General features: G+C 48.4%; 1 protein-coding gene, 1 long non-coding RNA gene and 1 pseudogene across 4 annotated transcripts; all 3 read right to left on the minus strand.

Annotated features, from left to right (window-relative positions):
* Window positions 1-9,554: 9,554 nt before the first annotated feature.
* Window positions 9,555-12,644, minus strand: LOC121171964. Its single transcript, XR_005886189.1, has 2 exons — window positions 11,678-12,644; window positions 9,555-11,604 (listed from the first exon to the last, which is right to left on the minus strand). It is a non-coding gene; the product is annotated as an uncharacterized LOC121171964 (long non-coding RNA).
* Window positions 12,645-12,837: 193 nt separating this feature from the next.
* Window positions 12,838-81,719, minus strand: MAPK1 (mitogen-activated protein kinase 1). 3 transcript variants are annotated; one of them, XM_041003708.1, is made up of 9 exons: window positions 81,446-81,719; window positions 43,225-43,407; window positions 41,701-41,890; window positions 35,349-35,465; window positions 32,359-32,473; window positions 31,944-32,075; window positions 21,526-21,635; window positions 19,840-19,965; window positions 12,838-13,444 (listed from the first exon to the last, which is right to left on the minus strand). In XM_041003708.1, exons 1-8 carry the CDS (start codon window positions 81,559-81,561, stop codon window positions 19,849-19,851), a joined length of 1,080 nt encoding a protein of 359 aa, XP_040859642.1. In that variant the 5' UTR covers window positions 81,562-81,719; the 3' UTR covers window positions 12,838-13,444; window positions 19,840-19,848. The 3 variants fall into 3 exon arrangements, with proteins under 3 accessions (XP_040859642.1, XP_040859641.1, XP_040859640.1); XM_041003707.1 differs by having other exon boundaries at window positions 12,838-14,428; XM_041003706.1 differs by lacking the exons at window positions 12,838-13,444; window positions 19,840-19,965 and adding an exon at window positions 19,972-21,456 and having other exon boundaries at window positions 21,511-21,635; window positions 81,446-81,690.
* Window positions 81,708-104,393, minus strand: LOC121171864 (annotated as a pseudogene).
* Between the last annotated feature and the right edge of the window lie 18,280 nt (window positions 104,394-122,673).

Raw genomic sequence — 122,673 nt, forward strand, 5'->3', positions numbered from 1 at the left:
ACCCGGAATGGGAACTGTGCGTACCTCCCTGCTGAACTGTAGCTCCCACTGATGTACAGGAGAGCCAGGGATAGGGGCGGTCCAGGCTGGTCAGTGCGGCCGCACCCATCGGCATATGTGAGGGCTGGGTCTGTGGATGGGACAAGCTGAGCTAAGCTACAGCACCCATTGGTGTACACGAGCCAGATGGGGTGCAGGATGGACAGATAGGGCTAGGCCATAGCACATGCTGACACATGTGAAAACTGGGGATGAGGGCAGGCCTGGTAGGGGTAATTGGGGTCACCCTGACTGGGCTGTGGTACCTGCTGATGTGCATGAAGATGGCCTGTGGCAGGCTGGGCTGGGGTTATGTCACAGCGCCCATCAGTTCATGAGAGAAATGGGGTTAGAACGGACCAGGCAGCTGCATCCACTGTATGTGCATGGCCTGGTGCAGGCCATGGATCAAACCTGCTCCTGCCCTGGCTGACAGACACATGTATCAATTCTATCACCCGAGGCTGGTTTCCTTGGGGGGAACTCCCCAACTAGATCACTGGACTCAAACTCTGCCTACAGGGAATATGACAATATATGTGGTCTGACCTTTGAGTGCATATATTGGGACTGGGCCTCCTCAGTTGTTCATGTCTGCGCAGTGGACATTGGGGACATGACAGCCACATCACCTAGACCAGCAGAAGACATTCAATGCCTTGTCAGGATGGAAAGCTGAAAGGTTAGACTGCTCTCCTGGCCAAACTTTGCAACAAGTGTCTGGGTCTGTGGATGCACCAAGGCAGATCTGGTCAGCCAACAGACCTTGGAAAGATTTTCTCAACCCTGATGCAATGAAGCTAACAACATCTCAGAGATAATAAAATCACTCAAGTAATACCCTTGAAACTTTTCCCCAGATTGGTGTCTCTAAGGCATTAACTTTGCTAAGTAATTTTCTAAAAAAATGGAAAAAAACAAAACAAAACAAAATAAAAAGCTCCTGTCAGGAAGGAGTACCTGTAGATGAACTCAAGAACCAAGGCTGGGAGCAGCCCAGACCAGGCCAGGTTACAGTACCTGCCAGCATATGTGTGGGTCAGGTCTGGGGATGGGCCACGCTGGGCCAGTTCACAGCACCCACTGGCAGGTGTGAAAACCAGGGCAGGGTGCAAGGTAGGCTGGGTTGGGCCACACCAGCCAGTTCACATTGGGGTTGGGACTGGGGGCTGGCTGGGGTGGGCTAGGCTGCAGTACCCACCAGTATGAGCTGGAACAAGGGACAGGCTGGAGCACCAAGCCAGCCTGCAGCACCCGTGAGTAGGTGCTGAGGTGAGGTGAGCCATGCCAGTCTGGGCCACAGCTCCCATCAGCACACATAAGACCCGGGGGAGGAGCGAGCCCAGTAGAAGGTCTGCAGGAATTCCCCTGCTGGGCCACTGCTCCCACTGGTGAACATGAGAGCTAGCACTGGGGGCAGACCAGGCTGGGTAGGGCTACAATACCGGTTGGCCTGCATGGGAGCTTGATCAGGGGGAAAGCCAGGCTAGGCTAAGTGACCATATCCACTGGTGCATGTAAGAGCTAAGGTAAATACAGGCTGGTTGGGCTTTTGCTGCAGCATTGGCTAGCAGGTACTGGTCCTGGGGGCAAGTCCTGTCAGATGAGACTTCAGAACCACCTGGAAATTCCAAGATCCGGGTTTGGGAGTGGGCCAGGTGGAAAAGTGGGCACCTCTTTGATGAGCTGCAACTTCTACTGGTGCTCATGAAAACTAGGGCTGGGGCGGGCCTGGATAGTCAGGGTAGTAAGGGTGGTACCTGCTGGCATGAGAGTGGATTGGATAATGGGGTTGGTTGGGTTGAGCTAGGCACCAATGTCCATTGACATATTGGGATGTGGGACAGCCTGGACCAGTATGCTGCACATACCATCATGTGCAGGAATCAGAACTTGGGGCGGGCCTAATAGGGGTCATTGGGGGTCACTTCTGACTAAACTACCCACTGGTGTACATGAGGGCAGTGTGTGTGGTGGGCAGAGTTGTGCTGGGCCTCAGCATCCATTGGTTTATGTAGAAGACATGGCTGGGGATAGAACTAACCAGGTGACTGCAACCAGCAGTGTATGTATATGTAGGCTGATGTGGGTGACGGATTGAGCCAGACCCTGCCCCAGCTGGCACACAAGAGACAGCTCCAGGGTCACCTCTACCAAGATTTCTTTAGGGACCATCCCCCCGCCCCCCGCAACTGGATTACTGGACTCAGAACTCCAACCACAGTGATGTGTGGTCTGACTGTGGAGTGCATGTGTCAGAACTGGGTCTCCACAGTTGCTGAGGCCTGCGCAGTAGACCACATGCCCAGATAATCATGGGGATATGAGAACCAGTTCATTGAAGCCTGCAGAGGACATCTAGCACCATGGAAGTCAGAACAAATTGCACAGCTCTCCCAGACACGTATCTGGACGAATTGAGACTCCAAGGTGGCCTCTATCAGCCAATGTACCTTGGAAGATCTCCTCAACTTTGGATCAACATAATCAACAGCATCTCAGAACCAGCAAGATCACATAAGCAGTATCCTCGGAACATGCTCCACATTGGGGACCCTGGGACATTAGGTGACTCTCCTCAATTCCTGCATATCGATGCGGCTGAGATGCTGGGAGTGGTCCTCTCCTCCTGCCGCTTTCCCAAGGTCCCAGAAAAAAGGAGATTGGAGGCAGTTCTCTCATTTACTTTCCCCATTTCTCAACCCTCCCCATCAATTAGTTGGTCTATCTGGGCATGCATCCCTCTCAACTACGTAAACATAACCAAAAATAAAAATGTATTATTAAAAAAAAAGAAACCCCATGTTGTTATTGTGTGCTTTCAGAAAAAAAAAAAAGATACACAGAGAGGTAATTTTCATTAAAATGTGGTCATTCAGCTGGACATCAGTGTGGACATTCAGATTCTACCAGGAAGCTGGCCCACATGGCAATGCCCGTGTGTGAGTCCTGACTCTGCAAATGGGCGTGCAGAGGGGTGGCAGCGACGGCTCACGCTTGGCCCCAGCAACCTCTTTACCTCGCCAGCCCTTGTAGGACACCCAGATGCAGCTCCGAGCTTCTGCCTGGCGCAGTCCTGACGGGCGCAGACATTTGGGAGAGTGAAGTAGCACACAGAAGGTCTCTATCTGCCTTTTAAGTAAATATACACAAATACATCTTTTCTCTTTTTTTAAAGTCCAGGGCTGGTGCCACGGCGTGATGTGCTAATCCTCTATCTTTAGTGCTGGGATCTTATTCCCCATCCAGCTCCCTGCTTACAGCCTGGGAGAGCAGAAAAGGATGGCTCAAGGTGCTTGGGACCCGGCACCCACGTGGGAGACCCAGAAAAAGTTCCTGGCTTCAGATCAGCTCTGCTCTGAATGTTGTGGCCATTTTTGAGGAGTGAGCTAGGGGATGGAAGTTCTTTTACTCTGTCTCTCTTTTTCTAACTCTTTCAAATAAAAATAAATCTTCAAAAAAAAAAAAGGTTATAGAAGAGTGTGTTATGAAGAAAGCTATGCATAGATTTCCACCTTTTTTTTTTTGCACTGAAATCTCTTTTTCTGTTTTCCATGATTTAAAAAGATTTAGTTATTATTTAGTTATTTGAAAGGCAGTTACAAGAGCTTAAAATCATAGCCTAGTGGCTAAATCCTTACCTTGCATGCCCCAGGATCCCATAAGGGTGCTTGTTCATTTCCCAGCTGTTTCACTTCCTTTCCAGCTCTCTGCTTGTGGCCTGGGAAAGCAGGGACAGCCCAAAGCCTTGGGACCCTGCACCCACAGAGGAGACCCAGAAGAGGTTCCTGGCTCCTGGCTTCGGATTGACTCCGCACCAGCTGTTGTAGACAGCTGGGGAGTGAACCAACAGATGGAAGATCTTTCTGTCTCTCCTTCTCTCTATAAATCTTTCCATTAAAAAGAAATAACTCTTAAAAAAAAAAAAGGCAGTTACAGACTGGGAGAGATAAAATCTATCATCTGTTAGTTCACTCCCCAAATAGCCAGGTTCAGATGAGGCTGAAGCCAAGAGCTTCATCCGAGTGTGGTGGACAGAGGCCAGGACACCTGGGCCGTCCTCTGTTGTCTTTCCCAGGTGCATGAGCAGGGAGCTGCAGAGGCAGCGGGGCAGCCGGGATGGGAACCAGGGTCTAAGCAGATGGCAGTGCCGCCGCACGTGGCAGCTCTGCTCTGTGTGCCATGCGCCAGCATTTCCCGCGAACTTTCCCAAGGAGTCTTGATTTGGGTGGCAGAAGGACACCTAAGGGTTCCTCCTGTAGGCTCTGCAGCCTGCTTCCCATCCCCAAATCCTGTCCAAGACTCTTGAACAGGGGAGCACAGCACTGCCTCCAACACGCTGGCAGGATGGCTGGGTGGCACCCACAGGGCATCACCTCATGGAAGTGGGGGAGGGTGGGGCGGCCCTGGTGGTCTCCTCAGCCCAGCTAGGGACGGGGCTGAGGGCGCCCTTCTGTTTCTCCTTTAAGCTATGTGACTTCTCAATTAGTTCCCTTTAAAATGCATGAGATACCCATTAGGGAGTAGGTGGGTGCTGTTGGCATGGCAACCACACAAGCCATCTTCTGTCCTCTGTGCGAGAAAAAAAAAATATATATATATATATATATATATTCACACACACACACACACACACACACACACACACAGCTTTAGGACTGCAACAGCAGAAACCAAGAGGTGGATGGTAGCCGTTGCCATGGCAGCCTGCTGCCTCCGGAGCCTGCCAGCTGCCACCCTATTTCTCCACTTTTCTTGCAAAATGAGGAGTTGAGAGATTAGGACCTGCCTCCCACAGTGAGGGGGAGTAATGAAGCATGCGTTTTAATTAGAAATGGCTCACAGATGATGGGAATTTGTATTTTAAGAGAGGACACACCCCCAAAGCACAGGGCTATTTACAAATCCATTTGGGGATCTTGTGAAATGGGGGACTGTTGATATGGCTCACCTGGGGCAAGGTCTGAGCCCCTGAATTTATATTTACTTCTTATTTATTTAAATTTGAAAGGTGGGCCTGGTGCAATAGTGTAATGGTTAAGGTCCTCGCCTTGAATGCACCGGGATCCTATATGGGTGCCAGTTCTAATCCCGGCAGCTCCACTTCCCATCCAGCTCCCTGCCTGTGGCCGAGGGAAAGTAGCCGAGGATGGCCCAAGGGTTTGGAACCCTGCACCCGTGTGGGAGACCTGGAAAAGAAGTTCCTGGTTCCTGGCTTCGGGTCAGCACAGCACCGGCCGTTGCGGTCACTTGGGGAGTGAATCATCAGATGGGAGATCTTATCCGTTTCTTCTCCTTTCTGTACATCTGCCTTTCCAATAAAATAAATAAATCTTTAAAAAAAAAACTTGAAAGGTATATACACAGAGAGAGAGAGATTTTCCACCCCAAATAATTGAAATGGCTGGAACCAAGCTGATCTGAAACCAGGAGTCAAGAACTTCTTCCATACCTCCCACAAGGGTACAAGGTCATCCCCAACTGCTTTCCCAGGTCACAAGCAGGGAGCTGGATGGGAGGTGGTGCCTGCCAAGATTAGCACTGGCAGCAATATGGGATCACGGCACGTTCAAGGTGAGGACTTAAGCCACTTTGTTACCGTGCTGGGCCCATCAAATAAATTAAATTTTAAAGACATTGCCCATGGTATACATTTTGTGCAAAAACATAAGAAAATATCAACAGAAGAAGATAATTTTTGGGGGAGAGAAATGGCCTAGAATCCTCAAGCCTGTCTGCAGGTCTCCCACTGACAGGACAGCTTCCATGCAATGTTTACTATGTTTCTTAAACATTTTATATTTGGGGGAAGGGTGTGGGCGCCTGGCATTGTATTATAATGAGTAAAGCCTCTGGCATGCCATATGGGTGCCAGTTTGCGTCCCGGCTGCTCCACTTCTGCTCCAGCTAATGCGCTTGGGAAAGCAGCAGATGAGAGCTCAAATGCTTAGGCACCTCCATCCAATGTGACATCTATTTTTTGGCTTGTCCCATCCCAGTCCTGGCTATTGCAGCTATGTCGGGGGGAGTAAACCAGCCGTCGGAAGGAATTAAGCAGGGAGACCCAGCACAAGTGTGGTCATTGACTAGTTCATTTCTCCAATGACCACGACCAACTAAGAGTTCAAGCAGGTCTCCCACAGGGGTGGCAGGACCCTCCATGGCCCTGCACTGGTGGGAAGCTGCACGCAGGAGCCAGAGCTGGGAATCAAACCCAAGCTCCTGAGCAACCAGGACAATGCCTACTGCCCTGCTCTCTGGTGCTCCTGATCCCCCTTCGCTGATCACCAGCACTATAGAGCATTAGCCCTTTGGCTACACCTGTCACAAAGATGCTACATCCAAGCAAATCCTCACAGGGACACTGGCAGAGCCTGCAAGGTCACTGGGTCTCAGGTCTGTGACTTGTTCTTGGTGGAACCATCTGGACTGTCCCCATCTCCTCATGTTCCGTCTGTTCCCTTCACGGATAAGCCAGATGCTGGGTCCTGGTTGGATGGACCCCCGAGATGGGAGACCTGCAGAATCGGAGTCTGCATCGATGGCTGTCGGCTCATTCTGTCCCAAGCCTAGGTACTGCATCCTTTCCCCATCCTCCCCACCCCTCTTTGGACCCATGAGCTCCGTGTCACCTGAGGTGGTACCCCGCTTGTAACTCACATGGCAAGTTGGCTTTGTCCATGCAGTGCTCCCAACCACGGGCTTCAGGTATGGAATGTGATCACACAAGGCCCTGGAGTTCACTCCATGGGCTCGGCATTCCCGCCTGCCCTCAGCTCTGGCTCAGTGTCTCCTGGGAAAACAGCTCAGGCTGTGGGAGGTTGTGGCTGCTCTCCTTGGGTAGTACTCACTGCTCTGCCACACTGCTGAAAGCTAAATGACTGCCCTGGTAGATCCCACGCTGTCTTCTGCATTTATCTTCCTCCACTTGCTCTGCTCCTCTACTCTTACTTCTGGTCCCTCTCCAGTCCTCAAGGCTTGCCCTGTCCTTTTCATAACTTGTTATTTTTATTAAAAAGGTAGAGGGGTTAAGGGCCAGTGTTTTCTTTTTTTTAGGCCACCTGCGATACTGGCATCCTGTACAGGTGCCGGTTTAAGTCCTACCCTGCTCTGCTTCTCATCCCAGTTCCTTGTTCATGGTGCCTGGGAAAGCAACATCGGTTGGAACAAGTGCTTGGGCCCCTGCCACTCTGTGGGAGTAGACGCAGATGGAATTCCAGGCTCCTGGTTTCATCCTGTCTTAGCTTAACCCTGGCTGTGGAGGGTATCTGGAGAATGTGTGATACATCTGGTTCTCCCTCTGCTAAAAAAAAAAAATATAATAAAGGCAGAGATAGAGAAAGATCTTGCATTCATTGGTCTACTCGGCACAATGTCTACAACATCCAGAGCTGGGCCAGGAGCCAGAAGCCCCATAGGGTCTCCCAGGGTGTACATGGGCAGAACACAAGAATCAGGACTTGTACCCAGACACTGCGACACAGCAGTGTCAGTACAGCAGACCGGCACTAACCTGCTTGCCATTTGGGGGAGTGAACAGATGGATGGGCGATCTCTCTCTCTTTAAAAGAGTTCTTTATTGGAAAGGCAGACTTAAAGAGGACAGAAAGATCTTACATCCACTGGCTCATTCCCCAACTGTCTACAGCAGCTGGAGCTGAGCCGATCCAAGGTCAGCAGCCATGAGCTTCCTCTGGGTCCCCATGTGGGTGCAGGGTCCCAAGGCTATGAGCCATCCTTGACTGCTGCCTTTCCCAGGCCACAAGCAGGGAACTGGGTGGGAAGTGGAGCAGCTGGGAAATGAACTGGCACCCAAATGGGATCCTGTCGCATGCAGAGTGAGGATTTAGCCACTAGACTATTGTGCTGGGCTCAGATCTCTTAAAGAATGAAGAGGAACCATTCCTCTTGTCCGGCCTCCTGCTGGCGACCTCTTGGCTTGCCTCACTGGCCACTCTCACATGTCATCCTGTCCCACAGCGGAGGTGCTGATCACCACCTGTGGCCTTGCCTTTGGGTGGAGGTGGTGGCATTTGCTCCTCTCTTCATCTCACCTGCTGCTGTTTCTTTGGTTGGCTTCTGTGTGCAGCAGCTGTAATCCATGGCTTGGTGGAACAGGTGGGCACGGGTGGTGTGGGGGGTACAGGGACTCACTGCTTTCATTTCCTCAGAAGTACTGGTGACGAAGTGGCTTCATGACTGGACATACCCAGTGCAGTCAAGACTGTCCCCCAGAGCAAAGTAGAAACGAAACTAAACCCTTGTCTGGCTCAGCTGGGGTTTGAATGGACACAGTCCCACCCAGCATCTCTGCACGTTGCTGGTTCCATCCCAGCAAAGCCCAAGTGCCTGCCGAGGCCATCATTCACTTCTCACCATGCAGCTAGCAGGCAGCGGTCCCCAGCAGCCCCACAGCAATGATCCCGTGCCCCCTGGTCTGCCTCCCAGCCAGCCACGATGGTCCTTACCTTGTATACAAACATCCACTGTGCGGCCACCCACTCCGTATGGCACTGGGATTACATGGCCAGGGTTCCTACCAGCACTGTGTAGGCTGCCGTGTCCACCACATACGGTGCCTGTTTCCCAGCCAGTGCAGGAAGGCAGAACAGAGAATGGCCAGAGCACAGCCTCCCTCCTGCACCACATTTCAGAAAGCAGACATAAAGGATGAGAGGGACGGAGGAAATAGAAGTGACTGTCCATTCCACAATGATGAAAAGCACCTGCCTGTTTCCTGTGTGGGCCCTCAGTGCCGAGGGGCCTCCCCAAGTGGCCAAGGATTGGGGGTGACGAGGATGAGGTCCCCATCCCACCCCATCCCACCTCTCAGGGTCCCTGCGAGCCTGCAGCTGGAGGGCTTATGATTCAGCTTGCGGAACCACACCGTCCATGGGCCCTCACGGGGCTGTCATCACGTGAGTCCTTGGGTCCTCCTAGGCCTGGGGAACTCCCTGGCCCTGCCCTGGTCAGGACCTGCAGCTCTGGTGGTGGGGGATGGGTGGGAGAAGCAGTGCTCAGACCTCATCAAAAGTGAAGCAGAAGGCAAGGAAAAGGGAACTCCTATGGGGCTGGTTTTGGCGCCCACTCTCACTCCACTCTGCAGGTGGACTGGACAGGACAGGGATCTGACCACTGCCTCCCACAGCCTCTGCTGGCTGTAGATGCCATGGCCCCTTCCTCCCAGCCTTGTGGCCTGTCCCCTGGGCCACAGCTGACAGCATGTGGGCAGTGAGAGCAAGGCTTTGGCAGGATGTTGCCGGCCCCCACACCCCCTGAAAAAGGTGTGATGTGGCATAAGCCCTCCACTCTGACCAGTGTCCTCCTCAGCCTACAGGTGATTTGTGGGTGGGGAAGCGGGGTAGGAAGGGAGGGAGGGAGGGAGAGAGAGAGAAATTCTTCCATCAAGAACAAGAACTCCACCCTGGTTCCCCATGTGGGAGGGTAGACCAAGTCCTTTTGGCAGGTGCCAAAGTATTTGGGTTATCAGCTGCCGCCTTCCAGGGAGCTGGGTGTAAGCAGAGTGGCTGGGTCTGGAACCAGAGCTGATGGCGATGTGGCACTGTAAGCAGCAGTGTCACATCATGACCCCAGTGCAGCTGGCTCCATTCTGACCCAGGCTCTTGCTCATGTGTCTGGGAGTTAGCAGATGATGTTTTGAATGCTTAAGTCCGTGCCAGCCAGGTAGGAAACCCGGATGGAGCTTTGGGCTCCTGGTGTCAGTCTGGTTGGTTGGTCTCTGGTGGGCACATGGGGAGGACCAAGGGATGGAGGGTCTGTCTCTTGTCTCTTGATGAGCCACCATAGCTAAGACTCTGGTGCTGAGCAAAGTGGGCAGTTTACACTTGCGTTCTGTAGGCTCTGGACCACACTGAGGACTAACCCAGGAGAAAGCGTCTGCCACAACTCTCCCACAAGGGCTGCAGAGACCCTGCCAGAAACTTCCAGATGGGGCTTGATGAGCTCATATCCCTGGATGGTACTTGTGACAGGTTTCTCTCACAAAATGAACAGAGAAGCAGTTACTCTGGTTAGCAGGCACTTGAGTGACACCTCAGAGAAAGGCAAAACCATACACAAAAGCCAGAGTGCCCAGCTAGGAGGCTCCAGGCCCAACCTGTGAGCTGTTGATCACCATCAACAGCACATGGTGCAAGTGGCAGCTGGACCTGCCGGAGGCCAGGAGCTGTTACTCACGGAGAGGGGGCGGGCTCAGGGGTCTACCCCATCCTCTCTTTCTGCGCTGCGTCCACCACACATCCCAGCACCTTCGCTAATGCCTGATGACAGGAAGCCACAACTGCCTAGCCTGAGCAAATGGGATGCCTGGGACCTCTGCCCCTGTGTGTGTGGAGTAGGGGTGATAGGGGTGGTGTCAAGTTCAGAAGGAGAGATGCACGCGGAACAGCCTCCCGCCCCCTATGCATATCCAAGGGACGGAAGAACTTCTGGAAACTCCATCATTAAGTCGAGGGAAGCCAGCAAGGAAAACTAATGGGAAGAAAATAGACAGTTTCATATTTTCAGGCACAAAACTGCAATTCAACTAGACATGCACGGTACTAGGTTATTTTTGGTAATACAGGGACACAATTTAATGATTCTAATTTTTTTTTGGTAGAGTTTTTTTTTTTTTACAAGTCAGGTGCCATAAACATTCAAATAATCCATCTTTTAAAAAGTACGTTTTACAACATCAAAAGAATTAAGATGAAATAGAAACCTTTCTACTTACAAGTTTTATACAGATTAACCAAATCACAAATACCACAAATAAATGTTAAATCGTAACAAGATAATGAATAAACATTCAGATTCTTAATAAAATCTTCCTTTTACTTTTTTTTTTGTTTTTGTTTTTAAACTTACCATTATACTAAATAATCTATGCAGAGTTGTGGGTGGGGTACAATACCAAGAAGGCACCAACCAGTACAAAGCAGAAACAGAGCAGTTCCAGAATGTTCTCGAGCGCTCGAAAAGGATAAAACAGCACAGAAAAGGCAATGGGCTTTAGGGGAAGGTGCTGCAACCCCAAGAGAACTGGTTCTGGGGTCCCAGCTGCTGCTGACCCTCTGTGGGGAGCTAGCTAGCTGGGGAGAGGCCAGGGCAATTTGGTCTTCCCTGCCCTGCTCCCCACCCCTCCAAACACCAGCGCAACCGTTTGCAAGCCATAGACACTCTGAAGGATGTACGCGGCAGGATTGTTTGGGTTTGCAAAACCACTGCTTTTTACAAAAATATCTCGCTTACACTTGGGATTGCTTCGGAACATTAGTTTACAAATATAAAAGTATCACGGGGTGGGGAGACTCAAAAGCGCATGTGCATACCGTGTGTGTGTGTGTGTGTGTGTGTGTGTGTGTGTGTGTGTGTGTGTGAAGGTACTGCTACTGTAGCAGAGAAAAGCGACCAATGTAAACAAAACACGGACATCAGCAAATCAGGATAAAGCAGTCTCCTCCAGAGGGTGCGACTGTTGTGTGGCATGCGGGCCCCGGGCAGGCAGGACACCTTGGCCCTTCCTGAGACACGAATGTCCCAGCTGTGGGGGCCGGGGGAGCCCTCAGCAGCCTCCAAGAGGTGCTGCAGAGTGTGGACACACAGAGTATGTGCTGCGCTTCGGGCACGGGGAGACCCTTCCAGCCGGACGGCCACTGCACCGTTCCCTGCCACTGCCTGACCTGTCCCTTCAGCTCCTCAGGTATGTGTCTCAGGACTTGCTTAGAGCATTGGAATGTTTCAATGGGAAAGTTTATTTATTTATTTATTTATTTATTTATTTGCTTTACAGTTTAGACACCAAAGAGGCCGTCAGCTTGAAAGCCAAGCCGGGCAAGGTCCCCGCGGAGGTGGCTGACACCCACCGGCAGGGATGGGATGACTGCCTCACCTGTGGAAGAGCCCACAGCAGGAGTGTCTCATGCTTGACAGCTGGTGCGCTCAGGGTCGCACTGCGGACTGGACATCCTCTAGGAAGCGGGGCGTGCTTTCAGAATGCTGTGAACCCCCACCCGCCGACCCCAATAAGCACCAGCAAGGGGCCGGCAGGAGCCCATGGCCCTGAGCGATTTGTAGCCAAGGCCATGGTTTCATATGGGGACCACAAATTAACCCCATAACAGTACTAGCACTCCGTCTAAAAGTACACAGAAACACAAGTAGTGAGATGGGCAGTGACTGAAAAAAAAAGCCAACTTATCACTGTATTAACAGTGAGTGAGCTTTTTACATCCTGCCAGCATGGCGGGGGTAACTCCCAGCCCTGCTGGGATCGCAGGTAGAGTTCAGGATCAGTCAGCTAGCCTGCCTCAGCAGCAGCCCGGGGGACACACAGCAGGACCTGCTGGGAGCCGGCCAAAGATCCCAACCCCAGGGACCTGGGCTTCCGTGCGGTGTCTGAGGGAAGTGCCTGTCAGAACTGCTCTCTGCTCTGTTCTTGACCCCAGGACCTGCCCCTAGATCGTCTCATATAGACTTAAGAGAGTGTGTGTGTGTGTGTGTATGTGTGTGTGAGCTGTGTTCTCCCATCTGCAGAGCGAAAGGATCCCCATCCTCTGTCCCCAACCCTGGGATCCGTCCTTCTAGATCATCTTGTATAGACCAAAGAGAGAGAGAGAGAGAGAGAGAGAGAGAGAGAGAGAGAGAGAGAGAGAGAGAGAGAGAGAGAGAGTGTGTGTGTGTGTGTGTGTGTGTGTGTGTGTGTGTGTGTGTGCGCTCCCGTCTGCAGTGCAGGCTGAACCTGTCTGATCAGGCCTGCTGATCCAGAGGAAATCAACACTGAACTTAGGTTGGCTGTGAAGGTAAGAGAGGTACATTTATTTCCATGGATTACAAGTGCATTGCTCTTTAGATTGGCAGGCAGTCTTTATAGAACCCATTCTCCACTGCTGTCAAACAAACAAAACAAAACAAAACAAACAAAAACAACAAGAAAAAAAGGACAGCTGAGAAATGAAATTTTAAAAACCAGTTGCTTTGTCTCCCACGGAACACAGCTGAGAGACCACAACAGGCTGTTCGCTTTGACCCCAGGCTCGTGGCGCCTGGGCAGCGGGCTCTGCACAGGGAGCTGTTGACAGTCATGCGAGGGCACAGGTACTTAGGGGACAAGGCAGATTTCTCACCACAGAGAGCAGTGGGGGAGTTGGAGGAGGCACCGCACTGGGACAGACACCAGGTCAACTCCACGGCACAGAGCGGCGGGCACGGATGCTCAGAGAGAGATTAGGAATCCGTGGAGCGTGAGTGTGAGCGCTCCCTTGACGCTCTCCACTCAGCAGTATCAGAAGTACCGGGGGGAATGGGACGGGGGACACGTGGCAACTGCATCAGGAGCTCACGGAGGCTGTGTCACAAGTTTAGTATACCGCAGGCTGAGAACGGGACCGGAGCGGTGGACATGCTGCAGGAGGAAAAAAGAACCGTACAACTTTCTCATTTGAACACGCAGTGTTCCTCTCTGCTAACCCTTGGGAAGGGTTGGCCGAGGTTCCCTGAAACTCGGCCTGAGTCCATTCCATTCTTCTCCAGAGACTTGCTACATGGCACAGGGCCCACCACCTTCGTCCACCTCCCGCCAGGCGTGGAGTGAGGCCACCGCCTTCCATGACTCTGTGTGCATCTCACAAACACAGCATTGTGTGGGAGGCAGTGTGGCAAAGGTTGAGCCTCAACAGACAGTGTCAGCAACCACAGGCCATTGGTAGGAGGATGCTGCTGGGCACAGTAAGGACTTTCTTTGTATTTAGAGAGCACAACTGGATTGTGCTGCAAGTTGGGCTAACGGCACATACCTTAAATATGTTGTGACTAACAGGACAGGAGGACCGGGGTTTGGGGCCTGTGCTTCCGGAGACCTCACAGGGCAGGAGCACTTGCTGCCATGCTACCCTGAGCCATTCCTGTAGGCTCCTGGCCAACAGTCATGGTCAGACATGAAGTGCAAACTCGGGGCTGCTGCACCCTGGGCATCAGCCCTCCCCATCATGCCATGAAAAGCAGTGACTGGCACCCGCCTGCAGGGAGCCTCACGCTGGCAGGGTTGCGGGCATCAGCAGGTGTCACACACAGGAGAAGGAGGAACCACTGCATCTTCCAAACCAGAAAGCGGATAGTGACTAAAGTGATGAGGAGCAGCCGTGCTGCTGCTGGTCACCGCTGGGCGACACATATGGGGGGCGGGGTCTGTGTGTGTGTCAGGAGACACTCTCTGGACGGAAGGAATTCTTGGAAAGCATGAAAGCCACAACTATCAGAAACTGCCCCTCCACACAGCTCAAAGGAGTTAGGGTGGGGAAGCTGGGATGGCTGGAGGCAGGACCAGGGGTCAGGGACCGGAAAGAAGAACACCAACGTGGGAGCGCGTCCAGTCCTCGGAGGCCTCGTGCTGCCAAAACACAAACACACACGATGCGTCAGGACAGGCCAAGTCCCGACTGACCGGCAGGCATCATGGGCTGCAGGGCCCAATGACACAAGCGGAGCAGCTGGGGAGGGAGAAGAAATGCTGCCTGAAGCAAGGCCCCGTCCACCTGTGGGCAGTTCTGGTCTCACTTGCTGGCCTCTATGAGCAAGCCACATCTGCTCCCACAATGGGTGGACCTCAGCAGCCTCTCCAGGGGATGCCACCGTGCTCTTACACGACACAGAAACCTATGCCTCCTGCTTCCAGCAAGCCTTCTCTCTGCTTGGGGGCTGCATGCTCTGTGAGAGCAAGCACACCTGGCTGCAGCTGCCTCCCCACCAGCCTGCACGCATCACGTTAGGAAAGCGACATCCTTGCCCCTGTTACTCAGAGAAGCCATGCTCCACGCTCCACGCACACCACAGTGGCTCACACACTGCCGAGGCTGCCCACACCTGGAGAGGTACCGGGCACCCGCTGCACGCGATGGCTAACTCGACGGCCGCTTTCCACACATGCTGTACCTTCCCTGGAGGCAGCAAGGACACTGCCCGTCAAACCACACTCCGTGCTCTGTGGCTCTGGTGAGGGAGCTGGGGTGAGACGACTGGCGGGTGACATTTGACCAGATGTATCAAAATGTGAACACAATATTCCCTTCTCTGGAGACTCTCACTGGTGTAAAAATGCTGGCTAATAAGAACATCTCGCCGTGTCACTCTGAGAAGATCCACAGGACAGGTAGATGAGGAAGATGGTCAAAGCCTTTCCATCTCCCTCAGTCTCGCAGGGCAGGGCAGGGCAGGGCAGGGAGCAGGCGGCTTGGGTGAGAATTAACCGGTTCCAAGGTATTAACCATATTAACCCGTCAATTCCTTCAACTGATCCCTCTGAGGGCCACGACGTTTGCTCTCATTCACTCATGAGAAAGAGACACAAAGAGAAAGGTACACGCTCCCATTGGCTAGCCCACTCCTCAGTGCTGCTATGGCTGGGACTGGGCTGTGAGGGGCCAGGAGCTGGGAACTCAGCCCAGGTTTCCCCCCTGGGTGCCAGGACTGGCACTAGCAGGAAGCCGGAACAAGGAGCCTAAGCAGGCATGCTGTGATGGCATGTGGGGGCTTCCATTGCTTGGCTGGCTGACCCCCGGCTCTCACACAGGAGCTTGTGATCTCACTCAGCAACAACACTCTTTCCCACGGAGGAGGACTAGGGCTATGTGGCCAGTGGGGTGTTAAGATACTGGGGTTCTCTGCCCAGCTGTGCCCCTAACATACGAATCAGAACACATGGGCAGAAACACATGTTCTTCTCTGGTGTCTGTGATCATTAACGTGGGATGCGTGCTGACTTCAGAGGAGGCTGCTGTGGCTGTCAAGATCACACGTGAAGGCAAGAACTGAGCATGTGGCCTAAGCACTGCTCCCTGCCCTACCTCCCTCTGGATTCACCTTTATATTCCAGAGGACTAAGCTGCAAGTCAGCCTAGATGGTGGTCACTTCCTTTTAAACGCACGAAAGGAAAGAAAGAAAATCCAGGTAGACTGACAGGGAGAGCAGGCAGGCAAGGACGGAAGGTCACAAGTACATGAACATTCAACTGTAAAGTCTAGGCGATGGGATCATGGACACACACTTTAAAATTCCGTCTGCTTTTCAGAAGAGTTGAGAATGTCATGAGAAGAAGGCAGGATGTGTGTGCAAGTGTCTGGTGCAATGGTTAAACGCTGGCTGTGACATACACACGCCTGATGAGAGTGCGTGGGTGTGAGCCCAGGCTCTGCTCCCAACACCAGCTGCTTGCTGACAGGCACTCTGGAGGGAGCACAGGTTCTCGCCAGCTATTCGGCGGACCCGGAATGAGCTCTTTGCTTCTGGGCATTTGGGAAGAAAACCAGTGAATAGGGACTGTCTTTCTTTTCTTCTTTTTCTTTGTAGGTTTATTTGTTTTTATTGCAAAGGCAGATCACATTTACAGAGAGAAGGAGAGACAAAGAGAAAGATCTTTTGTCTGTTGGTTTACTCCCTAAGTGGCTACATCGGCCAGAGTTGAGCTGATCTGAAGTTAGGAGCTCTCCTGGGTCTCCCACGTGGGTGCAGGGTTCCAAGGCTTTGGGCCATCCTCTACTGCTGTTCCAGCCCACAAGCAGGGAGCTGGATGGGAAGTGGAGCAGTTAGGGATACAAATAGGTGCTCAAATGGGATCTTGGTGCTTGCAAGGTGAGGATTTAGCCATTGAGCCATCGTGCTGGAACGCTACTACTTTAAATAAAACCAAACAAAACAAATACCAAAAACCTACCATGGGAAAATGTAAGTACATACTAAGCACATACTAGGGCAAATGAATGCTGCCACCTCATCTGGACCCTCACAGCTGGGCTGCCAGCGCCTCTGGCAGGCACTGGTGTGCGCCCACATCATGTAGCCCAGCAACTGCTGCTCCTGCAGACTGTCATGTGACCCCCCACGGCCCTCCTCACCACCAGCTGCAGGCTTACTGAGGTGACACCTTAGACCTAGAGGCTGCCTCTGGGGGGGCTAGGCTCCTCAGGGAGGCGGCGCCCAGGCCCAGGCTTGCCCTGTCTGCTCCAGCTCCATCCCATATGTCCTGACATCCTGGCTCTGTACAGCTACACTCCCCCTCTGACTAGCAAACAGCCCGGCCTCAGCATGGCCGTTTGCGTCTCCTTGGGGCTAGCATATGGCACTAACAGGTGTTCAATGTGACTGAGTGAATGATGGAAACTGACCCTGTGCAGTCCCAGTTGCTCCTCTACACTGGCAGTGTGCACAGCTGCTCTGGCGGGGGCCTCCTGCCTCCAGGGTGGCACTCCTGGGGGTCACAGGTATGGGTCTGGCCTGCTAATTCTGGTGTCCAGTATAGTACCTGGCACAGAAATGTGCCTGGACCCAGGGAGGAGGCGTGGGAAAAGTGGCAGGCCAAATGGCTGCAAGAAAACAGCATGACAACGGGACTGTGAAGGAGGAATAGCGAGGGACATTCTTGATCCTGAGCAGCCAGTGAAGTTCTCGGCTGCCAGGACGTGGGGTGCTGTTGCGACTACCCCCACCCACGGAATGTGTGCAAGGTCCTGACACAAACAGCCCCCGCTTGAAGCCCCTGAGGATCCAGGAGGAGCTGTGTGGCCCGGCCCATCACTGCAGGTGACAAACTCTGGCAGAGGGCAATAAGAGGGAACCTGACACAGGTGGCTCCTGCTCCTTGGAGCCATGCCAGGCTGCGCCCTCACAGCAGGTATATGATACCTGCCTCAGGTGCTGTGAGCACCTGGCCTGGCTACCCTGTACCTTGGTCTGGGAGTGTTGCTCAGGGTGTGTCCCACGTCAATGGCGGGTTAGGCAAGGGTTTCATGGTGCCACTGCCTCCCCTGAGCTTGGCCTCAGCTGTCAAGGTTGGAGAACTTCGGTGTCTTCTGGATATGGCCTGACCTCTGTGCTCTCACCCCACCACAGCCCCAGCACAGCTGCTGCACACATGTGTTGGGTAGATCGCTCACTCAGGCTCCCCTCCTTCCAGTCTTTCCTGCCAGGACAGCAGATCTCCAAAAGCCCCCAGCTATCACTCAAGCCCTCCAACCTCCAGCTCCCTGCCGCCACCTGGCTCTCAGGTGCTGCAGACTCGGCTGACCCAGTTTGCTCTTGGTTACTTGTTCCTAGCGATCCCGAGGGCGCTGCCTGCAAGTGTCACCCTGGCTTCTCAGGGAGGCAGGTGGCTCCAGATTCAGAGGCTCTGCGTGGAGGCACAGTGATTTCAGCCCCCAGCAGGCTCCTGCCATCCCCTGCCCTTCAGTTTGGAGGTGGTTCTTACCTGGCTGAGGGCCCTCGCTCACTGCGTTGACCCTGCGTAGCCCTTCCCTGCATTCTGTCCGCAGCATCTCCCCAGCTTTGCTCCACTTTCGCTCCTGGCTCTGTATTTCCCTGCTCAGGCCTACAAAGCTCTCACACAGGCCCTCTCCTCTTTCCATAGAGTCTCCAATATCTACCAATATCACCATATTCTCCCCCTCCTCACCTAGCTTTGGCCTGAGTCCACATGTCCTTGATGGACTGGCCTGGTCTAAGCTTCCTCTGGCTTCATGTGCCCACACTGGTGGTCTGAACTGAGAACCGTGTCACAGCCTCTTGAGTACGGTCCCCACTGTGGAACCAGACCCCTGCTAGGAGTGTCCTGAACAAACACCTGAACAGCCATTCCGTCTCTCTCTCGTCGAGGAAGGTGGACAGGGGCTAACTCTCTGGATTATGTAATGAATGGGGATCTGCCGTGGGACAGTCCTGAAGGGATCCCTGCCCAGACAGAGCCTTGCACACTGAAACTGCCCAAGAACAGGTGAGAGGGACAGCGCTACCATGTGTACAAGCAGTCTGCAGTCATGCCGGCTACCCCTGAGAAAGGGGCTTGAGCCATGGATGTCCCTTTGGGACATGCTGACCCAGGACAGGGGACTGTTCCCCGATGTGCTTGTGCTGGAGCTGAGCTGCGCTGATAGGAAGCTGAGTGCTGTCCATGCTGTCGAGCAAACATAGGACCCCGATGCCTGCCCCGACAGAGCGCACCTGTGCACACATCCTTGCACTAGGACTGCTCTGAAAATGTGAAGCCAGGCTGGGAAGGGCTGTGCTGTGTCCTGGCTGGGACACCTAGCCCATCCTTCCTCTCCTCTCATTGAATGCCAACAGTCTGGATGGCTCCCCCTCTTGCGTTGCCATCTTCCTGGTGCTCTCCAGACTCCATCCTCCTTCAGCTGTGACCATCATCCTATGTTCATGATTCTTAGGATTGCTGAACATTTAGAATATTATATGGTGGTCTCGGACTACAGGGTAGTTGGGTTAACTTGTTGCCTGAGGTGCCAGCATCCCACATGGGCACCTGTTGGAGTCCTGGCTGATCCACTTCTGATCTAATGCGCCTGTGAAAGCAATGGAGGATGGCCCAAGTACTTGGGCCCCTGCACACATGTGGGAGACCTGGAAGAAGCTCCTGGCTTCAGACCTGCCCAGCCCTGGCTGCTGAGGCCTTTTGGGGAGTGATTAAGTGGACAAAAGATCTGTGTCATTTACTCTCTTTGTAATTCTGTCTTTGAAATAATCTTTAAAAAAAAAAAAAGAAAGAAAGAAAATCTACCACTTTCATTTCATATTACTAGAACCTACAGGTCAGTAACAAATGCCAGAAACAAAGTATTCTAACAATGGTTAAAGATGAAGTCTAATTTCTCCAGCTTTATATGAGGCAAGAAGTAAGTTATGTTCAACTAAAGATGAATAAATTGGCTATTTTTTCCCCTTTTATTAGTATTTAGTGATATGGCCTACCCCCTACTTCCCACCCCCAACATTAAATGCATGCTTAAAGAGCCAGGTACCTGACAAATTTAAGATCTGTATCCTGGCTGGAATCTTGCAGTCTCTTCAAAAATGAGCTCCTTGAGTTTTTCCTTGGGCAAGTCATCCAATTCCATGTCAAACTTGAATGGAGCTTCGGCAATGGGCTTGAAGAGAAAGGAAACATTTCACTGTCAAAGTCGGCTGCGGCGAAGCTAGCAGCCATGACTGCCTCTGAAACATATCCAGCTGAGGGTTCGAACAACAGCACCTGTGCCCTTGTCTCCACACTCCTGGGAGCACCCAAGGATAGAATGGGGGCACGTGAACCGAGCTTGCGTGGTCTCCATCCCACCATAAGCCCAGGAGTACCCCCAGACGCCTGTCTCCATGACAGTTGCACTAACAGAAATTACATGTTTACATGCCGCCACAATGAACATACTTGACTCAGTCGGTAGAACAGCCTTGTACAAACACACGACTGAGCTACTGACACAAAGCTGCCAGGAAGACAGCGTCATGGGAAATGCCATGTTCACAGTACACAGCATGATCTCTGCTTTAAAAATTTTGATAAACATTCAGACTAAGTCAAAGACCCACAATGACTACAAGGACATTTTAAGTGCCCACAATGAAGTGATGCTACAGAACTGAGACCCTGGTGACAGCAGTTATCAGTCAGCAATGGCCGTATGCTCATTCCAGAGGGCAGGAGACGGAGACACCGACTCTGGTCAGCAGCCTGGGGAAAGCGCTCGCGTGCAAAGGGAAGAACAAGGAGACACACTCCCAGCCTCGACGTGGCTTCATGTCCAGACCTCTTCAGGGATCCTGCAGATGCCACCCGCTGCCCAGTTCGTGGTCTAGCACCTGGAGGCTGAGGAAACTTCTAGCCTGTGCAGCCTGGCAGCAGCCCGAATCCTCCCTTCACACCTGTCTCCAGCTCGCCAGCTAAGCCACAGGCATCTCTGCAGGGCGCCTCACAGGATCGGTGTGGAAGAGGATGTTGGTTAAAGCATACCTCTGCTGTTATTCATTCTTCTTCTTTTTAACACATATTTTAAAATTTATTTTATTTCAGAGGCAGAGAGCAAGCTCCCAATTGTTACTGGGGCCCCCACCACTGTCTGCCAGAGTGTGCATTAGCAGGCGGTGCAGTCAGGAGCAGGCTGGGACCTCCAACCTGGGTTGTGGGCTTTACCTGCCAGGCTGGGCACCTCCTCCCACACCCTCTTTTACCGTGAGCCTCAACCAGAACAAGCCACACTCTGCGCACATCACAGGCTTCTCTGGTACCCTCCAGAGTAACTGAGCCCAGAGGGAAGCAGAGAGCCAGGTCCAGCAACTGTCCTGGTGGGAGCACAAGGGGCAGTGCTGCCATTCTGACCAGAGAAAGGTGCAGTGAGGACGGGTCAGCGTGCCACAGCATGAGCCAGCCAGGCAGATTTCTTGTTTTGTGGCCTGGGCATGGTCCCTAGCCTAAGAAAGCTGCCTGCCCTTTGTACCCTTGCCATCCATTGGTCCACCTGTCTCCTGCCATAGACCACACCCGCAGTATGTGCAGCCTTGGTGCCCTGCCTGCTCTTACTCACCCAGCTCCCACCAGCAGCCTGGAGGTGGGCCTGAGGGGTGGGAAGGACCAGGGAAGGCAGTGGCACATGCTCTCAGGACTTGGCCGAGCCTGCTGCTGGCCAACCTGGAGTCAGCAGCACGGTGCTTACCTCATCACTGGGGTCATAATATTGCTCCAGATAGGGATGCGCCAGAGCCTGCTCGACTTCGATCCTCTTGTGGGGGTTGAATGTCAACATTTTGTCCAGCAAGTCCAGAGCTGCCAAGAGAAAGGTTTTGTAGTGGTAAAAGGCAGAAGCAATTGCCGGAAATACTTTCCACTTAGTGTATAAGTAAACAGATTGGCAACATCACTGAGCTCAGCTTGTAGGAACCACCACAGGGATGGCAGTCCATCCTCTGGGTGCTTACTGTGGCCATGGCTCCGTCTCCTGGTGCTGTGGTGCCACCTGACTGCTACCGACCCTGGTGCTCACAGGGGCCTGGCCATCAGCCAGAAGCTCCAGGAAGAAGGTCAAGAATCAACCTACAAAAATCTTTCCTAGGGTCCGACGCAGTGGCGCAAGTGGTTAAGGTCCTCGCCTTGCATGCCCCGGGATCCCATGTGGGCACCGGTTCTAATCCCGGCAGCCCCGCTTCCCTTCCAGCTCCCTGCCTGTGGCCCGGGAAAGCAGTCGAGGACGACCCAAAGCTTTGGGACCCTGCACCCGCGTGGGAGACCCAGAAGAGGCTCCTGGCTTCGGATCGGCATAGATCAGCTGTTGCGCTCACTTGGGGAGTAAATCATCGGACGGAAGATCTTCCTCTCTGTCTCTCCTCTCTGTATATCCGCCTTTCCAATAAAAAACAAAAAACAAAACAAAACAAAAAACCTTACCCCATCTCTTAAAAAAAAAAATCTTTCCTAGAGGTTGGCCTGACAGATTAAGCCTCTGCCTGCAGCACCAGCATCCTATGGGCATTGTGTGAGTCCCAGAGGCTTCACTTCTTTTTCTTTCTTTTTTTTTTAAAGACGTACTGATTTTTATTGGAAAAGCAGATTTAAAGAAAGAGATACAGAGAGAAAGATCTCCAGTTTGCTTGTTCACTCCCTAAGTGGCTGCAGTGGCCAAAGCTAAACTGATTCAAAGTCAGGAGCCAGAAGCTTCTTCTGGGTCTCCTGTGTGGATGCAGGGTCCCAACACTTTGGGCCATCTTCTACTGCTTTCCCAGGCCACAAGCAGGGCGCTGGATGGGAAGTGGAGCAGCCGGGATATGAACATGGGATGCTAGTGCATGCAAAGTGAGAATTTAGTTGCCAGGCCCAAGGCTTCACTTCTGATCCAGCTCCCTACTAATGTGCTTGGGAAAGCAGCAGAGGATGGCCCAAGTGCACGGGTCCCTGGCACCCATGTGGAAATTTGTCCATGCGGAAACTTGCAAGAACCTCCTGGCTCTTGACTTTAGACCAGCCCAGCTCTGGCTGTTTTAGCCATTCAGGGAGTGAAACAGCAGTTGGAAGAATCTGTTTTTCCTTCCTTCTCTGTAACAGTGCTTTCCAAATGAAAATAAGACAGCTCTTTAAAACCTTTCTTAAATCACTACTGTATTTACAGTATCAAAAGCAATGGCCCACGGGCAACACTATTGTCTCAGCCTGGCCAGCGGTCAGCCAACAGGTAGGTGATTCTTTCACATCAAGGGGCCAGCTAATGAACAGCTTAGCTGGATCGCCTCTGTGGCTGGCGGCCAGGCCCCACCTCAGGTCACAAGGGTGGCTACCGGGCCCGACTAACATCACCTGGGACAAAGGCTGGGGGAAACACACCCAGGCACTTCGGTACTGAGCGCAGGGTTAGTTCTTGGGAAACCACACACACGGCTCTTGTTCTTGTTCCAGGAAAGATACAGCAAGAGGGGTTTCCTTTAGAAACTGTCGACTCCCATTCCCGTTTTTCCCCTTTCAGTTTCTGATCCTCAGAGCACCGGTTTTCACCTTAAGCAGTAGGTCCTTTTCCCAGATGAAACCTTGACAGGAGCCTCCAGAATATGAAACACACAAGAAAGGAATGCCCTGAACTCTCCTAAAGGGCCCTGGCTCACAGACCCTGAGGCCAAGATCAAAATCCACTGCAGGTCTGGAAAACCAGCATTAAAGAACATGACTATGCAGCAAGTGTAGTGACACCAAACCAAGCAAACGTGAGGCTTCCTTAGGCCACCTGCAGGTGGTTAACACCTACTGCCACACGGAGAATGGGCAGGGATCACGCAAAAACCGCAATGTCAAATTTGGCATGTTAAGCGTTCATGATCATTTTAAGAATCACTTCTAAGGGACTGGCACCAGAGTGTAGCACACTCTGCATGCGACACCACTTCGAGTCTTAGCTGCTCCAGCTCCTTGATAATGACCTGGAAAAGCAGCAGAGGATGACCCAAGTCCTTGGGCCCCTGCACGCATGTGGGAGGCCTGGAAGAAGCTCCTGGCTTAGGACCAGCCAAACTGACTTACAATCACTTGGGGGAATGAATCAAGTGGATGGAAGTTTTCTTTCAAATAGAAAAATAAACAAAAATCTTCAAAACACGAGACAAAAAGAGCTCAAGGGAGCTGGGAACCAGCCAGGGCAGGCCTCCCCGGCCCTGCTCCACTTCTTTCAGAGGAGCGCAGATATCTGATCCTAGGAGGCATTGCTGGTGCTGTTGGGCTTCAGGAGGCTGGGGGCTTTGCCTTCTTTTTTTAAGATGTATTTTATTTTTAATTTATTTTATTTTTATTGGAAAGTTAGATATACAGAGAAAGGGAGAGACAGGGAGTAAGATCCTCCGTCTGATGATTCACTCCCCAAGTGAGTGCAACGGCCAATGCTATGCCGATGTGAAGTCAGGATCCAGGAACTTCTTCCAGGTCTCCCACAGAGATGCAGGGTCCCAAGGCTTTGGGCCGTCCTTGACTGCTTTCCCAGGCCACAAGCAGGGAGGTGGAGTGGCCGGGATATGAACGGGTGCCCATATGGGATCTCAGTAGTTGTAAGGCGAGGACATTAGTCACTAGGCTACTGCACCGGGACTGAGGGCTCTGCTTTTACAGGCTGGAGGACACTCCAGGGCACAGGATGCTGGGAGGACTCCAGGGAGGTCTGGCCCCCAGCTGGGTGGCCAGGCAGAGTAAGGATAAGGCAGCACAAGGGTCACACACTTTGGACCCTGTGGCTTGAATCCCAGTGCCACAGAATCCTGGGGAGATGTGAGGACAGGAGCTTTGGGCGTGTTGGGAGACCTTAGATCTCTAGTGTCTACAATGCAGGTAATAAAATTTACTGCACTTCCTGCTTTCAGCCTCGGGCCTCTCCCCCTGCTGAAAGTCAGATACCTCCTCCAGGACTTTCTGGAAAATTGAAGTCATTTGGCCTTGTGTCCAGTTAGACCATGTCTGTGCTAGGAACAGCCAGGAGGATTTGATCATGGTCCGATTCCAACAGCTGTCTCTTGCTGCTGGGTTGAAGGAAGCATCAAGGCCACTGCATGTGTAGAGCGCAAGGCAACACAGATCTCACACAGACCTGTCTGTCCTGCTAAGTTCAATTCTAGGTTCTTAAACCTCTTAGCAAAAATTTTTACCCGCAGGCCCTGGCTCTACTTGGTGCCCACCCTGAATTCCACACCTTCTGACTTGAAAGGGTGCATGGCAACCTTTCACCATCCCCCCCCACTCACCAGCTGTCTTGTCCCAGCTCAGCCCTAGGAGAGGCCATCGGCTCAGCTCCACAGAACTTCTCTGGATTCACCTGCCTGGTCTAACAAAACTAATCCTCAACAACACTGTTACCTGTGACCTCCACCGGCCACTCTGGGCAGAGCTGGAGAGGGACCAAACTGTCCCTTGTTCTGCTCCACCAGCCCTCATACACTTCAAGCCCTCGGGGCCTTCCCACACTCGTCAGCCGACTAAAAAAGGCAACCGAACTTGGCTCACAGCCCTGACGGTTGCACTATTGCTGTTAGGGAAACCCTGTATTCAGAGGAATGCAGGAGGAATGCTCAGTGCCCATTCCGCTGCTTGGTCATGTAGCTTACTGCAGATCACGCACAGAGCATGGAAAGACCACAGGGAGCGTGCTCTCTGCTGTACTTTGGCAAGAACCTCCTTGTGTGCAGCTGGCAACGGCTTTTTTTTTTTTTTTTAGCAGGAAGGCTAAAGCAGAAGGAGTCTAAGGGCCGCCCCAGAGCCTGGTCCCAGGGCTGAGATGCTCACTGTCCCACCCACTGCTGCTTCTGTGACAACATGGAGAGTGTGTCTTAGCTCTTTTATGAGAGCTCTGGCCTCAGGGACATGGTGAGAGGACCCATGGGTTTCAGGGACACAAGGAGTGCATTACCCAGGTTCCTGTCACCTGACCTTCCACAATCTCCTAGCCACTGAGAAATCAACCTGCCAGAACAGAGTTGGCCTCTCCCTCACCTAGACCTGCCCCAACCCAGGGCCTGCCCACGAGCCCTTCCCCCTCCAGGAACTAGCCCTCTCTGCCTTCCCAGTCCCCTTCATGCTTCCACTGATCTTGCTGGGCCGCCCACCCCTTCCAGCCTGTGTCCTGGGAATCCCCAACTGCAGGGACACTGCAGGGACTCTCGCTTCGAATGCCATCTTCTATTTCAGCCAAACTGTGATGCCTGGGGTCCCTATCCCCTCATTCATGGATGGTGCTGTTCTCCAATTCCAGCAGCCTCTTTCTGCCACCTTCCCAACCTTGCACTTGCCTTTGCAGGTAGGCACGAACAGCTCCTGGACACCTCAGGGTGACTGACCTGCTCTAGGTGAGTGACCATGAATGCGCCCAGAAGCACGTGCTCATAGCCTAGGACCCGTTTACAACGGCAGAGAGCTTCTGGTACCTGTGGTGGGCAGGAGCGGTGAGTGACCACGACAGCGCCCAGAACTATGTGCGCACAGCCTAGGACCCACCTACGAATAGCTGCAGGCTTCTGGCATCTGTGGTGGGCAGGAATGGTCTAATCACTTTTCAGATTATCTGAGACATGTGCAACTTTCTGTACAAAACGCATTTTTCTCTTACATTTAAAAACCATGGAGAACACAAAATTTCCCATCTTTCTTCACAGCGTGTGTCGTCTGGTTCTGCCTGCCAACGTCCACGGCTGCTCTAAGCACCTCAAACTGTGCTGGCTGTCGGCAGCGCCTAGCTTGCCTACACATCTTGGCAGTATCAGGGAATGGCGATGCTGACTTTGACACGTGCACCTGGGTTCCTCGGCTGTGGGTCAGGGGTGAACACGGCACCCCAGCTTCTAAGGCAGCAAGGAGAGGAAACCATACTACAGATATCAAATGCTGTGCTATTTTTTTTCCCCAGTAATTGTGCTTAGTATAATTTTCCTATGTCATCTTTCCACGACTCCATATGACATTCTATTTGGAAGCCGTGTGACCAACTGTTACCTAGCTAACATTTGGCATCTAGGTTCATTGCAAATAACAGACAGGGTCTTTGATTTAACATGGCCCAGACCAGCTACCAAACTGCTGTTTCTGTCCTCCTCTTGGTATTTCCTATGGGATTCCTTATCCACGGAGGTCTTAGATCTCAGTTCTTGTACACTAACGACAGATCTAACATGAGTGACCAATAACGACTCCCCACCAAGTGGGGACTGCCATCTGCCCCAGACCGGAGATGAGATGACACAGAAGGGAGGGCTACCTCACCAGTCCACAGCTAAAGTCCTGAGTGTCTTGGCCTGGACGTGGAGGCCACTGCCAGAGCACACAGACATAACCACTGTGCTGCCCTGCCTTTCTCAGGACAGCCAGGATACACACACCATGCACCTTGGTCACTTTAGAACATTCTGTCCACACTGGATTCAAAATCTTTTTTGTTTTCAACTTCCATGTAATTCAACCTATTCTCTCTTTCCTTTATGCTTGCTTCCTTGTTTTGTTTGCTTTTAAATAAAGCTCAGGAAGACAAATCCTCCTCCATGCAGAAATCGGGAATACTGAAGATTCTAAATACTGTTAGTTTTTAAGAATATAAACTTAAAAAAAAAAGTAGATAATCATCGATTCCTTTGGAATTTGTTTTGTTGTGTGAGTAATGGTTTAGGTTGGGTTCCTTCCAAACAGTGCCGCAGCCAGCCCAGCACCATCTGCCGAGGCATACTCACTTCGTCCCCCTCACGGGAAGCACTTGGAGAGAATTCTAAGCAAAGACTTCTCTGAAGAAAACTCTCCGCCACTACTGATCTGAGGGACTTGGTAATCAAAAAATTCAAGCTAACATTAAAAAAAAAGTTCAATTTTACTCTTAAAGAAAAACAAACGAAACGCCCTCTTCTCCGCCCTCTTCCTTGGCAGAACGCTGCGCCAGAAGATGTGTGTCAGCAGCGCTGCGCTGCCCTGCTCACGGCACCCACCCAGGCCCACGGCACCAGCTGGCTCAGAACACGGTCCCCCACAGTCCAGCCACTCCATGGCTGTTAACGTCTCAGTGTTCACACCACTCTGACGAGGGAGGGTTAAACACACATACACACTGAACTCTGCCAGCTCTTATGGCGGCTGCGCAGAAAGGAGAAATGTACATTTCCTTTCCTGTCAGTGATTGTGAACTGGACTTCAGCCGAGGCCATCCACACACGCTGCTCCTTCCCATGCCAATGCAGAAGAGCAGCTGCCTGCGGGAAGCTCGTCTGCTGAATCCCCCATAGAAAGGACACGCACACCTATTTATCCAACGGATAAATTTACAAGAAACAAAACAAAACATTTACGGTGCATTTACAAGAAACAAAACAAAACAAAACCACTAGAAGCCGTCAAGTTTTTGAGGCTCGAATAATGAGTGGGGAAACTGACTCCCCTACCACGTGGTCCAGGCCCACCGTGGGATTCACTGTGACACACACAACGTGGCAAACCACTGCTCTGAGACCTGGTCTTACAAGATGTTGCAGCTTCTGCCTTCTTTCTGGAGTTTTCCACTTTGCCCCATGGCAGGTGAGGGTCAGTGATGAGGAGAGGGGAGGCCATTGGGACTGCCCTACTTGTAGCAGCTGGTGGATGCCCATGGTGCCTGGCTGTCCCAGGCGGCTGCAGATGCAGCAGCCCAGTGCACAAATCCTTGGGGGGTGGGTACCTGAGGCCTGAGCTGTGGAGCAGCTTGTGATGCAGACACTCATGTGGACTCAGTGTCCAGGACAACACTGGGCCGAGACCTTCTGACTCCCCCCCTCCCCCCCCCGCCCCAAGGAAATGCGCCATGGCTGCTCATTATATGCGGATGTACTTTTAAAAGTTCCCAGAGAAACAGAATGTCAGCTTCAGTGCAAAAATTCTTTGAAATCTATGCTTCCCCACCCCCCGACCATATTATGAATTTTCTACGGACTTGTTGATGATTCCTTGTAATTAAGAAAGCTTCAGCTTTGCAATTCCAGAATCTAGACCCCCTCCTCCCACCCCAAACAACACTGTAGGGACAGTGAACAGCAATGCATTCAGCTCTGTAAGGAGGGCTCTGATCTGGCAGGCGCCAGGCTCCATGCAGAGCCTGGTGGGAACTGAGGTCCAGCAGGCTCCGGGCTCCTTGCAGAGCTCACATGGTGGGAACTGAGGTATAGCAGGCTCCGGGCTCCGTGCAGAGCTCGCATGGTGGGAACTGAGGTCCAGCAGGCTCTGGGCTCCGTGCAGAGCTCGCATGGCTGTTCAGGGAGCCCAGGAGGGCAAGGGCAGCTCCCACACCCAGGCTGCTATGCTCCCTAAGTCACTACCAACTCCTATTCCTGAGCCTGTCATGAAGAAGCCTGAGCTTCTTCACTAGATTCCCAATCCTTCTGATTCACAATCACTTTCCTGAATTGCAGCAGAGTTAACTATTATCTCAATGTCGTTCATAATCTCAACCTAAGGAAGATGGGCTTAAAAAATACAAAAGGGCTGGTGGAGGGAGAATTTGATACAGAACAGGGTGAGCAGGCAGGAGGGGAGGCTGGGGGAGGGTCTTGGTGAGGCAGTGCTCCTACAGGCGAGGTGCATCTCTTCCAACACACAATTCTGGAAGTGTTTAGGAAGCTGCTCACAGAACACAGTCCTCAGGGCAAGCTCAACACCAACGAGTGCTATGAAGTTTTAACAACAGCAATGTCCCCCTCTAAAAAACTCTCAATCAGTCTATGGTGTGTAGATGCTTTTTCACATTGGAACCACAAACTCTTCAAGGTTCTTTGGGATTTTGGTAACTAGGAGTGATTTTCATCTTTTTACTTATTCTATGTGCACTTCAAAGTAGTCTATGGCAACACACCATTCTTTTGTGTAAGGAGGTACAGAAGAGAAGCATCTCCTATATCTAAAATCAATCTAACTCCGAACATGCAAGTGTTTCTGAACCCTGGCTTGGCTCAACACACCAAATGACCCTAACACTGAAGTATACAGTTGGTAAAGCAATACACATTCATACATATGGGGTTCTTCAAGAAACGGGTGGAAAAAACGAAAATGTTTATTCTGCTGCAAGAAACTTGAAACTCATGCATTTCCCTCCCACTTGGCCCCGTAAGCTACACTTCCACAAGCTGAACGATCTCACACACAAGTGGATTTCAAAACCCCTTTGCAGCAAAATAAACTTATTTTTAATTCCGTTTTCCATGAATTTTTTGAAGTACAGTTTCTTTACCAAATGTCTACTTAAACATCTATACACAAGTAGACAAAACAGCAAAAATTATAAGCTGAAACTTCCAGAGACAGCATAAGAATGCTACTGAATCAGAGAGGCAGATCAGACCCACTGTGGACACGAAAAGAGGCTAGAGGTACAGCTCCGTCACAGGTACGCTCAGGGGCAGTGCTAAAAGACTCGCATCTTTTCAGCTAAACATCCTTCTCATTTGGAGCTAATACTATAATAATTATTTTTTAAAAATGCGTTTTAAGGCAAAAACAATTTCTGTCTATGAACACAGGGCAGAAGAGACATGGGAGGACAGCCGTGGAGTGTGGGCAAGTGCCCTCTGCTCTGGCTCCTCCTCTGCTCACAAGAGCCACAAGCAACAGCTCCTTTATTAACTCATTCTCACCTACGTGGGTATCTGGAGGTCCAATCCTGAGGTCAGAGTGGGGCCCAGTTGAGGCAAGGAGCCCAGAACTGCACAAGCCCTTGAGTTACTGCCTCCCAGGGAGATGGATGGCAAGTGTACTAGCCCATACTCAAGCTGGCAGTCCAATGTAATGTGTGGGGTCCCAGTGGCAGCTGGACTTGCTGCACCATAACACACTCCACACTTCTTTAGAAAGATTCCCCTACTTCCACATTCATTCACTTATTTGAAAAGCTGGGGTAGGGTGGGGGATGGATGGAGAACGACAGATGACACAGGACACAGAGAAGCATATTCCATGTGCTGGTTCAATTCCAAACAGCTTGGCCAGGAGCCATGGGTCTAAGCACTTGGGTCACCTTTCACTGCCCTCTGAGGTTTATCAGCAAGAAGTTGGATTGGAAGTGGAGCAGCCTGGACTCCTGGTGTTCTCGGTGGTGACTTAACCCATCTTGCCAGTATCCGTCCCTCTGGTACTTCTAAGGACACTGTTTACCTGGCCCACCCAGACCCTCCGGGCACAAGCTCCCTCTGTCCTACTGTCAGCTGCTGGACAAGGGTGGTGTTCACACTTTCACAGGGTTTAAGGATGAGGTTGTGGACACCTTGGGTAAAGAGTTATTTCTCTGTTTACTGTAGTTGTATAATAGTCTAAACTTTTAAAAGCAGATGTGTAAAGGACATAGGAATAAAGAATAATGCAATTACCAAAGTTAACCTTAAAAAATGAAAAAAATTACCTAATTCTTCATTTTAAAAACATGTTTTCATATAACTTACGGATATGAAGATTCCTTCCCTTTTTTTTCCTTGATGTTTAATAGTTTTGGATCCCATTTTATTTAGCATGTAGGCATTTATTTTAGTGCTGCTTGTACTATAGATACATGTGACAACATATTTATAAATACAAAATTCACTTGGCTGAAATATTGTAGACATGAGGACTACATACTTGGGAAGCTGTGCCATGACTTAAAAGGCTAAACTTCTGCCTGAGGTCATGGCATCCCTTATGAGCACTGGTTTGAGTCCTGGCTACTCTACTTCCTTTCTAGTTCCCTGCTAATGGCCTGAGAAAGCAGTGGAGGATGACTCAAGTTCTTGGGACCCTGAACCCACATGAGAGACCGAAAAAAGCTCCTGGCTTAAGACACCCATGGGAGCAAGAATAAAATTTCCTCGGCTACAAGTGCTTCTTCAACATCTGGCTCTGCCAGTTAGCAAACAGTGAGATAAACAGACTTATTATTCTGTTTCTCAGGTGCCTATATTTCCTGAACCCGAAGGGTGTGAACTAAATTCAAAATGGTGGGAAAGGGATCACTCCAGACTCCTTTCCACGTGGCCCCTGCTCCCTAGCAAGCACCGAACCAGCGGTTATCCCTGGCCACAGGCATGTAAAGTGAGACACACCAAGCCATTTCTAAGGAAAAGGAACCAATGACAGAAGATTTACCTTTGGAGTCGGCATTTGGGAACAACCTGTTCCATGGCACCTTGTTTTTGTGTGGAAGAGAAAGCAAATAGTTTCTAGCTTTTAAATTTATTATACAGTTCAGGTCTTCTTGTGATGGGGAACCAAGAATACCTGAAAGACAAAAGTGATTAGCTGTCAGGTACCAAGAACACAGCAAAGCGACTATGCCCATCAGTGCGAGAGGCAGAGAACCCTGGTACCTTACTGCCTTTCTCACTGGTTCCCAATGCTTACCTTGCTGAAAACCCTTTTTAGAAAAAGGCCCTCAGCATTTTTCAATCGGGGAGCTTACACATTCACATCTCCCACATGCTGGGGAGTTGTGAGGAAGATGTGCTTCCGAAGGAAACTGCGCACGCCCAGACAAGCCAAGGAGGTCTCGCCCCTTCCTCACCCAGAATGTGGTTCAGCTGGTCGAGGTAGTGCTTCCCCGGGAAGATGGGCCGGTTCGAGAGCATCTCCGCCAGGATGCAGCCCACAGACCAGATGTCGATGGACTTGGTGTAGCCCTGGAGCAGGAAGGAAGGCAGGCAGGCAGCGTGAGGACAGCAGGCAGCTTCCTCACCACAGGCGCCTGCCTCGTGGATCAGAAACGCCTGACAACAAGCAGCACGGACATGTGTATGATTCTTTTATTTAAAATTTTTTTTTATTTTTTTAAATGAGAGGCTGAACAACGAGAGCACCAGAGCATGTTTCTTTCTCCAGGCCAGCTAACTCACTCAATTACAGCTTGTAAAGTGCACTTCAGAACCTTTCCAAATGATCTCACAGATTTAGAACTCTTATAAATTGGAGCTGGAAAAGTGGCAACAATTTGTGGCTTTTGAACAGCTGTGGTACATCTACTCATTTTTGGAAACCTGGAAATTAACTCTAATGAAGAGGCATGGTTATTCCTCCAGAATGTCTTCTTCCATTTTGAAAATCACACTTAATTCCCTATTTTCAATGTCTCTTCTAGCCATTTTTCAGGCATCAATTTACTTTTAAAGAATTCTGTTAAGTTACAGAATTCTGTCTAAATCCTAAAACAGTACAAAAAAGATGTCTCTCTGTCATAAGCAGTAATAAATGTAAGCAGAAATGTGAAAACAGAGAATAAAAATTTGAGTGAAATACTGAAAGTTGGGAATGGTGAAAGCTTTTCGGAAAAAAAAGAATCAGTGATTAACGTTCACAGAATATAATTGGGTTGGATTTTCAAATAATGTTTTAAAAAATATTTATTTATTTTGGGAAAGAAAGCTACAGAGATAGATTTATACAGAGAAAAAAGAGAGAGAGGCAAGAACACACTTCCACCAGCTTGTTCACTTGAGACCAGTGCTTCACCTGGGTCTCCCATGCGGCTGCAGGAGCCCGACCACTTAGGCCACTGTCCATTGCTTTCCCTGGCCCTTTAACAGGGAGGTGGGACAGAACTGGAGCAGCCAGGACTCAAAGCAGTGCCCACGTGGGATGCCAGTGTCATGAGTGGCACCTTAACCTACTGTACCACAAAGCCACTTCCAAATCAGTCTTTCTAAAACTCTTAAAATCCAAAATAACTTTTGCTTTTGGCTGAAGTTATATAAAGGGAAACGCTGAGAACATTAAAAATAACTACAAAGCATCAACAGCCTTGGGAGAAATGGCTACTCCAGGTCTGGGGCTCAGGCAGGGAAGACCTAAGGGCCAGGGGGAATGAGAGAGGCAGCTCCCAGCTGACATGTTTAGGACATTCTATGTCTCAAAGTATCCAATGGCAGCAACAGATTAGAAACCATCAAATAAAGAGAACTCAAACAGGGAAAAAAATGCCAGCCAAAACCATCAATGGTTGCTAAGACTAGTGGGGGACATCCTGTCCAGTCCTGGATATTTCGCCACAAGCCATCAGTCACTCCAAAGGGAGAGATGTGGAGGACACCACCTTACTGACAGTCAACAAGGACATCACCCACAGCAGCACTTCCCAGACCTGTCTTTGGACACGGGGCACTGCAACATCACTTCTGTGGCATTTAGCTCACCTCACAGGGCATACACACCAGCTTCTCTGTCACTGGGTGGCTGCTGATGGGCCTAGGCAAGGTAAGGGTCCCATGCTCTGGGGATATCAGTGCACCCTGAGACTCTGGAGTGAAGTGACGGACCAGGCTGGTGAAGTGTGACAATAGTGTGTCCAAGAAGAGAGAAGGAAGGTGGGAACAGAGGGAGGGGCGGCTGAGGATGGCCTGGGTGGAGGTTGGGGGGGAGATATGGAGATTTGCAGTATTCTCACTTTTTCTATGGGTGTGGAGAATTTCTAAGTTAAAACAACAAAAACAAAAATATGTGGTTACAAATCTCAGTCTCAGGCTAGTGGAGTTGCATGTACATTACAGATCCATACAGGATGGCTGGGACTGTAGCTCTGCAAGGAGAAGGGAGAGGGCCCCTCCCTGTGCACAAGTGCAGGCGGCTGCAAGGCCAGAAAGCCACCATGGCGAAAGACAGTTGGGTGCCCGTGCTTCTACACCAGCATTCCTGGTTTGGAAGGACCAGGGTTAGCCAGGGAAGGCACCTGCTGTGTGGGGTTATATCTAACACAGAGTCAGGACAGAAGCAACAGTGCTTTCTCAGAAACATTGGTGGTGCTCAATCCTTCTTTCCAGTGAACTGTGTTTAATATCTCAAGATAATGAGATTCTTAAGGTAACCATGTCGGGCCCACTTAGCTACCCAATTTTGGCAACTTATTCACACACTATGTGCAAATGACAGATACAAAGCACTGCTGTGCTGGCTCACATCCTAACCAGCGGGATGTGCCTTTGCTCTCTGCTGCTTTTGTAAATGCATTCGGTCATTTCTTGGGGAAGACATAGCTCAGACATGACTGGATGCACCTTCCATGGCTATGCTGAGGCACAGGGCATGTAATTCTGAAAGAGTCCACAATGGCTACGTGGATTCTCTGAGTACCACACATTCTTCTACATCTTGTTGGGGAGACATGCGTTGTTATCAAACACCCCTGACTTTACAGAACTGCCCTGGTTCTAGGTTTAGGTGACAAGTTCCAATGCTGCCTCAGAGGTGGTGGTTAGTAGGTGTGGCTACTACATGGGGGCAGGCTCATGGGAGAGGAATAGAGGATGGGACATGGACACCCTGTCTGGGTGGAAGGCTCACCCTGATTGGGTGACATGTCAGCACTACTCCAGCTGAGGGGGAGACACTGAGCTGGGACCCAGAGGTCTTAATGCAGGAGAAGGAGATGAAAAAGGTGCCTTGGCACTAGCCAGAGGGCCAGGCCTCTATACAAGTGGAAACAAATTGCACAGGGAGGCTTCTGGCAGCCCAAGGGGAACATTCTGGAACTTGCTGGTTTTCTTTTTATGAAAACTTGGTCCTTACCTTGGAATTCAACATAATTTCTGGAGCCCTGTACCAACGGGTGGCTACATACTCTGTCAGGAACCCTGTGTGGTCGTGGTCCGGATCTGCAACGCGGGCCAAGCCAAAGTCACAGATCTGCGGGGAAGAGACATGACATTTACTTAGACATTCTGAATAACTCTATGCCTAAACTCCAGAGCGAGGAAAAACAGATGACCGCAATAACACCGGCCCTGGGAGTCTCCACCATGACCAGGTACTCGCTGGGGATCCTAAAAACTCAGGATTATTTTAGTCCTGCCTTGCTGCAGCTCCTGGGGTCATCACTGCCAGGACCCCCAGGTGCCATTTATTTCTTGAACTTCCCTTGGTCCATGAGTAGGCATTGCAGAGATTCTTTCTACTTCCTTTCCCCCCTTCATAGTCTCAAACTACTCCCAAGGCTGGGGGAAAATAAAGTTTCATACACTGTATTGAAGATAAAAAAAAAATTATCCAGCTTCCCATTTCTCTTGATTTGCAAAGCACCGGCTGGCACTCAGCACCTGTTCACAACACAGTGGTGAACTCGGGGCCAAGGAGCCTGTGGCACTCCGAGGCATTTCAAGGGAACCACACTGTATTAACAGCTGCAGTGGACCTTGCTACAGCTGCTGCCTACCTCAATCTCCAGCCCTGGAGAGCTGACTGAAGGGCAGGTGTTCACATGTTGTGAACAAAGACAGGCCAGAACACGGGAGGCAGCCGAGCCGGCTTGCTGTACTGAGCTGGCTGAAAGATGAGGGCCTGGACTGGGCCTTCCCAACGGAACCAGGAAGGGGCATGTTACAGAGCTACAGGACTTGGGGTCTATCTGGGCATCAAGTCCATAGCCTGTTGAGAGCCCAACCACCTCAAGCCTCTTCTCAAGGTCTGCTCCCCCAGTGGCTGGCATCACTATGGCCCACTGAGGCTGAGAGGAGTTGTAGGTGCTCCTTCCTTGTATCCATACAGCCTTTTCTACCCACTCCTATTGTGTAAACTGCAGCACGGGGTTGGCAGTCGTCCTGCCCAAGATGCTCCCTAGCCACACAGTCCCATCCAACCTATTTCTGCCCAGAAGCACTGGAGCAACTAAGGGGAGCAGGTGCTAGAGGCCTCTCAGCGCCACCACCAATAGGCTGGACCATCACCCACCCACTCCAGTTCTCTGTGACTCACAGGTCCTCTCTATTTCAGGGCTAATTCTTCATCTCATGGTTCAAGTTCAACAGAATCCTGTCTGCCTTCTATAGTATAAAAGATGCCTCCAGGTACACCCCAAGTTGTGCAATCAAGAGAAGAGGTGCTATACTTTGTTGGCAGAGCAAAACCAGGCCATGCTCCTGAACACGAGCACAGACCTGCCAGGGCCTTTTTGCCCAGCTTCACATACCACCATACCTGGTGGAGGGGGAGGGTGTTGGATGGTGTGAAGGGGTTCAGATTTGACCCATGGCTTTGCGTGGCACAGCTGACTCAACTAAACACGACAGATTCTTAAAAAGAAACAAACAGAAAACCCAAACAACCCAGGATATAAAAAAAACCACAGATCAAAGAGGCCAGTTGAGGTTTCCATATACTTCTAGGGAATGTGGACAAATAAATGGAAGTCACCTTAGGGGGCTTGCTAAGATCCTCAAACACGCCCAAACATCGTGATAAACAACAAGGAGGGACACAGCTTTTTCAAGAGGCCACAGCAGAACCCCCCTGCCCATACTTCAACAACACTGAAAGTCTGAACCTGTGTGAGGAGGTGGTCTGGCAGTTAAGAGATGATGGCTAGGAAGTCTGCATCCATATTTGAATGTTTGGGTTCAAACTGGAGCCATACGGGATGCCAGCATTGTAGGCAGTGGCTTTATCTGCCAATGCCACCCCCACCCCCACCCATTTTCATTTATACTATTGTGCCCAGGACATAGAATCCGAGCAGGTTCTCAAAAGTTATTGGTTATATGTAAGTTATTGGTTACATGTAAACAGCTAACAAAAGTGATGTGGACTTTCTCCACACCACACCTCTGCACCTGCCCCAATCAGGGCCTGCGGTCCACACTCTTCTTTGGAAAGAGACTCTCTCCTAATACGAATACTCGTGTGAGTGATGCACACTCCAGAGGTGCATGCTGTGTTAATACCTAAAACGTTTAGCACCATGGTGAAAACATGCTTGGGGCAACCGCATCCTATACTAAAGTGTGTGAGATCCCCAGCTACCTCACTTCATCCTTTTTTGTTTTTTACAAACAAACAAACAGGGCTTACTTATTTGAAAGAGGGGGAAGAAGAAGGGGAGAGGCAGACAGAGATTTTTAAATTTTTATTGGAAATCTGCTGGTTCCACTTGCTGGTTCATTGCTCAAATGGCCGCAATGGCCGGAGTTGGATCAGGCAGAAGTTAGGAACTTCATCTGGGTATCTTATATGGGGACAAGGGCCCAAGCACTAAGGCCATCTTCCTCTATTTTTCCTAATCCATTTGGGGAAAATGTCAGTAGGGAGCTGGACTGGAAATGGAGCAGCCCAGACCTGAACCAGTTTCCACGTGGCTTGCTGGCATCAAAGGCGGTGGCTTTGTTTGCTATGCCGCACACTGGCCCAGCTACTCCACTTGCGATTCAGCTTCCTACTCAATGCGCACTCTGGGAGGCAGCAGGAGATGGTTCCGTTACTTGGCTCCCTGTCACGTGTCAGGGATTTCAAGCCCTTGCTTCTGGTTTTGGTCTGGCTCTATTCTAACTGCTGTGGTCATCTGAACAAATAAAAATTGTTCTGTTTACTATCCTCAGGCTTTCAAATAAAACAAAAATTATTTAGTACTAGGTATAGGTGCATGAGGATGCACAGCTGTGTTTCTGTGTATTTTTTCTTTTTAAAAAGATTTATTTTTTATTGAAAAGGCAGATCAGACTTATGAAGAGAAGGAGAGACAGAGAAAGATCTTCCATCTGTTGGCTCACTTCCTAAGCAGCTGCAACAGCAGGAGCCAGGAGCTTCTTCTGGGTCTCTAACACAGGTACAGGGTCTTAAGGCCTTGGGCCATCTTGTCCTGCATTCCCAGGTCACACATAGCGAGACAGATGGAAAGTGCAGCATCCAGGACATAAACTAGTTCCCATATGGAATCCTGGAGATTACAAAGGGAGGATTTAGCCACCGAGCCATTACATCAGGCCCATGTGTTTAATTCTTGAAAACGATGCTTGTGTTGCACAGATGATCGGTAATTTATATGTGTACGTGTGCGGTGACATTTAATAACAAGGAGATGAACAAAATGGCCCCAGCTAAAGAAAAGTCCATCAACAGTGAAGTGATCACAGAGAAAGCAGTCTGCTTCTGCTTGCTTAGTCTTAATGATGAACCATTTTCAAATAAAAATAACAGTGAACTTTTCCCAGAAATTCTATATACTTAAAATATTGACTGAGATCGTCTCTCCAAAAATAAAGAAAAGCAATCTGCTGTAACAGGAAGGTGATAAGAAACCGAGAAAAAAAAAAAAAGAACAACACAAGACAACACTGAAGTATCTATTATAACTTTACAAGAGAATCACTAAGGGCCAAAACCACAGCAGAGTCAGTCCGAAAAGCAGCTTGCTTTCTTTGTGTCTTCCTGCGTTGCACCTGCACGCACCTAGGGCTTGGAAGTGGACAGCACCCGGGGAAGCAAGTGCAGGGGTGTGTAAAGGATGGATCCCAGCAGGGACGGTCAGCTCCCACCCACGCAGATCTGGGGAAGGAAGCTGCCCTCCGTATCGCCTCACCCAACATCAGCCCCAGGGCCTCAAACATCCAGCCGAGGTTTCCAAGCTAACCGTATCAGGACAGAGCCCAACAGCCTTCTTGGCCAGCGTCTACTTCCAACAAACCTCTCCAGCCGTGCGTCAAGGATGCTGTGGTCACCAGTGCTGTGGCTGTGCACAGGGAGACTCCACACTCTATTGACGGGCCCCTCACTTCTCGCTTTTATTTCTGCTGTTCCTTCTGCTTACACAACCACTCACTGCCACACTTCCCGTGCCGAGAGGGCCAGCATGGACCCTAGCTTCCTCCTGCTGCTCCCCTCACAATTCCAGTCATAACCAGTTCCCCACTCTCCCTGGCATCTGTACACATGCTTGCTCTCATATTATTACAATTTTCTATTTTCTATCAGATTTCTGGCTGGCTCATCTTCCTCACCTGCTACATCTGACAGTTTTTTACAGGAATGTCTCTTGAACTGAAATCTAACAAATGACTATTGCTACACATCTATATACAGTATTAAAAAAAATGGTTTGGGATAGAACTCACTCACTGAAAACGTATAGTTCAATGTTTTTACTATTAGAACCATGAGATCAGACAGCTATTACCATGAGCCAATGTAAAAGCATTTTTAGGATCTCGAGAAGGAGCTAGCAGGTCCCGTGTAGTGGCCTAATGGCCAAAGTCCTCGCCTTACACGCATTGGGATCCCACATGGTCACTAGTTCGTATCTTGGCAGCCCTGCTTCCCATCCAGCTCCCAGCTTGTGGTCTGGAAAAGCAGTAGAGGACGTCCCAAAGCCTTGGGAGACTACACCTGCATGGGAGACCCGGAAGAGGCTCTGGGATCCTGGCTTCAGATCAGCACCGCTCTGACTATTATGGCTGCTTAGGGAACGAATCAACAGATGGAAGATCTTCCTCTCTCTCTCCTCTCCGTATATCTGACTTGCCAATAAAAATAAGATAAATCTTTAAAAAAGAAAAAAAAAAAAGGATAGCACTCCCTGCCATTCCTTCCCCAAACTAACCAGTCCTGGGCAGTTGCCAATCTACCTTCTGCCTCCAGAGATCGGCCTGTGTTGGACACTTCATGTAAATGGATCTGTACGTGTAGTATTTCATGACTGGCCTTCCTCACTCAGACAATGCTTACAAATCCATTCACATACTACCAGTACTTCACGGCTCTTTATTCTATTGTGCGGACTGACCACAATTCTTCCAGTGGGGAATGAAGAGAGAGCTTCCTCCTTTGGTTTACTTTTCAGTTGGCCACAGAGGCTGGAGGACTGCAGTTGGGAGACACAGACTCGTTCCAGGCCTCCTGCGAGGGTGGCAGGAACTCACTACTCAGGGCCTCCCAGAGTTCACACTAGCAGGAACAGTGAGGAGCCACAGCCTGGAACTGAAAGCAGCATTCTGACACCGTCACCTCTAAGCCAATGTCGGCCCCCTTGTGCATTACTTTAGACTAAATTCACATGCCTACAGGACACAGAAGACACCCACAGACTTTCCTCCAGACACTTTTACAGATCGCTGGGAGAAACTGGAGGATTCTAAAGAATGTCAGCTTTTCCTATTTATTTTGGGTTCTTGGCTAGGTATTTAAGTCAGTGAGGCTAGGTATCTGATTTTTTTTTAAGATTTATCATTATTATTATTATTATTATTATTATTTTTGAAATACAGGTTGGTATGGGGTAGAGAGGGATGAGGGAGAAAGATGTGTATCTTCTGTCTGCTGGTTCACTCCCCAGAGGGCCACAAAAGCTCCATTGTGGTCTGCACCAGAGCTGGCACGAGCTCAGCTACATGAAGCATTACCCGCAGCTTTCCAGGGGCAGTACCAGGAAGCCGGGATCTGCACCTGGATTCCAACACACGGAATGTATGCACCTCAAACAGTGGCTTACCCTGCTGTGCCCAAGGCCCTTTGCTGGAGAAAGGTCACCAGGAAAACAGACGATTTTAAAAACTGTATGTACTGAGAAAGGCGTTAGGCACAGCGGTTAAAATGCTGCTTGGGATGCGGCATCCCAGATCAGAAAGTCTGAGTCCTAGCTCTGCTTCCTGACAACACGCATGCTTGGAGCAGCAGGTGCCAGCTTAAGTATTGTGTCCCTGCCACCAGGTGGGAGACCTGGCCTCAGACTGAGCCAGCCATGGCTGTTACACGTAGGTAGAGAGTGAATCACCACTGGATGGAAGATCTCCGTCACTATCTCTCTTTCTCGCTTGTCTTTCAAATAGGTAAATAAGTAAAAGTAATTTTTTAAAATGCAGAATTTCACATCTCACACCAAAACTTCCTCATTAAGTTTATACCTAAAACGCCTATTATATACACACATGCTGACACATATAAAGTACAGATGTACACTTGTATACACAAGCATAGGAAAGAAACTGGATAGAGGTATATCAACTGTTACAGTGGTTAGTCACGTCTGGGGGAAAAAACAAACCAGGAGACCAGCAAGAGGTGGTCTGGCACTCTCAACCTGCACGTATTTCCATGTATTTCTTTAAACAGAACTAAGGATCAAGCCAAGTGCTTCTTCCCTGTTTATCAGCCGACTGACCTTGAGATCACAGGTGGTGTTGAGCAGCAGGTTGGAAGGCTTGAGGTCGCGGTGCAGAACGTTAGCTGAGTGAATGTATTTTAATCCTCGCAGGATCTGGTAAAGAAAATAGCAGATATGGTCGTTGCTGAGGTGCTGTGTCTTCAAGAGCTTGTAGAGATCTGTCTCCATTAGGTCCTGTACTATGTATCTGTTTGTACAGGTTAAGTCAAAACAGCAGGCAAAGCACACACCTCTCTCACCCTGGGAGCATCGAAAGAGACGCCCGCCCGCTACGCCTTCAACAACAGAATCTAGCTAACATTCTGTGAGGCAGCAGGCAGCTATCGGCCTGGGGCAGCCTGGCTGACCTGAAATGGGCTTGAGGCAGATGCTAGCCAGTCCTGCAGCCCACGCTGCCTCCTGGCTGACAAACCCCGTTGAGGCTTGCGGGACAAGCTGTGCGTGAGAGGGAATGAGCACACTCCTCGTCCTCTGTGCCAGCAACAACTTACAACTTCACTTTTCTGTCCCCCTCCCCTTTGCCCCAACCTCTGCCAGAATCAACCACAAAATTTTCAGGAATACAGGTCTAGGAACACACAGCTATTAGATCCTGTCCTCAGTGGATTTTGAGGAAGTCTTTGTAAGAAGCGGCTTATGCTGGTTTTGCACTTTCTCTCTCCTTCCTTTCTTCCTTCCTCCTTTAAGGACTGATGTATTTATCTGAAGGGCAGAGTTAAGAGTGAGCTAGATCTTACATCCGCTCCGCTGGCTCACTCCCTAAATGGCGAAGCCAGGAGCTTCCTTCTCCGCTCCCATGTGGGCGCAGACTTAAGCCATCCTCTGTAGCTAGCTAGCTTCATTCTACTTTACCATAATAATTAGTGAGCATTAATTTCTACCCTTCTCTCTTAAGAATCCCTGCCAGATGAGAAGCAGCATGGGGTTACAAGCAGGCCTGACTTAGCAAGCCATCTGAAAGGGGCCGATTTTCATGGCAAAAGGTAAGAGTGAGAGCAACAGGTGGTGGCAGCAGGAGGCATTTCACTTAAAATACAACTTATTAACAGAGCTCTTTAAAAATGGAAAGGAGCTGCCACTCCCTGGTGAGCCAGATGCCAGCTGGCAGGAAAGCAGCACTAGTGGGAGGGCCGGGGTGCCTTCTCCCACAGATCCACTGACTCCCCCGCCCCAGCACCTCTGGCCAGGCACTTGCTCTGGATGCCCTGGGTCTGGATCTCTGAGGACAGTAAGGGCCAGGTCTAAAACATGAGGAAGCCGACGCCATGGAGATGATACAACTCTGGCTGCCCCTGGGGTGGCACGGAGGGAACCACAGGGTAGGGGGAGTGAACCAGGATCTCCTTTCCTGCTGCTCTTTGGTCTTCTTGCTTCTTCCCTGACAAGGTAACTCACCCCCCTTTAATGACTGGAAGTGCTAGTCCCCAAGACTCCCCACAACTACCCCTGGAGCACTTCGCCACTACTGAGGCGACTGGGGCATCGTCCCAGCGGCAGGGGACAGCTGCCAGACAAGGATACACATCTTTCATCTGCTCGATGGTCGGCGCGCGGATGATGTCATTGATCCCAATGATGTTTTCATGTCTGAAACGCAGCAAGATCTTGATCTCCCTCAGGGTCCTCTGGCAATAGGTCTGGTGCTCAAAAGGACTGATTTTCTTGATAGCCACTCGAACTTTGTTGACGTTATCATAAGCAGAGCTAAAAAATAAAACAGAAAGGAAAAAACAGTATTAAAAGCAGCAAACAGAGTATACGAAGGGGGATGGTGCTTTAGCTCAACTGGCTAATTCTTCACCTTCACATGCTGGGATCCCATGCGGGCACTAGTTCATGTCCTACCTGCTCCGCTTCCCATCCAGCTCTCTGCCTGTGACCTGGGAAAGCAGTGGAAGACAGTTTAAAGCCTTGGGACGCTGCACCCATATGGGAAGAACCTCCTGGCTTTGGATCGGCTCAGCTCCATTTGGGGAATGAACCAGCAGATGGAAGATCTTTCTGTCTTTCCTTTCTATAAATTTGCCTTTCCAATAAATCATTCTTAAAAAAAAAAAATACTGTGGAAATGAATGCAACCTGGTAAAGTCCCAGATCATCAGGACTGTGTCAGGGCATCTTTTTGCATCCATAAAGGCAGCAAGGGCCACAAAAGGCCTTAAGCGGGGGTTGGGGGGAGGAGGCTGCAGACACACAACAGCACAAACTTGGGCTTAATGGCACGTAGGCCTGCCTTCCGAAATCCAGAAACATGGACTTGTGCCGCATACAAGGAAGCATTTCCCCATTGTCTTAATGAACAACTGCATTCCTGTGACAGTAATCACAGCTCCAACACCACTTGCAGCGGCCAGGTCCAATTCCGCTGACACTGCAGAATCCACCCCTACCCCCCACCCCAATCAACCACCAAAAACTGACCCAACAGGACAGACAGCTGGCTTCTTATCAACGCTGCCTGTCTGGCTTGCGAAATGGGTGCCTATCCCTGCCTAAGAAACCGAACCATGATGTCTGTGTTGCTTTATGATAAAACCTAGTGTTTTATAATACTTGAGTAGCCCTAACACGGGACAGTTCTTCCCAAGCTGTCCTTAAGCTCCGACAACAGAATTCCAAGAAAAAGCAATGATTAAAATCTCAAGTATTATTACTACCTTCATGAACAACTTCCACTGAAATATTTTCTTAAGAGCCTTTATCGTTAATCAATGTCAGCCTCTGGACACGGGCAGTCAGACATGACTCAGGACCTCCAGAGAGGTCCCAGGAATGTGGGCCAGTCAAGCAGCCCCCAGTCTACCTCCTCTAACAGTAACTGTTCCACTTGTCTCACTCCGCCGCAGGCTACGCTGTGGAAGGACCTGCAGTTTTTGACCTCACTTCTCCTAAAACATTGTCAACAAGTGCTCTTAAACAGTCAAAATACAACCTATCTCCTCAAACGAACATTATGCAAATCCATTTTGCTTTGGTTTGGTGCTGTGAAGGTCTAAACCAGTGGCTTTCAGATAGGAAAGCAAAAGAAGCCACAGTTTAATCAGGCTTATTTGTTATTAGGAATAAGTAGGAATAAGTACTTTTTGAAATAAAAACTCTTGGGGTTGGTATGGTGGCATAAGAGCCTAATCCTCCACTGGCAGCACTGGCATCCCACATCAGTGCTGGTTCACGTCCTGGCTGCTCCACTTGCAATTCAGTTCTCCGTTTACAGCCTGGGAAAGCAGTGGAGGACAGCTCAAGGCCTCGGGGTCCTGCACCCACATGGGAAACCCGGAAGAAACTCCCTGCTTCAGATTAGCACAGGCCTGGCTGTTGCAGCCATTTGTTGGGGGGCGGGGAGGGGTGAGGTGCAGTGAATCAGCAGATGGAAAAATCTCCCTCTGTAAACTTTCTAAGTAAAATAAATAAGAAATCTTAACAACAAAAAAACAAAGGAAATGAAAACTTTTTTTTTTTTTTTGGTAACTTGGTTAAGATTATGGGGCCAACAGGAGACAGTGGCGATTAAACAGCTGCCCAGGGACAGGCTTCTGGGGCAGAAGTTAGGCTGTTGCGTGGGATGCGGGAGAGTGACTGGTTAGAATCTCGGCTCCCTCCACCTCTCCTCCAGCTTCCTCATGCACATCCTGGGAGACAGCAGGCGATGGCGAGTACCTGCACCCAGGCAACCGTGAGGGAGAAGCTGGTGGAAGCCCTAAGTCTTAGCATCAGCCTGGCCCAGCTCTGGGCTGCTAGAGGGGTGTGCTGATTGAGTCAATGGTTGGACAACAGAGACTGTCTTCTAAATAACATGAAAGAAACATTTTAAAGCACCTGCAAAATGCTGGTTTAAATGAAACATTACATATCTATAGTTTTACCAAGCACGGTAACCAATAATAGCCATAATTTTGCCTCAGTAAATTCTCATCCAAAACTAGGCAGTCAGACCAGCAATTAAGATGCCCACATCTCACCAGGGCTTGTCTTTCCACCGATGCAGATCCTGGGAGGCAGCAGGTGAGGCTCAACTAACGTTCCTGCCACCCACAAGGGACATGTGGATGGCACCCCTAGCTCCTAGGCGCTGGCTGCGGCCCAGCTCTGCCTACTGTGGGCACGTGGCCAGAGCCAGTGAGTGCGAGCCCTTGTGTCTGCTCTTCTCTTCTACCTCCACCTGTCGCCGGGACACAATTTTTTGAAACAAGAGACATCCATAGTTACTGTGCTTCTGTTGTACCAACATCTGGGGATGACATCACTAACGTGCTCTAAGTGAAAAATGTGGCATTACCCTCACCCCATCCCACCCGAGAAGGGCAGGCCTGTCCTCGGGGTCTGATCTCTTCCCCTCTCTTACCCATCGGGGTGCCCTGTGCCGACGCAAGCATGGAAGTGATCACAGAAGTCACACTTGTCCGTAATCACTCTGTGTTTACAGTTTCTCCTTGATTTTGCTTTACATATTTTATTGGTCCTCCTCTCTTTATTTATTTTTTTTAAACTGAAAGGCAGATATACAGAGAGAAGGAGACACACAGAAATCTCTTCTGTCTGCTGGTTCACTTGCCAAGTGGCCAATGGCCAGAGCTGAGCTCCTTAGAGGGTGCAGGGTCCCAAGGCCTCGGGGCCATACTCTGCTGCCTTCCCAGGCCACAGGTTGGAGTTGGGTGTGAGGAGGAGCAGTCAGGATTGGAATCAGCGCCCATGGGGTCCTGGCGGATGCCAGGCAAGGACTTTGGCCACTAGGCTATCACACCAGGCCCTATTGGCCCCAACCATGGACTCAATAGCTTGTGTTATAGAGCCATTCTGACACTCTCACCTGTTTCTTTAGGGTTCTTTTTTTTTCATTCCTGCTCATTCACCTCTGTACTACAGCCTTTTGCTTTAACTGGGGCTCTTTATTTTTTTATCAATTTACAGTTACAGTTTGGTTCCCAGTCAAATCCACAATTGCATAGTCTTTGGATGGGTCAATTTCATGATATTTACATTTGTTAAACTGATGAACTTGATTTCTCTAAAAATAAAAATTCAGCTTTAAATAAACTAACGAAGAGTGTCTCAGCTCAACCCTATAGGGCAAATAATCTGTAAATAAGTAAATAAAAATAAACAGATGATTACAATAAAATAAAAAGTCTGAAAGACAACTATTTTCTAGATGATCAACCTTGAAGATCAACTAAAAACAAACTGGTAAACACGATCTCACAGCGTGGCGAGGTAACATATTAGGGCCTGGTAGTACTATCACAGGAATCCAAAGGTGATTCATCAAGAAAGCAAGACATCACGCTGCAGAGATTACTCCACACAAAGTCTACACACAGCCAAGAAGCAAATGAAGCGATGTTCAGCATCACCAATCAGTAAAGGAACACAGCACACCGAGCTGTCACTTCACACTCCCCAGAAAGACAGAAAACCAGTGTTGGCACAGACGGAGAAACTGGGGCCCTTGGGCACATACAGTGACGCCTCAAAGAAGAAAATGTTAACTGCCATATGGTCCAGAAATTTCACTTCTGACTACACACACCAAAGAACTGATGCCAGCACACTCACGCCCATGGATCATTATGCACAACAGCCAAGACACGCAGCAATGGAGATGTCCACAGACTGAACAAACACAAAGTGCTGGGGCCGGTGTCTGGCCAAGCCGCCCGACCACAGACACCAGTTGGGGTACCTGCTCTCCAGATGAGCGCGCCTGGCCTCATGCTCCCACTGATGCACTCTAGGAAGCAGCAGGGGAGGCCTCCGCTGGGTCCCTGGCTCCCCTACAGGCACTGCGGGCAATGGTCGGAGTGGAGCGTCTGAGCCTGCTTTCTACTCATGAAGCACAGCACACTTGCATCCACACAAGAGACAACTACTGAGCCTTACGTAAGAACATTCAATATCCATTCATGATTAAAGCCATCAGGTATAGGAAGAATGTATGTCAGCGTAAAAAGAGGCCACATATGACCAGCCCAAAGCTAAATCACATTCAACCCTGGAAAGCTTGGTGGCTTCCCTCTAACATCCAAAAGCCATGAGGGGCTCGTTGCTGTGGCACAGTCAGTTAAGCTGCAGACTGATACACTAGTATCCCATATGGGTGCAGGTTCAATTCTTGGCTACTCCGCCTCTGATCTAATGCATCTGGGCAAGCAGCAAATCATGACCCAGGTACATGAGTTCTTGCACTCACCTGAAAGACTCCTGGTTCCTGTCTTAAGTCCAGCACAATCATTTGCAAAGTAAATTAGCAGAGGAAAGACATGTGAGGGGTGAGTGTGTATGTGTATATGTGTGTGTGTGTGTGTGTGTGTGTGTGTGTGTGTGTTCGTCCTTCTAACTCTGCGTTTTAAATAAATAAATCTTAAAAAAAAAAGAGCCAACTATGGTGCCCATTTTCAATAAAGTACTAAAAACCCAACTGCAGCAAATAGACAAGAAAAGAAAGAAAAGGCTTCCAAACTGGAACAAAGGCTGACTTGTCTGCAGAGGATATGATTTTATATATAGCAATTCCTAAAGACTTGCATAAAAATACTGTTAGAATAAATGAACTTAGTACAGCAGCAGGATATAAAACTAATGTACAGAATTAGCAGCACTTCTACACAATTAACAACAAAGAATAATAATATTAAAAAGAACTCTAGTTCCAGCATTAGTAAAATATTTAGGAATAAATCTAACCAAGGATGTGAAGGATTTGCAAACTGATAATGTGTCATTGATTAACCGGAAAAGTTCTGAAGATGCATTACACATTGTAATAAAGTCAAAAATAAAGTATATGAAGTGAGAAATGTATTAACTTGATTTAGCTAATTCTCAGCATACATGCATGTCAAATATGTGGTATATGGCAAATACACAGTTTTTAATCTGCCAGTTTCCTGAATAAAAAGGATGCGGAGGTAGATATAACTAGTATGGGACTGGCTGACAAACAGACATACAGCCAACACAACGAAGAGATGACAGAGGTCAGAGACAAACCCACGCCTTCACAGTCCAGCCATCGCTGTCAAAGGCGCCAAGAACACACACGGCACACACCACAAGCTCTTTGATAAATGATGCTGGGAAAAGTAGATTTCCACATGAAGAATAAAATTAGATTCTTATACCATACCATTGACAAAAAATAACTTCGAGTAAATTAAACATTTATACATAAGACTTAAAACTGATAGGAGAAAACAGAGACGAGATGTCTGCCATGGCACTGGTCCATGCAATGATTTTTGGATATGACCCCAAATACACAGTCAACAGAAGCAAAAATAGACAAATGGGATTGCATCAAATTAAAAAGCTTTTGCATAGCAAAGAAACAGGTTGCAGATATGCTTCATAGCATGGGAGAAAACATTCCTAAACCATATACTTGATAAAGAGTAAATACTAAAAATATATACAGAGGTCAAACAACTCAACATTAGGAAAACTGGATTTAAAAAATGCGCAAAGAATGTGAAAAGATGGATTTACCAAGAAGACATACATGTGGCCAAAACCCAACCAACAGCAATCAACAGAAAAGTGCAAATCAAAGTCACAGTGAGGTATTCCCTCTTTTCTATTGGAATGGTTACTGCTTTCCCAGGGAACTGGGTCAGAAGCTGAGCAGTGAGGATCCAAACTGGCATTCATAAGGGATGCTGGCACTTGAAGGTGGATGGGTATGTTGTTCATGTTCTTAATCGTGCGATGGCTTCACAGAGGTAAGATGTGCCAAAGCTTATCAAATCTTATACTGTGGGGCCAGCATAGTGTGTAGCAAGTAAAGTTGCTGCCTGTAACACCAGCATCCTTTGTGGTTTCCAGGTTGTGTTCCTGCTACTCCACTTTCGATCCAGCTTCCTGTTAACTGTTCTGCCGGTTTTTGAAATCCCCAGATAATCATCAAGTCTGAAGTCGGTGCTAAGGCAAAAAGGTGGTTTATTCAGGTTAGCCTAGGTAACCCAGCCACCTCCCCCAGCCCAGCATGGCTGAGCCAGGGAGGGGCAGCCGCAGCTGAGGCTGCTAGGATCCACAGGGAGGACAAAAAGAAGCGCCAGCCAAAGCGAGAGAGAGCCCAAGTCCCCCAGTTCTTATACATTTCGGGCTATTAATTATACAGTCATGATTTAGCAGGCTTCTATTGGTGGGTTTGAAACAAGCAACTTTTAAAAAGTACAAATTGATGAGCTATTGGGCTGTGAATCTTATCAAATACCAGGTACCTCCTTCCTGAGGAGTGGTCTGCCTGCGAGACCTGCCAGGTGTCCTGCCGGGTGTCACGTAGACTATCAGGCCTGAGATTCAAAGGGCCCCCAGCCAAGCCATTAAGGCAGAATCACAAAAGGCAGAAAACGCCTAGGTTTTTCATAACGACCTGGAAAAAGGCAGCAGAAGATGGCCCAAATGCTTGGGGTCCCTGCCACTGATGTGAAGACCTGCAAGAAGCTCCTGGTTTCAGCCTGACTCAGCTCCTGATTGTTGTGGTCACCTGGGTAGTAAACTAGTGGATGGAAGATGTCTTTCTGTCTCTCTGATTAAAAAAAAAAATAAGAAAAAGATTTATTTATTGCTGTTGGAAAGTCAAATACAAAGTGGAGGAGAGATAGAGATCTTCTGTCTGCTGGTTCACTCCCAAGTGGCTGTGATGGCCGGAGCTGAGCCAATCCAAAGCCAGGAGTCAAGAGCTTAAGAGCTTCCTCCAGGTCTTCCATGTGGGTGCAGGATCCCAAGGCTTTGGGCCGTCCTCGACTGCTTTCCCAAGCGACAAGCAGGGAGCCGGATGGAAAGCGGGGCAGCTGGAATACAAACTTGCGCCCACATGGGATCCTGAAACACACATGGCAAGGACTTTAGCCACTAGGCTACTGTGCTTGGCCCTTGCTGTAATTATTACAAATAAGTGAATATTCTAAAACAATTCATATTTTAAGTATGTACAGTTAATTGGTTAGTGTTATATCAGCTAGTCAGTAAAGCAGTTCCCTATCCCCTAAAACAAACAAACAAACCGAAAACCATAACAACAAAATGCCACACTTTCGAACCACAGTCCGTTCCGGGGCTGAAAAGGGACCAGGGCCCAGAAGCACAGAAGAAAAACATGTGGAAGCAGAAGGCCACAGAATCCTGCAGACATTATTTAACCAATAATCCGTGACCACTTAAAGAGGGAACAAGTATGAGTCAATTACAAACAAGTCATGCTAAACTACCTTTGTTTCCTGTTTTTGTAAGGTTACCACAACAACAGCAGAATGACGCCAGCGCTGTGGTACACTCAGGCCACACTTGTCCAGCTCTTCCCACTTGGCGAGACTTGGTGTCAAGATGGGTGGCAAAACGATGATCCCACTCTGGAGACTCACTGAGGGAAGGAGACTGAACACACAGCAGCCTGCCTTTCATCACAGTAAGCCGAGAAGCAGTTGGGTCAATGCGTGCCAGTGGCTGGCTAGGCTGTGCGGAAGGTGAGTCAGCTGCAGGCAGAGCAGATAACATGTGCAAAGGTGTGGAGGCTGTGGGAAGCTGGGGTGATGCAGTACCTGCAGGCAGTGCCTGTGCAGGGGCTGGAGCCAGAGCCAGAGCCTGGCTACCTGCGCCCCAATCCTTGGGGAGCCTCCAACAGGGTCATGTTTTCATTCTGATGAAGCTCCCTTAGGTAGCAGTCCATTGAGAATGGATGGCACACCAGGTGGTCTGGGCAGGGGGTAGGGCATGGGAGCAGCCCTTGCAGTCAACTCCTAATGACAGTGGGAAGCACAGCTCTGCAGGAAGGGGCTGAAGGCAGATTCAGAAAACGGGTGTCTGTTTCACAAACCTGTTTCCTGGCTGGGTTTTGTGCCAGTGAGATAAACTTCCTCAAAGGCAAAGTTACATGTTTCAACTTGCACTTGTCTCCTTTATCAGCTGGAACAAAATATGCAGAGAAACAAACTACTGCTATGGTTATTATCTTCTAATGGATGACTGGCTAACAAAAATCCTCCTGGTGAGCCACAGACGCCACAAGGAACAAGTCAGGAGACATCATCAGTACTTTGGCCTTGACAACTCGGCTTCCACCTGTGCTGGCCTCTGGGCACCCAAGCTTCAAGGTGGCTCAAGGACATTGCAACTGTAGTCTTGCACCCAATCCACACAGCCTGGGAGTCAGCTAGTCTTAAAACTTATTTCCAAAGGATATAAGCTGACAAGAGGAGAAAGCTACTTCACAACCGAGAAACCCTCAACCGAGGCATCAAGGTTAACAGCATCTGTGATGTCACATGGGTAGCAGGAACACCCAAAATGATGAAACAAGGGGGTACATGTCACATATGTATGTGATTGGAATACTCAGCACCCATAATCCCAGCCTAAGTTAAGAACCACGTCACACAAGCGGTGTAGCACGTTAAGCTACTGTCTGTTAGGCTGCCATCCTATCAGGGTACCAGCTCAAGTCCCAGGTGCACTCCACGTTCATTCCTGCTCCCTGCTAATGTGCACCTACAAAAATAGGAGATAGGGCCTGGTGCAATGGCCTAATAGTTAATGTCCTCGCCTTGCGACTGCCCCAGGATCCCATATCGGCACCAGTTCTAAACCTGGCAGCTCCACTTTCCCATCCAGCTCCCTGCTTGTGGCCTGGGAAAGCAGTCCAGGATGGCCCAAAGCCTTGGCATCCTGTACCCACGTGGGAGACCCGGAAGGAAGTTCCGGGCTCCTGGCTTTGGATTGGCGCAGCTCTGGCCATTGCGCTCACTTGGGGAGTGAATCATCAGACAGAAGATCTTTCTCTCTGTCTCTCCTCCTCTCTGTATATCTGCCTTTCCAATAAAAATAAGTAAATCTTTTTAAAAAAACAAACAAAACAACCAGGCAATAGTCCAAGGCCTTGATCCCCTGCACTCAAGTGGGGATCCCAGATGACGTTTCAGCTCTCGTTGTTGCAACCACTTGGAGAGTGAACCAACAGGTGGAAGATCGCTCTCCTTCTAACTCTGCCTTTCAAATAAATTAAGATAATAATAATTAGGCAAACTCAAACTGAGACGCTGTACAAAACTGACTAGTGTCCTTTAAGACTCAAGTCATTGAAAAGATATCAAGAAACTATCCCAGACCACGGAGACTAAGTAGACAGGACAATTAAAAGTACCTGCTATCCTAGACTAGATTCTGGAACAGAAGAAGAGTCAATGGAAAAACCAGAGAATGCTAAATAAAGCTGAAGTTTAGCTAATAACGATGCATCATTACTGACGGTCAAGGTGCTGATATCTCACTCTGGGGTGCCTGAGCCCCAAGTGACAGACCGAATCAGAGTCCTGGCCACTGATATCACGCTGGCCTGGCCCCAGCCACTGCAGGCATTTGGGAAGTGAATCAGTGGGCAAAATATAAAACACTAAATGACATCCAGAAATAATTAAGACATAAGTAATTAGAGCTTAATTAATAACTAGGAGGAAACATTTAATAACTAGCTATTTTAGCATCCAATACAAATATAGATGAATTCTTGATGGAATAAAAATGCCTAAAAAGATAATAGAAAGCCTCACCCAAATGATTTTTTAAAAAATTAAATCGCACCTCAACCACTAGTAAACATTTACTGAACACTTACAATAGCCTGAATACTCCCTGGAAACTGAAGTAAGACACTGTTGCACCTGCCTTTCTCTCTGAGCATCATTAACCAGGGACGGGAAGCGGGCATTGTGCAGCACACGGTAACCTGCAGCTTGTGATACCAACACCAAAACAGGGCGCTGATTCCGGTCCCAGGCACTCACTTCCCCCCTCTTTTTAAATTTTATTTATTTTTTTATTGGAAAGTCAGATCTACAGAAAGAAGGAAAAACAGAGAGACAGCCCTTCCATCCACTGAGTCACTCCCCAAGTGGCTGAAACGGCTGGAGCTGAGCTGGAGTTGAGCTGATCTGAAACCAGCAGTTTCTTCTGGGTCTCCCATGCAGGTGCAGGAGCTCAAGGCTTTGGACCATCCTTGACTGCTTTCCCAGGCCACAGCAGGGAGCTGGATGGGAAGTGGAGCAGCTGGGACATGCACTGGTGCTCACACGGGATCCTGACGCTCACTTCTGATCCAGTTCCCTGCTAATGTATCTGGAAAAGCAGTAGAGGATGGCCCAAGTACTTGGGTCCCTGCACTCAAATGGGAGACCAGAGCGCCTGGCTTTAGACTAGTCCTGATCTGGCTGTTGCAGTCATTTGGGGGAGTAAACCAATAAAAGGAAAATATCTCTTTCCTTCCTTCCTTGTCATTTACCTTTCAAATAAATAAATCTTAGAAAAGAATGGGGATGTGGGGTCCAGCACGGTAGCCTAGTGGTTAAAGTCCTTGCCTTGCATGCGCTGGGATTCTATATGGGTGCCAGCTCTAATCGTGGTGGCCCCACTTCCCATCCAGGAACCTGCCTATGGCCTGGGAGAGCAATCAAGGATAACCCAAAGCCTTTGGTTCCTGCCTGTACCTGTGTGGGAGACCTAAGGAAGCTCCTGGCTTTGGATCAGCTCAGCTCCGGCTGTTGCAGCCACTTGGGGAGTAAATTATTGGACGGAAGTTTTTCCTCTCTCTTTCTCTCTGGTTATCTGACCTTGCAATAAAAAAAAAAATCCTAGAAAAAAAATATGGGGGTGTGGGTTAGATGGCATGGCAGAATGGGTTAGGTCCGCACTTGGGCCACTGGTATCCCGTATCAGGGTGCTTTGACCGAGTCTTGGTTCCTCGGCTTCCAGTGCAGCTTCCTGCTAACACAGCTGTGAGGCTGCAGAGGCTGGCCGACAGGGGAGGCCTGGACAGGGTCTGACCCACGGCCCTGACCTGGCCCAGACCAGGCTGTTGCCATGTAGGGACAAAAACCAGATCGCCATTACTCCACTTTAAAAAATAATCTAGAATTGCTGAACACATGCATTAATAATTAAAGAAACACTAATTATAGTTCATTGTGTACAGCTAACAAAAAAAGCATGAATATATCAACTAAGGGAAAACTCAAAATCAGATTATAGTTCAAAAACTAGAGGAAAGCACTCAGGACAGTGGGTAAGAAGGCCCTGGGATGCAGCATTCCATTTGGAGGGGCTCCAGGGCAGGCTCTGCTCCCCCAGCTTCCTGAAAGCAGAGGACAGCTCAAGAACTGGGGTTCCTGCCACCCACACAGCAGGCCTAGATTGATCCTCATGCCCTTCCATTTTTTAAATAAATAAGAAAACAAAACTCCAATTATCTGCATGAGGTAATTTACAATTATCTGCATGAGGTAATTTATATAATATAAGCTTGGAGGATGGGATGAATTTAAATTTCTTCTCCATTCCTATGGGAGAAAAAAAAAAACAAATAAAATACAGATTCTATGAAACAATACAGCTGAAAATAAGGGAACATGCCTTTTTAAGTTTCTGAAGTTCTAACCAGCTTACCAGCTCCTACTTCCAGCAGTGATAGAAGCAGGGCCTGATCTATTCTGCTCCAGCTAATATATTCACAAACAACAATTTCTGACACCGAGGGACGAGGGCACAGAGCAGCAAGGAGAGGCCAGCCCTCAGGTGTCCTGGCTGTCCGCTCACAAAGCACAGTGGGGCAGGGCCACGTCCTGGGCCAAGGGCGGAATGTGGCCTCTGGATTAGTGAGAACTGTCGGGGGAGAGTCCTGGTAAGAACAGAACTTCACAGAAAGCGGGGAAGTCCAGCGGGGCATTGCTCCCCTGGAGGCCTCAGGAAATACTAGTAGAGGTGGAATACCAAGGCTGGGCAAAGGGCGGGTGGACAACCCAAGCAGGGTGAGGCAGGAACCACCCTGTGCCATCAGCCAGAGAGCGAGGCCCTAACCCACAGGCACCAGACCACGTACTCTTGACGGCCACCGCCTCTGCGCAGGGCCAAGCGGGCTTCTGTCTGCAGGCCGGCTGGCCCCACCTGTTAGAATGAAGCTCTTCTGGGTAACTTTACATCCCAGGCCTCCATTCCCCACCTCAAAAATCCAAAAGTGTTAAAAGAATACCAAAGACTCTCTGGTACTGAACAATGTAAAAGTCACCATCACAACTTACCAGGATCTCCCAAACAGAAAAGACATGACCCATCCTGAAGAGTAAACATCACCAAAAACTACCTAGGAACCATGCTGATGACAAAAGTTAAAATCATAAACACAGCCATATTAAAATTTTTTTAAAAATTCATTTATTTTTTATTGGAAAGTCAGATCAGATTTATGAAGAGAAGATACAGAGAAAGATCCTCCCAAGTGGCCATAATGGCTGGAGCTGAGCTGATCCGAAGCTAGGAGTATCCTACACAGGTGCAGGGTCCCAAGGCTTTGTGCTGTCCTCGACTGCTTTCCCAGGCCACAAGCAGGGAGCTGGAAGGGAAGTGGGGCAGCTGGAACACAAACTGGTGTCCATATGGGAGCTTGGTACATACGAGGTAGGGATTTAGCCACTGAGCCATTGCAACAGGCCTGGCACTGGTGCAACTTAGCAGCTAGTGCTGCCCCTCAACGGACAGTGAATGCCCCGACATGGCTGCCCACTGGCCCAGGCTGGTTTAGAGCCCCATCAACAGGTACTGCTCGCAACAGGACATAAAGCCATGACTTTCAGGGGTCAGTTTTGCTCCCTCAGAGCCATTCTGCAGATTTGGGGCTCTCTGGGCACTCCCAGCCTTCGCTAATGCATCATCAGCTGGCCAGCTTAGGGAGGAATGAAATGCACAAAGGGAAATAGATCTCTTGCAAGCTGCAGTGTACACTGTTGGACACCTTAACGGAATTTAGGAACTATACTTTACCTTTCTTCATCTGAACTGCATGCCACCATGCCTGGACTTGGTTTTCTCTACACACACGTGCTCTCTGTGTCCCTGAAGACAGAGTGCTCAACCTTAGTACCCACTCTCCAGGGCTGCTGGTGTCCGCCCCAGAACAGGATACAGTGAGCCAACTTCATCCCAAGCTATACCGACACATAGGGTTAGAGAGGGAGAGAGAACAATTTTCAGTCTGTGCTGGTTCATGTCCCAATGGCCAGGAGCCAGGAGCTCCATCTGGGTCTCCCACATGAATGGCAAAGGCCCAAGCACTTGAATCATCCTCTGCTATCCCAGGTGTGTTAGCAGAGAATTAGGACTCAAACTGGTGTTCACATGGGATGCCAACGTTGCAGGCAGTGGTTTAATCCACGGCACCAAAGCACAGCATCAGCAACTGCATTCGTATGCACATCAGCTGTGAGTGGGGTCTGAGCCTCTCCACAGGCTGGCTCACACCCCGCACTTCTCACACAGCTACGTGCTGTCCCCGTCTCCTCCCTCAGAGCCGCAGTCACAGCTGCAAAGCACGGGAGCACGGTTACTGCAGCCCTTTCTGGTCTTATTTCTCCCGACTTCAAGGCTTCTGTTCTCGCTGGATTTTATAATGTGGCAAATGTGTACCCCATGGTAATTAAAGGACATGGGCAAGTAAAGCAGTAAGAAGCCCATGATCAATTCTTAAGGGCTTGAGTACTTTATTTTACAAAAACAAGCAAGCAAACCAACAAAAATCCACAACTGACACAACTCTAAATCCATTACGGCTAAGAAGGATAATTAATCCTGATGAGCTTTTTCGTGACTAAGTACAAAGCCTACTGAATGCCCAGGCCTAACTACTGAATCCTTCTTTCACTGTGCTCTGAGGCAAACACGGTCTACACTGAAGCCGAGATCGCAGTGAGTCCATCCCTTCGGAATTTCGCTTGCTATTCTGCTTGCTCACTCACTGCCAAGGCTGCCTGCTTGCTTCACACAGGCAAATTACTGCGAGTGGCGACAGCTCGCTCATGGGGAAGGAAGCTGTGAGAGGCAACAGACCCTCAGCTACAGCAGTTGAAACAAATTCCAAAACTCTTTCACAGCCTTATTCTTTCTTTTCTCTTTCTGCCTCCCTTATCCAAGACCTTGGCACAGGAAACAAGAAAGAGTTCACCAGGCAAGCTGAGAAAAAGAAGCTGCAAGCTTGGGAACCCCCGGCCCCCCCCACCCCCCCCCAGATGCTTCTAGGGAGGCGTCATCAGCCAGAGGACTCTACACTGGGGTCTTCAGAGCCACACCTTGTGGGCCCTTTGCCTGTCTGAAAATAACAGCATTCTCCCACCCAGGGCCTCTGGTCTCCGCCTCAACCTGAGGGAGAATGGAGAAGCAGTCACCCTTCCTTATAGAAAGAATAAACAGAAAAATCACCATTCAGCAATATCACAGTAAAAATGGATTCCAAGAAGACCCAGTCACTCAGCTCACTGAGGTTCAGAACAGCATGCGCCCGGTCCTCACCTCCCTACTGGCCACTGCCAGGACAGCGGTAACACTGGCGAGTTTGCCGCAAGTCGCTGACTGCTCCTCCCCTGCCAGGCACTGCCCTGTGTTAGTACCTGTGGACAGCTCCTTAGAAGGCAGAATTTCAACAATGGCTTAAAATGCAGGAAGGGAATGGGCCCGGCATGGTGGCCTGGTGGTTGAAGTCCTCCCCTTGCAAAGTACCGGGATCCCCGTATGGGTGCTGGTTCTAATCCTGGCAGCTCCACTTCCCATCCAGCTCCCTGCTTGTGGCCTGGAAAAACAGTAGAGGATGGATCGTTCCTTTTCCCTCTGTGTATCTGCCTTTCAAATAAAAATGAATCTTTTAAAAATCCAGATATTAAAGTCCCTTTAATTATCAATATTAATCAGTTATCAATATTAATCAATGTGTTAGGCATTGTGGATAATAGTGAAAAGAGATAGCTCTTTGTCCTCACAAACTTCATGTGAGGGACAAATCCAGACACGGGTATTTCTATGTAAGTATGACACCAGTACAGATAGATGCGTTACAGCGGACACTAACGAAACCGCAAATATCATCAGTGTTGTAAGAGCAACTATGGAATGTCAAGAGACACTTCAAGGAGACCTGAAGATTGAGCAGCAACAAGCAGGGCTGAGGGCTGGGCAAGGAGCCAAAGGTGGGGAATGAAGCTGGGGTATGTGTGGGCCCCAGGAAGGCTGTGCGGCTTGTGGAAGTGCCCAGAGCACTCCCCAAGTGACTGCAAGGGCCGAAACCAGGAGCCAGGAGCTTCTTTCAGGTCTGCTGAGTGGGTGCTCAGGGCTCTGGGTCTCCCTATAGCTACCTGGATGGGAAGCAGGGCTGCCAGGATTAGAACTGGAGGCCATACTGGATCCCGGCCATCGCACTGGGCCCAGGTTGCTCCACTTCTGATCCAGCTAGCTCCCTGCTAATGGCCGGGGAAAGCAGCAGAGGATGGCCCATGTCACTGGGCTCCTGCTAGCTATAGGGAGACCCAGAAGAAGCTGCTGGTTCTTGCCACAGCCCTGAGGGAGAGAGCCAACAGCTGGAAGATCTCTCTTTCAAACAAATAAATAAATCTTTTAAAGAATATGTAAAAGGTGGGCGTGGCATGGTAGCCTAGTGGCTAAAGTCCTCATCTAGCATGCCTCAGGATCCCATATGGGTGCCAGTTCGTTTCCTGCTCCATTTCCCATCCAGCTCCCGCCTGGGAAAGCAGCAGAGGATGACCCAAAGCCTTGGGATCCTGCACCCACGTGGGAGACCCAGAATTGGTTCCTGGCTTAGGAATGGCTCAACTCTGGCTGTTGCGGCTACTTGGGGTGGGAACCAGCAGATGGAAGATTTTTTTCTTTGTCTCTCCTTCTCTCTATATATCTACTTTCCCAGCAAAAACAAATACATCTTAAAAAAAAAAAAGGCTATGAGAAATGGAATTAAGTTTATTCTACTGCAAAATAATTTCACAATTTGTGCACCTACAAGGTATTCTGAAAAGTTCAGAAAAATTGGGTAGAAAAATTGAAAAGAACTTTATTGGGCATCAAAAACATCTTGCATCAAATACGTTTACCTTTCAGTTCCATTTTCCACAAATTCTGGATGTCCCCTTATATATACATTTGTCACATTTTCACTCAACTGTACAAGATCCATTTTATTGCATATAAATTATACCCCAAGCCTTTTTAAAGATTTGAGCTGTGCTTATAAAATTATGGGGTTGATTTGCTTTCAATAGTTCATAAAGCATGCTGAAGGCAATGAGAAGGGAAATGTTCCAAAGTGGATTTTGAGTTGGATTAGAATAAATGCTCGCTTTTCACAGTAATTTCTCTAAAACCGTGACAGAAAATTTATGGTGTGTTCCATCTTTCTCCTGTCATTATATTCCTATCTTGGAGCCGGGGCTCAATAATATTTGTGGACAACAGTCTGTCAAAATAAAGTGGATAGAATGCTCTCACGTCCTCTACTGTATGCGTTGTTAAGCAACTAAAGTGCTACCTATCAACTGTAAATGCACTATTTTTAGAGAACACTATTAAGCTGTTCTCTAAGCCACCCATTTCGGTGAACTTTAATTATCTGCACACAAGACTACAGTACTTCGTTTCACAGATAAAAATTAACTTGTCTTCGGCTGCAAAGTAAAGTTAAACTGATCTCAATTAGTGTTCCAAAAATAAGTAGACAGGCAACAGCAAGGACTGCTTTAGAAGAAAACTGCTTTCTTAGGCAAGTTGTTCTTTCCTGATTCACAACCAAGAACCACCAGTGCTTTTCAGAGGCTGCAAACTACTAAGTGAGCAAATAAAGTTTTGGTAATAAAGCCAAGTAGTCACACCCGTCCTGCATGCACGTTTTCCCATTATTTTAAAGCCAGTGCTCCCACACACTTCGTGCTGGAATCCTCTCTCAGTGACATGCACCCAACTGCCTAGAAAATGGGCTCTGCAGAGTGCAGGGTGCTCACTGGGTTTTGCTGACTGAGCGTGTGTGAATCCTCCAGGCTTGCCCCAGTGTTCAGAAAGACAAAGAGTTGTGGGGATTACAGAAGAGGCAGACACAGAGAGAAGACACTGGGCCTTCTAAAAACCAGTGGCGTGGTCTTTTCAAAAATCACATTATTTTGTTATATACACCCTGTACTCTAAAAAGCAGGTAGCATCAGAAAAGAACCAGGCTTTAAATCAGGGGATCTCACCTCGTCATGGCCGAATGTCTGATAGTGTGCGTCAAGTGACAAAGAGGAGAGTCCAGGATCCCATACTCGGGATACTCCTGAATCTGAGTTAACAAACCAGTGCGCTTAAAATGCATACAGGACTGATAAACAGATACCCAGTTATATACACAAATGCAAGGACACAGACACGGGATGACGAAGTCCTGCTGTGACTGCGCTCAGGAAAGGTTTCATAAAGTTTAGTGAACTGGGGGTCAGTGCTGTGGTGCAGTGGTTACGCCTCTGCAAACAATGATGGCCTCCCATATGTGTGGTGCTTTGTATTCCGGCTGCTCCACTTTCCATCCAGCTCCCTACTAATGCGCCTGGGAAAGCAGTGAGGGGATGGTTCAAGCACATGGGAGACCTGGATGAAGCATCTGTTTTCTAGCTTTGGACAGGCAAAGCCATTTGGGGCAGAACCTAACAGTTTAAGTCAAGTTATAATTTAGAGATTTCTAGTTGTATCAATCATGGCAAGAGATCTGCTCAAGCTTGTGAGCAAAATCAGACCAAATAAGCACTAAGGTTGGTATCAAGTGTGAATGGAAAGCTTAAGACGGTGAAGAATCCGGTCAGCAGGAAGGTGAGCAGACAGAATGGAGAGTGAGGCTGAAGAGAAAGCCATCAAAGCAAGGAAAGGTGTCCAGCTCACGACACAGGGCAGAGAGCACTGGAGGAGAGGGAGCTGTCGGACCCAAGAGGATGGCCCGCTTCCTCAAGTGATTTCAAGTAGTCCAGTCCAAGGGGAGTGGCTCTGATCACTGTCCACTTGCTGAGACACGGGAGTGAAGAAATCCAGCTCTCTTAGAAACCGCCTCCCTGTCAGAAATAGCACACACTTGCCTCAGACCCGCACAGTGACTAAGATGGGGGAAACGGTTACACTCGGAGCTTTGGTATTATTATCTGCACTGTAAAGAGCTGCCTGCTCAGCCGAGCAGGTGGCAGGGCGTTATGTAACAGATGCTAAACGAGGTACAGCAGAAAACTGTAATACATAATTATCACGCTGAATCTCCAGGCAGCTCCGGAAAACTAATTTTACTTCTTTCCATTAAAAAGTTTTTCCAGTTAAAGTTTCTTCTGTAGCTCATCGAGAAGTAAGGGGAAGTGGACAAGGAAAGGAAGAGCCCGGACAAACAGTGATATCCACTCACATGTGGGAAGCTTTACCTGCGGGGAATGCTCACGCATCGCCAGGGAGCATGCCCACTGCACGGCCCTTCTGGGGTGAATCACACCCCTCCTTTGATCAGGTACTCACACTCCCAACACTCTGAAGATGAACTCCCAGGTTATTCAGTGCACTGCTGTTTGCAGCAGCAGATACTGCAGAACACCTAGCATGCAGTACCACCCACCACGAGGTGCTCGGCAGCTGCAGAACGACATGGAGAATTCCAGGACACACCACGGGGTGAAAGGAGCAAAGATGTGCACTATATTGTCTTTTACAGAAACACATACATACACACACACACACACACACACACACACAAGGCATAATAAAACAAAGCTTTCTACATCTGCTAATCTGTAGGGAAGAAATACAGAAGGGATGACGTCTGAGAAGCTAGAGGCTGGCTGCCAGCAAGCCACGGGCTTTGGATAGGGGTTTAGTGAAGGGGCTAAGGTGGTAGGAACGTGGAGGTGGACACTTCTCTGGCTTCCCTTTCTGGAGTGCTCTCTAGAACCCTGGTCACAGATCACACACTCAAAAACGCAAAACCATCACAGAACGTGCAAGCCACAAAAGAATGGGAAACATTACCTCACCCGGCGTTGTGGGGGAAGAAACCCTGAAAAGCAGTATTTTAACTGGACACTGTAAAGCTACCTCCAGAAAGAACTGCAGTCTTCTAAGCTTACTGCTCCGCAAAGAAATGGGTTAGCAATTCTGAAACTACAGCACAGAAAGCAAGACTGACCAAGCAAGAAAGTGAAAGACAATGAGAGCCAAATTGGCAAAATAAGTACAAACATGTTTCAAAAAGTCTACAGAAAAAGGTAACTCATAACTTATTCTGGCACCAAGATTTTTGAAATTCATGTATAGTTTTTCATGAATTAACAAACTGTTTCAAGGCCTCTCATGTATACAGGCTACAATAATGGAGAAGCAGTCACCCTGCCTTATAGAAAGAATAAACAGAAAAATCACCATTCAGCAATATCACAGTAAAAATGCACTCCAAGAAGACCTAGGGTGAATGCCAGCATCTGTCACCAGTCTCAGAGCAGAGCCGCCAAGATGCTCACCACACATCACCTTAACTGAGCAACAGGAAAATCAGCACCTCCCGAATATGACATCTCAACATCGCCAACTCCCTGACAACAATTTAACCATGGCTTCAGTGGTGTTCCTGCACAGTATCTCAGGGCTGGTGTTGTGGTGCAGTGTGTTAAGCGGCTGCCACATCCCGCTGTAGGAGCTCCAGTTGAAGTACTATCTGCTTTGCTTCCAATCCAGCTGCTCACGGGTGTGGGTGAGAAAGCAGTGGAAGATGGCCTGACACCTGGGCTCCTGCACCTGCATGGGGAGACCCTCCATTCAGATCCTAGTCTCAGTCGACTTGCTCATTTTGCAAATGACTCCAAAGATGGAAGATCTGCCCTCCCCCTACACGCCCCCAAGCCTTTATCTCCTCCTGTCACTCTGCCTTTCAAAAGCACACAATCTTATTCTAATCTTGAGATAACCTCAGGCAAGCTTCAATTGTGGAAGAGTCTATAAAATAACAATGGAGTAACTCTTCAACAGTGCTGTGATCACAAGACAGAGCCATGATCACCAGATAGAGGAGCAGACTTGGGAGAGGTCACAATTTAACCATACCTGGGATCCCAGAAGAGAAACACCACTCGGTGGGGAAAACAAGAAAATCCACATAAGGTTCTTCTCCTGTTAACACAACAGCACAGGCCCAGTTATAATTTCCTGGTTCTGGGACGGGCATTGGTGTGGTGGTGAAGACGCCACTCAGCACACCTACACCACAGCCGTGTGTGGGCTAAAGTCCCAGCCCTGCTCTGAGTTCATGCACAAGCTGGACACCACCCTGATGCAGCTGCTGACCCAAGCAGCTGGTTCTCCCTGCCACGTGCGCGTGGGACCTCTTCCGGGGGCCGACTCCTAGCTTCAACTCAGCCTAGCCCTGGCTGCCTCTCATCGTTCAGGGAATGAAATTAGAAGGTGGGAGATCTTTGCTTTTTAAGTAAGTAAAATAAAAAGTTAGAAAAATGCTATGTCCTTGTTGGTAAGTTTAGATACATCAGATGTAAATATAAGGGTAAGATTGGTACTGGGAATTCCCTGTATAAACTCTGCAACTTTTTTGTAAGTCTAAAACATATACTCCCTCCACCCCTCACTAAAAAAGGTGCATGGGCCCTTGCACCCAGTGGCTGACCTGGATGGAGTTCCAGATCCCTGGTTTCAGCCTAGTCCAGCCCCATCAATTGTGGCAATGTGGGGAAAGAACAACAGATGGAAGATTTCTCTTCTCTGTAACTGCCTTTCAAATAAATACATCTAATGTTAAGTTACACGTGATGCTCATGCACAATGAATATTTGGAATCATGGGCTGGCCCACTTTTTCCTGGACATTTGTCATGATTTTGGACTTACTGTGGAAGCATCTTCCCTGTAGAACAGATAAAGCCAAACACCACTACCCTTCCCTGAACAAGCTCCCTACAGGATAGATAAGCAAACCAGCATTTCTCAGTTTTCTGTCTCGCTTACCAGCACTTCTATGGAATCAACGCGGATGAGGAAAAAAGACACTCCACGCAAAGGACCAACATCCAGACCTGGAATGCCCTGCAGACAGACACTGGACACACACGAACAGCAATCCTTCAGCATCTCCAACTTGCTGAAAATGAGAGGCTTTTTTGGTCCTTTTTTCCCCCTAATTGTTAAGCAAATGTTTCTTTTTCTTCTTTAAATGATTTTTATTCTAAAAATCAAAGTTTTTTTCCCTCCCATCTCTGTTCCCACCTACGCCCAATTCACTGTCACTTTAGCTCACTGCTTGTTGAGCCTTCTATACTTCTTTATGCAAAACGCAAACACCGAGTTCTTTCCTTGCGAGTGTGTTGAGGTGAGGTTTTGTCTCACTGGCAGGTAGGAAGCAGAAATGCAGTGTTCACACTTTAAACGTGCTCCTTGGGTGATCCTGGCGCCTCCTCCTCTCTGTAAATCTGATCCCTTACCAATGGAAACAATCAAAATTCAGCAATTCCATCTCTAGATATGCACTCAAAAGAACTGGAAGCAGAGCAGGTGTTTCTCACAGAGTTAACACACTGCTTGGGGGGCCTGGCGCGATGGCTCAGTAGCTAAATCCTTGCGTTGCAACCACTGAGATCCTGTATGTTTGTTCCACTTCCCATTCAGCTCCTTGCTCGTGGTCTGGGAAAGCAGCAGAGGATGATTCAAAGCCTTGGGACCCTGCACCTGCATGGGAGACCTGGAAGAAGCTCCTGGTTTTGCATTAGCTCAGCTCCAGCCATTGCAGCCACTAGGAAGTGAACCAGTGATTGGAAGTTCTTTCTCTCTGTATCTCCTCTCCGTAAATCTGACTTATCAAGAAAAATAAAGTGGAGCAGCCGGGATACAAACTGGTGCCAGGATCCTGGCGTGTGGGATCCTAGGTGTGCCAGGTGAGGACTTTAGCCACTAGGTTACTGAACGGGGGCCCTAAAAATAATTGTTTTTTAAAAAACATTTGTTCCCACTACGAGCTGGAATGGGGCTGCGTTCTGGTCAGGATACAGTTGTAGTCTCCCTTGGCACAAGTGTGAACTGGGACAAGACGCACCAGGCTGGGCCAGACTGCAACAGCTTCTGGTAAAAAAAAAAAAAAAAAAAAAAAAAAAAGAAAAGAAAAGAAAAGAAAAGAAATATCTTAAATATATATAATAACATTTGAAAGGCAGAGTGACAGAAATAGGACAGTTCTTCCACCCACTGGGTCATTTCACAAATGGCCACAATGTTCACTGCTGGGCCAGGCCAAAGCTAGGAGCTTCATCTAGGCCTCCCATATGAGCGGCAGGGGCTGAAGTACCTGGTCCATCTTTTGCTTTCCCAGGCACATCACCAGGGAGCTGGATCAGAAGTAGAGCAGCTTGGGGCCAGCATCACATACGGGTACTGGTTCAAGACCTGGCTGCTCCATGTCTGTTCCAGCTCCCTAATGGCCTGGAAAAGCAGCAACTGTAGCTGTTGCAGCCATCTGGAGAGTGAACCAATGGATGGAAGATGTCTCCCTCTGTTGCTCTGAAAAAGAGGAAGAAGAAGGGGGGAGGAGAGGGGAGAAAGGGAGAAGAGGAAGAGCAGCAGATTCAGGGACTTGAACCAGTGCTCAAAGGAGATGCCAGTGGTACAAGCAGCAGCTTAACTTACAATGTTACCACACACCCTCTCACGGTTCTGTGTTCATTCCTCACATGACGGCCATAAACACTCACTGAAATCTGCACTTCTCAGACAGCTACTAGCACCCTGAAACCTCTGACCTCCCCACCTTCAAAAGGAGTGCCACCAGAGGCGGTTCATAATCAGAGATGAGCCATCTGTGGATGCAAAGGAAAAGCCTGCAAAAACACAAGTCATTTACCCCTCTCCTTTCTGAGCGATGTGCAGGTTTCTACAGCCTGTCCCTAGTTGAGAACATTTAACTATGTAACTTTGGTTCGTAAGACTTGTTTCAGTTCCAGCAGCATCTGTTACCAGGGATACAGACACCCACGAGGAGGAGGAGAACTTGGCCAGGAGCTGCTTCAAGACTACTCGATGAAGCAGCTCTGGGGATTTACTGCCAGTACTTTGGAAAAGTGGAGCAAAAACCCTGCCAGATCCAACACACCTGAAACACCGTGGGATGGCCTTACGCAAAAAGCTGCTAACACACACACACACACACACACACACACACACACACACACACGTTCCTAAGACTGATTGATGGTGCTGAAGGGTTAGACAGGGAGCTAAGATGTTCGACGGGGTTAGCAGCCCAGTAAAACACACCCAGGCTCCAGGACCCATGGACAAGGTCACAACCACGACAGGGCAAGGACACACAAAGCAGAGGTGTACAAAGCCTTTCAGGAGCTGCAGCCTTGCCTCAGTCAGCTCATCCTCCAGCAGGGTGAAGGCACTGTCAGCACCGCAGAGTGTGAACTCTGGGAAGAAAGCCATGCTCCAGCGCCTCCGGAATGGTCACCCACAGCAGCCAGGCTCCAGCCGGGGCTTACACAGCAGACCAGGAGAACCAGGAGGCGCTTTCTGCTCATGCAGCGGAGGCTGCTCTGCTCTTGGCTTGGCTCTACAAGGTACCAGAGCACCAGACAAGAGAGCACAGGCGGCCACGGCTATGCCAGTAGTAGTGGCACACAGTGTCAACCAGCGCTGCTCTAGCTACTGCCTGTCAGGGTGCAAGGCCACTGTGGCCCCCACCTGGAAGCACCAGGCTTCCCAGTGAAGGAGACCCTGCCAAAGCCTCAGAGGGGCAGCTCACCAGTGCCACTGCTGCACCTGGATGGTGGCAAAGTGGAGCTCCCGATGAGGGTAAGGAAAGGGCTCGGACACTCGCTTTGACTCCCTGAGTCTCAAGAACTGGAGAAAGAGTTGAAGAAGCACCTGTTAGAGAGGGCCAGGCAGACCTGGTGTGGAGCTTCCCCCTCTGGTGCTCACAGGGCATTCATGACAGGGCGCACGACGGCCACACAGCAGCCATGTGCCTCACCATGTACAGAAATGATAGTTACACATCAAGTAAGGTATTACTAAAGTTTCGGCACTTGATTTGGTCAGTAAAGGAAAGAGAGAGAGAAAAAACAGGTTCCAGAAGATCCAGTTGCTAGGAGGATGAGAAACAGCCTTTAAGAGGGTTGTGACCAACAAGTTCAAGGACACAAGACGCTGGGGGGAGGGGGGGACAAAAAAAAAAGATGCTGACATCCACTAGGAAACAAGCCCATACACACACCAGATTCAACTAGTAGCACAAAACAGCAACAGGCAAATCCTAAAGAACTGTGTTCAGGATTCATGAAGAATTAGTACTTATGGGCCGGGTGCAACGGCTCAGTGGCTAAATCCTCACGTGCAATCACCGGGATCCCACACCAGTCATGTCCTGGCTGCTCCACTTCCCATCCAGCCCCCTGCTTGTGGCCTGGGAAAGCAGTCGAGGACGGCCCCAAGCCTTGGGACCCTGCACCTGCAAAGGGGACCCAGAAGCAGCTCCTGGCTTCAGATCAACTCAGCTCCAGCTGTTGCGGCCACCTGGGGAGTGAACCGGCGGATGAAAAATCTGTCTCTCCTTTGTAAATCTTATGTGCCTTTCCAATAAAAATAAATAAATCTGAAAAAAATTCCTAAAAGAAATATCCAAAGAAAAATGTCCAAAAATCCATTAAATATTCTACAAGAAGAGAGTTAAATGGCTACTGACCATGAAAAACAGAACTCATCAGGGAGATTCAAACCAAACCCACAAAGCACACACTACTTCATGATGCTTAGCAGTGCTGCCGAGGATACAGAGCAGCTCCAAGGCGTCCACCACAACAGAAGTGCCACATGACTTACGGACTGACTGCCTGGAACGCAGCCATTCTGTTGCCAAGCAGCTGCACATCCAACAGAAGCATGCCCACATGTTCACCAAACACGTGCACTAGAAGTTTCCTGATTACACGATCAAGAGTCAAAAACTGGGAGCAATCCAAGTGTGTCTCAACAGGAGACACAACGTGTTGGGGGAAGGGTGACGTCTGCCACACTTGGTTATGTCACTGACTGGTTATGTCACAGGTGCAAGGCATGGGTTCCAGCTGGGCTGCCCTCCCCACTCAGCTTCCTACTAAGACACCCTAGGAGGCAGCAGGTAACAGCTCAAGGGCTGTGCCCTTGTCACCCACGTGCGAGTCTCCACGTGGGAGACCTGGATTGAATCCTGGCTCCTGTCTTTGTTCTGGCCCAGTCCCACATATTGTCAGCCTCTGAGGAGTAAACCAGCAGATGCGAGCTCTGTGGGTCTCTCTCTGTCTTCCTCTCAGACAAGTAAAAAACTTTAAAAATTGGTGTAGGGGGCCAGCACTGTGGTACAGGTTAGACCACCACTTCTGATGCCAACACCATACAGAGTCCCAGCAGCTCCATCTCTGACCCAGCTCTCTGCTAATGAGCCTGGGAAAGCACTGGAAGATGACCCACATGCCTGGGCCCCTGCACACACACGAGAGACCCAGCCAGAGCTACAGGTTCCTGGCTTCAGCCTGGTTCAGCCCTGGCCATGGGAGCCATTTGGGGAGTGAAGCAGCAGGTGGAAGATATGTGTCTCTCTTTCCCTCCCAGTAACTCTTTCAAATAAATAAAACAAAAAATTGTGCCAAATAGTCCCACTACCATGAAATACTAATTCTGCACTGAGAATGAACCCAAGACACACAAACAAGCCAGACAGAACAGAGAAAACATGACTCCATCCACATGAAACGCAACGCGTGGTGAATCCACACTGGTAGGTGCTGGCACAGAGGTAACCCCGAACACTGCCTGGAGGGCGGCACTGGCCGCGTGTGTGTGCGCGGGAGTGCTGGGTCGTGGGTTCTGAGTGCACATCTGGTGCACATCTGCAAACAGCCCAGCTGCAGTGGAGAGCTCTACTGGGGAAGATACACCTCCACTGTTGGCACATTTGATGTACTACACTTCAGTAAGAAGAGATAAAAAGGGGAGGGAAGCTGACACTTTACAACAAGAGTCTGGGGGAAGCCTATAAAATAATCCTAAATTACTGGCAAAGCTCGATTTTGTAATCTGTGCAATGATTACAGGCATCGAATGTACTCTTCAAGTTTAAAGAAACTGCTACAGTAAGACAAGTGAAATGAATCAACTTCTAGGACAACACACTCAAGCAGAAACAAAATATAGTCATACATAATTTTTAAAAGAATTCTGAATCACTTCAACATTTTCCCACGGCAACACACACCATAAAACAAGAAACTACTTCACAGGCCAATTTTTTTTGTTTGTTTTTGTTTTTATTGGAAAGGCAGGTATACAGAGAGGAGATACAGAGATCTTCCATCTGCTGGTTCACTCTCCAAGAGTCCTCAACGACTGGAGCTGAGCCAACCCAAAGCCAGGAGTCAGGAGCCTCTTCTGAGTCTCCCATGTGGGTACAGGGTCCCAAGGCTTTGTGCCATCCTCGACTGCTGCCTTTCCCAGGCCACAAGCAGGGAGCTGGATGGGAAGTGGAGCAGTCAAGACATGAACCAGTGCCCATATGGGATCCTGGGCACACAAGGCAAGGATTTAGCCTCTAAGCTATCGTGCCAGGCCCCACAAGCTAGTTCTACTAAACTTTTCAGGGATCCTAACCTCAACTTCAGAGAAACAGTGTAGGAAAAAAACTAAGGCGTACTTCTTACCCAGTCACGCAAACATCTTTATTATTGAGCTTCCTTTAGATCAGAGCCCAGAACTAACAACACTTCCTGAAGAACACCGCTTCTACCATCACTTGAATGGTCTATGCCACGCAGGGGACTCTTTCTCCTGCTCAGGGAGGTTTGAATATCCCTAACTACCCCTGCAGGTCAGGCAACAGGATCAACTCAAAAATCAGCCTGCCGCAGAGGCACAGACTGAATGACTTCCTAGGCCGCAGACAGCCCGTGGGCCAGACATTCCATGCGACCCCCTCCCCACGGCCTGGAGGTGATCCAAGTTGTCCCAAAAGACTGAAACTAACAGCAAAAGGCCTCGGCGAGGATGGACTGTGTGGCCACGGCCGCGGTCTAACAGTACTATTACCTTGCACCCCTAGTCTAAACACAGCGAGCATTTTTGTAAGCCTGTTTGAAAAACTACCCTGCGAAGAGCAGAGCGCTACAAGCATCTTTCCTCCCTTTTTAGAGCATCTCCAACTATGAAACAAAACCAAAGTTGATCTGATGGACAAAATGTCTCTAAAGGTATTTGGGCATAGGCTCAGCATTGCCAGACTGAGGACAAGAATTCCTAACCAGCCCCCAAACTGCCCCTATCACTTCCCTGCTGCAGGCGGCAGCCATGGGGAATTTTTTTTTCTTAAAAATATTTATTTTTATTGGAAATGGCAGCTTTACATATAGAAGACAGAGAAAGAAAGATCTTCAGGCCACTGGTTCACTCCCCAAATGGCTGCAATGGCCAGAGCTGAGCTGATCTAGAGCTAGGAGCTGCTCACACCTACCTGGGTTCTCGGGGTGCAGCTGGGGGCTTGGATTTGGGCTAAAATGTTCACACCCACCTTACAAAATGAAGCTGCATTAACCCCTTCCACTACACTTTTTTTTTTAATTGCTGACCAAACAGCTAGGCAAAGAGACTTTGGCCTTCTGCCTTTTATTTTAAGATAGCTGTAGGGACATGCCATGAAATTCTGAGAGTTAAGTTTAGTGACTTTTAGTAAATTTCCTGAGTTGTGCAGCTGTCACCACAATCCAGTTTTAGAACAGTACCATCATTCCAGAGAGCTCTGTCTTGTCACTTGCAACCGGTTCCCGCTGCCACCCTCCTCCCACCCTCAGGCTACCCCTGGCCTGCTTTCTGTTTTGCCTCTTCTAGAATGTTCATGAAAACTGAATCAGGCAAGATGTAGGTTTTGGTATTTTTTCCCACTTAGAGTATTTTTTGTGGTTCTTGCAAGTAGTTGCTTATATCTGTACTCTGTCGCATCAGGAGGCTGTGGAGACAGTACCTTGGACAGGCTGTGTGCTACGCACCTCAGAAGTCTCCTGATCAAACCTTTCCCATCCCTTCAGGCCGCTGCCAACTCCACCAGGCACCCCACACACCACAGGCTCCCTGTGGGGAGCTGCCTGCTGCACCATGAGTCAGCAGCACAAGCATGGCACCTCGTACAGGAACGGTGAGGGGAAGTCACTCACGAGTGAGCAGCCCGGCTGCCAGGCTCAGGAGGATCTCACAGGAGTGTGTGCGCTGCTGTTGAAAGCACCAACTGTGTCACAAAGTGATTCATTTTCTTATCTGCAGCAAGACACTGCTGGTGGAGGGGAGGGGCGTGACCCCAAGCCCGGCTCAGAAGACGCTCTCTGATGCTGCAATCAAAGCGTGGGAGCGGCGGCTGGGAAGACCATCCAACGCAATCTGTACCTGCAGCCTTCCATTCCACGATGACGTCCCCAGCCTGAGGTGGGCGTCCACCCGGGTGTGAAGCTCCACCTCCTTCAAGGGAGGAACAGCAGGCACAGCAGCAGCCTGTGCTTTGGACTGTAACACTGTCTTAAGTAAATCCTCCCAACACCAGAGGGTGCATGTAGTCTCCACAGAAAATTCACGGGAAATGCACATCACCAAAAAAAAAAATGTAAATATATAACAAAATCCATATACATATATGGATTTCAATTTTCTTTTGCATCAAAATAAATTCATGCTTACTTGATCTAACACGCCGGAACAGGTCCTAAGCTGAGGCACTAAGAAGGATTAAGACATTCGTTTGGGAAAAGTTATCAGAGTAAATCTGCTAAAACTGAAAAACAAACATCAGACTGATGGTGGAGTGTGGATGGAAGAATAGTGACATCAGTGATGCGTTACACAAGTTCAAGAGGACAAAGCCCCAAAGCGGTTTGGAATCCACTACTAGCCAGCTGTCAGAAGGGATGAGACAATGTCAGAGATGAAGCCCGCCCACAGCAGCACATCATCCACATCAATTTGCAAGCAAAAACTCATTTTGTTTGGGCCCTAACCCAAAGTCCAATTTTTTAAAATGAGTTTTTACTTTATTTAAAAGGCAGAGTTGAGAGAGAGTGAGCGAGAATGAGAACAAGGTGTCATCTGCTGGCTCAGTCCACCAACAAGTACAACCACTGGGGTTGGGTCAGGCCAAAGCAAGGAGGCAAGAGCCTCTTCCAGGTCTCCCCTGCAGGTGCAGGGTCCCAAGACTTTGGGCCATCCTCTACTGCTTTCCCAGGCCACAAGCAGGGAACTGGAGCAGCCAGGACATGAGCCAGTGCCCAGGATCCTGGCATGTGCAAGGTGCAAGGTGAGGGTTTAGCCGTCAAGCCATTGTGCAGGACCCTCAGTTTAATTCTGATGGCATCTACTTTCTGCTCAATGGATGCTAAATTTGCTGGGTCCCATCAGCTACAGAAAAGAAAAGAGCCTTCAACAGAGATTCTCAACGGTGGGCTTCAATCCTGAAGCATCTCCGCAAGGAATTCGAAGAGGAGATGAAACACGACTTCATCACCAGGACCCTGTGAAACACAAGCATCCCGGAAGCAGGGGCTACCAAGAGGACAAAGTGGTCCAGTCAGGAAAAGCAGATCCTTTGAGGGCAAAGGTCAAGCTCCAGGCATTCTGCTGGCTGATGTCCTAGAAGGCCAATGAAGGATACCACCTGCTGTTACGGGTGTTCTGAGAAAGGCCAGCGGCAGGGTGCCTGGGACATCCAGCACAGATCCCTTCTCCACCACAACAAAGCTCCCTGCCTCTCTTCAAACATGCACAATTTCCCAGGCTTCTAGAAATAAACATCAGGCGTTCACTTTGTACTATAGTTGTGATTTGGTTCCATCCAGCTCCTTTTTCTTTTCTAATCTAAAACAATCCTCAAAGGGTGTCTATCTTTCTTCAGTTTGCAACTTTTAAAAACCACCTTGGCAGGGTTTAAATTCCCAGGATCCTCAGTTTAGGGATGGACTAATGGTTGCCCCATCACTTACCCAAGTGTCCTTAACTTGGTGAAGCTATGTTGGGAAATACAAGTTCACATTTTCTTTTGTTTGTTTGTTTTTGCTAAAATTACATCTTTCTATCAGCTTTCTGAAGTCCCTTGGTATACTACTACACTCTCCATAGGGATGAGGGAACCAAGCTCAGGTTGGGTAATCTGCTAGCGGGCAACACCTACACTGCTACCCACTCTACCATGAAGACACCACAAAGACAACATCCTGGGGTGACGGCTGTAGCCAGGAATCAGGAACCTAGAAGCCAAGGAACTAAGAGACCAGTCTCTGTCTACATTTTAGTCTCTGCATTAACACATGCACATGCAAGCTGCCTCATGAGTCATTCACGAGGCTCTATCAAGCCCCCTAATCCAACCCAATCACTTCCCTAGGTCCCACCTCAGACCCCAGACGGAGTCAAGCTTCCACCCCAATCCAGCAGCCATTGGCACTAACCCATTAACACGAGTTTGAGCACCACTACGAACTGTAGGTGGTATATATCCTGTTCAGTCCATAATAGATTAGGGTGACAATGAATTTGAAACCACCTAGAATGAGGTGGGCACCCAACTAATGTTAGTCAGTTGGTCTTGACTCAGCTCTGACAGACACCCTACTTCCTACCTTTCAGTTCCTTTGAGCCACCAGCTCACACCCCGAGCTCACCCCAGGACTGAGATTCTGAGAGATCCTGGAGAGCACCTGCTCTGCTCATGTCTACGTGTTCTTCTAAAGCAACTGAATCTCTCCCCAAAGGGACTGTTACCCTGCCAGCCCTAACACGTCTGTACTGTGACAGTCACAGCACCCGCCTTGTAAGCACCAGGATCCCATATGAGTGCTGGCCAGCTCTCTGCTTGTGTCCTAGAAAAGCAGCTGAGGAAGGCCCAAGGTCTTGGGACCATGCACTTGCATGGGAGACCTGTAAGTGGCTCCTCGTTTCTGGTTTCAGATTGGTTCTTGCCATTGTGGCCACTTGAGGAGTTAATCAGAGGATGAAAAACCTTTCTCTTTGTCTCTCTTTTTCTCTGTAATCTGCCTTTCCGATAAAAATAAGTAACTCTTTTTAAAAAAATCCAGATGCAGGCCTGGCGGCGTGGTCTAGTGGCTAAAGTCCTGGCCTTGAAAGCGCTGGGATCACATATGGGTGCCAGTTCTAATCCCAGCAGCTCCACTTCCCATCCAGCTGTCTGTTTGTGGCTTGGGAAAGCAGTGGAGGACGGCCCAAGGCTTTGGGACCCTGCACCCGTGTGGGAGACCTGGAAAGAAGTTCCTGGCACCCGGCTTCGGATCAGCGCAGCATTAGCCGTTGTGGTCACTTGGGGAATGAATCATCGGACGGAAGATTTTCCTCTCTGTCTCTCCTCCTCTCTGTATATCTGACTTTGTAATAAAAATAAATAAATCTTAAAAAAAAAAAAAACCCAGATGCAAATCCCCAAAACTGAGAATATGCAAACTAATTTTTGGGAAGAGCTTTCAACAGTTAAAGGCTGGAGCATTTCATCAGGAATGCTGCTGGTACCAAAAGTAACTTTGTTCTGAGTCTTACTGCAACTCTGTTCCCAAGGCTAGATTTCCCATGGCCTTGACATTTGCATCTTTTAGATTCAACAAGCACAAGAGGCTTCTTTATTCAAAGTTAGACTAACAGTAAGTAGCAAGTGAAGCGAAGGATCTGAACCCAGATCCGAAGTGATCCACTATGCCGGCCGGCCTGGAGGAACATTCAGGCGGCGCCGTCGGCAGCAGTGTGCCTGCGAGGCTGGGCAGCAGCAGCAAGCGGGCCAAGCCCAGAGACCAGCCTTGGAGGAAGGCAGGACCTGCGCATGGGGAGCTGGAGGGATGATTCTCCAGTGTTACACAGGGTGGTTCAGTCAGCCAGTCTGCCCCATCACATCCACCCTGAAGGGCCAGCAACCCCTACTCCCCATCACTGTGACAACAACAAAGCCCCCCACATTTCAAAATGTCCCTGGAGAATAAAGGCTAAAAAAAAAAAAAGGCCCAGCAGTAGCGTAGTAGCTAAAGTCCTTACCTCGCATCCACTGGGATCTCAAGTGGGCATTGGTTCATGTCCCGGCTGCCCTGTTTCCCATCCAGCTCCCTGCTTGTGGCCTGGGAAGGCAGTCAAGGACAGCCCAAAGCCTTGGGACCCTGCAACCCCCATGGGAGACCCAGAAGAAGCTCCTGGCTCCTGCCTCCAGATAGGCTCAGCTCTGGCTGTTGCAGTCACTTGGGCAGTGAATCAGTGGATGGATCTTCCTCTCTGTCTCTCCTCTCTCTGTAAATCTAACTTTCTAATAAAAACTAAGAAATCTTAAAATAATAATAATAATAAACAAATCACCCCTTCCTGAGTATGATGAGATAAGCAAACAGAGGACTGGGCACAAGGGGAATATAAAAGAAATAGGAAAATAACAAAAACCTGATGGGGAACTGGCAGAGGGACCCCTCCTTCATGACTCAATTACCCACAGACGCAGTCCAAACACCCCTTAAGTTCTGGCCCTGCCAACCCAGTCCCTGCAGCCCCAGTCCCAAGGCACTCCTGCATTCCAGCCATCCCCAGCACTTGTCTTGATCACATGCACGTCTCCCTCCACCTACCACGGGCTCCTCCCAGTCACCCAACACCTAGCACAAAGGTCTGCGGGTGGAGACAGGGGTTTCTCGTCCCACAAGGAAGAGCCTGTGATGCAGCCATGCTTCCTGGCATCCATCTGGATGCCCTGGGTTACTGAGTTCCTGCCTCCCAGCCTGAGCCTGGCTGCTCAGCCTTGTCCACTGTGGGCATCTGCAGAGTGACCCAATTAAAAACAAGAAGGTGTGTCAAGTTGTGTAAAGTCAGCCTGTGCCACTGGGACCTTTGCACACTCCCCCTGCCTGGTGGTGCTGGCACAGGCCCCAGCTGCATCCCCTCGTCGGCACCCAGAGTTCCTGAAGGGCAGACCATGCGGGGTCTGGCACATCACTGCTCTATGCCGTCTGCCAAGGAAGCGATTTTGCATTGAAGGTTTTAAAGGCTGAGGGCGATGGAAGCCAAAGGGGACAGCAGACATTTCCTGTTGCCGAAAGCATCCATTTTTTCCCAACTCCATCTCCGAGTATCACTTAGCAACCAGCCACACTGGGTTGCCCCACAGCTCCTGAGTTTGCATGTGACAAGTTACTTAATGGCTCTGAGATCTGTCTGAAGGACAGACCACCACCTTCACAATTAGGTCCTGAGGACTAGTGCTGAAAGATGGGAGGAAACAAATGCAGAAAGCACCGAATAAAGTCGGGGTCCGCTCCAGCCGTGACCCCAGGCGATGGAAGGCTGTGCCTTGGCAGTGTGCTCCCAGAGCTCTCAGCTTGTGCAGCAGTCTCTGGCTGCAGCTTACCTTCCCCAGTGCGCAGCACCCACCCCTGGTGACCAGTCTCCCTGACCACACTTCCTCTGTCCTCTTCCCTTCCGCTCTCAGCTCACAGCTACAGGCAGGCGTCCCCTGGGCGCGGTCCTCCTACTCACTCCCAAGGCTTGGATCAGCTTCTCCATGAAGAGGACTCCATGACCTCTGTCAGGTTCAAATGCAAGATCGCCAACTCAAAGCTTCCAGACAGACACTTCTCACCTCAGCTAACAGCACAACCAAGCACGCCTGGCTTGGATTTCTCCTTTCTCACTCCTCCTCTTTCCCCATCCTTCCAGAGCACATCACATTGATCCCCAGGGGTTCCTCTTCCTCGTGGACTTGTGAAGCCCGTATCTGCCAGTCTCCTCTCTGGTCCTTCTGCTCCATCTCAGTGGCTCCTAGCCCTTCTGGGACAGGAGATCCCTCTGAAAATCAATGAAATGCTCCATCCATTGAAAGGATTAAAACAATAAATGCTTGTAAGACCCAATACGAGTGTACTTATTTAGAGTATGTTCACCTACTCCAAGGTTTAAAAAACAAACAAATCATCTATACACATTCTCATCTCCAGCTCATTATAAACCCCCAGATGCCCACCCAAACCACAAGGCCCAACTCTGCTATGGCAAACACAGAAGGGACTCGAACTCCAATAAACTGGGCCTGGCATGACAGCCTAGTGGCTAAGATTCTTGTCTTGCACGCCTGAGATCCTGTATGGGTGTTAGTAGTTTGTGTCCCGGCTGCTCTACTTCCCAACCAGCTTCCTGTTTGTGGCCTGGGAAAGTAGTTGAGTACAGCCCAAAGCCTTGGGACCCTGACCCGAGTGGAAGAGCTGGAGGAAGCTCCTGGTTCCTGGCTTTGGATCAGCTCAGCTTTGGCCATTGTAGCCACTTGGGAAGTGAATCAACAGACAGAAGATCTTCCTCTCTGTCTCTCCTTCTCTGTGTAAAATCTGCCTTTCCAATAAATAAATAAATAAATAAATAAATAAAATTCAATAAACCTACAGCAGGCTAATTTTTAAGTTGATAATTTCACACAGCCCTAGAAAGATGTTGTAAATATCCAAACGGCACTTGACAGAAAAAGCGGGGGGGCGGGGGGGAGTTTGTTCCCCACCCCGATCATCCAGGCCATCAAAAATTTAAGTCCAGACCAGTACTTACCACTTCTCCCTGACAAACCTACTTTGCCCACAGCCTCCCTTGATAAAGACACCACATCCTCCCAGGCTTCCTGGATGAACAGCTGTGCTCACACCCAATCACTCAGCGAAACCTGTCTCTTCCCATCTCAGAAATACCCCCTCTAATGCTGACTCTAGGGGCTGGTGCTATGGTGTATTGGGTATGCGGGGCTGGTTCCAGTTCTGGCTACTCCACTCTTGATTCAACTCCAGGGCAGCCGAAGTACCTGGGAAAGCAGCGGAGGATAGTTCAACTGCTTGAGCACTGGGGAGACTCGGATGAAGCTGCTGGCTTCAGATCAGTCCAGCTCTTTGAGGGGAATGAACCAACAGATGCAAGAACATTCTAAGTCCATCTTTCAAACACATGCAACCTTTTAGGCAAACAGCAATCCCAGGGGCAGGAGTTGACAGAGCAGTGAGGATGCCGTTCAGGACAACTGCCCCTCATTCGGGTGCCTGGTTCAGGCCCCCTGCCTGTGATCCCAGCTGGGAGACCCAGTGGCAGTCACGGGCTCCTGGCTTCAGCCTGGACCAGGCCTGGCTGTTGCAGGAGTTTGGGGAGTCAATCAGTGGAGGAAAGCCCTCAGGGGTCTCTCTTCCAGCCTTTCTGATAAACCAGAATAATAAATCGAGGAGATACCCGTTCTGTCATTCTCCCAGGTCTCACATCTTTGCCTCATCCTCCATTCGTGCTCCTGCCTGCCACGATGGGACCTCCCCCCGCCACTCTTCCAGCAACGGCCCTTGCTGCTGATTCTCCACACAGCCCCTCAGCCCTGGAAGGCCGCCACAGCCTCACAGACCCCACCACTCCAGTCGCTGCTCTTCCTGTCGTTCCCACCACTTAAGCCATCTTTTCCAAAAATTCAAAATTGACAAACTGACTGCCTCTTTCAAAAACATTCTTACTTCCCCCACAGCACACACACATTGCTAAATGTGGGGTTTGGAGAGTCCCCGAGGGTTCGCCACCCAAGTGCTTTTCCAGGATTAGATTCTACAGCTCAAGCTGTCACTTGCTTCTATTATCTGCCTGTCCAACTCACACCCACTCTTACAGGCCCAGCTCAAGCCTCGCTCTTCATCTCTACAGCTTCCACACAGCGGTTAGAAAGGGGCTCCGACCAAAACAAAATCCAGAGGAACTTGTTCAAAAACTGGAAAAAAAAAATCTGTAAAACATTAACAAACTTCTGAGTCTTTACAGTAGTGTTTAAAATATTGCTATTCAAAATATTAGTATTTTGATCATAAATCTTCATTCTCCAACACTTATTGATCAGATGCTAATGAATGTGACATACAGAAGATCCAGTCAACACGAGGTCACACCATTACCCTGAAGAGAAAAGGTTATAACCTGGACTCCCAGGATTCAAACATCTCTTACATTTTATTTAGAAAGGGAAAATTGCAGTCAGAGTACTCGGCACTTGAACGGAGGTCAGATAAGTCCATAAGCAGTGACAGACACAGTTCCCTAATCTACATCATTTTCAGATCGGTTCAGCAAGTTTCTTATCAGCTAAGGGAAAAGCATTCTTTCCACTGATCTGTCTTGAAAAGATTTTTCTTCAGTCCCTATTTTAGATCTACTTTTTTAAAGGCAGGGGTCAGAGGACACAGGCAATCCTGAGCCTCTGCTAAGGAGACCCAGCTTCTGGTGGACTTGGCACGGGTGCCACAGCATGAGAGGGATGACAGAGAAGGGACACCCTGGCAGGACTTTCTCCCAGCTAGTCCGAAGGGCCGGATTTCTTTCAAGTCTGACCTGAGTTTTTAAGTTCTCCTTTGGCTTCTAAGCTGTGGACACCTGTCATTCTGTATCCGAGAGAGCATTTGCTCCTTATGGAGTCAAGCAGTCTTTTAAAAACGCACCCTATATTCCTACCGAGCTACGGTAACTGATAAAACATGCCCTTCAAGGCATTTCCAAAATCACCTTCATCTAAATTTGTTTGCATTCTTGAAACACACTTGCACACGGCTCTAAAATGCATTCAAATGCTGGAATTATTGCTGACTCTGTTGAAGGGTGTCCTGAACAGTGCCAGGGCATACAGGATCTCAAACTTTGGTCTCGCTCTCAAGTCTCACACCTTCACTCTGGGACCTCGGAAACAAGGCTTGCACCTGGAAGCACTTCCCCATCGTAACAGAGGGCAAAGGCCATGTTCTCCTCTCTCGTGGTGGCTGTTCAAACAAAATCAAAGCACAGCTTGCAGCAGAGCACTCAGCATGAAACATTCCATAACTGAGCTTACTTCGTTCAACACAAAAGATACTAAGACTCAGGCAGAAGAGCATCCGCTCCTGCCAGTCATCAGCACCAAACAGCAGTCGGCCCGTACAGCTAACACAAACGATACCATCACCATCACTCCATGAATGTTTCAGGGGGATGTGGAGCAACAGGAGGGGAGCCTGCAGGTGACGGCAAAAAAAAAAAAACATCACTTCACTAAAGCTGCAGTACACTGACCGCTAAAACACTAAGAGGGGAAAGGCACCGTCATTAGCCTAAAACGCCTTGGCAGCCTTCACACTGGGTAAGAGAACAGAGCGCGCTTGAGATTGGGGGAGGGTCGGACGAGGCCCAATCCCAAGCAGATCTTTCAGAAACCCAAAGGGATGCTTGCTGCATCTATCTGAAACGCGCACACTGAGATTGATTCGCACCCATTAAAAATAAATAAATAAAAACTTCAAGGCAGAAATCCTCCACCCAATTCCCCCACCCCCTTGTCGCTGACATTGCTTTTTGGAAAACCTGTGCTGCAGCACCAGCAACCCTCTCCAAGACAACGAACCAAAGCAGTCGCGGTGGAGAGGGCTGCCAGAGACTTAATCATCCCGGGGTTCCCCGCACACCCGCCGCCACTAGGCGATCATCTAATGGAATGTGTGGTTCGACCATCACACGCCAAAGACAAGGCCAGGATGTTGGCAAACTGGGGCGCGAGGGACGCTTCCTTTGCTTTCCCGGGGCAGGGGGATGGGGAACTGGGGAGGGTCTGGCCTTGAAACCCAGCCAGAACAAGCCAGTGCAGGCATCCCCTGCACCCCGAGCCTCCGCCCCCTGCAACCTCTCCCTTAGCAGGCAGCGAGGACCGGCCCGGGACGAGCTCCCGAGCAGCAGCAGCAGCAGCAGCAGCAGCAGTTAGCGGCACCTAGACCTCGGGCCTCGGGCTTCGGGGCGCGCCGACCTGCGACCGAACCCCGGGACCAGGGCGGCTGCTGCAGCCCCCGGGCGGTGCAGCGGGCCGGGCCTGCGGACGGGGCGCCGACACTCACCACACCATGCCGTAGGCACCCTCGCCGATGTACGAGAGGTTGGTGTAGCGCGGCCCCACGTCGAACACCTGCCCGCGGACCATCTCCGGGCCCGCGCCCGCCGCCGCCGCCGCCATGTTGGCTGCCGGGCCGCCTCCGCCTCGCTGGGCTCGTCGCTCCGCGGCCGCCGCTCCACTCCCGCCGCGCCTCCCGGAAGGACCGAGTCGCCGCCCGCGCAGCAGCCGCTGCCGCCGACCGGGACACGGGGCAGAAGCGCGTCCGCTCAGCAGAAGGCCGAGAGCTCGCGGCGGCGGCGGCGCTCGGAACCACTGCCTGTCTGACTGACGGGCGGGCCGGCGGGCGGAGGGAGGGGCGCGCCGAGGAGGGCGCCGGGGCGGGGCCAAGAAGCGTGCGTCCCCATTGGCTGCCCGCGGTGAGGGGCGGGGCCTCGCGGGGCTGGCGGAAGCGGCGAGCTGAGGGCGGAGCACTGCGGCGGTGGCGCCGGAGGGCGCGGTCACGTGCGTCCGCGGGTGAGGCGGCTGTGGAGACGCTGAGGGAGAGCGAGCGGTCGGGCGCGGACTCGCCGGGGGCGGGGCATCTGAGAGAATCGGGGTGAAGCGAGTTCGAGACCCGGTCCTAACAGATCCTCACTTGGTGTGAGGAGGAACGCCAGCTGCAGGCACGGGCTTCGGGCCTGTGGGGTCTGTGGCCCAAACTGTAGGAGACTAAATCAGAAACCAGAAATAGTGCATCGGGCCAGGGAAGGTGGGAAACCAAAATGTGAAAATCAAAACGAGAGAAAAGGGGTGGATCTTCTCACCCGAAATCAACTCAGCCAGTATTGCGTATGGGTGGGGCATGTTCTTACAAAGGTATCTTCTAGACACAGACATTATATACTCAAGCTCAGTTATATACTTCATACATCTATGAAGAGATGTAAAGCCGAGAAAAGGGCTTAGAGATGTAGGGGTTGAGACTCTTGAGCAAGACCTTGATGTTCTAGAACATGACCCCCGGATTAGGACAATGGACACAAGCTTGGACAAAGGATATACTGAAATAGGAACCCAAACAAACAAAAACAAAAACGGAATCGCCGAAACTGCAACATCAAGATTTAGAGAAACCGACACAGACACTCTGGGGCTCAAAAATAACCAGTCTGGGCTGCTCCACTTCCCACTTGTGTCTCAGTTTCCTCAGACTCCACAGCGGGTATAACAGTAGTACCCACCTCACAAGCAGGTTGCTCAGAGTAAATGCTACATTATGTACACGGTAAATATTATCTGTTATTGTTATCTACCCCGCCCAAACCTGTTCCACATCTTGAATCTGTGGATAGCATCGCCTTCACCCAGATACTCACGCTGAAGTTAGGCCTTGATCCTCAATAACGTTTTATCTTCCTCCTGACAACCCATACAATCACAAACTCCTGTGATTTCTTTCATTTTTGAGGAATCTTTACAACTCAAAGCATGATCTCCAGAATAGCACCATCAGCTTGTCTGGGAGTTCGTTGGAAATGCAGCCTCCTAGATCCGGCATTGTGGCACTGTAGGTAAGGATGCCCCATGCTACTCCAGCATCCTATGTGAGTGCCAGTTCATGTCCTGGCTGCTCCATTTTATTTTTTATAAAGTTTATTTTTTGATAATTTTTACATATTTGACTAGGGTGCAAAGGGTCAAGGGCTAGAGGAAAGTGGGTGAGACCATTGTTTTCACATTCTCGCTTTTCCTTACTATATCTAGGGGGAGAGGAGAAATGAGGGCAGAGGCCATACCCAGCCTCCCAACCAAACCAGGGTCCCCAATGCGGGGCATGCTCTGAGGATCCTGCTCAAGTGGTTTTGATAATTCAACAATTCTATATTCCTGCCGATCTTGCCACTCTTACCCCATTGAAATCGCTCTAGAATCCATTGACTGACAGTCCACCTTAGAGTCTCTGTTTGTCCAGGTATTCACTGCCAACTCTTGGCCGGGGTAGTTGATTGGTTTGTTCTGTCCTCCATCCTCTGTCATGATACCAAGTGTCCTCTGCAGGCTCCATTGTACTACCATATCTTTCATGTGCGTCTGGATATGCCGTCCACTATTCCATCTAAGCCACTGAGGATGCATGCTCTCCACAATCAAACAATGGAACCTGTAATTCTCTTCATGGTTGGAGCTCTGAGTTCTGTGGTTCAGTTGGGGGGATTCCCAAAGACACCTCATCTGAGGTGATCCCAAGCCTGGTTCTTGTGTGTATATGCCAGGACAGGGTCTGGCACAATCTGTCGTCCAAATCAACCTACACACACACTGGTAGTTGGAATGGTTGGGTCAGTTCTGTCTCCAGCCCTATCTTCTATGCAATCTAGTGGGTATTGCAGTCCAGCCTAATCTTACCCACTGCACATTTGACCCTCACACAAACCAGTAGGGGTTGTAGCCTAATAGGAGTGACCTGCAATAACCCCCACCGGGCCTGCTCCCTACCCTAGTTTCTGTGTTTGCCAGCATGTACAGCAGACTGGCCCAGTCTGTCTCATTATGCTCTTGTACATGTCAATGGGCACTGAAGCCTAGATCACTCCAGCCAGCCTCACTTTCCAGTAGGTGCCAGTGGTCTCCACTCTCTGTCAAGCCATGCCTACCCCTAGTCCTAGCTTCCATGCTCACCAGTGATAGATGCAGCCCATCAGAAAGCTGCCCACTATTTCCCTCACGGGCTCACTCTCACTCATGGATCTTGCATTCTCCAGGTGGTTCTGCAGTTTAGCTTGCTGAACTAGCTAACGCTGCAACAAAGTGCAACCAACCCACACCCACTCTGGCGTATACATGTACCAGTAGGTACAGTCCGCCCAGCCTGGCTTTCTCCCAATCCAACTTACATGCAGGCCAACTGGTGTTGTATCCCTGCCCAACCTGGCCTGCCCCCAATCCCAGCTCTCACACTTTCTGGTAGGAATAGTGGCCAGGAAGAGGAGTCCCCCGTAGCTTCCCTACTGGGTTCACCTGCTCTCCCCTCTGGGTCTCATGTGTGCTAGTTGGGTGCTATGGCCCAGTCTGGCATGGCCAGTCTCACCTTGGCATTTGCCAGTGGGTGCTGTAGCCTGGCCTGGCCCGGCCAGTACCCAATTCCAGCTCATGCTGGTGGGGACTATAGCCTAACCAGCCTAGTCAGCCCACAGTCCCGGTCCTAAGGTGAACTGGCTGGTATTGTGACCCAAGCCAGCATGACCCACACACCATTCTGGCTCTCAGATTTACCACTGGCTGCTCCACTTCTAATCCAGCTCCCTGCTGATGGCCTGGGAAAGGTGATGGAAGACGGTCTATTTATGTCTCTGTCACCCACGTGGAAGACCAGGTTGAAGCTCTTGGGTTCTTTGTCTCCTCCTCTGAATTTCAAATAAATAAATATGTCTTAAAAATGAAAAGGGAAGATGTCTATTCGCTTCTCCTTTCAAGAGGCACCCCACCTGGAAGACATTCCTGGCTACCAGCTTCAAACCATTGCACCCATTTGGGGATGGAGGAGATGGTGAATCAGCAGGTGGAAGATCTCTCTGTCACTCTATATCATTCTGCCTTTCAAATGAAAGCAAGCTTTTAAAAAGATGGTATTTAGCCTCATTAGTCTCTGCTGAGTCAAGCTGGCATGAGCCAGGCTCAAAGTGAACAATCATCTTAAGTATGCTGGCAGCAACATATTTCTGGAAGCATGAAGCTAAGAACATTCTAGAACACTGTGAACCCATACCAGCCTCTACCTAAGACCTGCTCGGAAAGCCAGCTGCCCATCTAGATGTTTTCCTTATTGTGTGACAATCACAGATAAACAAAACATTACAAAACTGGGATTTTGATCCAGGTAATGTCTAAAGAACAAAAAAGTAAACTCCGGCATGATAGCCTGGTGGCTAAAGTCCTCACCTTGAACGTGCCAGGATTCCATATGGCTGCCAGTTTGTGTTCTAACTGCCCCCCTTACCATCCAGCTCCCTGCCTGTGGCCTGGAAAAGCAGTTGAGGACGGCCCAAAGCCTTGGGACCCTGTGCCCGTGTGGGAGACCCAGAAGAAGTTCCTGGCTCCTGGCTTCACATTGGCTCAGATCCAGCTATTGTGGCCACGTGGGGGGAGTGAATCAGTGGACGGAGAGCTTTCTCTGTCTCTCATTCTTTCTGTATATTTGAGTATCCAATTAAAATAAATGAATCATTTAAGAGAGAGAGAGAAAGAGCGTGACCAGGGTGTAGAGGAGCCTGGCGGCAACGTCTATCCAACGCATGGGGATTAACCTGTTGTACCACAACATCATGGTAAGACGAGCAAGCCTGACAGAGAGCACTCTCTCTGACCACAAAGCCACTGCTGTAATAACCCATTATGTCACAAATCTTGGTGATCCATTTACCTGACCCCATCCACTGCCCAAGGTCTCACCTCTCAAATACCATTAACATGTAGCTTTGGATATTTCAATTTGCAAGATGTGATCTTTGCAAGACAAAAATCTGAGCAACACATTTAAAATCCTAGCTAAACGTACTTCTGCTCTTTTGCCTTGTGCAACACAACTAGATTTTTGTAGCAGGGTCTTGATCCCTCTGCACTTGGACACGACTTTAAAAGTGGTGACTCTACACCACTCCACTCCCTTAAGTTCCAGGACTCAGCATGTGGCTCATGGCTCTAAGCAGCAGCACAGCCTGATGGTTTAAAAGATGGACAGGTGGCCTGATAGGCCACTGACACTGTTAGCTCAGAGTCTAGAAGGTAACGGTATTCCTGCTCTGCTGGAGTGATAGGGTAGGGATGTGAATCTGAGAATGCCCTGGAGACGGTTAAACCAGAGTTAGATGCCACAGGGGGAGGCTGCCTTCCGTTGAAGCTCTATAGATTCCTATGTCAATATCCTATAAATTATTGTCAATACAGGTTATATGTCAATATCCTCTTTTTTTTTCACTTGAGTCTTTCGGACTTATTTTTCTGCCACTTTGAAATCATGAGCGTTCTGATGAATGCTTTCCCAGATAAATTCCCTTTTTCTGCAAAAATGGCTCTGAACTATACAATAAATTACTGAGACATGAATCAGAAACTCATGAATGATGAAAAGAGAAAAGGAACTGGCAATGAGCCTTGAAACTTGCTAAAGATAGAGAGCTGAATAAAACCACCTTTCAGCAGAGGATGCCTGATACTGATAAGGTGAAATAATTTGCTGTTGCTATGGCAACACACAAACTGCATAAGAGAAAACTGAGAAAGGAGATTTTTTTTTAAATAAGATTTTTAACCTCAGATTATGTAATGAAAACCAGGGAGGGGGAAAAAAAGAGGATGAGAAGAAAGACATTAATCTATGTTTTAAGATGAGGATCAGGGGCTGGCACCATGGCATAGCACGCTAGGCTTCCTCCTGCAGCACCAACATTCAGATGGACACTGAGCAGGGTCCTGCTGTCTCCACTTCCCATCCAGCTTCCTGTATGTGGCCTCGGAAGGCAACGAAGGATGGTCCAGGTCCCCAAATCCATGAGGGATATCTGGAAGAAGCTTCTGGCTCCTGCCTTTGGACCAACCCAGCTCCAGTAGTTGTAGCCATTGGAGAAATAAATCAGTGGATAGAAAATCTCTCTTTCTCTCTGTCTCTTCTTCTCGCTCTTTAACTCTGTCCTTCAAATTAAAAAAAAAAAGTGACTCTTTTTAAAAGATGATCAAGGTTATTTCAAATTATAATTTCACATGATTTTTCAATGTAAAATGTATATATTATAGTTAATTATGTATATATTATAGTTAATGCATGAAATAGAATTAATTCACACAACAAAAATTAAGAATTTTCCTTTTAAAGTCTTTATTTATTTTTATTGGAAAGGCAGGATCTACAGAGGAAAGGAGAAACAGAAAGATGTGACCGCAATGGCCAGAACTGAGCTGATTTGAAGCCATGAGCCAGAAGCTTTTTCTGGGTCTCCCACATGGACGTAGGGTCCCAAGGCTTTGGGTCATCCTCTACTTTCCCAGGCCACAAGCAGGGAGCTGAATGAAAAGTGGAGAACTTGGGACACAAATCAACGCCCATATGGGATCCTGGTACATGCAAGGTGAGGATTTAGCCACTGAACCATTGTGCTTTGCCGAAGAGTTTTTCTTTTAAAGATTTATTTATTTGAAAGGCAGAATGGCAGAGAGATCCTCCCTCGATTGGTTCACTCTGCAAGTGGCTCAATTAGCTGAGCTAAGCTGAAGCCAGGGGCCAGGAACTCCATCTGGACCTCCTATGTGGATGGAAAGAGCTAAAGCACTTGAGTCATCATCTTCCTGGCACATTAGCAGGCAGCTAGATCAGTAGCAAATTAGCCAGGACTGACTGAAACCAGCATTTTGATATGGGAATCTGTTGCAATACACACACACACACACACACACACACAATCAGGGCACTCTGAGGCAGGCATGGGCAGCTAACAGGCCATGGAGCTCACACAGAGAGAACAGTGAGGAGTCCCTGGGAGGACAGGTGGAAACCATCATCTCTGATAGCATGACCATTTAAATAACACCCTGACCTCCCCGTCCCTACCAGGGGCCCACATGGGTTTGCAATACCCAGCCCCTCATCTCTGTAATGAACGTGAAAAAATTAATGGCTTTGTTATGAAAAGAAGTCATTAAAAAAAAAAAAGACTCCAGTTGAGATGCATGTATTCCACGTTGCAATGCCTGGGCTCTAGAGCAGCTCCACTCCTGAATCCGGCTTCCTGCTAACATAGGGCATCATGGGATACAGCAGTAATGATGGTTTCAATGTTTGGGTTCCCACTACCCACGTAGGAGACTTGGATTGAGTTCCAGGTTCTGGGTTTCACCAACGCAAAAATTTGGGAAGTGGACCAAAGGATGGAAACTCTGCATTTGTCTCACTGTCTAAGTCTCTCAACAAAAAAGAATGAGTAAACCCACTTGTTCCAAAGACAAGCATTTGTTGAAAGACAGAAGTTGCCAGAAGGGATAAACACACACACACACACACACACACACACACACACACACACACACACACACGACCTTTTGTCTTAGTTCATTGGTCACCTTAGCTTGGACACACATATATTGGCCTCAAAGAGTTGTAGAAGCTAGTGTGGAGGGTGGCCCAGGGACAGTTGGTGGCGTCTTTGAAGACATAGAGGCTATAGGCTCCTCAGCCCTGCGCAAACTTGCGAATCACCCGTCTGGGAAAGCCTGGTCAACCAGGGAAAACTCAGCGTTCCTGAGGAAATAGCACAGCTTCAAGTCCGCCTCTGGGGATGTTGTTGGTATTTTAGCAGATTCTGACTGTCCTGCCCACCTGCTGTATTTTTCTCACATGTTTAATGTATAATCTGGAAATATTACTCAGGATGTGGTACTTCTTTTTACGGAATTCACAAGGATTTATTTTTTTTTAAAGATTTATTTGGGTCTAGCACAGTAGCCTAGCGGCTAAAGTCCTTGTCTCGCAGGCGCTGGGATCCCATATGGGTGCCATTCTAATCCCGGCAGCCCCTGCTTGTGGTCTGGGAAAGCAGTTAAAGACAGCCCAAAGCCTCGGATCCTGTGCCCACATGGGAGACCTGGAAGACACTCCTGACTCCTGGTTTCAGATCGGCGCCGCTCTGGCCATTGAGGCCACTTGGAGAGTGAAACAATGGGCAGATCTTCCTCTCTGTCTTTCCTCTTCTCTGTATATCTGCCTATCCAAGAAAAATAAAATAAATCTTAATCTTAGAAAGGCAGATATACAGAGAGGAGGAGCGACAGAAAGAGAAATTTTCCATCTGTTGGTTCACTCCCCAAATGTCTGCACTAGCCAGAGAAGAGCCAATCTGAAGCCAAGAGCTTCCTCTGAATTTCCCACATGGATGCAGAGTCCCAAGGCTTTTAGCCATTCTCTACAACTTTCCCAGGCGCAAGTAGTATGCTGGATGGGAAGTGGAGCAGCTGGGATATGAACTGGGATCCTGGCACTTGCAAGGTGAGGATTATCCACTGGGATATCACACCGGGCCGCAAGGGTTCATTTCTGATGTGGACACAAGGATGAGAAACAACGCACCAAAATGTGTTCTATCCAGATGTAAGCACAAATGAAACAAAGTGGCATGTTAATCAATTTTTTTGAGAGATTTAAAAAAAATTAGGGACCTACAGAGTGATATAGTGGATAAAGCTGCAGACTATAATGCTGGAATTCCATATAAATACAGGTTCTAGTCCTGGCTGCTTCATTTCTGATCCAGCTTCCTGCTAATGGCATGGGAAAGCAGCAGGAAGATAATTCCAATCTTTAGGCCCCTGCTCCAATGTGGGAGACCTGGAAAAAGCTCTGAGCCGCTGGCTTCAATCTGAACCAGTCCTGGCTATTGTTACCACTTGAGCTGAACTGAACTGAACTGATCCAAAGCCAGGAGCCAGGAGCCTCTTCCAGATTGCCCATGGTCCCAAGCTTTTGGGTCGTCCTCGACTGCTTTTCCAGGCCACAAACAGGGAGCTGGATGGGAAGTAGAGCAGCCAGGACTTGAACTGGTGCCCATATGTGTACCTGGTGCATGCAAGGTAAGGATTTAGCTGCAGGCCCAGAAGCAAGCAGTTCTAGGGCACCAGTTCAAATCCTGCCTGCTCTGTTTTCCAATCCAGCTTCCTGCTAATGCACCTGGGAAGATGGAGGGAAGTGGTCCAGGTACTTGGGTCCGTGTCACTCAGATGAAGACCCAGATTGAGTTCCTGGCTTTAGCTTGGCAGCCCCAAACACTGTGGCCATGTGGGAGGTAAACCAGTGGATAGAAGATATCTTTCTCTCTCCCTCTCTGTTACTCTGCTTTTCAGAGCAATAAGAAGATAGTCAAACTGAACAACATTATGAACTAATTGGACCTAACAGATGTAAATAGGAGAGTTCACCCAAGAGCAACATGATACACATTCTTCTCAAGTGTCAATATAACATTCTCCCTCACAGACCATATGTCAGGCCACTGAGCAAGTCTTGCTAAATAATAAATGTTTGGAGTTATTCAAAACATCTTTTGAAGTCACAGTGGAATGAAACTAGAAATAAATAACAGATGGAAAACTCACAGCCATGTAGAAAGTAAGCACCATTCCCTTTATTAAAAAACAAAAACAAACAAACAAACAAAACCCACAGTGGGCCCAGTGTGGTAGCCTCACCTTGCATGTGTGGGTATTCCATATGGGAGCCAGTTCGTATCCTGGCTGCTCCACTTCCCTTCCAGCTCTCTGCTGTGGCATGGCAAAACAGCCGAGGATGGCCCAAGGCCTTGGGACCCTGCACCTGTGTGGGAGATCCAGAAGAAGCATCTGGTTCCTGGCTTCAGTTGGGCTTAGCACTGATCCCTTGGAATCGAAGGGGACACCCTGCAGGGTTGTGTTTGCCATTAGTGAGCGCACGACCCAGAATGGGGGTCGGAGATCTCCACTGGACTCGACTGCAGTGTCCCTCGACAAGGGCGTGGACTGGATCTGGGGTGTGCCGGAGTGAGTTAGACTTCAGCAGCTGCAGGTGCTCATGAGAGCCAGGCTGGGTGTAGGATAGGCTGGGCTAGGTCTCTGCCCCAACTGAATCACATGAGAGCTGTGTCTGAACTTGGACCAGGTGTGGCTGGGCTGTAGCACCCAAGAGTAAGACATGGAATGGGTGTGTGTCGCTTGGACAAAGTCACTGTTTCTGTCAGGACAGGAGGTGGACCGAGTCAGGCTGGGCCAAGTACCCACTGGTGTGCAGTACCTCTGCTTGGCTCATGGAGGCTGATTTCTTGAACATTCTTCTTTCATGTGAGACAAGAATCAGGGTTGCCTTCATCATTCACATCAAGTTCCCTATGACAATGGGATGGATAAGAAACAATGCTCTTGGGCCCGGCGCCGTGGCCTAGCAGCTAAAGTCCTCGCCTTGAACGCGCCCGGGATCCCATATGGGCGCCGGTTCTGATCCCAGCAGCTCCACTTCCCATCCAGCTCTCTGCTTGTGGCCTGGGAAAGCAGTCGAGGACGGCCCGAAGCCTTGGGACCCTGCACCTGTGTGGGAGATTCAGAAGAGGCTCCTGGCTTCTGGCTTTGGATTGGCTCAGCTCCAGCCGCTGCGCTCACTTGAGGAGTGAATCATCGGACAGAAGATCTTCCCCTCTGTCTCTCCTCCTTTCTGTATATCTGACTTTCCAATAAATAAATAAATCTTAAAAAAAAAAAAAGAAAGAAAGAAACAATGCTCTTTTCCATAGAAAGCACAGAGCTTTAGGCCCAGAATATTTTTAGACACTCACAAAATATTTGTATTTATTTGCTAAATCAGTATAAAAATTGAATAAAATCGAAAGAACTGCTTAACTACATAATCAAATCCAACCTGGAATTATTAACACTGTAATCATACAGTGTACTTTAAAAAAAAAAAATCCTTTGTGTCTACTTGAAATGCGGTGAGAGACAGAGAGAGAAGCAAATGCACTCCAACACGGCTGTCACAGGGCTGGGCCAGGCTGAAGCTAAGACATCATCACTCCATCTATATTTACATGTGGTTGGCAGGGAAACACGGGCCATGGAAACCGACCACCAGAGACTCAGTAGACACTTGTGGAAAGGAAATAGCATTTCATTATTCAGGAGGAAGCCAGCACGTATCATCCCAAAAAGGCTTGACCTCAATGGTTGATGAATTAAAGTTTGTATAAAGCACTTGCATAAGCGATTTTTAGCACTAGTAGAGGCGAGTGGGATGAACGAATGAGGTAAAGCCACAGGGATTAGCATAGGGGATACTACAATCCTGAGTACTTCCTGAGTCAATATTTCCTGAACTCCTTTTTGATTCTTGACATTCTTGTCTTTACCTGGCTTTGGGACCCCGCACCCACGTAGGAGACTCAGAAGTAAGTTTCTGCCTTCTGGCTTCGGATCAGCTCAGCTCCAGGTGTTGCAGCTACCTGGGCAGTGTAGTAGCAGACAGAAGATCTTTGTCTCTCCTTCTCTTTGTGAATCTGCCTTTCCCATAAAAATCAATAAATCTTAAAAAAAAAAAAAAAAAGAAAGATAGGAAGAAAAGAAGAAAGAAAGAAAGAGGAAGCAAGCAAGCAACTACCACATAATTCAATGGTTTCAAACAACTTCCGTTTAGGTGCTGCCAGTTTGACAACATGACTCGACTAGTCTTGCCTGTCTTTCCTGGGCTGCTCACGTGGCTGCAGGCATTTAGAAATTTGGGGGCAGAGTAAGGCGGTAGGATAGGGGCGATCATTACCTCCAACAGTTAAGATTCTGCCAACTTAGGGTTCTTCTATTTCCTATCAGAGTGCCTGGGCTTGAGTATCAACATTGTTCCTGATTCCACTCTTCTTCCAGTTTATACTCTGAGATTCTGCCAGTTTACACCCTGGAGCCAGCAGTGGCTCCAGGGCTTGAGTCCCTGACATCCATGTGCAAGATTCAGGTGGCATTCTAGACTCCTGACTTCAGCCTGGTCCAGCGCTGGTGAAACTAAAGCCCGGTAATGTAAACACGTGCCCAGACCCATGCCCTTCCCGTAGCCCTGTGTCCTTCTCTGTCTCCTTTATCATGAGATGTCCTCCCTGCCTTTATTCAGGAGTCATTTGACTCTCCAATAGATTAAAAAAAAAAAAAAAAAAAACAACGAATAGCTAGTATTATCTGGAAAGAAATCCTGTAACTGAATTTAAATAACGCTCCCATCCCTGCCCCCAGACCATTGCAAATTCCCTAAAGAACGTGGGATCCGCCTCCAAACATGTACACATCTCTCAGCCCCAAATATCTGTCTATAAAAACTTTCACCCATAATTCCTCAGGGAGCCTGGGAATGAAGCAAGCGACGCCTGGTTCCTTGCCCTGCACTTTGCAAGAACACCTACTTTCTTCCACTACCATAACCTCAGCAATTGGGTTCCTGTGCATCAGCTGAGTGGGCACAGATTTGGGGTTCTACAATAGCGTCTCCAACCAGTTTGGGATACTGTTTAGTGACGGCTGGTGACCAGGAAGGGAATACGGTGCTGAACGTGCTTTTTGCAGTGGTGCAATGGCCCCGGCCCACCGTCATCCCTAGAGAGTATGCAGCAGCCTGAGCACTTGTCTCAGGCTCAGTCCCAAAAGATTCATTACTGACCAGGTGTTGCTATTCTAAGGCACTTGTGAGATTGGGAAAAAAAAAAAAACAGGACTTGGATTCAGTTTAAGATCTAGAGACATCTTTGGGCCCGGCGCGGTGGCTCAAGTGGTTAAGTCCTCACCTTGCACGCCCGGGATCCCATATGGGCGCCAGTTCTAATCCCGGCAGCCCCGCTTCCCTTCCAGCTCCCTGCCTGTGGCCTGGGAAAGCAGTCGAGGACGGCCCAAAGCTTTGGGAACCTGCACCCGCGTGGGAGACCCGGAAGAGGCTCCTGGCTTCGGATCGGCATAGTATCGGCCCGTTGCGCTCACTTGGGGAGTGAATCATCGGACGGAAGATCTTCCTCTCTGTCTCTCCTCTCTGTATATCCGCCTTTCCAATAAAAAATAATAAAAATAAATCTTTAAAAAAAAAAAGATCTAGAGACATCTTTGGTGGACAAAGATTTCATTCGCGATGATACCAAGGTAATATCTCTTCTGGTCCAGGGAAATATCTCTCATGCTAATTTGGTTGGTTGGTGTGGTTGAATATTGTTTTAAATAATGTCTTCCCTTTGGGAGCTAGAGTGAGAGCACTGTCTTGAGATTTAGTTCAACTGTGATTGGACATTGGATTAAAAGACTGATCCTATTTTGGAGTTAGAGATGGCTGCCTTGAGAAATTGCTTTGTAACTGGCCAAACTTGCTTTGTAATTCAGCTCAATGGGTCCAGTGCCAAGACATAACAACGGGTGAGCAGAAGCAACTCTAGCAGTGCCCTAGGGTATATTTTTGAAAAATTCAGAAATTTTACTTTAAATCTATGGAAGAAAGGAAGCTGTTTGGGGACTGGTGGGATGGCTCAAGTGACCAACTCTTACTTGGGACCCTGCAACTACCTGGGAGATCCAGGAGAGGCTCCTGGCTTTAGATCAGCTCAGCTTTGGCCATTGTGGCCATCTGGGGAATGAATCAGTGAATGGAAGATCTTTCTATCTCTTCTTCTGTCTATAAATCTACGCTTGCAATAAGATAAATAAATCTTTTTTTTAAAGCTGCTTTAAAATAACACTGCTTGGCCTCAGTTCTATCTGAGATTGAGAAATGGCCACTTAATAGATTTTTGCTTTACGTCTTTCTTTCCAGCTAGAGTTGCTTCGTGAAAAGAAGACGAACGGTCCTTACATGCCAGCATTATACTGCTATAGCAGATTCAGTCAGTACAGGGTAGCTCACAAAAAATAAACCAATCTAAATGCTTGTTGGTTAAGATGCCTTAAGTAACTGTTAGTCTGTTTTAAATTTGTTAAAAAAAATAAATTTGAAACACTTCAAACTTGTTAGCATGTATTTGTGCCTGTGCTTACTGGTCAGAAAATATTATCCTTACTAGTTATTTGGAATTATAACAATGTAATTTTACCTAAAAATAAATCATTTAGGGCCTGGCGCCGTGGCCTAGCAGCTAAAGTCCTCCTTTGAACATGCCAGGATTCCATATGGGCGCCAGTTCTAATCCCGGCAGCCCCATTTCCCATCCAGCTCCCTGCCTGTGGCCCAGGAAAGCAGTCGAGGACGGCCCAAAGCTTTGGGACCCTGCACCCGCGTGGGAGACCTGGAGGAGGTTCCTGGCCCCTGGCTTCGGATCAGCACAGCACCAGCCGTTGCGGTTACTTGGGGAGTGACTCATCGGATGGAAGATTTTCCTCTCTGTTTCTCCTCCTCTCTCTATATATATCTGACTATGCAATAAAAATAAATAAATCTTTTTTAAAAAAGATTTATTTTTATTATTTTTTTATTGGAAAGGCGGATATACAGAGAGGAGAGACAGAGAGGAAGATCTTCCCTCTGATGATTCACTCCCCAAGTGAGCGCAATGGCCGATGCTATGCCGATCCGAAGCCAGGAGCCTCTTCCTGGTCTCCCACGCGGGTGCAGGGTCCCAAAGCTTTGGGCCGTCCTCGACTGCTTTCCCAGGCCACAGGCAGGGAGCTGGAAGGGAAGAGGGGCTGCCGGAATAGAACCGGCGCCCATATGGGATCCCGGGCGTGCAAGGTGAGGACCTTAACCACTTGCGCCACGGCGCCAGGCCCAAAAATAAATAAATCTTTAAAAAATCATTTGGGGGATGGCTTAATACTGATTGTTGTGTTCTGTGTACTAAGTGCAATGTACTAGCTTACAGGGTTTTTGTTAACAGGAAAATTATTTGAAATGGTAGATGTGTTGTGGGATGTGAGAGAGATGCCAGACAGATCCAGGATGTATCAAGGAGTCTTTATAAACCAAGCCTGGTGAGGGCAGTGCCCACTAGAATTTAGCAAATGACACGTCTACATGGCAGTCCAGTCTGATTGGAAATCCTGAGAGAAACAAAGGGTAATTCCTATAAAGCTCATCCATTAAACTGAAGACCTGTGTTCCAGCTTCCCCAACAAAATAAAACAACTGGGACACACACACAAAGCTGCAAACATTCCTCTTTTCCTGGCTTCTCTGCCCACGCTCCGTTATTGCGAGGCCTCGCCTCTCCTGGAACTCTTGAAAATATAAAGCATCTTAGCATTTATATTTTCTCTGAGTCTCCCCAAGCAGTGAACAGAGAGTGAGGAATGCAGACATACGGGGGACCATCTCTGTCCGCAGACTATTCGCGGGAAGCCAGAGATGGAGCAGGTGCTGAGGGAGGCCAAGAGGCAGAGTACAGGAGCTGTGGAAGCATACAACCAAGACAGAAAGCCCTTCCCTACCATGGGCCTTTATGGGGGCTTGGGGGACGAGTGGTTCCACGTAATGAAATACTGCTCCATCTCAGTGATCATAGGTCAGGGTCATTTGCCTCCCAGGTGGGCAAACAGGATTATGTGGGTACGGGCGGCCTGGCTCCCTAGATTGTGATTCTGAACTTGCTGCCTAACACAGCAGATACCCTTGTCTGACATATGCTTCCTAAGCATCTAGGTACAATCAGGCTGATTAAATTAGGCAATGGTAAATGAGGTGAATGTTCCTAAAAATAATTGTAAGTCTCTTAGCCTCCTAATTTGTTTCAAAGATTTATTTTATTTTTATTGGAAAGTCAGATAAACAGAGAGGAGGAGAGACAGAGAGGAAGATCTGGCCGTTGAGTCACTCCCCAAACGGCTGCAACGGCCAGAGCTGAGCCCATCTGAAGCCAGCAGTCTCTTCCAGGTCTCCCACATGGGTGCAGAGTCCCAAGACTTTGCTCTGTCCTAGGCTGCTTTCCCAGGCCACAGGCAGGAAGTTGGATAAAAAAAAACAGGGCCTCTGGGACACGAATCGGCACCCATAGAGGATTCCGGCACATGCAAGGCGAGGACTTTAGCTCCTGGGCTACCGTGCTGGTCCCAGTCTCCTAAATTCTAAGAACTATTTGTGTTACTTACGAACACAAATAGGTCATATATGGCAAAAGATTGAAGAATATGTAAAGGTACCTGAGTTTCACATTTGATAAGTTCATTTATTTAGAAAATGTCTTAATTTGGTGAGCCTTAAAAAGATTTATTTATTTTTGGACCCAGCATGATGTCTCAGGGACTAAATCCGCGCCTTGCACACGCTGTCCCATATGGGCACAGGTTTGTTTCTTAGCTGCTCTACTTCCCATCCAGCTCCCTGCTTGTAGCCTGGGGAAGCAGTAGAGAATGGCCCAAAGCCTTGGGATGCTGTGCCCATGGGAGAGACCTAGAGGAAGCTCCCAGCTTCAGCTCAGAACTGGCCATTGCAGCCACTAGGGGAATGAACCAGCAGACGGAAGATCTTTCTGTCTCTCTTCCCTGGAAATCTACCCTTGCAATAAAAATAAATAAGTAGCTAATTAAAAATCTTTACAGTATTTTACAAATGATTTATTTTTATTGGAAAGGCTAATCATTTACAGAGGGTGGGAGCCAGGGAAAGATCTTCCATCACTGTTACATTCCCCAATGGCCAAAATGGACAGAAATGATCCAATCAGAAGCCAGGAACCTGGAGTTTCTTCCAGGACTCCCATATTGGTGTAGGGTCCCAAGGCTTTGGGCCGTCCTCTACTGCTTTCCCAGGCTACAGGCAGGGAGCTGGATGGAAAATGGAGCATCCTGGACACAAACCAGCACCTATATGGGATCCTGTCACTTGGGAGAGGATTAGCTAGCTGAGCCATTGCACCAAGCCCAGATTGGAGAATTTTAAAGGGTTATTTAAAAATGTAAATAGCTGAAGGAAAGCGATTTCAAGCATAAAAATGTGTTCTTGGTGAGAAAACTAATGAAATAAATGAATTTTTGAATAAATGAAGTACATTGGGAAATATTTCAGGCTACAGGAGAATTGGTACATTATTAGACTGTAAAGGGGAAAACACAACAAAATAATTAAAGGTTTTAGTATTTTAGTGAAAGGATTGGAAAAATCACAGAATATTTGAGAGAAATATCTACTCAGGTTTATGTGTGATAAAATTTAATATACTTATGGGTATGTTTTATGCACTTTCAAAAAATTCACATTTTTATTGCCCATTGTCTAAAAATTTAGCATGAAAACCTAAATGTATACTGGTGTTAAGGGAAATTTGATGTAAAAGATGACAACAGGGACCAGTGTGGTAGCCTAGTGGCTAAAGTCCTTGCCTTACCTATGCCAGCATCCCGTAAGGGTGCCACTTCATATCCCAGCTGCTCCACTTCCTTTCCAACTCCCTGATTGTGGCCTGGGAAAGCAGTTGAAGATGGACCAAGTCTTGGGATCCTGCACCATGTTGGAAACCCTGAGGAGGCTCCTGGCTCCTGGTTTCAGATTAGCTCAGCTCTGGTCATCGCAGCCACTTGTGGAGTGAACTAGCAGACAGAAGATCTTTCTCTCTGTCTCTCCTTCTCTCTTTAAATCTGCCTTTCTAATAAAAAAGAATCTTTTTTTTAAAAGTGATAACAAACTAGGTTCTTCTCTTAGATGGAAGAAAAATTTTTATTTGGAAAATTTCAGTGTGCAAAGCAAGAATTATTGAAATGAGAGAATGGCCTTAGGTGTCCCTGTGGCCGCACGAGCATCAGTTGGATTGGCACAGGCTGTCAACTGTCTGCCCCTACATTCTCTGCTAATGGATGAGGTTTATTTATTTTTCCTTCAGGTAGAACATGCTATGAAGACTGTGGAAAATAGTAGCTGTTGGAATCAGATGTGAAGACGGTGTTGGAATGACAGTGCAGGGGTTGTTGGCAGGTGCCCACTCTTTAGTAGACAATGCAAGAGAAGTTTCCAGCTTCGGATATAACTCTGGGTGTTAGATCCCACTGAATTGTCCTGCAAGGGCACGGCGCGACAGGTTAGTGGCTAAATCCTCACCTGCGTGTGCCGGGATCCCATACGGATGCCAGTTTGTATCCCGGCTGTGCCACTGCCCAACTGGCTCCTTATTCTGGCCCGAGAAAGCAGTTGAGGATGACCAAAAACCTTGGGACCCTGCACCCACGTGAGAGACCCAGAGGAGGCTCGTGGCTTCACAGCAGCGCAGCTCCGGCCATTGTTGCCACTTGGGGGGTGAGCCAGCTGACAGAAAATCATTCTCAATCTTGCCTCTTTGTAAATATGTCTTTCCAATAAAATAGATAAATCTTTTTTTTTTTTTTAATTAAGTCTTGCAGAGTGGCCATGTGCATCCTTGATTACAGACTATAGTGCTGTGAGAACTTCTGGCTGCAACTTCGTGTTAGGATCTCACAGTGTGAATGATGGCTCACAGCTTTATAGGATTGACCCGTTAAATGTTTCATACGGTTATGGAGGCTGTGCCATTGGCACAGTCAGGCAAGCTGCAAAGACATCAATAGAAAAACCCCAGATCAAAGAAATGACCTGCCATGATGGTAATGAAGATGCCAAAATAATTTACATAGCACGTGATTAAGTTAAGGATAAAACTTTTGGAACTAGAGCCCAGCTGGGTGGGCTGGTGAATTCACTAAAGGAAAACATGAAATTGTTCCAAAAGGCATAAGGAAAGAAGCAAAGGAGTAGGCCAAGGAATCTTTGAAGGAAAAAGATGAATCAGATGAGAACAATATGTAGCAATTTATTTCAGTGGGTCTCGCATGGTGACTCCATTGTCTAAATCTTCACCTTGCAAGCCAGAGGAATGGTTTCTCAAAGTTATAGTTATTCTTGGTGGAAATGTCCTAGCACTGGAGTTTCTTCTTTTGGTGGAAGACAATGGATTTTGCCTTCACTTTCCTGTTGTTAACATCCACCTGGTTACTGCGCAGCACAGTGGGACTGTTCTCCCATATCCACACCAGGTCTCTCGGTCAGGTGACAAGTTCTTGTAGGTCACTCAGGACGTCACATCAAACATGATGATGGCACACTGGCCTTGGGTGTAGTAACCATCCTGCAGGCTGCTGAACTCCTGGCCAGCTGTGTTCCAGATTTGAGCTTTATGAGTTCTTGGGTCGCTGTCGAATATGAGCAGGTAGACCTCGATGCCCAGCATGGCTGAATACATCCAGTATTCAGTTCACTAGTCAAGTGGCACTTCACAAAGATGATCTTCCCAACGCCCCTGTCACTGACCAGCACCAGTCGGAACTGCACTTGGGCTCTTCCTATGTAGCCATCGTGGTCTTGTCTTCTGCAAATGTCTCAAGGCCCATCTGACTCAAATTTTATATTTTTACTTTTTTTTTTTTAAAGCGATATGGATCAACTAAGACAGACAACAGTGACAGGAGGACCAACCATGAATTCTGCAAAAGTGCCAGTTCAGGTGAGGCGCTTGGAAAGCTGAGAGCCGCTGGCCTGTTTAATGTTATTGTCTGTTTGAGGGCATGCCGACCTTGGTAACTTTCGCTTTGTCTGCCGAGATGTTATTGCTTTTAAATTTAACAGATAACTCCCTGTGGCCACCCTGCTGCTGTGCACGTAGCATGATTTTTTTGTGTATTCACTTTAACTATAAAAACACTGTTTTTCCTTCCCTTCAGTGCTGCCCTGTTCCACAAAACATTAATTTTCCTTGAAAGGGTCAAAACTCTGTGTTCTGATATTACACTATTCGGCACATGTACTTGGGCTTGACTGGCAGAGGAAAATCAAGAAGTTATTGGAGGAAAAATTAAGAGGCTACTGAAATTCCAGCTGGGATGCATGAGGTAAGTGACTCTTGGGATACCATGGGAAACTCATCTTCAGTTGGAGGATGGTACATAAGCCTTTGACAGGGTCTTTTTAAGGGCTCAGGAGTAAAAATCCCTCGAGTGTCCATACGAGGATCTCCTCTCACTTGTAAGTAAGCACTGTGAGTGGTTTCATCCAACTGTGTTAAACTATAAACTGTGGCAGAAAATACTATGGGCTTTAAGGAGAGCTCAAAAGCAGGAAGAAATGTTACCAGTTAAAGTTTGGATGCTGTGTTCAGTGAGAAGCATGAACTTTTTAAAAAAATTATTATTATTATTTTTAAAGATTTATTTATTTTTTATTACAAAGTCAGATATACAGAGAGGAGGAGAGACAGAGAGGAAGATCTTGCGTCTGATGACTCAATCCCCAAGTGACTGCAATGGCCGGTGCTGAGTCGATCCGAAGCCGGGTACCAGGAACTTCTTTCCGAGTCTCCCACACGGGTGCAGGGTCCCAAAGCACTGGGCCGTGCTCGACTGCTTTCCCAGGCCACAAGCAGGGAGTTGGATGGGAAATGGAGCTGCCAGGATTAGAACTGGCAAACATATGGGATTCCACTGCTTGCAAGGTGAGGACTTCAGCCGCTAAGTTTCCATGCTGGGCCCCAACTGCTAATTCAATTAGCCTAACAACAATGTCTTATTCCTGTGGACTGGGAAAATCTTGCTAAGACAGTCCTGGAAGCAAGAGCATACATGCAGCTTCGTACATGGTAAGAAGATGAGGCTAGCGTCCAAGAACAGAAAAATGAGATTCAAAATCCCCCCTGTGCATATACCAGCTGAACAATTAGGGGCAGGACAACGGAACAGAGGCTCAGTTTAGATATGATGATCAGGTAATTAATCAGGTTAAACACTGTGTATTAGGAGCACGGCATAAGGTCCAAGAGCCTGGACAGACTCTCTTCTCATTTGTAAAAATGACCCAAGGAAATAAGAAACCGTAAGTGGATTTCATAGCTGAGCTAAAAGCTGTGCTACAAAATGAGGATTTCTCAACCAGATGTCCAAGATTTACTTTTACAAACCTTGGCTTACGAAAATGCAAATTCTGCATGCCAATGTGCTTTGTATCCAATTAAGGCTGCTTGGGGGCTGTACGACCGATTATGTAAGGATCTGTATGGATATAAGATCAGAGTCCTACAAGGCTAGTTTATTATCTGCAACTCTAAAGCCCTAGGCTAAGGCAGAATTTACTTAAATATTATAATTGTGACAAATTGGGATACACTCAGATTGTAGGAAAAAAAAAAAAAAACACCCAGACATCTGGTGAATAAGTTATGGGTTATCTAAAGGCCTGGCATAACATTGAAGCTTTCAAACATCCTGCCTGCCTGGCAACACTTAAAACCTTTATTATTCAAAAACAAATGGGTTCTAAATGTTTTCATTGTGGCAAGCTCAGACACCTTCAATAACAATGCCGAGCATCTATTTTAACTCAAAAAATATGGCACTAATACCTCTAAAGACCATTTTCCTAAAATGCCAAAAGAGTCTATATTGGACAAAAGAATGTATATCCAAAATTGATTGTGATGACTGATGCCCGTGTCCAGGAAATTCCTGCCAGGACCAGCTCTGGGTCCCAAATAATCAGAGGTTTGCAAAAACACCAATATCTGGGCCCGGCAGCATGGCCTAGTGGCTAAAGTCCTCACCTTGAACGCACTGGGATCCCATATGGGCATATCAGTTCTAATCCCGGCAGCTCCACTTCCCATCCAGCTCCCTGCCTGTGGCCTGGGAAAGCAGTCAAGGACGGCCCAAAGCTTTGGGACCCTGCACCCGCGTGGGAGACCCGGAAGAGGTTCCTGGATCCTGGCTTTGGATCAGTGCATAGCATCAGCCATTGCGCTCACTTGGGGAGTGGATCATTGGACGGTAGATCTTCCTCTCTGTCTCTCCTCCTCTCTGTATATCTGACTTTCCAATAAATAAATAAATCTTAAAAACAAAAAACAAAAAAAACACCAATATCCTATCCAGTTTGTACCTATACAAGATTTATAGACTTAAAACCTGCTACTGTTGGAAGTGCTAATTACATATGCACTGATTCTGTTTCATTAAGTTCTCACTGTTTAAAATTAACAAAGATTATGGGCCCAGCGCGGTGGCACAAGTGGTTAAACGTCCTCGCCTTGCATGCCCGGGATCCCATATGGGCGCCGGTTCTAATCCTGGCAGCCCCGCTTCCCTTCCAGCTCCCTGCCTGTGGCCTGGGAAAGCAGTCGAGGACAGCCCAAAGCTTTGGGACCCTGCACCCGCGTGGGAGACCCGGAAGAGGCTCCTGGCTTCGGACCGGCATAGTATCGGCCCGTTGCGCTCACTTGGGGAGTGAATCATCGGACGGAAGATCTTCCTCTCTGTCTCTCCTCTCTGTACATCCGCCTTTCCAATAAAAAAAAATAATAAAAATAAATCTTTAAAAAAAAATTAACAAAGATTATGATCTTACTTTAAAAATATTTAGATACTAACTCTATGCCAATAGTTAAATGTAATCTATATTGTTTCACGAAAGGAGATTCTACTTTTAACCTGCATTTTAAGCCTTCTTGACATACTTGACAGGCATCTAATAATTCAAGTTTCAGATTTCGGGACTTTGGTGTTTCTAATGAGGCCTCCTAAAAATATCGAAGAAATTTATCTCTTGGGCCCGGCGCGGTGGCGCAAGTGGTTAAAGGTCCTCGCCTTGCACGCCCGGGATCCCATATGGGCGCCGGTTCTAATCCCGGCAGCCCCGCTTCCCTTCCAGCTCCCTGCCTGTGGCCTGGGAAAGCAGTCGAGGACAGCCCAAAGCTTTGGGACCCTGCACCCGCGTGGGAGACCCGGAAGAGGCTCCTGGCTTCGGATCGGCATAGTATCGGCCCGTTGCGCTCACTTGGGGAGTGAATCATCGGACGGAAGATCTTCCTCTCTGTCTCTCCTCTCTGTATATCCGCCTTTCCAATAAAAAAATAATAAAAATAAATCTTTAAAAAAAAAAAGAAATTTATCTCCCATTTTATAGAGACAACATGAGATTATATTAAATATTATATTAATAGGACAACACGGATTATATTTAAAACAGCGTCAAATAACAACTGGGACAAAATTTTATTCTATCAAAATACTACTACTACAGATGTCTAAAAAATGACAGAAGTCTAATTAAATTTTGTGTACTTTCAAGAGCTTCAGAACAGATGAAGCCTATTAGTAAAATGTAGACGAAAAATCCAGAAAAAGACAAATATTTACAGTTTTGTAAAATGTGCCCAGATTGTCTAATGCATATCTTTGAGGATAACTTATATTACTGAGAAAGCTGAGCTATCGTTCTTCAGTTTAATGGATACATTTCACAGTGATGACCATTTTTTTCATCTCAGCATTTTAATTCAGAATGAACTATCATGGTTGACTCTTCCCTTGCTAATTTCTAGTGGACACTGCTATTACAAAGCTTGGTTAATAAAGACTCTTTAGTAAATCCTATTTATATCTGACATAATCTCTCTTGCAACATTTTAGAAGCCTCAGTCAGAAGGCAGTGGCCATCCTGTGTTCTGGAACCTTCGCTTGGTAGTCTGGGGGGCCACCATGATGACTAATACGGCCACAGCTGCCAATCCTGGCTTCCTGGCTCACAGGACTTCAACTGACCTTTAGCTACATAGCAGGTACCTCACCACCTGATGTTTGTTTTGAATACTCATCAGGGACTTAAGAGGGCTGGACGCAGCACAACTTCTTGAGTGAGGGTCCATACGAGATGTTATAGCCCATTAGGTTTCTAAGTCGTGTGAGTGTGGTGCCCATCCATGTCTGTCTTTTCGTTAAAATTGCTAAGCTTAACAGGTCCAGTGTCAAGATAACTTGTAATTAAGACTCTATTCTTGCAACGTCCTAGGATGTGTTTTAGAAAATAAAAAGGGGTATATTTTTTAAAAGATTTATTTTATTTTTATTGGGAAGTCAGACATACAGAGAGGAGGAGAGACAGAGAGGAAGTTCTTTTGTGTGCTGATTCACTCCCCAAGTAGCTACAAAGGCCAGAGCTGAGCTGATCTGAAGCCAGGAGCCTGTAGCCTCCTCTGGATCTCCCACGTGGATGCAGGATCCTAAGGTTTTGGGCTGTCCAGGACTGCTTTCCCAGGCCACAAGTTGGGCTGCTGGGACGTGAATTGATGCCCATATGGGATCCTGACATGTGCAAGACGATGACTAACTACTTGGTTACTATACTGGGCCCTAAATCTTAGTTTTATGCCATTCTTTTCCAGTTAGAGCTATTTGAAAATTAAAAAAACAAATTGTCAGTATACATTATCGTCTATGTTCACTGGTCAGGAAATACTACACATTTTATTTATTTTAAACTAAGTTTTAGAGCTTTCTGTAGCAAAAAAAAAATTTAAAGAACATATGTAGGTAATCAAATTGACCAACTAAATTATCCTAGTTATCCTTAAAATGAATCTTGGAAGAAAACAGAGTCAGTGTATTTATCTTATACAATGGAAAGACGCATGCATGCTAAGTCTGATTTAATGTAAAGAAGATGTTGCAAAGAATTTATTTTATAAATTTTAAGGAGATACAATTAAACATATTTCCCTTGATTTTTTTTTTTTCCTGAACACTTAGGATCAACATGGTGCTTTTAGAGCTCAGTTGTTGGTAAGTGACTGAGGCACAGATGTCAACTTCAGTATCCACTGTTCACCGCCGTGTTTGATAGAGAAATGACCATGTATTCTATCTTGTTGGAAGAAATCCTTGACAAAAAGATGCAGTATCTGTCATCTGTAAATTTTCTTGTTCTAAAGAAAAGTTATGTTCCATAGGCATACATTATGTAAATAAAAGTTATTTTATAATAAAATAGAACATATATACTTATCTGATGTATGTTCTCTAAATCTTCTTGGTACAGTCATGTATAAATTGGACAAAGGTAAAAGACTATTTGGATCTGTTTCCAAACACTATGAAAGATAACAGATGCCTCTTCTTATTGGTTAATACATTTTATGATTCCAGGCTCAACTATTTGGCCCGACACGTTATCCCAGTGGCTAAAGTCCTTGCCTTGCATGTACCAGGATCCCATATGGGCGCTGGTTTGTATCGTGGCTGCTCCACTTCCCAACTGGGAAAGCAGTTGAGGACAGCCCGAAGCCTTGGGATCCTGCATCAGCATGGGGGACCCAGAAGAAACCCGTGGCTCCTGGCTTCGAATTGGCTCAGCACCGGCCACTGCAGCCACTTGGGGAGTGAAACATCAGACTAGAGATATTTCTCTCTGTTTTTCCTTCTCTCTGTAAATCTGACTTGCCGATAATAATAAAATAAATATTTTTAAAAAATCTAAATCTACTTATATTTGTAAGTCATCTGAAAAAATTTGGCAAACTTATATTACTAAAAATAGAAAGTAATTCTAATCAATTAGCTATAATTTTTGAATATCTAAAGGTCTTAAACTGTTTCTAAAACTAATTTACTGTTCTGTCCAAAATAAAGATCACTAAATCAATACAAAATATTTCTTGTTCATCTAATTTAAATATTTAATAAAAACCGTTTTAAAAATGTTTTGTCATTAATGCATTTGTGCTCAAATTTGCCAATCAGACAAGTTACTGATATTCTATTCTCATTACTGTATATTAGTGTATGATTTAGTTTAATTATTAACTTGTACTCTTAAATTTATAACAAGCATGAAACCCTCAGGTAAATGTTTCCTAAAAGAGTTATTTAATAGTTTTAAGTTAATATTGGTCCTCGGAGTAAATGATCTGATGACTCAAATTTGCTTCTTCATTTCTCCTCTACTCTCTCTAAAACTCTAAAAACCTTTTAGGATTTCTATATCCTATCAAAGTAATGACTAATTTCTCTCTTCAGTAATGCCTAAACACATATAAACAAACAGGTAATCCAATTATCTCCTCACGGGCATTACCTTACAATATTTCTAACATTTTCTGGACACAACATATGAGTTCTCAATATGTTTTAACTATGAAATCTTTTCTTTTCAGCTATTTTCCCATTATAAAATTCCCTTTAGTATTGTTTTTTTTAAAAGATTTAGTTATTTTTTATTGGAAAGTCAGATATACAGAGAGGAGGAGAGACAGAGAGGAAGATCTTCCATCTGATGATTCACTCCCCAAGTGAGGGCAACGGCCGGTACTGCACCGACCCGAACAGGGTCGCAAAGCTTTGGGCCATCTGGATGGGAAGCAGGGCTGCCGGGATTAGAACCGGCGCCCATATGGGATCCCGGGTGTGCAAGGCGAGGACCTTAACCATTTGCGCCACCGTGCCGGGCCCGCACCTACATTCTTTATGCCCTGTTAAATCACCCCATCACATGGTGGGAGCTGAGTGTTCTGGTATATGTCAATGATTGATTCCACTTGGCTTCCTGGGTCTTCTGGTGACTGGGAACCTCTCTCGGTGTCATTTACAAAAAAAAAATTCAACTGTTTATATTCAAGCTCTTGGTTTTGCGGGTGGGGTCTGCACATTGTGATGAATCAGTGAATTCTCCGTCATGCACGGATTGTTCTTTGTATACATGCTTATCTGCAGACAACACTGTAAATGTCTCCTGGGAGTTGGTGTACTCGCTGGGGCTCGTGTGGGAGTGTGGCGACCTGTTAGACTGGAGAGGGGATGGAAGATTCGGCGTCTGCGTCCTTTCTTCATACCTCGATTCAAGAGCTTAGAAAACACGCCGAACGGTTTGTAGGAATGTTAATTGCGTCCATCCTGGAAATGTTTGCTGTCACTGCCTCTGCAGGTGCCGCCGGAGGGGCGTTGCGTCAGGGAGTTCAGCTTGTAATATTTTGTGCAAAAATCACAACATTCATAACATTTATGAGTTACCCAAAGATAAATTAATAGTCAATTATATGCCAAGATAGCCTATTTGGAATCAACTGTTATCATGTTCGGAGACCAAATACAACTCATTAAGTATCTAAAATGTGATTGGAATTAAACTGCCGTATGCGTGACTCCCGTGCCTGGGAATGACACACAGTTTGGCGAAGAGTTAAAAGACATCTGACTAATCATGGCAACGTGTCTTCTGAGACAAAGGAGCATCAAACTGCTATTATGACAACCTTTCAAACCCAGCCAAGTATTGCACCTGGCAATCGGCTATTGGAAGACATAGCTAAGGGTGTCTTGGTTTTTAATCCTTTGCATAAGATTAGGTATTGGGGAAGTGGATTATTTCCGTCATTTCTGATTATTCTTGTAGTCTGGGGAATATCTCAGCTGCACACCATCACGAGGTGGCCTAACATATTATGTTTCACACTCTTAAAAACAAAAGGCGGGCGGGGGTAAATGATGAAGATCAGCCAAGACAGACACAATGGTGACAGGACCAACCATGAACTCTGCAAAAGTGCCAGTTCAGGTGAGGCGCTTGGAAAGCTGAGAGCCGCTGGCCTGTTTAATGTCTGTTTGAGGGCATGCCGACCTTGGTAACTTCTGCTTTGTCTGCTGAGATGTTTTTGCTTTTAAATTTAACAGATAACTCCCAGCGGCCACCCTGCTGCTGTGCATGTAGCATGATTGTTTGGTATATTCACTTTAACTATAAAAACCCTGTTTTTCCTCCCCCCACCCCCAGTGTGCTATCCTGTAAAATAGTTGTTGCCCTGCTCCAGCTCCGTAATAAATTCATTTTCCTTGAGAGGCTGTAAACTCTGCTTTCTGATTTACAACATTAAAGATTTATTTCCTTTTAGGGCCCTAGTAGCTAAAGTCCACGCCGTGCATACACTGGGATCCTATAAGGGTACCAATTTGTTTGCCACCTGTTTCACTTCCCATCTAGCTCCCGGGCTTGTGGTTTGAGAAAGCAGTCGAGGACAGCCCAAAGCCTTGGGATCCTGCACCCATGTGAGGGACCAGGAAAACATTTCTGGCTTTAAAATTTATTTTAAATTTTCAATTTTATGGTACAATTCTCTATAGTTTGGGATTTCCCCTCTCCCCAATTCCCACCCCCGACTGATTTTCCTCATATTGTCACTACAGAACATTCCTTCGTAAGGAGCTGCAGTTCCATCAGTCTGCTATTTAAGTGTGCCCCGAGATTGTTGGTACAATGTCAGACAATCCATCATCCCATTGTCTAGATATGTCCAACAGTTTCATTGCGAGTCCGTCTTTGATTTGGAAGTAGGGATGCATCTTGCACTGTGTCTTCATATCTGGATATGGTAGTCTCCATTACTCCGTCACTATGCATTCTAATTTGCATGATGGTTTCCTTATATCAGACAGAACATATGGTATTTGTTTTTTTGGGATTGACTTATTTCACTGAGCACAATGGTCTCTAGTTGGGTCCATCTAGTTGTAAATGGCATAATTTCATTTTTTAATGGCTGGGAAATATTCCATGAAGTAGATGCACCACAGTTTCTTTAACCACTCCTCTTTGGACGGGCATCTGTCTTGTTTCCATGTCTTTGCTATTGTGGATTGTGCTGCTGTAAATATAGGATTATAGATGCCTCTTCTCATATGCAGTTTCATTTTCTTTGGGTATATCCCTAGCTGCGGGATAGCTGGGTCATATGGCAGGCTTATTTGCAATTCTCCAAGCACTCTCCACACTGATTTCCATAGTGGTTGTATTAGCCTGCACTCCCACGAGCAGTGAAGGAGGGTACCTTTCTCCCCAGCAGGTGTTGTTAGTGGAGTTCTGAATGTAGGCCACCCTCACTGGAGTTTGGTGGTACTTCAATGTGGTTTTCATTTGTATCTTCCTCATGCTAGGGAGCCTGAGAATCTTTTCATATGTCTGTTAGCCATTTGAATCTGTTCTTTCCCCACCCCCAAGAGTTTTTTTTTTTTTTTTAATTGTCCCTGGGTTTCTGAAGCTCTTTGTAAATCTTGGATGTTAGTTCCCTACCCCTTGTGTACTACGCAAATTTTTTCTCCCATTCTGTGGGGTGCTTCTTCACTTTGTTCATCATTTCTTTTGTTGTACAGAAGCTTTTTCGTTTGCTGTAGTTTCATTGTTTATGTGGTCTTTGCCTGCCTGTGCTTTTGGCGTCTTTTCTAAGACGACTTTCCCCTTTCCTATTTCTCGGAGAGTCTTTCCTATGTTTTCCTTTAATAGTTTGATGGTTTCTGGGTGTAGATTTAGAAGTGGGATTGGAGGGGGCTGGCGGGTGACAGGTCCCAGCAGCAGAAGCCTCCCTGGCCTCAGGCAAGGCTGATGTCAGAATCAGCCGCAGGTGACGGGGACACCTGCAGACCTAGATTCTCAGTGTGTGGTCACCTCACTGAGGACTGATTAGGTGCCTTCCTCATCACCCTGGGACGTGGCTGTCTATGTCTCATCCTCCGGGGCACTGACGGGGCATCCTGTGTGTGGTCCATTTATCCCTCGCTGGGCCTGGATGAAGACTCTGTATCCTGATTCCTGCTCACGTGGTGCCCTCTGCTGGCCAGAGCCGGCACCGCAGCCTCTGCCACCTGCAGGCTGCAGAGACCCAGGTCGCCGTTTTGGAATGGGACGCCTTGCTTCAGACATGCGTACACTCACTGCCCGGAGCCCTGAATTCTCCATGCCATCCCTCATCCCAGGGATATGTACTACGACCCAGATCCTGCCATATCCCCGGAAGGAAGTCCCTCACAGTAGATGATTATAATTTTCACTGGGCCATAGCTGGTGTTTCACTCCGTGTCCCTTGAAGGTAATTGTCCAGAGCACATGCCCACAAAGTCTTCATTCCTCATTCCCAGCCCTGCAAATGCACAGCCAGGTCAAGCCCTAGGATGGAGCGCCTAGGGTCTGAGACCCTGCTGCACAGACCATATTCCTTGGTGGCTCCAAGACAGCAGACAACTGGCCAGAGCCACCACCCACTGCTACCGTTTCTTGCCCATCCTGCTTCTTCCATCTTGATAAGATTCTGGGTATCAGGAGCCCTCTTCCCCCAGGGACAGGAAGGAAAAAAAGAGAATGTGGAAATAATTCCTGTAGCCCTTGATCCTAATCACCCTGTTTAATTAAGCAAACATCATCAAAAAATAAATTAGTGAAATTTCTTAAAATTCATAGGTAATATGAAACTGCCATAGAAAAACAATATTTTGGAATCATTTTCCTATCGGGTAACTTCATATATACATTCTTGAATTACAGCCCAGAATCCACTGTCGGTTTTGTAAACTGTTAGCTCATGAAGGAAGTTAACTTGTCAGCAGAATCAGTGGGGGAGGAAGATGCTCTGGCAGTGGGATCTTCAGTTGGTGAACATCGCCACCTGCTGGGCACGGCAGACCACAGCAGGGAGAGTTTCCTCAGCTCAGCCTCCCCTTTCCTGGACAAACCAAGTGACCGCCCCATCCCAGAGGCGATTCGGATTGGCTGTGTCATCTGGGACGTGCTTTTACTGACAAGGCAAATCGGCCAATCAGAAGAGTTAGTGTAATGCTGTGCAATCCCGTGGGATCTTCTTTTTCCTCGTGGTCACGCTCATTTCCTGAGGTCCGGCCGCCGGCGAGTGTTCTAGAACGCCCACGCCGAGGGAGCCCTGAGCAGTTCCCCGGCCGCGCTGCAGTCCGACGGCGGTGAGTGTGTGTGTGGAGAGTCCCCTGCGGCCGGGAGGGCGCCGGCTGAGGGCAGAGTGCTGTGCGGGCAGCTGTGTGCGTGCGGTGCGTGTCCGCTCCGCCGGCGCGGGGAGGTTGGCGTGGCGGCGGGGCTTCCTGTGCGGTGTTCCTGCTCGGGGAAGCTGTGCGCTCTGGGTGCTCTGCGCCTCGGTTCCCGCAGGTGCAGGCGTGGCTGCGTCGGGCTGGGCCACGGGGCTCCCCAGGCAGCGCTCCCGGCACGGCGTGTCCGTGTGTGTGTGTCCCGGGGCGTGCGAGGCGCAGTGTTGCTGAGTTGTGTGTTCTTTCGGAGAAGGTTTTGTTTGGCTCGGGGCTTTGGGGAAGGTGGAGAAGCAGCATCTTGGTGATGGCCGCGTGGTCAAAGAAAGGGCGCCTAGGAGAGAAGCGGCTCCTTTGAAATACGATCCCTCCCAGCTGGACTTCAACCCATTAGTCACGTGAATGGGTTTATCCTGTCAATGTTTACAAGGTCTCACTTCCTCCCACCTTTACATATCTCTCAATTGGGATTAAATTTACCCAGGACTTGCAGTTAACCCTGGCAATGAACACATAAATTTCTAGATTGCATCCTATATTGCCAAGAGCCAATACTCCACTGAAATTCAAGTTGCTTCCCTGCATTTTATTCAGCCACATAATAGTTGCAGCAAACATATTTGTAGTTGGTTAATTAGATGGCTGGTGTTGAAGGGATAAGTCAGGAATGATTCGTGCACTTTGGATTTTCTTAGCATTGCATAGGAAGGACAACTTTTTCAACAGCTAAGGAGAACTGACACTGAATAGCAGATACAACTTGAGTATGCAGCACTTTGATTTTGTGTCCACAGAATTGGTTTAGTGTAATGTGGGATTTCCTGTGCGGTGGGAGTGGCACCAGTTGCCTGTTTCAACCACAGGGAAGGTCTGCTAATGAGCTCACGCTGGGTGGGATTCCTGAATGAGTAAAGAGAGGGGCGGGGGACCAGAACATGCACACGCATGCGTTGGCCTGGCACTTGCAGGACACTGCGCTGTGGGACGAGCCCTGAATTTGCAAGGTGTCTGCTGACTACGCGTGACAGAATTGAATTGTGTTGTAGCTCATGCTTGTTGGAGAGTTGGTTGGTGTTCAGCTCAGTCTCGCAGTTTTGGCTGGAAGTGGTCACTGAGGAAGACACCCCAGAGCAGAGCCTCAAGCTGACGTTGTTGGGTGAGAATTAAGACCCCGGACGGGGGAGGTTTTCCAGACGTTGTGGAGGGGAAAGTAGTTGGCATGGCTCTCCCAGAACTCGATTTTCTAGCTGAGTAGGTTTTCCTTAGGCGTATCCAGGAGTGCTGTGTATCCGCAGGAGGAGTGCTCTCCCAGGTCTGGGACCATGGCTGGCCTGAGTGCGGGGTCCCTGTGAACTCGTGGGTCAGCAGGCTGCTTCCAACAGCCTTCTCCTACCTTCTTTGTGGGAATCATTGCTTTTTAATGACACCTTGCCCACTTAATGTAGAGATTTTGTGCCATGATGAATATTTATTTTGTGACTTTATTTCTTTTCTTCCTCCATTGTTAACTGAAATTCCTATGATTACTTGCTAAGTGCCAATTACCATTGATTGGATATTTGTATTGTATTTATTTTCTTTTTTTTAAGAACTTTTTTAAATTTTATTTTTGATGATATTTAGTTGATCAGGATGGGAAGGGTCAAGGACCAGGGGAAAGTGGGCACGACTATTGTTTTCTTCCTCCTATGTCTGGGGGAGGGGAGGATACAATGGGAGAGACCACGCCCATCCTCCCAAAAGCACCCCAGGGTCCCCACTGTGGACCATGTTCTGAAGGTTCTGCTCAAATGATCTCAATAATTTTTTTTTTAAAGATTTATTTATTTTATTGGAAAGGCAGGTATACAGAGAGGAGGAGAGACAGAGAATGATGTTCCGTCTGATGGTTCCCTATGCAAGCGGCCTCAACGGCTGGAGCTGAGCCAATCCGAAATCAGGAGCCAGGAGCTCTTTGGGGTCTCCCACGCAGGTGCAGGGTCCCAAGGCTTTGGGCCGTCCTCGACTGCTTTCCCAGGCCACAAGCAGGGAGCTGGATTGGAAGCGGGGCCACTGGGATTAGAACCAGCGCCCATATGGGATCCCAGTGCGTGCAAGGCGAGGACTTTAGCCACTACAGTATTGCGCCGGGCCCTGATCTCAGTAATTCTGAGACACTTGATATCACTGCTCCAAGCATAAGAAAACCCTCCGAGGTCAAATGGCTGACATAGTCCATCTCAGAGTCTCCATTTGCCCAGAAGTTTGCTGTCAAGTTTCACTGGGGTAGTTGATCAATTTGGTCTGCCCTTCTTCCACTACAAGCAATTTTTTTTTTAAAGATTTATTTATTTTTATTGCCAAGGCCCAGTCTCGCCCTGGCTACCACATGCTCAGCCTCCACATATATCAGAGGGAACTGAAGCCCAGTTAAAGTGCTCCCCAGTAACCTGCATTGGACCAGCCCCCAGCTCTGGTTCCTGTGCCTGCCAACATGTGCAGACTATCCCATTCATTTCCATATCCCATTCATTTCTCATTCACGTCGTTGGACAATGAAGCCTAACTCGCCCCAAGCAACTTCACTCTTTACCTCACACTCATGCAAAAGTGAGTGCCACCCTCTGTCCATCCAGGCCTGTCTCCAATCCTGGCTCACATGCTTACCAGTGGGAGCTGCAGCCCATCAGAGAAGTGCCCACAGCCTTCCCAACGGGCCCACTCCCTGCCGCAGATCTTGCACTTTCTAGTTGTTTACATTCTAGCACGGTAGGACCTGTCCCCAATCCCACAGCTGTGGCTGTGGCAAAGCCCAACCCACCTGCCCTTACTCTGGGGCTCATGCCTGTACTAGTGGGTACAATCAGTTAGCCCAGCCTGGTTCTCCTCCTAACACAGTTTACATGTAGACCAACAGGTGTTATAGCCTTGCCTAGCCTGGTCTGTCCCCAGTCCCGGCTGCCACTCGCCAGCAGGAGCAGTGGCCCAGCAGGGAACTCCCCCCAACTCCCCTGCCAGGCTTGCTCACCTCCCCCCATCTTTTGTGTGTTTGTGGGTGCTACAGCCCAGTCTGGCATGGCCCGTCTCACCTCAGTATTTGCTGGCTGGTGCTGTAGGTTGGCCTGGTCCGGTCTGCCCTTGTTGCAGCTTGCGCTGGTGGTACTGCTGCCCAACCTGGCACAGTTCCCAGTCCCACCCCTAATGCGAACTAGCTGGTGATGTGGCCAGACCCAGTCTGTCCTGCACCCTGTTCTGGTTCTCAGCTTTGCCAGTGGGTGTTATAAACTGGCACAGCCTGGGCCACTCCCAGACCGGAGCCACACACATGCCAGCAGGTACCGTAACCTGGTGTGGTCTGGGCTGCTCCTTGCCTTGGATCTTGTGCTCACCTGCACTGATTGCACCCTGAAGAAGGAGTTTCCAAACTCCTCTATTGGGTCTCCTCCCAGTGGCAGATCTCACGTGTATCAGTGGGTCCTTGGCTCTGGGCTGACTTAGTCCACCTCCTGTCCTGGCAGGAACAGTAGGCTTGCCTAACTGGCCCACACCCAATCTTTTTTTCTTTTTTTCAGATTTATTTATTTTTATTACAAAGATATATGCAGAAGAGGAGAGACAGAGAAGATCTTCCATCCGATGACTCACTCCCCAAGTGACTGCAATGGCCAGTGCTGCGCTGAGCAGAAGCCAGGAACCTCCTCCAGGTCTCCCATATGGGTGCAGGATCCCAAGGCTTTGGGCCGTCCTCAACTGCTTTCTCAGGCCACAGGCAGAGAGCTGGATGCAAAGCAGGGCCACCGGGATTAGAACTGGTGCCCATATGGGATCGTGGTGCATGTAAAGCGAGGACTTCAGCTGCTAGGCCACCATGATGGGCGTCTCAATCTGGTTCTTACTGTTGGGTGTTACATGTCAGCTACACCTAGTCCACACCCTGATGCAGCTCTCACTTGGCCCAGTGGGAGCTGAAGCCTAGCCCAACCTGTTCTACACCCACTCTGACTCTCATGGGTGCTGGAGTCTAGCCCAACCTGGTGCACCCAGACCCAGTCCACACCCATGTCGAGGGACACTGCAGTTATGTCCAGACCAGACCCTATCCTCATTCCGGCTCTCGCGCTGACTAGTGGGAACCATAACCCAGATGGGGCGTCCCCTTGACCCCCCAACCAGGCCTGCTCCCAGGCACAGGTTTTGCACGTGCCACTAGTTGCTCTGACCCAGCTCTGTTGTATACATTTTCTTTTTTTTTTTTTTAAGATTTATTTATTTTTATTACGAAGTCAGATATACAGAGAGGAGGAGAGACAGAGAAGAAGATCCTCCGTTCAGTGATTCACTCCCCAAGTAAGTGCAACGGCCGGTGCTGGGCCGATCCTGGAACTTCCTCCAGGTCTCCCACGCAGGTGCAGGGTCCCAAGGCTTTGTGCTGTCCTCAACTGCTTTGCCAGGCCACAACCAGGGAGCTGGATGGAAAGTGGAGCTGCCTGGATTAGAACTGGTGCCCATATGGGATCCTGGCGTGCTCAAGGTGAGGACTTTAGCTGCTAGGCCACGGCGCTGGACCCTGTTGTATTCATTTTCAAGATTACTACAGGTATCTGTATTATTTTTCCTGTAATTTTTTCCCTAACATAGTTTGATGCTCTAAACAGAGCCCCTAAACAAGGGGCATCAACTGTAGGATACTATCTTTAGAAAACTGCTTGATATTTTATTGTATAACTCTTATAAATTTTTTACCTAAAAATGAATGTTGCTTTTCCAGGTTTAATTAGACTCAGGTTATCATGAACTGTATTTCTGCATATATTTAATACTTGTGTTCTGTCTATATTAATATTACTAGGAGAATGCATAGTTATATTTTTTGAGAAAACTGGGTTGTGGTTAACACACAATAATGATCATCCAACATATATAAAATGTTAATGAGTAAATCAAGGCATTTGTCATGTGTGTAACACTCCTCAGATGGCCCGATAGCCAGCACTGAGCGAGGCTGACTTCAAGGACAGGAGCTTCACTTGGGTTTTCCCTGTGGCTGGCAGGGGCCCAAACATGTGTGTCATCCTCTGTAGCTTTTCTCAGGCCATTATTGGGGATCTGGATAACAAGTGGAGCAGCTGGGATATAAACTGGCACCTGAGCCTGGCACGATGGCTCAGTGGTTATATCCTCACCTTGCAAGTACTGGGATTCCAAATGAGTGCCAGTTCGTGTGCTGCTTGCTCCACTTCCCATCCAGCTACCAGCTCCTAACCTGGGAAAGCAGTTGAGGGTAGCCCAAAGCTTTGGGACCCTGCAGCTGCATGGGAGACCTGAAAGAAGCTTCCGGCTCTTGGCTTCAGGTTGGCTCAGCTCTGACCATTGTGGCCACTTGGTGGGTGAACCGCAAATGGAAGATCTTTCTGTCTTTCCTTCTCTCTGTAAATTTGCCTTTCTAATAGCAATAATTTTTAAAAAACATTTGTTTTATTTTCATTGAAAAGACAGATACACAGAGAGGAGGAGAGACAGAGAGGAAGATCTGTACGATGATTTACTCCCCAAGTGGCCACAAAAACCGGGGCTGAGCCGATTTGAAGCCAGGAGCCAGGAGCCTCTTCTAGGCCTCTCACATGGGTGCAGGGTCCCAAGGCTTTGGGCTGTCCTCGACTGCTTTTCCCAGGCTACAAGCAGGGAGCTGGATGGGAAGCAGGGCTGCTGGAATTAGAACCAGTGCCCATATGGGATTCCAGTGTGTGCAAGGTGAGGACTTTAGCTGCTGGGCTACTGCACTGAGCCCCTAATATAAATAAAATCTTAAAACACTACAGAGGTATTATCCACTTTTTCATTCCCCTCATACCCATAACAGCCAGGGCTGGGTCCAGTTGAAAAGCAAAAAAGGGGCCCGGAACGATAGTGTAATGGTTAAAGTCCTCGACTTGAACGCACCGGGATCCCATATGGGCACCGGTTGTAATCCAGGCAGCTCCACTTCCCATCCAGCTCCCTGCTTGTGGCCTGGGAAAGCAGTTGAGGATGGCCCCAAAAGCCTTGGGACCCTGCACCTGTGTGGGAGACCTGGAGGAAGTTCCTGGCTCCTGGCTTCAGATTGGCGCAGCACAAGCCATTGTGGCCACTTAGGGAGTGAATCATTGGATGGAAGATCTTCCTGTCTCTTCTCCTCTCTGTACATCTGCCTTTCCAATAAAACAAATCTTAAAAGAAAAGAACAAAGAAAAGCAAAAGGAAGAATTGTAGTCCTGGCTGCCCACATGGGTGGCAGAAGCCCAGTTACCCTGCCCGTGTTGATGCCTTCCAGGGTCTGCATTCCCAAGAAGCTAAAATCAGGAGCCAGGGTAGGAATCATACCCAAGCTTAGGGCGTCTTAACTTATATCACATAACTCTAGACTAAATGCGATGGCTGAATTTGCTATACCACAAAGCTCACCATAGCAATGTGTTTTTAAAAAATATTTACTATATATTTGAAAGAGCAAGAGAGAGAAAGATAGAAAGAAATCGAGAGACTATTCTGTCTGCTGGTTTACTCCCTAGTGGCTGCAACAGCAAAGCCTGGAGCAGGCCCAAACCAGGAGCTAGGAATTTTGTCCTGGTCTTCCCCATGTGTCAAGGACCCAAATATATGTGATCCATCATCATCTTCTTCTGCAGCCTTCCTGAGAGAATTACCAAAGAGGTGGATCGGAAGAATAACACTTTAAATGTCACTGCAAGGTTCAACCTTGGGGCTTGGGTGGAGGGAGGTTCCTACAGCGTGGCATCTGCTGGGGGTACCAGAGCCACGTCGGACTCAATGCTTGGAGCCCTGGCCGTGACCACTGCTGCCATGCGGTGAGCGAGTCCTGGGCTTGCCTGGGCCTGAGAAGTTTCTCGCTTCAGTGCAAGTATGCGGTGAGGGGATCTCTTGGGAAATAGGGTAGGTCCTGGCTCTGCCTGCCATCATCATCTTGTGGCAGGAAGAAAGCCAGCACGCCAGTTGGCACTGGGCTCTGCCTCTGTGAAATTGCTGCCTAGGGACATCCAAGGGTAAGGCCACCGTGCATTTAGCTGAGGAATGAATCCTGAGGGACTCCCAATGACAGGGCCACTGTACTTGAAGGTAAGTGAAGGGACTGAGATCTGGGTGGTTAGGAGGGGAGAGACTGAAAAACTTGTACACCAGCCTACATGGGAGTCCTGAGTTGGGCTTGTGAGGATGGAACATTGCTGACCATCACATGCCAGCCCATGCAAAAGCTAGGGCTGGGGACCTGTCTAGCCGGGCTAGATCCAAGTACCTGACTGAATGTCAGAATGGGGGATGGGTTACATTATGTGAGAGAACCAGGTCCAGGACTAGATTCTGTGGGGGCATAAGTGGGCCCAACACTATGGAAATACAAGTCCTGCTGGTTAGCTCAAGAATTGGGTGGTGATGGGTTGAACTAGGTGTGAACATGGAACCCGCCAACACTCACCAGGACTGGGGTCGAGAACAGGCTGTGCAGGTCCAAGCTGCAGCACCTGCATGTGCATCCTAAAACAAAGTGTGAGGCAGGATGGGCTGCAACATCTCCAGCTCATTCAAAGGCTAAGATGGAGGGGCGGGCTATGCCAGGCAAGGGCCTAGCACCTGCTGGCATGTGTGAGAGCTGGGTCTGGGAGTGGGCCAAGTGAGGGAACCTGGGAAACTCCCCTAGTGGGTCATAGCTTCCACTAGTGAGCATGTGGTCCAGGCATGGAAGTTGGGTAAGCTGGGCAAGGTAGCTACATCCTTAAGGGGGGCAGACTGGCAGGGCTGAGCAAACCTTAGCTCACTGGCAAGTACACAAATTAGTCTGGAGTGCAGGTCAGGCTGGGCTAGGGTATCACACCTGCTGGTTTACATGAGCCAGGGATGGGAGCAGACTGAGCAGGGCCAGGTTGCAGCACTTGCCAGTGAGAGTTGAACTGGGGACTGGCTAGGCCAGGCCAGGCGGGAGCATCTGAAGTTGAAGGCTAAGACAGGTAAGGGGCTATGCAAGACTGGGTCAGAGCAACCACTGGCATGCACGAGATCTGTGAATGGGAACAGGTGTATTTAGCTAGCTAAGGGAATGCTCTGGCTGGGGTGTAATTCCCCTTGATAAGCGTGAGGGCCAGGTTGGGGGCTGTGGTCTGGTCAGGGTATGGCTGCAGGGTCCCTCAGCATGGGTGTGGGCTGGGTCTGGAATGTGCCAGACTGGACTAGACTCCACCACCCACTGGTGCTCTCATGAGGAGCAGGGTAAATGTAGGACAGGCTGGGCTTATGTCTCTGCCCCTGCTGAGCCATGTGTGAGCTGTGTCTGGGTGCGGACCAGGCATGGCTGGGCTTAGCACCCAGTGATAAGAACTGGAATGGGTGAGGGCTGGCTGAAGAAAGGCCAATGTTCCTGCTTGGACAGGAAGTGGACCAAGTAGGGCTGGCCTATGGACTACTGGTGTGCGTGAGATCTGGCATTGGGAGAGATACTGATGGAGGAGCTTGGGTAACTCCTCTGTCAGAACACATTCCCTGCAGCTGAATGCAAGAACCAAGACGGGGAGCAGCCCAGACCAGGCTAAAATATGCAACCCATTGGGATACATTTGGTGCAGGTTGAGAGCGAGCCAGGCTAGGCCAGTTCACATCACCTGCTGGCAAATCTGAGCACCAGAATGGAGTGTGGGTTGGGGCTGGGTCAGGGTGCAATACCAGCCAGTTCACATGAGGGCCAGGACTGGCGGCTGGCTGTGCTGGGGATAGGCTGTAGCTCCCACCAGCGTGAGTTGGAATTGGTGGTGGGCCAGGCTCATCCAGGTTACAGCACCGACTGGCAAGTGCCGAGGTGGGTCAGGCTGTTCCAGACTGGGTCTAAACCCCCAACCAGCACATGTGAAATCCAGGGGGTAGTGGGAACGAATCCAGTCAATGGGGCTTTGAGGCCCCCCTTCTGGGTCACTGCTCCCAATTGTGAGCATGAGAGCTGGGATGAGACATGTGAGCTGGAACAGGGAAAAGCCAGGCTGGGCTGACTGTACCTTCTGGTACATGTGCAAGCCAGAGTGGGTGTGGGTGAGTTGGGCTTTGCCACAGCATCAGCTGGCAGGCGCTGGCATGTGTAGACAGATGGTGGTACCCACTGATACCAGTGTGGACTGGATATTGGGACTGGTTGAGATGAACTGGGTTTCAATGCCCATTGACATGTAAGGGAACCAAATGGGATATGGGACAGATGGGACCAGTCAGCTTTTCATACTGGCAAGCACAGGAACCAGGGTAGGGGGCAGGCCTGGTGGGGGTTATTATTGCTCTGACTAGGCTGCAGCTCCCATGGGTTCATGTGGAGGCCGAGTATGTGGTGGGCAGGATCAGGCTGGACTCCAACACATATTGGGTTGCGTAAAACATGGCACTGGAGACAGAACTGATTCAGCAATTGCACTACCAGTGTGTGCTCAGGCTGATTTGGGTGATGGACTGTGCCAGACCCTGTATTGGCATACACACAAAAGAATTGGGTCTGGGATCACCTCAGATGAAATTTCTTTGGTGATTCCCTCCCAACTGTCTGCTGGACTCAGAACCCTAACCATGGAGAGAAGTGCAGGTTCCATGGTCTGACCATGTCAGAGCTGGGCCTCTTCAGTGTATCAGATGGAGCAGTGGACAGCATATATAAATACACATGGAGGATATGGCAATACATTGGAGCCTGCAGAGGACGGAGGACAGAACAAATCGATCAACTACCCCAGTGTTGATTGTGTTGGCAGTGAATACCTGGGCAAATGGAGACTAGGGTGGACTGTCAGCCAGTGGATTCTAGAGGGATTTCATTGCGATTGGAGTAGTGGGATCAACAAAAATTCAGGACTGTTGAACTATCAAAACCTCTTGAGAACTTCATGGCATTGTACATTTCTATTTTTCTTCCTGTTGTTAATTTTGCATTGTGGCTTTTCACTTAAGGGGATGTTTAGTAACTGTGTAATGGAGACTATCATATCCAGACTGTCATCTTGACAATAGGATGCTGGACTCTCTGCCATTGTCCATGCCTGCAATGAGGGACGTATGCCTGTTGATGAAGAACTATACTATAGTAATAATATAGGGGAACTCAGTGGTAGGGGAGGGAATTTTGGGTGAGGGTGAGAGAAATCCCAAGGCCTATGGAACTGTATCATAAAATGATGATGATAATAATAAATTAATTAAAAATGTCACTTCATAGGTTAGCTGACAAAGTGAAACTGCAATTTGACTTATGTGACACAACGCTGGATTTAATACAATTATATTTATCCTCCCCCCCCTTTTTTCATATTTTATTTATTTTTATTGGAAAGGCAGATTTACAGGTAGGAGATACAGATAGAAAGAGCTTCCATCTGCTGGTTCATTCCCCAAATGTTGCAATGGCTGGAGGCTATCTGGTCCGAAGTCAGTAAGCCAGGAGTTTCCTCTGGGTCTCCTACATAGGTGCAGAGTCCCAAGCCATCCTCTACTGCTTTCTTGCACCCTAAGCAGGGAGCTGGATTAGAAGCAGCCAGAACATGAACTGTCACCCATATGGGATATATAGAAGATTAGCCAGTTGAGCCATCATGCTGGTCCCTAAACCCTGTTTTTTAATCTGTCTTGCTATCAAGTTATAGAATTTTCTTATAAATCACAGATTCTCAATATTAATTTTGTATCAAATCATTTGCACATATTTCGCCTGTGAAATTGGCTTTATTTTCACCTTATTTAGAATGTCATTTGATACACAAAGGGCTTAGTTGTATGTAATGCCTCTTAATTTTTCTTTTGTTGCCTATGTAATGTAAAGGATTGTCAAACAAGTTATTTTTACATCAATATTGCCATTTTTCTACCACCAAATTCATATAGCTTTGAAGAAAAATATGAACATTTTTCATTGATTTTAGCAAGTAATTTTCAATTTAAATTTAACAGGTTTGCTGCTACGGTATCATTCTATGGACATAATGATGTTTTCAACATTTCAAGTATGTCAAGTTTTGCTGGTTAAGCAGGTTTCTAATACATTATCTACTCCATGGGAAATGACTCTGCCATGAAAAAGAATAAAATAGGGCCTGACACGATAGTGTAATGGTTAAGGTCCTTGCCTTGAACTTGCCGAGATCCCATATGGGCACCGGTTCTAATCCTGGCAACTCCAGTTCCCAT

The sequence above is a fragment of the Ochotona curzoniae genome, unplaced genomic scaffold, assembly GCF_017591425.1.
Source record: "Ochotona curzoniae isolate NIBS_2020 unplaced genomic scaffold, NIBS_Ocur_1.0 scaffold_274, whole genome shotgun sequence".
NCBI lineage: Eukaryota > Metazoa > Chordata > Mammalia > Lagomorpha > Ochotonidae > Ochotona > Ochotona curzoniae.

Excerpts from the sequence above, each read along its gene's own strand:
- MAPK1 (XM_041003706.1), bottom strand. The coding sequence starts at position 81,561 with ATGGCGGCGGCGGCGGCGGGCGCGGGCCCGGAGATGGTCCGCGGGCAG. Across the intron at positions 35,466-41,700 it reads ACACCACCTGTGATCTCAAG|ATCTGTGACTTTGGCTTGGC; the intron begins GTCAGTCGGCTG and ends TCTTCCCCGCAG. Across the intron at positions 21,457-21,510 it reads ATGAGGTAAGCACCGTGCTG|CTGCCTTCCCTGGTCCTTCC; the intron begins CTGACTCCAGGT and ends GAGCATGTGCCA.